This window comes from Martes martes (genome assembly GCF_963455335.1).
Source record: "Martes martes genome assembly, chromosome: 4".
Classification (NCBI taxonomy): Eukaryota; Metazoa; Chordata; class Mammalia; order Carnivora; family Mustelidae; genus Martes; species Martes martes.
In genome coordinates, this window is record NC_137891.1 from 38720896 (window position 1) to 38865074 (window position 144179).

The window sequence follows — 144179 nt, forward strand, 5'->3', positions numbered from 1 at the left end:
GTACAGAAAATTCTGTTGGTTTTTGTATATCTGCCGCTTGAGTGTACTCTTTTCCTAGTGGTTATAGCTTTTTATTAAAATCTCTTGAGCTTTGTCAGTGTACAATCAGGAATAAATACTTTTTCTCTTCTGACGTTAGGCCAGTTTTAAAATTTTCTGTTAATAATTTTGTTAATAGGGACACCTGGGTGGTTCAGTGGGTTGAGCCTCTGCCTTCGGCTCAGGTCATGATCCCAGGGTCATGGATTGAGGCCCGCATCGGGCTCTCTGCTCAGCAGGGAGCCTGCTCCCCACCCCCCCACTCTCTGCCTGCCCCCCTGCCCACTTGTGATCTCTGTCAAATAAACAAATAATATTAAAAAATAATTTTGTTAATAATCTGTTAATACTGCTCAAGACAATCTTGGCTAGCAGGTAACCCTGCTTTGCTCTGATTTCAATTGAGATGACTTTAGTATTTCCCTTTTGTTTTTGTTTTTTCAATCTAAATTGGGAATGGCTATTGGATTTTGTGAAAATATTTCTTCAGCAGTGTCATGATCATAGGCCTTTTCTGCTCTAGGTTTGTGATGGAATGAAATGTGTTACTGGATTTCCTGTTATCAGCCCACACCTGGCATCTTTCACACACTAGCAGTGTTTCATTCTGTTGATAAATTAGTGGCTTTTGTTTGCTAGTAACAGAAATGCCCCCAAGGTTTTGGCATTTGGGTGTTCCCCTTTCCACTTCCAGTACTAAGGTTGGTTTTCTTCCATCTCACGTTACTGTGATCATTTCAATTTTTGATGAGAAACGGGAATAGTTGCAGTATCTCCAGGTAATCCCGTATTTTAATAAGTTATTATACAGTTTCAAAGACAAATCACTCATAATTACACTATCCTAAGTTACTCACAGCTCCTGCTGTTTTGCCAGAAACCCCTTTTGTCGGGGCGCCTGGGTGGCTCAGTGGGTTAAAGCCTCTGCCTTCAGCTCCGGGTCGTGATCCCAGAATCCTGGGATCAAGCCCCGCATCGGGTTCTCTGCTCAGCAGGCAGCCTGCTTCTCTTCCTCTCTCTGCCTGCCTCTCTGCCTGCTTGTGATTTCTGTCAAATAAATTAAAAAAAAAAAAAAAAAGAAAGAAACCCCTTTTGTGGTGTTTATCAGAATCGGCAGCGCCTCAAGAAACTTCATAAGGAATCTGTGCTCTGAATGGGGCCACATGCTGCTCTTCTGACTTCCAGGGTGGGGTGAGGTGGGGAGGGGCAGCTCCTGCTAGCTAGAGCCTTGCTACCCTCCTTCCTCATGGAAGGCTGCTGTGGAGCATGCGCACAACACAGCTCTGGGGGTGCCATTCACATTCAGTCATTGTGCCTGCATGTATTTACTACAACAATTTTCCAGCAGATGGCTGTGGAACGACTTGAGGAAGGGGTGCCAGTGAGGCCTCTTCCCAGACTGGCTATAAGTTACGTACACCCGCAGCTAGTTTGGGCACGAGAAAGGACCAGGGCCAGCTTAGGGCACCGGAGAGCGCCCATCTTCATCCACGCCTTGTCTTGCCCCCCCACCCTTGACCCTGTTAAGTGAACAACAGCAAAAGTCAGGCTCACCCCCAATATCCCCTCTGCTGGTAAGGTTCTAGTTCTTAAGCAGAATGGTGGTTTCAGAGGTGTTCATTTTATTATGCTTTATAACTTATGTACATGTTACATATATTCATTTTGAATGCTTTGATACAATAAATAAAAAAGCATACATATACAAGTAAGAATGCCATTATCACGGGGAAGACCTTGAATCTGCTGAAAATTTTCTTCAGTTAGCCTATTCATAAATCTCAGTACTGTAACTATTAATAGTCAGCAAACATGTCACAATGTACTTCCTGTCTTGATGCTGAAGTTAGAAATCCTTCTATTAGAGAATTTAGAAAGAATCGTAAGGCTTTTTTATTTTTTAAAGATTACTTTATACAGCAGGGCGATTTTTCTATGGAAACTTGTAACTGATACTTGCAGTACAGGCATAACAGCAGGCTACTGAGTTTCCGTCAGCCTGTCTCTAGAGTTTAAAGCAGTCCATGGGATGGCAGGAATTTCTTCCAGAAGGCTATTACATGTAAGTCTGAACATTCCTCGCTGCTGCTCTTGAGCAGTATCTTGAGATTTCAAAATTTCTGCTTTGTTGGGAACACTAAAACCTGACCTCAGAAAGGACACCTGGGTGCAGGGTAAACGAAGCGAACGTCCAACCCTGTGAAGGGGACCGCCAGCTGGGCTCACTGTGCACCCCACTACTTCCTCCAGACCGAATCCTGGTTTCAGGACTCACTGGCCCACGACAGCCAGAATAAAGACTATGATTTCCTGTTCTCTTTGTAGTTAGTAAGATCACATGACTAAGGTTGAGTTGATAAGCTTAAGTGGTGGAACTCTTGAGAAGTGTTCTTAGATGCAGGGGCCAGAAATGCCAACAGATTGCCCACTGAGCAGCTAGCTGTCTGCAACCTCGGCATAGAAGCCATGTGTTGAGTGTGGGGAGGGAGGACTGCGGTCCAGAGGACCTGGATTCCCGACCCTGCGGTATTGGAGCAGCCCCAGACCGCCTTCCCGACTTTTACACGCACAAGAAATAAAACTTCAATCTTGTTTAAGTCACTATTGTTTGGGGACACTAATAAATAGTGCCAGATTTGAGTCTCATTTCTTTAACCTAAAAAGCTGATGCAAGTCAGACACTGCATCTGGTGGCGGTTCTGTCCGCTGCTAAGATGACGTCAAGTGGAAGCAGGTTCCCACGGAGAACATCATGCGTCACAAGTGGCTATTGTACGAGGTGCTGAACTCCAAATGACTTCCCACTGGTAAAGCCTGCAAATGCATCTATGGTTTTCGAAAGAAGCATCAAGAACATCACAAACAAAAAAGCCTTTAGACTAGCTTAAGATGCAAAATGACTGAAGTCCCTTCCCATAAGAGAACTATAACGAGCAATTTAAACAAAACAGAAATGATTTTTTTATTTACAATACTCAATGCATTTTACAAATAACATATTTGCATTCCCTAAGTCTTTTGGAAATTAATTCCAGTTTGTGCAATGAGTTTACAGTAAAGTCTTAAGACATCTCTTAGACATCTTACGCCTAAATTCTCAATTTTGAAAGATATTTCACACGTTAATAGGCTGTTTTTAATTAAGAAAAACTAAACTCTGTAGTTAAATATTGCCCTTCAATTATTTTTAACCCAAATACAAACTGGATTAGCTTGTGAAATAATACCATTAGATTTGGATAAATTATTTCCACTGCTCCCCCCACCCCCAAAATGCATGCACAAAGTAAACATGGTAAATTACATTAACAACATTTTATTTCAACACTTTTTTTTTTTTTTTGGACTCTCTCAACTATTGTTTTGCTCAGTCTGGGGTACAGATAGGTAGGATTCTAGCCCGGGTAAATCCTAAACCCCGCTCCAGAATACGGAAGGATTTTCAGTACGCATGCGGAGACAGGTCAGGATTAGGGAGATTTCTAAGCAGGTTCTCTGAAGAGGACTCGTTTGCTAATCAGTACAAGGTTCCCCTTCAGGCCTGACAAAACCTAAAGGGATCAGTTACCTCCCTACTGACAGGTGTGGGGAGCATCTAATGTAAGTCACCAAAGGACAATAGGCTCCTCCCTTTCCCCCTCCTCCCTGAATCGCTACCTTCATTTTGGTGCCCTCTGAGGTGGACGATGGAGAACAGTTCCTGTGTTCAGACCCAGAAACTGACTTAATGCCATATAAAGATCTGGAACGGGGAAAGAGCAATGAACAATGATACTTTAATTGTGCAAGAGTTTTCATCTCATGCACGTGAAAAAAAATTCCTTTTATCACTCATAGCTGCCATCTCTTAAAACATAAAATTCATGTCCTCGCTCTGGAGCAGGAGAAGAGAGCCAGCGGCATCTCCACATGGATGCATCCATTTGGCCACGCCCTTCTCCATCTCCATACCAGCTCTCTTCTCACAAGACAGTGTCTCTAACACCAGATGTAGGTGGCTGTTGGGGAGATACGAAGCCAGAGAAATAAAGTCCAACGTTTGACACAGCCAACAAAATTCTAAGACAAAGAAATGGTGAGGTAGAGTTGAGAGAGTTCAACTGATTTTTCTGAGCATAGATCTTTTGGCACATTCTAAAATTATACAGACTCCTTCTCAAATTCTCCTCTGTGACACCTTTACAAAGTGCTGGCAACTTCAGGAATCCTTGGATCTAGTTAGGAAGTATCTATGTAAAGCTCACAGAATAAAGTCATTTGAAGAAATGAATTCCTGGCAGTTGAGCTTATTTACCCCAACACTGAAGCAAATAAACACAATGCTATCCGTTTGCTGAATTTATTTAAACAAATCAATTTAGAAATCTCATAGAATGAAACAAGACTTCTGACATGTAAACATACTGCCGTGTTCCTGAAACAGATGGTAACACCTGATAGAAGTTACTACTCGCTTGTTAGGAAAGCTGGACGTTAATAAGGCCAGTCTTCAGCAGTTACTAAAACCATTGTGTTTCTTCAGCTTTCCTAGTGTGACGATGCAATACTATCAAACCACAATCAGATCTAATAAAGACAAGATTGGATGGACAGATCAGTACCATTGGTTACAGCTGTTCAACAGTTTCATTCTTGGCGCCACGTAAAAACAAGCCAATCACATCAAATAAATCATGGCTTTTTTTCTTGATCACAATTCACTAAGTGATGTTAATTATGGTCCTTGTCAAACACGTTTGGTAAAGGCTATTTACAGTGTACATGGCTGAGCATGCACTATTTATAGTTACAAAGATACCTGCCAGTTTATTACAATAGAATTACACAGTGCCTGAAAATGGTGAAACATCTCACATGTCATTTAAATCAATAGTTTCAAGCAGAAAACGTTCCTTATTTGACCACGATTGCAATAATTACATGAAAATTCTTATAAAAACACGAATCCCCCTCAAGAAATTGATGCATATTCTACGCACTATAGGTTAAGGCAGTAAAAAAATGTATTCCTGATAACTGGAGGTCTTGACAATGTCAATTAAAGCTGTCTGACTCTAGTTTTTCATTCTCCATCATATACTCAAAGTTCTATCTGTATGACTAATTTGTGAAAGGTTTCATTTTTAAAGTTGAAGAAGTATTAGCAATGAAGAGAAGAGTTGACGCTGGAAAAAAGAAACTGCTAGGGAAAGGGAGAAATGTTAAATTGGACTTGGCCTGAAAGTTTCCAAATTCTAAACAAGAGCATTATTTGTGAGTCTGAACCTTCAAAGTATAAAACAAATACATATAGTTTACCTTTCTTAATTTAAAATATACTGAACTTTGAACAATTCAAGTAATGTAAGACTATCAAAAATAACTTCATAAGCCATATAAGCATCAACTGCATGTTCAATGTTTTAATTAAGAACTTTTTAAAAATTGTAAACTAAACCATGAGTTTAGTTAACAAATGATAAATGACCTTTTATTTGCACTTGTGATTCCTTTAATACAAATTGCTACCAACATATATGTAAAGATATGGCAGATTATGCACTTGATCAAAGCACTTTGATTTAAGCATAAAACAGATTCAAATGGTTTAAGTTCCGTGCATAAGACGCAGATGCTGCCTACGCACCCGCAGGCAGCCCTCTCTCTAATCAGAATCCTTTATTCCTCAGCTGCAGATGAGACAGGGCACAAGCTGTTGTAAACAGGGCACTGCTGTAAAACCAGGATAGTATTTTTAAATTAAGATCGTTCTTGTTCAATTGAAAAGACTTTCCCCAAGTGTCTTCCAGCACTGGAGTATATTCTGCTGACCTCTGAATTTCATAAATTAACTTTCCTTTGATTCCATTTTTACGGTGGTTGTGTTCACAGTTTTGTTTTAAAAATTGGTTTAAATTTATATAAAACTCTGTACATGTTCACAAATTATTGCATAAACAGCATAATCTTCCAGACAGTGTTTGCAAACACATGTCCAATTCAGGAAAAATATATTCACGTTTCCCGTCTGGCTTTTTTCTTCTTTTTTATTTGTTTGGGAGATTCCCAGCTAGTTTCAGACTTGGCTAAAGGGACAAAAACAAAGAAAAAACAGTAGTAAATACTATTATGTCTCAAAAATACAAAAGCAGCATCAATGAAAACGTGCCTTGAAATCCACTAAGAATGCTTCAACCTTTATGTTTAAGTTTTCAAGTTCCAGAGACATGTTTTGTAGGTTACTCTACGGCTGCCATCCTCTTTTCCTTTGAATCCCAATGTATTCTATTGGTTCATCACATGGAAGATATCTCACTGGTTTTGATCTAAAAAACCCATCATTTAATATGGCTCAATCTAAGTAATGAAAACGAAAAATGGGCAAAATGGACACTGCAGGTAACTGAAGGGAGAAAAGGAGGGGAAAAAAGGCACAGAACCATTCACAGGCCCAAGAACATGCACATGGAGAAAGGGAGGGACCAGATGGACAAAGGATCTATCAAATCCTCTGCCATCTCTGTCCCTGGCCACCCCCTCTTGCTTAGAGTGATTTCAGTCCCCTGGCCCTCACAGCTGAGGTCCATAAGGTTCCAAGGAATCTAGCCTTTGCCAAAGAAGGACGGACTACTAATCGATCAGACTTCTAAGATCAGAAACCTAAATATTTCAGACTTCTAAGATATTAAGGCTTACAAACAGTACAAAAACATACAAAAGAACCAGGAGTGAGGATTACTTACTCTGTGAAGGAGGCACACTATTTTGCTTAGTATTTGACTTGGATTTATCTGTCTCTTGTAGCATCGGTGGCACTTGGGAAGAGCTCTTGTCAGAATCACTTTTTGATAAAATAACAGATGGCTCGGTAGGAACAGCAGGTGGAAGAGTCTTGATAGGCTATTTTGGAATAATATTATCTTCAGTTCTTTTGTAAAAAGTTTCAAATAAAATTAAGTATCACAGGAACAAGTAAACACTAAACTGTTCCAAATAATTCACCAGTGGAAGCACTACAGCTCGTGCCTGCCCTCTAGTGGCATAAACAAATAAATCTTTACCTACAATAGCCATCAATGTAAGTTGCGATAAAAATGGATGAAAGTATAAAATTAAAAATGTTTACAGAATCTCAAACAGGAATGAAAAATTCCATTTTCAGGGGCACCTGGGTGGCTCAGTGGGTTAAAGCCTCTGCCTTCGGCTCAGGTCATGATCCCAGGGTCCTGGGATCGAGCCCTGCATCGGGCTCTTTGCTCGGCAGGGAGCCTGCTTCCTCCTCTCTCTCTGCCTACTTGTAACCTCTGTCTGTCAAATAAATAAATAAAATCTTAAAAAAAAATTCCATTTTCATGAACCTTTACATTTTTCTTTTTCATTACAAATAGAACAATTTTATATATTTTAGTGATTCAATGTTTTATGCACTTCTTACCAACTCTTATGCACTTACCAACTCTTAATTCCTCAAAACTTTTTCAAAAAGACAAAAAGAAAAAAGACAAAAAGACAAAAAGAAAGAAGACAAAAAGAAAAAAAGCTAATTTCTGAACTATCGGTAGATGATGCTTCCTTCTCTGCTTTTAGAAAGGTAAGGCGAACTCAAACAGGGCAGCAGTTGCTTCCATTTCCTACCCATGGAAAGTGATGGTCTCAGACAAAACAAAACTATGGCTACTACCATTAAAGGAAACAGTAAAACTTGGGTCCAGATTTTCAGAGTTTTATCCAGTCTGGTCGTGAAATCATAATGCTGAGGACCTAGACTCTTATGCCCTGCTTCTCCTCTCCAATCTGGAAGCAGAAAGGCCTCCATGAGGCCTGTGATTGCATGGTCAGGAGAGGTAAGGATGGAAAGAAACTCTAGTCTTTGGAGTGCCTTGAGGCAGTAACAGAAGCGGAGATCAATTCATCCTTAGCCTTACTTATCATCATGATTGAATATGTAAACAAGGGTAAATGATGTTTCTCTTGCCCTTTGTTCCTTCAGGCTCTCTGGGTGTAAGAAAGCTCAATGGAAAAGGAACTGAGAGGAGGAAGCTGTGTGCACACAGGTAATTACAAGGATTCCTTCCTTCTATTTCAGGTACCCGGAAGCTGCATGTGTCTCGCTCGCTTCAGCTTTCTTAGTGCTCTCTATAGTTATTTCATACCCAAAAGTTTTAGTATTTATTTCCAGTATTCTCCCCTCTATTCTTTCACTTAATCTGTTAAATCACAGAAGGACTCAAAACAGTCTTTACAAAATGGCTTCTGAAAACGACTTACTTTGATAAATAAAACATCAAAATATCAAATGACCCTTTGCAGCCCTACAATTAAACCTATGCATGTACTGAGACCACATCCTTACATTTCAAAAGGGAACTCTTAGGGAATTAAAAGCATCAAAAACAAATAGGAAGTATGGTTAAGATTTTATTTTAGCACAAGACTGTTACCAATTACTTCATTTAGTAACCCAGGTTCTTTTCTTTCTTTTTTTTTTTAAGATTTTATTTTTAAGTAAACTCTACACCCCCCGTGGGGCTTGAACTCACAATCCTGAGATCAAGAGTCATATGGTTTGCCAACTGAGTCAGCCAGACGCCCCTGTAACTCAGGTTCCGGTCTGAAGCTGTTTCATTAAATATGTACACTCCACAAAGGCAAAGACTGTTTTCATCTGCTTTGATCTCTGATACATCTTCAAAACCTCAATTACTGTGTGGCATGTAGTGGGTTCTCTACATTTTTTTTTGAATGAGCATATAAATGAACCATGCAACTCTAGCAGGATTTCATAGATTTCTGTGCAATTTACCTTTTTAGAAATTAGATTTTAAAGAACTATGTGTCACTGGCCTAGACCTTTTGTAAAATGGTCCTTTCTGACACATCAAAATTTTTTTACCAATGGCACATATTTCAAGAACCTGTCACCAAATTTTAAACAAATGTTACATCTGAGAGGCTGGATTTCAGGAAAATGCAACCAGTGACATTTTCTCTAAGCAATCTATCCCCTGTATGTTTAGGTATTTAATAGGAGAAAATACAGTCTAGTAGTTCTGGTTTCACCACTGATAGTTATGCAGCTTGGGACAAGTAATTTAAGTTCTCCAACCTCATTTATATGATAGATCTTACTTTTCTTATGGGGTTGTTATGAGGGTTAAATTAGTGTATTTAAAATGCTCAGCACTTTATTAGCAATTAGCAATGCTTAGCACTTAGCGCTCTGATAAAATAGAGGAGTTAGGTACAATTCTCAAGTCATCAAAATTTTATTCCTTAAATACCAAAAAATCACCTGGCTATTTTTGATGAGTGCTTCAGCTGGATCACTAGTGCTTATGGTCTTCAAAGAAAAAGTCTTTTCCTGTTTTGGACGGACTTTAGAGGTATTCACTGGAAGCTCTTCTCTAATCTCTTTTTCTAATTCTGTGTCCTACGGAGAAAAGTAGTCTATTATATGACATAAATCACTCTTTTTTACTAATTAAAAATCAATTTGGTTTGCAGTATTAATGTGCAGAAGATACTTCAAGAAACTAATTTCACTTCAGTAACTGTCCAAATAGTTTAACAGAGCATATAACAATAATCATTTAAAGATTTAAAAAATACAGGCACATCTGGAACAACAGCAATCATCCCTGCTCTCCCCAGGGACTTAAATCAATTGGGAATTAAAAACCAATACACTCCCATCCCCAAATGTAAACCATTCTAATTTACTAAACCAACTCAAAATAAATGAGAATTTTTTTCTTTCAGACAAAATATACAGTGAATTAGGTGATACTTGAACTAAGACTTTAGAAATAACATTTCACTTAATGACTTCTTCAAGGAACAAAATATTTGTACATAAGTATAATCTGTAGATAAATGAGGCTGACATAGCAGAAAGTACATTTCAGTTCTGGGCTGCTGTAGCCTAGCTGTGTACTGTCAAGGACAAATCATTTCATTTCCCTGAACCTTAATTTCTTCCCTCAACTATAAAATAAAATGTGCCTAGATAATTACTTTTTTTTTTTAAAGATTTTATTTATTTATTTGTCAGAGAGAAAGAGAGCGCGAGCACAGGCAGACACAGTGGCAGAGGGAGAAGCAGGCCCCCTGCGGAGTAAGGAGCCCGATGCGGGACTCGATCCCAGGACGCTGGGATCATGACCTGAGCCGAAGGCAGCCGCTTAACCAACTGAGTCACCCAGGCGTCCCAGTGCCTAGATAATTTCTAAGGTCCTATCCAAGCTTTAACATTTCCATTCTTAGGCCTTCAGACTTTATTTTATTTTTTAAAAGATTTTACTTATTTATTTAACACTCGAAAGAGAGAGAGAGAGAGAGAGAGAGAAATGAACACAAGCAGGGGGAGCGGCAGAGGGAGAGGGAGAAGCAGGCTCCCATCCCAGGACCCTGGGATCATGACCTGAGCTGCATGCAGCCAGACACTTAACCTACTGAGCCACCCAGGTGTCCCAAGGCCTTTAGACTTAAAAAAAAAAGTTTCAACAAAGCAATTATAAAGCATGTTATTACATGCTTAGGTATGTGAAACAAATATGAACTAGAATATATTAAATAGGACCATCATTGCTCATTGTATTGTTCTTTAGTCAACACACACACATGAACAACTGGCTAGGATGAGCTTGAAATCAAGTCTTTAGCCAGTTCTGGTAGTTTATAAAACTTGTTCAGGATGGTAGTGGGTTTAAACAGTAATGGAAATTTTATTGTGAATTTAAATGGAATGAGTAGCTCTGGAAGCACATATATAAGATTTGCAATCTGTACAAAATTAATGTGAAGACATCAGTTAGTTTTAAAGTAAGTTATACTTGAACAGTAAAGACGCCCACCAACCATGCATCCTCAACTAAAAACAAATTCCCGGGCGCCTGGGTGGCTCAGTGGGTTAAGCCTCTGCCTTCGGCTTGGGTCATGATCTCAGGGTCCTGGTTTCTAGGCCTGCAGCAGGCTCTCTGCTCAGAGGGGAGGCTGCTTCCCCGCCCCCCCCCCCCCCCGCCTACCTCTCTGCCTATCTGTGATCGCTCTCTGTCAAATAAATAAATAAAATCTTAAAAAAAGTAAAATAAAAAATAAAAAGAACAAATTCCCAAATGTATTAAAGATAGGATACTATGTTCTATGAACCTGACAACACAATTTCATGATGTCTCATTTAATTCTCTAAGCAACCTCCCCAGTTAAGCCACATGTGCAAAGAAAAACAAACGAACAAAAACAACTAGTAAATGGCAAAACTGAAATTTGAATGAAGATCTGACTCCAAAGCCTGTATATCTACTGTTATTTATTCATTTAAAAGATTTACTGATTTGAGAGAGAGAGAGAGAGAGGGAGAGGAAGAGAGAGTTTCCAAGCAGACTCGGCAGAGAGCTGGATGCAGAGCTCAATCTCGTGACCTGAGATTATGACAGAAGTCAAAATTAAGAGTCAGATGCTTAACCAGCTGTGCCACCCAGGCGCCCCATACACACTGTTATTTTTTTAAGGTTTTATTATTTTATTTAGACAGAGAGAGACACAGTGAGAGAGGGAACACAAGCAGGGGGAGTGGGAGAGAGAGAAGTGGGCCCCCTGCGAAGCAGGGAGCCTGATGTGGGGCTTGATCCCAGGATCTTGGCATCATGACCTAAGCTGAAGGCAGACGCTTAATGACTGAGCCACCCAGGTGCCCCCTCACTGTTATTTTTAAAAACATATCAAACATTTTTAAAAGGAGTTTCAGAATACTGAAAGAACTTTCACAAGTTAATGACCTTTGCCAGTAAGTTGAAATATATAGATGACATCTATCCCACAAAATTTCTTTTAAAAGGAACTCACCTAATCCACAAACCAGAAAGTAGTCTTAGTAAAGGCTGTAATTTAAATCACAGAAGTCCAGGAAGAGTTTGGCTAAACAGAGCTCAGATAGTACGACCAACAAAAGACAACTGTCAACAGTTCTCAGCTAGCTCAGCTAACAAGCGCCCTTATTACATACATAGTTTTAGATTTTCACATCCATTGGTCTCAGTTACGTTAACCTTAACACCCAACTATTACCAAGAGAAACTACTACTGAAAATGGATTAGTGTCACTTAGGAGGGGCTGTGCTTCCCTCAACAAAAAATGAACACAATGTATATTTCCTTAAAAAGTCTTATGCAGCAACTTTTCCTGAAGAGAACAATAAATAGGAAAATTATTCTGTAGGCTATCCTCTAGGAACTCTGGCTATCTCCTACATTTAAAGGAATAAAAACAACTAGCTACACGGCTATAGGTAAGGAGTAAGATTTTCCTGATTTGTAATGTGATGGTGATGCTGCTTTCAAAGAGAAACCCATGCATACTTCTAGTAATCTAGTATGTTTGCAATTAAAATAGCTTTGTTTCCATCTATACTGTAATTTTAAAAATTTCCCAACAGGAGAGAGCCATGAAAAAAAAAAATGAAGGAAAATGGAGGAGTAACATACGTTGAAAGTTTCTGTCCGAAGCCAAACAAGCAGAAGATTCTAAGATGCTAAAAATGGAGAGCAAACTCAGAGTAAGTGACACTCCACTTGTGACCCACATGGCTGTACTGAGCTAAAATTCTAACGTGTTAAATTTGTTTTTCTTGGGGCGCCTGGGTGGCTCAGGGGGTTGAGGCCTCTGCCTTCGGCTCAGGTCATGGTCCTGGGTTCCTGGGATTGAGCCCCGCATTGGGCTCTCTGCTCAGCAGCGAGCCTGCTTCCCTTCCTCTCTCTCTCTCTGCCTGCCTCTCTGCCTACTTGTGATCTCTGTCTGTCAAATAAATAATAAAATCTTAAAAAAAATTTTTTTCTTTTTTTTTTTTTAAATTTGTTTTTCAAAAGGCATTTCTGTATGTGAGAAATATTGTACCTTTTTTCCATTTCACCTTAATATAAACCGAAATGCATCTAGTTTAATTTACTACTTTTGGGTTTACACCTTTGGTATGATTTTTTTAGAGCAATACAGTTATTATTACAATAGGATACAAAAAAATCTTTAAAACATTCTGTGACTTTTTGAATGCTATGCAAGTAGACCTATCTCCTATATTCTTTCATCTACACAGTCTTAGTATCTACGTATTACCTTTTCACATTTGAGCAGTAGGTGCTCAGCGAATGACATCTGTCGTTTTGATACTGTACCTGTGCAGGAGAGTTATCTTCACCTTGCTTCTTCTTTTTCTTTTTTTTCTTTTTAGATTTCCCAGTTGGAAGAGCTCCCTCTCCCTTTTCTTTATCATCATCTGAAACCTGATGTTAAAAGCGAAAGTATTCAAAAGTGAACCAATTGGTTTAGTTTTCATTATTCACAAATTATGGCATAATTTCATTCATCAGGCTCAGTCTTTATCTCCCAAACGCTAAGAATTAGTACTGAATAATAAAATGAATCTAAAATTACATATTTAAAAAGAAAACAAAGTACATGGGACTTCATTCTCCTATTGTCTATGATAGACCACTTTTTTCCCTTACAACTTTCATCCCTCCCTGCACAGTAAATTAGAGAGCTGTGCAAGACTTGGTTTTTAAAAACTCATTGGATAAGTGCCTGTTTTATTTCAGAGTTTAAATGCAGAACTATTTGCAATAAAACTGAATTTAACCCTGTTAAGAGAATGACAAGCTACCAAATGGGAGAAAATATTTGCAAACCATATATCCAACGAAGGACTTGTGTCTAAGACTACCTAAAGAACACTCAAAACTCAATAGTAAACAAACAATCCAATTAGAAAATGTGTAAAAGATATGAACAGACATTTCATGAAAAGAGGACAGACAGGTGGCAAAGGAGCACATGGAAAGATGGTTCATCCTCATCAGGCATTAGGGAAATGCAAATTAAAATCACAATGAGTTCACTACACACTTGTCAACACCTCAAATAAAAAACAGCGACAAGCAACTGCTGGCAAGGATTCAGAGAAATAGGATCACACATCCGTTATAAACAGGAATGTGAAGGGATACAACCACTCTGGGAAACAGGTTGGCAGTTTTTAAATACACTAAATATGGAGCTATTACACAACCCAGGGACTGTACTCCTAGCTACTTATCCCAGAAAAACGAACACTTATGTTCACACCAAAACATGTACACAAATGTATACAGCAGCTTTATTCACAATAGCCCCAAGCTAAGAACAATTCTGATGTCCTTCAACAGAATGGTTAAACGAGGTGTATCCCACCACGATTACTCAGAAGTAAAAAAGAACCAACTCATGATGCACACAACAGTCTAGATGAGTGTCTAGAAAATTATGCTAAGTGAAAAAATAACAGTATGAAAAGGTTACATGCTGTATTATTCTATTCATAGAACATTCCTGAAATGATAAAAATTATACAGATGAAAACAGAGTACTGGTTGCCAGGGGTTACCAGGGGGTTGGCGACAGGAGGAAAGAAAGGGTGGCTATAAAAAAGGGCAACATGAGGGGTCCTTGCAGGATGGGAATGTTTTCTGTACCTTGATTGCATTAATGTCAATATCCTAGTTCTAATACTATACTGAAGTTCTTCAAGATGTTACCAACTGGGGGACACTGGATAAAGAGCACAGGGGATCTCTCTGTATCATTTTTCACAAGTGCCTGTCACTCTACAGTTATCTCAAAATAAAAGGCTTAATTTAAAAAAACTGAACTTGAGATGGAAAGTCACTGAAAGTAACATGCCGCATTACAAAAGCAGTGAATTAGACCAGTTTAATTAGTATTCATGACAGCCCTTTACACATACCATATAGTTGGACTTTTCTATGAAAAAAATGCTTTTTGTTTCTTCTGCACAGATGACAGCCAAGATTCCCAGCCTATCCTTCTAGGACGAAATAATGGGGTAACTACAATTTCTCTGCTCAGCAGCATAGTCATTAGGATGACTCTGGAGGTCTCGTGAACCACCAAATAGTTCACAGAAATTACTAGCAGATGGAAAAACAAAATCTTATACAAACTTAGCTAAGAGATGTTTAGTACAAGTTGGTTGCCAGTTGTGGAGAAACTTCCATAGAAGTTTCACCATAAGCTCATAGTGATTAAAATACCATGTGAAAAAATGCATCCTATAAGGAATATTCAGGTCACAAGGACTCTGGTCAGTCTGTTTCTCAGCCAATTAACACCCGACTGTAAGAGAAATGTAGTTCCTTATGGCAAAACATATTTTTGCTCATGGGGAAGAAGGCTGAAATCAACTCCACACCATATTTTAACTCACACAACAGAAATGACATTTTGCCACATATATTTTAGATTATTAAACATTACTGATAAACTCAAAATTCCTTTGCACCCCTTCCCAATTCCCATTTCCCCTAGGAATAAACCATTACCATAAACTTCTTTTGTGTCCAGCCACTCAAGTTTCTTTTTATAAATTCTTGCATGTTCACACATACAAAATATATAAATGGTATCATACTGTACACCCCTCTGTAAACCTGTCATTCCACGTTTTTGAGATTCTATTCATGTTGATATTAATGTAACTTATTTCATTGGTTTTTAACACCTAATATGCAACTGTACAAACCTATCCCATTTTATTTCTCCATTCCTTTACTGATGAGCATTCAGATGGTGCCCTATTTTTGCTAAGAAAAATGAAATATGATCTCTGAATATGTTCTCAGAAAAAGAACTGCAATGATATGTAACAGTCTTTACTCCATTCACTGATTCTACTCTGTAATTCTGATGATTGGGCATAAGGAAGTTTTAATTAGAGAAACAGATTTTTGGTTGCACATTCACTAAACATTCAACAATTATCAGAATGATTACTGTGTGTTAAGATACTGTACCAGGAAGCTTTTCTTTCCCAACAGACTTTATTTTTTAGAGCAATTTTAGGTTCGTGGCAAAACTGAGCAGAAGGCAGAGATTTCCATATACTCCCTACCCCCACACAAGCACAGCCTCTCCCACTATCACTATCCCTCCCCAGAGTGGTATATTTGTTACAACTGATGAGTCTACACTGACACACGATTATCACTCAAAGCCTCTAGAGTTTACCCTAGGGTTCACTCTTGGTGGTGTACATTCTACAGCTTTGGGAAAAATTTATAGTGACATGCATTCATCATTACGGTGCCTATACAGAGAAGTTTAACTGCTCTAAAAACCCTCCATGCTCTACCCACTCATCCCTCTCTCCCCCTAACCCCCTCAACCTTCATATTACCTATCAACTATCCCCCTCTACACTTATTTACACTCTTGGTAATAAATCCCATTTCTTTTTAAGTGTTTTTTTTTTTTAAGATTTTATTTATTTATTTGACAGAAATCACAAGTAGGCAGAGAGAGAAGAGGAAGCAGGCTCCCTGCTGAGCAGAGAGCCCAATGTGGGGCTGGATCCCAGGACCCTGGGATCATGACCTGAGCAAAGGCAGAGGCTTTAACCCACTGAGCCACCAAGGCACCCCAATAAATCCCATTTCTACCTCTTCCTTTCTCTGGTCTCTAAAGATCAGAGGTACTACCATTCTATTATACTAAAGGCCAACCCACAATCCACTCATGTCCAAGGTTCCCCCACCTCTACTGCCAGGATCTTACTCTATTAACCAAATCTCCCATTTATGTTTAACCTTTACTTTATTCTAGATCCTTTCCCTCTGTGTCTACAAGTAAGTTAATGCAGGGGTTGACAAACTACAAATCTGGCCTGATGCTAGTTTTTGCAAATAAAGTTCATTTCCATATTGTCTATGGTTGCTTTTGCACTACTGTATGGAACTTTAATAAAAAGTCTACTGACCCTGCACTAAAATCTCCATCATTAAAACACAAACACCGGGTGCCTGGGTGGCTCAGTGGGTTAAAGCCTCTGCCTTCGGCTCAGGTCATGATCCCAGGGTCCTGGGATCCAGCCCCACATCGGGCTCTCTGCTCAGCAGGGAGCCTGCTTCCCTCTCTCTCTGCCTGCCTCTGCCTACTTGTGACCTCTCTGTCAAATAAATAAATAAAATCTTTAAAATCAAACCAAACCACACAAACACCCCCAACAAAACCCTTACTGATACTACAGTGTGCTCTCATCCACTACCTCTCCTCCATTTCTATCCAAACTTACTTTAGAAAAGCCTTATAATTGTTACTATGCTTTTCTAACCATTTCCTCAGCTTACTGGAATATGGTTTTTGGTCCAAGATTTCTAATAAAACTGCTCTTAATTACCAGGGAGCAAGAGTCTCAGCCTCTATGACCCAGAACTCTCTTTTCTCAGTCTCTTTCATAGGTTTTTTTTCTCCTTAAATGTTGGGAGTTTCCCAGATCCCTATGCTCATCCCACAGCTCTCTCAAGTACGAAGATTCTTCCTAGATAATTCACCTACTCTCACAGTGTTTAATAACCGGATACTGATAACGTCCCAACAGATCTTTTCCCTGAGCTTTAACCTGGCACAAAACCCACTTCTTCTTTTTTTTTTTTTTAAAGACTTTATTTGTTTATTTGACAGACAGAGATCACAAGTAGGCAGAGAGGCAGGCAGAGAGAGAGGAGGAAGCAGGCTCCCTGCTGAGTAGAGAGCCCGATGCGGGGCTTGATCCCAGGACCCTGGGATCATGACCTGAGCTGAAGGCAGAGGCTTTAACCCACTGAGCCACCCAGGCGCCCCGAAAACCGACTTCTCTTAGGCATTTCAACAAAACGCTCTGCATTTAACATATCCTAAATGGAACCAACCACCCTTCCCCCAATTAACTAGCCTTTGCTCCTGTATTTTCCTCTGTTGAGAGGATTACTTCCATCTTCCCAGTTATCCAAGCTAAAATCCTGGAAGTCATTTTGATGACTCTTCATTTTGAAGAGATTTTGATGACATTCAATTCTAATCATACGTTCTGTGGATTTTATTTCAATGTATTTTTCAAGTCTGTTCTGTTTTCCGTGTACCATTCTTACCACTACTGCCATGGACTACTAAGCAACCTCTAAACTGGTCCTCCTGCCTTTTCTCACATATGCCTCCACTCCTTTTTCCACATGGGCTGCCAGTGTAACCCATGTAGAAAAAAACACTTCAGCTTAAAATCCTTCCATTACTTATAGGATAAAATCCATGGTTTTAAAATATGACATTCAAGAACTTCTGTTCCCTGCCTCCCTCTCTAGTTCAATTTCTGACTATTCTTTGTTTCACATTTTGCTTTTACCTCTAGGATGCTTTTGCTAAAACTCCCAAGTGATTCCCTAACCCTCAAGACCTACTGTAACAGGATTTTTACCTGCTGATGTGTTGGTCTCCTTCCTCTCCCCAATAGCCAGACTGTAGGCTCCTGGAAGGCAGTAACTGTGTCTTATTTATGTTTCTCCACTAACCAATACCTGACTCATGGCAGATGTTCAATTAGTATTTGTTGGATACTAACAGCCCTACTAGCTTCAGAGACTCTTTGACTTTTCACCCTTATTCCTATAGCCAACCAGTCGCAGTGTGATCAGCAGTTTTGTATCTCTAGTAAACACCACTTTCACTTATTTCTCAAAGCTATCAATTTAGTTCATTATCTCCTACCTGATTCATGTAATTGCCTCTTCAACACTTCCCCCAAAATAGTACAAAACAGCTTCCCAAGCTTGTATTTCCACTGCATCCAGCCAGATTTTCCCAACCCTACTGATAATTAGGTTATTCCTAGTTTTAAAGCTGTCGACAGGTTATCACCTATAGAATTTCACAAAAATGTAGCAAGGTATGTATCATTCCTTTTATTTATTTACTGAGTGCTAAGCATGTTGCTAAAGCTCAAAAATAAAAACTTCACGGTCCCTTTCTTTAAGGAACGTATAGTCTAGAAGGAACATACCTTTCATCAACTAATTCCACACATATGTATTATTTACCTCTCCACTAAATGATTTACTATTTTCCTGCCTTGATGGCTTTTTCATGGTGTTCTCAGTCTTGTCTGTTGCTATGAAGTCTTCCTAAATCTTTCATTGGCCACCAATCTGTTCCTCTCTAAACACAGTAAGAGTTGATATATTATAATATCATGTATTATTAATTCTGATGAGGAAAGGAACTGTGTTTTCTTATCAGTGCCTAATAGTGCTTTCCACATATCAGAAACCTTGGTAATTTGTGGAAAGAGAAAACAGTGATACAGAGAAGGCATGCAGGCATAAGGATTGAAGCAAATAAAATCAGAATGGCTCGGAAACAATTCTACCACTGGATGTATTTATAATACAGAATGTAACCCCTAATAACTATAATATAGTTGGGTGCACAGAGAAATAGACATACTCGCCAATGCCTTTACTCACTTTTTGATCATCAGGAATTGGTTCCTGGGACTTTAGAAGTGAAGCTCTTTCTTCATCTACCCAATTTCCCCACTCTTCTGCTGGTGCATTCCAATCAGAGCTGGGATCAGCAGAAGACAGACCATCTAAAATTTAACAGTGTGAATTAGGTATCTATCATTTCTGCCAAAAACTAAAATGCAAAAACTAAGATTCCTTATGTTGAACTAAGCTATAATTTTAAACTATTGTTCTTCCTTCCTTCTCCCAAGCACATTTTAAGAGCTAGAAGAAAACCCCAATAATATGATGGTAAAAACCTTTGCCCCACTTGTGCTAGGCACATCATATGGCTAATCAAATGGAATTCCTAAGAAACTCTAGGAAACTTAAGAATTACCCATTTAATTTCACTCTGCCTTATTCCTTTGTGATCAACCTCCTGAGTTTGGTCTCTTTGTACTGTTTATGTTTAACTTGGTCTGGTTCCTGGTCATTTTTCCCCTTTGGTCATTCCATTTTTGTATTTGATTTATTTTCTAGGGTACATATCATCAGTAAATCTTTGACAGCGGTGCCAAAATTATGCCCCCCATCCGTCTTTTCACACTACACCTCCTCCCCTCCTTAGGAGCTTTTTAAGATTAGGTTCTTCTTCAAATTCATCAAGTCATGACAGAATATGTAATTTCTATTTCTAAAAATTTCCTATTTTTTTTGAAATACTTTATGACTTTTAATGGCTGTAACCCCTTCTTACTTTAATATTTAATCTGTACCTTCTTACATTTTCCAGATTATTCAATGCTACTTTGATAATTCCAAAATATTCAAGTCACATTCAGGGTTTCTATCATCTACTCTCAAGAATAAATTTTTATTCCAGACTTTTAGATTCCTTTCTTTCACTCTAGAAGGCAAAGAATTTTACCTCCTTTGGGAAGCTATCACTTGCTTATTCTATAAAGGGTAAAACAGTCTTTGGCTTTATCCTGGTTAAGTAGCTCTCAAAGTCAATTCTTCTCTCCTCTCCCTGATTTCAGAAATGCTTCCACATCTACTTCTGCAATGACTACTTACAGCCAGGTTTCATTTCCAGTGGTTTAAAGATGATAGGGGTTAAGCTCTATTTCTAAATGGAGAACAAGTAATTCCAGCACTGCCTTTTTGAAAAATCCAAGCTTTTCCCATTAATGTCAAATGCTACTTTTATTAACTACTGAGTTCTTTCACATACACTTCAGTCTGTTTCTGGAATTTCTATCCTATTTCACTGATAATATTCTTGGGATGGTGTGCCTTATGTAACTCTGTATTACATTTTAGTAACTTGAATGACATCTGCCTAATTCTTATTTTCTTTGCTATTCTTATTTTTTCATGTGAACTCTAATATTTTTATTTAAATGGGAAGTGTTATGATACCTCATGAAGGCTTTAAAAACCTATGTTTTGGAAGAATATAATGACCTGGGAAAATGCTCACAGAAAAAAAAAAGACAAAATTGTCTTTAAAACATGATCCCAAGTTTATATGAGAAAGAGATTGAAGAAAATAATATAGTAACAAGAGATATATCTTAATAGTGGAATTACAGAAATTTCACCTTATTAAGCATTTAATATATACTAGAACTTGAGCTGGGTAGGTACTAGACATACAAAAATTACTACAATATACTCCCTCACCAACCCCCCCAACATGGAGCTCCTGGTCTTATCTATTCAGAGATGAAGACAGGTAAGTACAAGAGACATTTACATACAGAGTGAGACTTTCTGTCACAGGGGTATGGAAAGGGAGAAGAGGGGCTAAACCAGTAGAGGATGGAGAGAGACTGAAAACATAAGCATTGATAGTCCAGTGGAGGAAAAACATGGAACAAGTGATGACAACCATGAAGTATGTTACAATAAAGGAAGTCCCTTCCTAATTTTACTACCATGAGCAGGAATGCACAGGCAGCACTACACAGTATTAACACAGGGGTTAAGAGCATGGATCTTGGAGTTGACCAGATCTACAACTGAATATTGATCTACCACTTTGTAACTATGTGATATGGGTCAAATTTCATTATCTTAGTGGGTTATACACTAACTCTACAGGATGGCTGAGAAGATTATACTAGATACACCTAAAGCAGTGCTTTAGCAATGCAGTACGTGCTCAATGAACAGTAGGTGCCGCGTTTATGTAGCACTGATGACATTAACAAGAGAAAGCCAGTTTCTAAGCTACCAGGCATACACAACTAAGAATTTCTTTTTTCTTTCCTTTTTTTTTTTAAACGATTTCATTTATTTATTTGACAGAGAAAGACACAGTGAGAGAGGGAACACAGCAGGGGGAGTGGAAGAGGGAGATATGGCTTCCTGCAGAGCAGGGAGCCCGAAGTGGGGCTCAATCCTAGAACCCTAGGATCATGATTCAAGCCAAAGGCAGAAGCTTGACTGAGCCCAGGCACCCCTAAAAATTTATTTCTTACAACCCCAATAAATCTCTCAGTAAGATACATTTGGTGTGTCGTAACGCAGAAATCATTTTTACAAGTATAGAGACATCTAGTAGACATCTGGAACCAACTGCTCATCTTACATTAAGCATTCATTAAGAATACTGTTAGGAGACCTGAAGGTCACATGTTTTGTTTAAACCTTACAAATAAGAAATGCAGATTTGGAAAACTGCTCTCCATAAGCCAGGTCTCTAAGGCTTCTGGCCAGAAACGGCACTTTATTTTCTTTTATAAGAAAAAAAGTTTAGATAGGTGGGTGGACAATATACTAACATAAAACTATTTTCTTAATAAATATGGTGGTGTGGAGGGATAACAGGTAAATATCTAGTAAAGTATTTCATAACATAACCTTTTCAAAGGCTTAGATAACCAAAAAGGTTGGGGAATGACAGCAACCTATGGTTTAACTTCTAAAAGAACATTAAGAGAAGCACAAATCTCTATTGGCTTTATAAAGGTTTACGGTGATTTTTTTTCCAGGTTTACTGATTTCAGATTTGTTTGTTTTTGTACCAATTGGGATAAAATAAAACTACTTTATAAATCAAGAGATCACCTAAACATAAAAGTTGTCACCAGACTTCTAAACACATAATTCTTAAGATTCATGGGCCTAATATGCTAATAAACTTTCCTTTAAGGAAACTATGCAGTATAGTTTAATTCACTGAATAGTTTTCTCCATTTATAAACAGAGTAACTTCTCATTTCTCAAAATTCTCCCATTGGTTTGCAGATATCTTTTCAAATAGCTGTATTAGTGTCTTTTCAAAATGGTAAGGGACTTATCTATTTAATTTGCTTGAATAATGTTTTAGGTTTAAGCATCTCATAGCTAATCACTTATTTTATCTCAGTAAAAAAAAAAAAATGGCTGTCAGTCGTTTTTGGTCAGAACTTATTTTAGTATTAACTTTAATTCAACAAAACAATTATGTTAGAAAGACTCCAGTGTTCAAACAGACAATACTAATTAACTCCACTGAGTAGACAAATGTTGCCCCAGAAGAATATCAATAGCACCATAGCACTGATTGAATATTTACTGTATAATCAATCAGGCAGTGTTCTAGGTGCTATAAATATACTTTATCATTTAATTCTCTCACAGCTGTGGGAGAAGAACTATTCTTTTTACAAATGATGAAACTGAAGCATACAATGACCACGCTACACACCTGCCTAAGGGTAAAGGCTAAGTATTCAAACCCAAGCAGTTGGTCCTCAAAACTCATGCTCTCAACCCCGTAACTATGCTGCAGCAAATTCATTCGCTCTGGTGTGCCAACAAAAACAAAATTCTATCAAAATCGGACTTATTACAGGGGTTATGATGATGTTCCTTTACAAAGATCAAGACAACTAATAAGATCAACATTCTCTTTAAAAAAATGTTATCTTGGGGCACCTGGGTGGTTCAGTCGGTTAAGTGGCTGCCTTCGGCTCAGGTCATGATCCCAGGGTCCTGGGATCAAGCCCCACGTCGGCTCCCTGCTCGGCGGAGAGCCTGCTTCTCCTCCCCCTCTGCCTGCCGCTCTGCCTACTTGTGCTATCTCTCTCTCCGTCAAATAAATAAATAAAGTCTTAAAAAATGAATTAAAAAAAAATGTTATCTTCTGTAGTTCAGAATCTTAATTTCACATTCAAGCATTTGGGTAAATTCAGTGCTTTTGTCAGGTAATGATGTTTATGCCTCAAACCAGACGGTCAGTATCTTAATCAGATCACACTATTAAATGTAAAGCTAGTGTATGTGTGTACATACACACACACACACATATACATACTCTGTGGATTAGTTATCTCAAATACCGAGTCACGAACCTTGTAAATTTAGAAGGAATAATTAAGTTCATGGAGTATCAAAATTAGCTACATTAAAGATGATAACACAAAAAATAAAATTCATAGAGAAAAAAGAGGTTAAAGAGAGACTTTGGACTTAAAAGACTTCCAACAGCCTAACCACTGAAAGATGGTGTTTCTGATACTTTTAACTTGCAATAGTGTCCTGTGGATACATGCTTTTTCTTCAGTCTTTTATTTTAGCAGCCAATCATGTTTTCCATGTCATAAGAACTCTAAAATGGATAAAAGTGGAGTTACTCTGTGCAGGCAGGGAAACCTAGAGCTCTGATGGCTTGGATGTCCTCCGCCTCAGCCCCCAGCTGCCTCGCTGCTCTTCTCTAGCATTCCTATAACCGCTCTTCAATTCTATTCTGCACGGAGCTGATCATTCTTCCCAAAGTACAGAGACTTTATTCCCCCCAAAATCGTTATCTTCACATCCTGTAATACCTTAGGGATTTACATGGTACTGTATAATTTGCAAAAAGCTTTGATGTTCATTCATTACCACATTAAAACTTCACAATGATCTACAGAAGTAGATGGGACAGATTATCTGCTCCATCTTACAGCTCAATTATCCAGATTCCAAGGTAAGTGTTGAAGTCCAAGCCATACGAGGTACTATGTATTAAAGTAAGGACTAGAAGTAGGAAATACCTTCCCAGGGAGCACGCCAACCCTACTTCCCTAATCTTTAGCCAGCAATTCAAGGCTTTTTACAGCCTCATCTACCCTTTCCACCTCACTTCCTTTAATCTGCAAGAATTGTGCTTCAGTGAATGTATAGAGACTAAGCAGCCTACAGACTACTTTTTTGTACTGCATTGCAAGTTTACCTCTGTGATTACAGTCATCACTAAGGCTGGACCATGTGGTGATTTTAAGAGCATGAACTCTGGTGTCAGACTACCCAAGTCTGATACCATTTCCTCCACTTAGCTAGCTGTGTGACCTGGGTTAGGTAAGTTTCCTTTGCCTCAGTTTCTTCATCTGGAAAGTGTGGGGGAAAAAAACAGATACCTCGTAGAACTGCTGTAAGCATTACAATAAGCTAATAAAATGCACAAGACTTAGACCAGTGCCTGGTACAGTCAGCTATTTGCTCTTATCATTATTACTACTGAATGCCTGTGTTTTATAAAGCACTGCACTAGGTACCGAGGCTCCAGGAGTAATGGGAAGTTCCTAGTTTTAGAGGGTTTCATTTCAACTCTACTTGAAGAAACAAAAGATATTCTTCAAGAATTTTTTTTTTTTTTTTTTGCACTGGCCAAATAGTGGAGAAGTCCACAAGGTAACAAATAAATGCTAAATAAATAAAAGGATGGCTGTAAAAATTCTGAGAAAGGAGTACATTTTGAGGTTTGACGTTGCAGGGGAAAAAAAATCTTATTATTTTTTTTTTTTAAGTGAAGATGGTGTAAGTTCTCAGAACATAAAAACCATATTCTTTTCCCTTCCTCTTTTTTTTTTTTTTTTAAACTAACTCTTGTCTTTAACCTTCCTAAGCTTCCAGTGGGAATCAGGCTAAGAAAATGATTTTATAATATGAAACTTGCATACCTCACAAACTGAAAGCCATTCCTATATATTATATTCATTCTATTAGACTAAAACTAATAGGAGAAACAGAACATTCATTTAAAACAAAAAAATTTAAAATAAAAACTACAGAGCAACTATAAGAAAACATCATGTTTCAATATTGCCTCAATCACAAAAAGTATAAATTTAAATTCTACAGATATTCAATCATTAGTTTACAAGTACTATACACATTTAGTATTAAATTATATTACTATGGCCTAAGAGGTGAAAATTAGGATTAAAAATTAAAACATAAAGCATGAATTTAGGGTGCTAGAAAGAAATTCTGAAAAAACAAAAACAAAAACATAATTTTTAAAAGGACATACTTAACCCAGACCATTCATCATCGATATAGGGTTGATTACGGCTAACATCCCACTGATAATCAGAAGTGGTAGAATGAGAAACTGGCTCAGCAGTAGACCCTTAAATGAAAACGAATGCAATAAAATTAAAAATGGAATTTTCTAATGATGCTTCATAACAATAGTTCTATACTTTGCACACGGAGTTTAAATTATTTTTTTTCCCCTAAAAGGAAAAATTCAGACATTAGAAAAAGAGTTAAGGAAAAGTAGAATTGAGGGTAATTTCAGATTAAGCATGATAATCACTTGATTGAATTAACTGATTGGATAGTATATATTGTCCTTAGTATCAATCCACTAGATTTTGTCTTTTAAAATACCTATTTTAAACTGATAATCTACAAATTTCAAGGTGAAAAAAAGTTATTTTATTTTTGTTCTTAATGAAAAATAAAAAAGCATAAAAGAAATCCTGAATGTTTCAGGATATGCCTATAACCTGAGAGAACCCTAAAAGAGAGAACTAGAAAATACCTGGGTTTGCGGGAACGTTCTGCCTAAGAAAAAGTTAAAGAAGCATGATTATCTAGAAAGGTGAGACAGAGGGAAGGGAAGCTGGTGGTTTAGAGATCAAGTTAAGTTCAGGTGCACTTAAAGAGAAGAGACTATTATCTTCTAAGTATCTTCTAAGTTCCTTCTGTCTTCATTTTTGGGGAGGAGGTGGGGTGAGAATGGGGTCACACAGTCTTTAGAATCTGATGAAAGCTGTGATGGACTACTGTCCAGAACTTACACAAAATTTTGCAGATAATTTTGGGGGCACAGAAATTCATGGGTGCCAGGTCAAAAATCCTTGTTCTATAGCTATAAATTCATTTTAGAATGCAAACATAAAAGCAGGGATTCTCCATCAGGGATACCTATACCCGAGACCTTCTGAATCAGAATTCCACACGTACTAGAACCCTTGGGAGACTCTGATACTCACTTTGGATTCAGAGCCACCGATACAAAGAAATGGTTAAGAAAACCTGTTACCATAAAAGACTTATATATAATTAGGTCCTCTTATAAAAGTCCTTCCTAACTTACACGTTTTCACCTGGTTAAAGATATCTTACCAGCCTTCCACTAATATAATGGCTTGTTACACACTTAAAATAGTTACATATTTTTTAATATAAATTTTAACAGGTAGAATAACCCTATAAACTCATGTATAATTAGCATATTAGCTGCCTATAAGCACCACAGTAACACTATTGCTATTTCCTTAGTAGCCCACGCTGCTTTCTCTTTCCCTGAATATATGAAGAGAAGAGCATCTGTGCTGTGCCAAGTCATCAAATGAAAGGCAATTAATTCCTATATCTGGAACTGAAATGTAGTCTATGAGAGCAGGGGTTGGCAAACTACGACCCACAGGCCAAATGCAAACATTCCCTTTTTGTGTGACCCATGAGCCAAGATCAGTTTTTATATTTACAAATGACTTTAAAAAAATCAAAAGAATAGTATTTCAAAACCAGACACAGCCATCTGTTCATGTATTCTCTCTGGCTGCCTTCCGGCTATAGTATCAGAACTAAGTAGTTCCGCAGAGACAGCAGGGCCCACAAAGCCTAAAATACTTATTATTGTGCCCTTAGAGAAAAAGTCTGCTGACCCCTCATTCTAGTGACTCCAGACACTGTGGAGCTACCTAATTAGTAAACTGGGTCCATGAATTCCACAGTGAACAAAAGGTTACAAGCTAAACACCTCCTACATTTATGTAGTATTTGTTAAGTACATTGGACTTCTTTAGGATTAATAAAAGGCACCTCCATTTAAGTAATGCTGAAATGATAACAGTTTATTAGTAACACTGTATTTTCTAAATCAACAGATACTCTAAGTAGAGTTATTATGTGAGGGTCTATATAACCTTAAAGGCTTACATATAAACTCATGATGAGTAAAGGCAAATAGAAATCACAAGCACAAGTATGGTAGAAATACGCTAGTAACAGAAAAGTATCATGAGCCTGAAGGGAAGGCCTTCTATTTGTATTTGTCTGTGTGCCAAGGAACTTTCAGTTATGTTAGGCCACAGAATCTAACTATCTTCACAAGAGAAAGGAACCAAGCCACCTATAGTTAAGAATTTAGGTCTTCTTTTCTTCCCTTTTATTAAGGCCTCTGCTACTTTCCTTACTCATAAGTTTAAGGCATTAGGCCTCTGCTACTTTATATTATATATTATTTATGTTGACAGCAGTACTTGACTGTTTTTCAAATAGCATGAGCTAAAAAGAATTTAAACAGAAATTCTTTTGTTAACTAAATGAAAGACTATTTTCACATACCAGAAACAGCAGAGTTAAGTGTGAGAGATGCAAAAGAAGAATTCTGTTCAGAGGTATTCATTCCCCTATCCACACTAGACCAAGCAGCTGTTAAAATAAAGAACGTCACTTGGAACCTTCAATTTGCAAAAGAAAAGTTGAAAGATATGTACAGATTTAAACTATGATGATAATAATATTTAAAGATAACCTTAGAAATCAGGACAATACAGCAATAGCTTCTATTTATTGGATGTCTATTATAGGCCAAGCTCTTCATACCAAACACTAATCCTTAGTGTAAGCCTGCTAGGCACAATTTCAGAGTAGTTAAGGGACTTTCTGACAGCCAAAAAACAGCTGACCCATGACTGGAACTTAAGCTGATTTCCAAAGCCTATGTCTTTCTCCACTTTAGCAAGCTACCTTATTATTTACCATAATTACGCTACTACTTGGAGCCAGGCACTGCACTTGGTACTTGACATTCATTACAGCCAATCCTCACAACTATTAAAATAGGAGGTTCATACAGGTTAAAAAACCAAGCCTGATTTCCATAAAAGTTATTATGTGGGAAAACAGGGATTCATTCCAAATAGGTCCATTTCTACTAGTCCACACTCATTCCACTATATTATACTATTTCCTCAACATTTTCAAGATCTTTCTTACTTACATAAATGAGTATTTTAAGGAATATATATATCCATGAGACAAGTCACACCAGTCTTTCCTTAGAGATTCACTATAAACCCAATTTAATATAGTTCCCCTTCAATTTCAACAAAGGTACAAATCCACCCAGGCAGGAACTCTAACCTGCTGCTTAATTTTATCTGTAGCAATCACTAAGCAAATACCATCTAATTTATGTCCTAATTAGGAAAATGCTACATAGCTTTTATAAGTAAATTGCAAATATCTGATAAGGTCATAGTTTTTAACATTACTTGATAAAAATCTGATGATCTTTTGTTAAATATGAAAGGGTGCTTTAAAGCACAGACATTTCTGCTTTCTTCACTATGGAAAATGAGGCTGGGAATTAGGGACTGTCTTCTTCCAAACAAATTCTGGTACTTCTACACAATTTCTGGACATTCCAAGGAAGAACAAGTTTAAAAATAATTGTCAGTAAATGATCTAGAGTTGGCTTCCTGGGGACAATAGTCAACATGAGTCTTCTTAGACTTAAAAGTGACGGGAAAAGCAAATAACGCTGGAAGAAAGTTTTTTTCCACTTAACCACTAAAAACCCTGTAGTGTCTATTGCTCTCCCAAATAAAAGAACTAAAAAAAAATATTTGCAACAAGCACAACAGAAAAAAAGTGTACATTTAATGTACAAGGAATTACAACTTGATTAAAAAAAAAACAACAAACAAGAGGCCGTTAGACAAATGGGCGAAGAACATGAATAGACAATTCATAAAATAGAAATGATCAAGAAAGTTGTGAAAAATATTCAACCTCATTACTGATTTTAAAAAGTTAACCAGAACAATTTATGTATTTTGTATCAAGTTAGGAAAGATTTTTTAAATAAGAATACCCAGTCTTGGTCAGCACATGATAAATGGCACTCATATTGATGCTGACAATATAAATTAGAACTACTCTCCTAGAAAATACTTTGACGGGGCACCTGGGTGGCTCAGTGGGTTAAGACTCAGCCTTTGGCTCAGGTCATGATCCCAGGGTCCTGGGATCGAGCCCCACATCCGGCTCTCTGCTCAGCAGGGAGCCTGCTTCCCCTCCCCCCACCGCCTGCCTCTCTGCCTACTTGTAATCTTTGTCTGTCAAATAAATAAATAAAATCATAAAAAAAATCATATTAAAAAATGGGAAAAAAAAAGAAAATACTTTGACAACATGTCATAGAGCACTGTATGTTTATAGTCCCTTAAACCCAGTAACATCACTCCCAAGGCTCTATGCTAAAGAAATAACCCAAAATATAGTCAATTCAATGTTATTTACAATGGTTAAAAAGCAGAAAAAATTTTTTTGATAATATGGGAATAGTTGAATAATTTATATGCTATGCTTATATAATATATTATAGGGCTTTCAAATAAAAATACAAATAGGAAAAAAAATACAAATAGGAAAATGTTTATGTTACTATATTAAGTGTGTGTGTAGGGGGACATAAAATTGCATATCCATTTTAGATTATGTAAAACAAAACAAAACAAAACAAAACAAAACCCAAAAAACTACACGGGGAAAAAAAGACCATTAAAAAAACAGTGGCTGTCATTGGGTGGTGTGAGAACAGTGGGATTTTCCTTCTCTTTAAGTAGTTTTCCATATTAAACATGGACTTTTCTATAACACACACACACACACACACACACACACACACACACAGGAATTTAAGTTGCTTTTTATTTGATGGCTTTCAACAAGCATCAGCTTCTCAACTACTGTCTGTATCTTTAAAACCAACGAGGAAAAATTAATTATAAATAGGCATTTTGCAGACTGTGAAACAGTATAAAAGTGGATGCTGTAAACTACTTTTATTATTCTTATTTAAACTCAACAGAACTGTTGAAATTAATTAAAAAGTCTGCTCACACATTACATTAATAACATCACCAAAAACACACAAGTACACCCCTTAGCTATACTGATAATCGGATGACAATCAGATAAAAAGTATGTCAGAACACTAAGTAAAGCTACTACTGACTTTTTTAGTTCCCACTTTGCTCTATGTGAAGGATTTGAATGAGTTACTTATTACTATTACTTCTGTATAGCTTTACTCCTATTTTCTACTCATGGGTTTTTTTTCATTTCTCAAAAATTCAAAATGTACCAGAAAGAAGCAACTGTAAATGAACTTAAAATTTTCCAACACTTCTTACCAATGCCAGAAAATATTGAACGGTCACTCCAACTCCTTCCCCAGTCTTTTCCATTTGCATTAGCATCTCCAGTGTCTTGGCCCCAGGCAGATGGCTCACTTTTCCTCTTGCCTGCAGAAGCAGGTGAAACAGAGTTCCACTTCTCCTCACCTGCACTGATCTGTGAGGAGAGTTTTACAGACTTTTCATTCCAGCCTCCTCCATTTACAGTGAGGTTTTCGTTCAATCCTGAAGAAACTTAAAGAAAAGAAAAGAAGGTTAAAAACTGATAAAACTGGGATATTTTCAAATTTCTCTGATTGCCTGGTTTATATTTATCACTCCTTTTATCCCCTACTGTCCTCTAAACGGCTTGAGCTTTAAAAATAAAAATGAAAACTCTTAAAAGTGACATGACCACCATGAATGTTTTTTAATTTAAAAACTAAGAGTAGGCTTGAACTTTATATATTACTGATGCTTTCAACAGCAGAATGACTTGCTCAAAGAAAGTACAAAAGAGCAAACAGGAAAACAGCACATATTCTGCTGTACTCAGAATACTCACCCACTAAAAATACGAACACTTCTCCTTAGTTACATGCCCTTTTCTTAAATATTTATACACACACGTATACACACACAAACGAAGTATAAGGCAGTGATTCTGCAACCTGGCTGCACATTAAAATCAACTGAAAAACTTCTTAAAAGTAGACACTGGGGCCTCAGCCCAGACTAATTAAAATCAGAAGCTCTAAGGGTGCTTGGCTGGCTCAACTCGGTAGAGCATGTAACTCTTAATCTTGGCGTTGTGAGTTCAAGACCCATGTTGGGCATAGAGATTATTTAAGAAAATAAAAATAAAATAAAATAAAATAAAATCAGAGTATTTATATGCTGGTACATGTATGTATGTGTGTGTGTCGTTTTTCAAAGCTTCCTAGATGACTATAATGTGTAGCCAGGATTGAGAACCAGGGAATGAAAGGAAGCTGACAGGATTAAAACAAGCCTGAAACAAGAAGGTGCTTTTTCATTTCCGAGTTTATATTTTACTACCACACTTTTAGTTTTTAGGTAAGGTATACCACTCTATGTAATTCAATCTTTACCATAAATGAGCAAATAAAATGTATTTTCTAATTGTGAAGCATGGTATAACTTCAGACTGTAGTCCATTATTGTAAAATATTTGATATTGTTAAGGATGCAATTTGAACAATTACAGGTTTAAGATTTTTTTTCTTAATAAACAGGGGTAAAATATTTTATCCCATAAATGCCTATATTGAAACCAAGTCCTCCCCCACCCCAAAACTTTCTTTTCTCTATTGGCTTACACAATGCAAGCAAGAATAAAAATCGCATATAAACTATTACTAAAAAAATGTTTTTACATATGGGGAGAGGGAGAAACAACTAGAACATACCAAAGACTGTTAGAAGTGGGAATGATTTTTCTTTTTATCCATTTTCCAAAATCTCTGGATTGTGATTATGTTACTTTAGTAATTAAAAATCATTTCTAAGCCTTTTTTTCCTTCTGTATCATTCATGTGAGGAAAGAGACATGTATATAAGTTTCTATTCTGATGGGCCTTCAATTTAAGTTACATGTAATTTCTCTCACCCTGAAGTGTAGAATCTCCTTTTCCAGACTTAAAGTTGCTAACTTGAACATTTAGATGAGAATCACCTGGTTGAAATAGAAATAAAATTTATTTAATACTAAATAGGCCACTATGCACATTAAATTAGGAGTTAACATACAAATTTATTTTCACTTATTATTTTTAAGAAATTATTTCTTCAAGTACTAAATTCTTATATTGGAAGAGAGTGTTACTCACAACATACTTGACATGTCCTTAAGGAACTGAGTTCTACAGTTACCACATTCTTAGTCAACTAAAATGGCAATATAGGACCTGGAAAATCATTCAAGTATATGTGGAGTCTGCTGTTCTGTAATGTTTATGAGATTCTTTTAAATAGGAACTGGAGAACTGGGGCTTTGTAATTGGATTCAACTTTGCCACCTCTCAACAATGCCAGCTGCCTTTTCAATAATCCTGGAAGCAAACACATCCAACTTAAAAAGAACACTGCCAGTATTTGGGACCAGGACTTAGGAAATACGGCAAGGGGTACGGCAAGGGGTAGAAAACATATTGTAACAAAGATACCATTTCTCTGACACTAAAAAGCATTTAATGATTACAACGTATCAAAAAACCAGCACGACACAGGATTGTCCTAGCAAGGAAGGCATGCACAAGACAGTGAAAAAGGGTCACCAACAGAAAGAAGCACTAAAGCATGGCTAATATGTTTAACAGTGAAAAAGCATAAATAGAAGTCATTGCTATATCAAAGCAATAAATTCCAGCAAGTCATCAAGCAAAAAAGTAAAAGGTAACAAGGCTAAGAAAGTGGCCTGGAGACAAATGAGGGGTGAGGAGGCAATTAATAAAAAGGTGAAGGAAGAAAAGTCAATGCCCAAGTTGAACGGTATCACTCTGCAGATGGCAATGTAAAGAGCTTTAGCTAAGAAGCCATCAGTATTGGATAGTGTGAGCACTTGAAATACTTGGGAAGAACATTAGCTCAACAATCTCTGAAGTTCCAGTCCAGCTTTATCAAACACCTATGGCATTCTCAAAAAGTCAGGGTGATAAGAAGTCCAGACAGAGCCTGCACTATCCAGAACATGCTTGCTTCATCTTGGAATGAAAGCATCCAACATGCAGGATTGGTGACAAATAATTTTATTTAATAAATGTCTTGTCCACTAAAAGAAACGGAGATGTAAAAGAGCTGGGGCGAAGCAACGCACACAAGAAAAAAAGGCAACATCATTTTCTCATGTGACTCAAGGCAGAAAGGCAATTTTAATTCAGCAGGCCATTCACTGGGCAGTACGGAACAAGTAACAAACACTGCTAGTTATCAGGTAAACCAGTATGTGGTCCACAGTGCTCTCACGAAGAAGGGTATATCAGCACAGTGATGTAAGCAGTTCAAAATAGTCAAATTTTGACAGAATGATATTTTGTACATCTGATTAAAAGGAGCTGGATTTGATGTATGACTCTTATGTTCCACCAATATACCTTTATTCTTCTTGGAACCAACAGGAAATGATGCAGTTGTAAGTTGCTCGGTGGTAACTGTGATGGTATTTTCTATCCCAGGGATAGTTGAATCCAATGAACCAGAATCAGTCTGCACCTTATCACGTTTACGCTGCTGCCGTTTCTCTCTGTGACTAATTTTAGTTTCCCAGGCTCCTGACATAGCCCCAGAAAAAAAAGTGTTATTCAGTAAAGGGGAAGACAAAAAGTTGTAGTTTTGAGGGGGGAAATGGGGCAGGGCACATAAGATATCATGATAAATTTAGAGAGTAAGCTAAAACCCCAGAGTACTGTTTATATTAATTTATCCTAAGAATTTATTCTAGTCCCAATATGTTGTTTCAGGCAGCTAACTGCCATTATTATTTATTCTGGTAATTTTTATCAACTGTCATCTATGATTTAGGAAAAATGAGAAATGTAAGTCATGCTGTATGTCTTTTTATCCTGCTGGAGAGAACGGAAAATGTTATAAATAATTACTAATAAGTGGGTTTATTTGGTGATGACAATAAAGGGCTTCCTAGGGATAGTGTATTTAAAAACAAGAGGGGGGGGGAGTCCAAATCAAAGAAACAAAGACAAAATAACTGCCCAAAACACTGAGCTAGACCTTAAATCTCAAGGTGGTTCCCTTCAGGAAAAGCACTATTAGATTCTTAAGTAATTTAGATTAAAAAAAAAAAAGAAGTGTTTTCTAACAATGTCACAGATCTGTACATTAAAATCTGTAATTATTAAGAGAAAAGCTAGATACAAGATTAAGCGATACAAATGCAGCTCTTATATAATGTACCATGGTAAAAAAGGATTAAAAATTTCTCTATAGTCCTTTCACTTGCTCAAGTACCTTCATCAACTTCCTTTCCATCATGGCGTGAACTGTTTTGCACTGCTTTAGCATCTGACTTTGATTTCTTCTTATTTTTCTTTGACTGAAAGTAAAATAGAATGTTACTTAATACTTCATTATGTTTTTGAAAAGGTAGGAGTCAGTAAGATACATAATGAAATGTATGATGCTGACAACCAAAAAATTTAATATTTGATTAAAAAACTTAACATTAAATGGCAATAATAATATGAGGTTACCATTTATTGAGTGGTTACTCTATGCTAAGTACTTTGCACTCATTTTCTTCATTCCCTAAAAAAACTCACTACAGAAAGTATTATTCCCATTTTAGAGATGAGGAAATGGAGACTTAGAGCTGTTAAATATTAAATAGGCTGTCTGGGGTCACATTAAGTGTTAGTAAATGGTAGCATCAAATTAGGAAATAGGTCTATCTGACTCCAGTATATGTGCTGCCGAAGCGAGCACGGTCTGACTCCAAAGTCTGTGCCCTTAGATACATGCTGCCCTAACTTACATTATAAATAAGGTACTATAATACAATATGTTCAGAACAATAAAATAAAGACCTACTGTTAATGTTGAGAAAGAAAATGATGCACTGATTATTGGTTTTTGGATTTCATAAAGCACATTGTTGGAATACCCTATTGTATAGCAAATTAGTGAGTCAACTGTACAAAGCAGATAGTATTTTGTCGGTTTCAGAGCAATGTGAAAATACCTAGGATTTGCATGTGGTAGATGGTTAGTAATTCATTAGAGAAAATACCTTTACACACACAAGATACAGATATTTTGAAATAGCCTTCCAATTCCCTTCTAATATTTTCTCCTCTTGAGAGTTCATTAAAACTTTATAAAGCCATGATTTCTATACTTAGATTAGTGCTTCGAGAAGAGTGCTAACATTCATGAAATAGTGATTTTATTTATAATTTGTATTCACTCATTTAACTATTTGTTGAGACTGGCTACATATATGTATTATTGTACACTATCTGGAAGTTAAGTTTACCACCAAAAAAAGATTGTATCTAGATAGTTAGTCTTTTTCATGGGTAAAGCAGTAAATGATAGTTTGACTAAGCAATAAATGACAGCTCTTGACAGTGATTAAAAATCCTTTGACAAAAGGGGTATATAATAAAATTATTCAAAACCATGTTTTTTATTTCCCATAGTTGATTTGTACCTGTTTCTTGGCATGGTCTCATGAACATGTAACACATCTCGAGTACTGCTTTATTACACCTACCAAACCAGGCTCATATTCACTTTATAAAAATTGAGATATCATCTACCTACCGTATTTATCCTTCTTAAGCATACAATTTGGTGGTTTTTAGTATATTTGAGGTTGTACAATTATCATCATTATCTAATTCCAGAATGCTTTCATCATCTGGAAAAAGAGACCTGGTACCTATTATTAGTCACTCTCCACTACCTTCTTCCCACCTGCAATCACCAGCAGTCATCTTCCTGTCTGTCTCTCACAGCCACTCTTAAGTAAACACAATACATGGAGCACTTGTTAATTACAGCCTAAAGTAGGGGTCAGCAAACTTTTTCTATAAAGGATCAAATAGTAAATATTTTAGTCTCATACATATTTCTACATGTAGCAATTGAGAAACTCTGCTGCTATAGCACAGAAGTAGCCATATACAATATATAATCGAATAGGTACAACTGTGTTCCAACAAAATTTTATTTACAAAAATAGGTACCTGGCTGGATTTCGGGGGCCAGAGTTTGCCAACCCCTGGTCTACAGCAGCACTGTCCAATAGTAATATACTGCAAGTCATGCTTGTAATTTAAAATTTTCTAGCACACAGGTTAAAAAGCTAAAAGAAATAGGTAACATTAATTTTAACAATATATGTAAATCAACACTTTCAAAATACTATTTCAAAATGTAATTAATATAAAAAACTATTGGGACGCCTGGGTGGCTCGGTTGGTTAAGCGGCTGCCTTCGGCTCAAGTCATGATCCCAGCGTCCTGGGATTGAGTCCCACATCCGGCTCCTTGCTCGACACGGAGCCTGCTTCTTCATCTGCCTCTGCCTGCCACTCTGTCTGCCTGTGCACACTCTCTCTCTCTCTAACAAATAAATAAATAAAATCTTAAAAAAAATAAAAATAAAAAAACTATTGATAAGACAGCATAACAAAGAGTGCTAAATAGCCATCCATGGAAGTAGTTACTACATTGGACAGTACAGACCTACAGGAACTAACTAAAGTTAAGTTAGTTAACTTTAACCAACTTATGAAGTGCCCCCGCTTCATTATTTTTTAGTAATCTTCTAAATTCATGCATTCTAATTCCTTAATACTTTTAATATTAAAAACTATCAAACCTGACAAAGGTATAGAGATTTATTTAAATGAAGGCCATGCTTTCTAAGACATGCCATTAATTCTTCCACCTCATCTTTTAAGTAGGCAAAGATTTTTGTGGAATTTTTTTTTAAAAGATTTTATTTATTTATTCGACAGAGATCACAAGTAGGCAGAGAGGCAGGTAGAGAAAGAGGAGGAAGTAGGTTCCCTGCTGAGCAGAGAGCCCGATGTGGGGCTCGATCCCAGGACTCTGGGATCATGACCTGAGCTGAAAGCAGAGGCTTTAACCCACTGAGCCACCCACGCGCCCCATTTTTGTGGAATTTTAACTAGTAAAATTTAATCTTCCTCAGCACCAGTTGTTCCTGCAACTGAATCTGATGGTTCTACTTTAGTCTGGCATTTTTAACAAATGGATTCACTAAAAACACTTAAACTTAAAAAAAAATGGTGGTATTGCTATCACTTATAGATGTTTCTAATTAACCCAGTTAAGTCTCAAAATAACTCTATAAGGGGTGCATGGGTGGCTCAGTGGGTTAAGTGTCTGCCTTCAGCTCAGGTCATGATCTCAGGGTCCTGGGATCGAGCCCCGAATCAGTCTCTCTGCTCAGCAGGGAGTCTGCTTCCTCCTCTCTCTCTCTGCTTGCCTCTCTGCCTACTTGTGATCTCTGTTTGTCAAATAAATAAATAAAATCTTAAAAAAAAATAAGTATTGAATCTTTTAAAAAAAAACAAAACTCTATGAGGCAGATGCTATTATTCCTACTTTACAGATGAGAAAAGGGAGGCACTGAGTGGTTAACTAGCCAACCCCAAGATCACATAATTATTAAGCGTCAGAGTTGGGATTTGATAAGCATGCTCCAGAACCTGGGCTGCCATGCTATTTTTCTGTTAGAAACTGCTCCCGAGCTGTTAAATTATGCAGGTATGATAATTTTCACAAGTAATAGATAATTTTAATAACAAAATCACACAATGATGTAAACTTCTCAGAATACCCTTCATTGCATGAATTTCTTTAAAAAAAAAAAAAAGTCAGCTACTTTCTGACACATCTTATTAAAGTTTTCTTAACACTGACAGGACAGATTAACTACAAATTTTTCCCCAAAAGATCTGCTAAGTAGACAACCATTTGTCATTATTAAAAAGGTCAACATATTTGAAACACTTGAATTTTAGTAAAAGAAAAATGTGTGGCTCGCTTTTTAAGTTGGTCAGCTTTATGAAAGTATTTTGACATATATAATAAATCAATCTCTTCTTTGTAGAATAAAGGATGATTCCCACCTGGCCCTTACTATAAGTTAAAGGCCTCATTTCCCAATTTACAGTCTGGCTTTATACCTCTTTTGCCACCATAGATTTCTAGAAATAATGTAGTGAATGAATTTCATGCATGGTGCTATAACTAAAATTTCATCTCCCTACTCCCCACATTTTATTTTTTTTTTTAAATTAAATTTCAGTTCATGTGGGCTCTCCATCAGTGGCTTTTATTTAGTTTTCCACACCAAAAAATCTAAATTAAGTCATCTTTTCTTGAGAATGTATCTTTGTAGGTATTTTTTTTTTATCTTCAGTTGCTCACAAAAGTAGTTCTTTATGCATTTCATTATTGAAATAGAATATGCCAAGTTTCCCAAGTGTAATGTCAGAATCATTTGTACATTTTTCCAATTTGCAATTTGCTCTGCTACTGATTTACTTAATTCATCAGCAACATTTTTACGCTGCACCCAACAGTATATGCTGATGAAAGAATGTGTTCTGGTTGACTGTCATACTGTTTTCTATGAATTTTATCATGGCAGAAAGAACAAGTGTTTCCCCACATACGTCTTTCCCCCTTTATTTTTATTTTTTTTAAGATTTTTTAAATTATTTATTTATTTGTCAGAGAGAGAGAGAGAGAGAGAGAGCGAGCGTGAGCGAGCACTGGCAGACGGAGGCAGGGGAAGAAGCAGGCTCCCTGCTGAGCAAGGAGCCCAATGCGGGACTCGATCCCAGGATGCTGGGATCATGACCTGAGCCGAAGGCAGCTGCTCAACCAACTGAGCCACCCAGGCGTCCCCGTCTTTCCCCCTTTAAATCAGAAACCTCAAGAGTGGTTTCTAAGGGGGCACCTGGGTGGCTCAGTGGGTTAAAGCCTCTGCCCTCAGCTCAGGTCATGATTCCAAGGGTCCTGGGATCAAGCCCCGCATTGGGTTCTCTGCTCAGTGGGGAGCCTGCTTCCCCATCTCTCTCTCTGCCTGCCTCTCTGCCTACTTGTGATCTCTGTCAAATAAATAAATAAAATCTTAAAAAAAAAAGTGGCTTCTAAGCATTCATAACTATATTTAGTAAAATTCTGTCCTATTGGGTACTGAATAAACAATCATCTTTAAAAAAAAACTGCAGAGGGACGCCTGGGTGGCTCAGTCGGTTAAGTGGCTGACTTCAGCTCAGGTCATGATCCCAGCATCCTGGGATGAGTCCCACATTGGGCTCCTTGTTCAGCAGGGAGCCTGCTTCTTCCCCTGCCTCTGCCTGCCACTCTGCCTGCTTGTGCTCGCTCGCTCACTCTGACAAATAAACAAATAAATAAATCTTAAAAATAAATAAACTGCAGAGGCCAATCTTCACATTTGGAATGCTTAGATATCCTGCTGACTGAGACAGTTTCAGAATATAATTAGCTAAAATCTCAAGTCACAGTATAAATGGTCAAGGTTTCTATTTCAAAAATCTACCTTGATGATTTCAATTTTTTGTGACCAATTTCTTATCAGGTCTGATTAAATCACCTTAACCTCATGATGATGTGGTTGACAGAGGTCTTAGTAGGAATAGCAGTGCCCATTTTATCTAATTGTTTATTTGCATTATTATCATCCACAGTCTGTAGCTTCTTTGCAGCCTGTTCACTGAAGGTTAGTCTGGTTTAAGCTGGGTAACACAATCAAGAAACCCACAGAGTTGAGCACATATCAACTGCAATCTGTCAAAATATGTTATGAGAAAAGAACCAATGAGGGCATCTTTCCATTGCAGCTTCCCGTTCTCAGATCTGGCCCATGTAGCATCTTACTACTCTCTAATATTCCAAATGAGGATGCCAATGACTAGCCATACATTGATACATTGAATAAAGCTTAATTTGTTTTAATAAAAAACTAAGTATAAATAGAAAGTCTAATATTTTCTTCCTTTATCCCAATGGCTTTTCCTGTGTACTTCACTTTGGAGACAATGGTCTTAAAAAGCACATGTTGAAGTAGTTCTAGGACTACAAGTAATATGCTTCTGAATTCACAGAACTTAAAATACCAAAAAATTACAGGCTGCTTATAAAAAAAAAGACAAAAAAATGACTTCCATAAATAAGTTCATCTTTTACCTTTACCTTCCTGACATGAACGAGTATTTTTAGTACAACACCCAAAGTAAGTGATAACACTTATTAGAGCAGCAAAAGGTGTATGTTGGCAGCAAAAGTAGATCTACTGAAATGGCTAACTGCTTCTTAGCAGATTTTGTTTAAGGAATTGTGAAGTATTTAAAAAAAAAAAAAAAAGCAGAGCAGTGTTCAACTCAACTTAGGGAGTCTAATTTAATATTTGTACGGAGACAAAAAGTATTATTAAGAGAGATACTGTACAAATTTTAAGTTAGAAGATACTTTATTTTGCAATTAATTCTTTATACCAAGGTAGGAAGCCAGATTCTAAATGTAATCCTTACTCAATTTCTTAATTGTCTGGGAAATACTGGTCCTTAAAATTTCAGTGAACTGACACAACTAATATTTAAAGCCCTATAATTATCTAAAGCCACAGTTGACAAAGTCAGGACTGATAAAGGAAATGAAGCCTGAAAAAGAGGAATGCTGAGTATTTCCTCAAGGTTATAAGTGGATACTATGATGCTTTTGTCTGTGGACGAGTGGCTAGTATGTAAGATTTTCCATTAATTTGGGGTGCCTGGGTGGCTCAATTGTTAAGTGTCTGCCTTCAGCTCAGGTCATGATCCCAGGGTTCTGGGGTCCAGCCCCACATCTGGCTCCCTGCTCACTGGGAAGCCTGCTTCTCCTTCTCCCACTCCCACTCCCCTTGCTTGTGTTCCCTCTCTCCCTGTGTCTCTGTCAAATAAACAAACAAAATCTTAAAAAAAAAAAAAAATAAAAGCTTTTCCACTAATTCATGGCAAAAACTATTCTGTTTCTGAGATTTTTGTTTTTTCTCTTTCCACCGTGTCAAAACTGCTTTTTTTGGGGGGGGGTAATAGTGACAGTGGTTTTATTTTCTATCTTATTTTTTTTTTAAGGGTGTGATTTTTCTAACATCTTTACAACATAAACTGATAGAATTTTTTTTTTTAAGATTTTTTTTATTATTTATTTGACAGAGCAGAGAGAGAGGAAGGGAAGCAGGCTCACTGCCAAGCAGAGAGCCCGATGCGGGGCTCGATCCCAGGACCCTGAGATCATGACCTGAGCCGAAGGCAGAGGCTTTAATCCACTGAGCCACCCAGGCGCCCCGGTGACAGTGGTTTTAAAAATGTACATACCTGACAAAATTAAAAACCTCTTAGTTGGTGAAATGTGTTTTGAAAACTTCAAATGATGCCACTTGAAAATCTGAAACTACTGCTTCAGATCAATTTCATCAACTTTCTGCCTAAGCAAATATGGCAAGTCCCTGTTTTACACTGCTCCATGTTTAGCACTATTTATTTTTCTCAGTTGTCTCAAACATATAAATAAGCTGGGCATGGTTAAATGGCAAAGGATGGATGGTCCAAAGAGTGTATTACTTACATTTTTCTATACCAGCAATTCTTTTTTTTTTTTTAAGATTTTTATTTATTTATTAGACAGAGATTGCAACTAGTCAGAGAGTCAGGCAGGGAGAGAGAGGAGGAAGCAGGCTCCCTGCTGAGCAGAGAGCCCGATGCGGGGCTCGATCCCAGGACCCTGACACCATGACCTGAGCCGAAGGCAGAGGCTTTAATCCACTGAGCCACCCAGGCGCCCCTATACCAGCAATTCTTAATCTAACTTGGTGACACAATATAAGGATGAGATTAATTATAGAAAGTGTCACAAACCTTTTTAAAAGTGGAGAGAGTTGCAACTGATGTTCCCCCTTTCCTGGCAGTGGTGGTGGTGGCGGAGGCAGTGTAATTTAAACTAGAGCCAAGACTATTTTACTCACTACTATTCTGATGCATTTTCCTGAACGCAAGGAAGAAACAGGACTGCAGGAGCAGGGAAGTGCCCACACTTACACTTCACCTCTTTCTCCTTACCCTGATTAGTTATATCTTCTTTCACAGCACTAACCACCATCTGACATGAAATAATATATTTGCTTGTTTTTAATTGTCCCCTTGCCCCATTTTATCCTGTTTTACTGACCGTTACATTCCTAGTGCCTAGAATAATGTACCTTGCAGACAAAAGGTATTCAATTAATAGTTGGTTAATCAATGGAAGAGCCTCAAAGGAGACTGGATTACTTATGGCCCTGTCTGCCCAACTTTCACTGGCCCCAGAATAAAACCTCTGGGCTATTATATCTGTACACTTGATTCCATCATACAAGCTATTAAATTATTTAAATATGTTTAGTGTGATCTTATGAATTATGGCACACCACACAAGTTGTATGGCTATCAACCCAGAATCTTAAAAAGAAAATTATAAGAAGCCTTTCTTAACTCTTTTATCTAGCCCCAAACTCTTTCCCAGATGTGGGCCTCATATTTCTAACAGCCTAATAAATTCATTCCACTTGGAGACCCCATTTTCACAACAATCTTATTACGTTTAAAACAAATTCATTGGGGCACCTCGGTGGCTCAGTGGGTTAAAGCCTCTGCCTGGGTCATGATCCCAGGGTCTCTGCCTACTTGTGACCTTTGTCAAATAAATAAATAAAATCTTTAAAAAACAAACAAAAACAAACCCAAAAAACCAAATTCATTATTTTATTGTATTTTAATCCCCTCTTGCTTCATACAACTACAGCATCATGAAAAAATGATGGGCTAGTGTGAAAGTCCTGGTTCTGATCTCATTTCTGCTGTTTGCCAGTTTAGACAAAAAATTTCTGCTATTTGTCAGAGTTTAGGAGCAGAAGTGAGGTTTCTCTGGTAAGATATTCCCTGTTTTACAGAAAATACTGTGTTCACCTTAAAGGGGACACTGAAAACTAATTCCTTGGATGGGAACCCAAGACTCATAAAGCTATAGATTTTATAGCCCAAGGAGCCTGAAAGGTCAAGAGTCCAAGACCTATACAATCAGACTCAAAGCATTCCAGATAACGAAACATTTTAGTGAACCCAAAAGACTATATTAGGAGTTTAAAACAGGGTTTCAGTAAAAAAAAAAAAAAAAAAAAGCCAGGGAGTAAACATTTTAGGCTCTGCAGACTATAAGGCCTCTGTTACAACCATTCAACTTTGCTGCTGGGAGTACAAAAGCAGCCATAGACAATAAATAAGTAAATAAATACTGGTGCATGTTCCAATAAACTTTCAAAAATAGGCAGAGAGCTACACATGGCAAATAGGTCATGGTTTGCCAATCCCTGGTTTTAAATTAGTTTCTAAGATGTATTATGGAAGGTAAAACACAAATGTATGTAAGCTCACTGGGCATTCTGGTGTTCTCTGTTTTGCTAAGAGCTGCTATATCTACACTTGTTTAAAATCTATGATGCCTTGGAACAAATTTGCCTTTGGTTCTGAACATTGATCACTCCCAGAGGAGTGGTTCTCAAACGTCTTGGACATAGGATACTCTTAAAACAGACTGAGGATGTCGAAGAGCCTTTGTTTATGTGGATTATACCTACTGATATCTACCATATTATAAATTAAAACAGGTATTATTTGGATATATAGTATTTAAAAATAATAGACTAATTACATATTGTATAATTACAACTATATGAACAATAGCAAAAACATTTTAGTGAGAAGAGTGGTATGCTTTACATTTTGCAAGTATCTTTAGTGTCTGGCTTCATAAAAGACAGACTGCATACCTGCTTTTGCATTTAATTTTACTGTGTGATACACAATTTGAAGCATATGAAGACAATCTGGCTATATACACACAGAAATGTAATTGGAAAAAGAAGGATTGTCTTCAGAGCTTTTTCAGATAATTGCATTCTTCTTTGCTATTACACCAAAGATTTGTGGTTGACAGGGGCTGGGGTTAAGGGGAAAAGAGGGGAAAATGAGGCATAACTGGTAATGAGCAGAAGATTTCTTTTTGGGAAGAGGAAGCAGTTCAAAAACTACATGGTGAGAGCTGTACAACTCTGCAGAAACACTGAAATCTTACACTTTCAAAAAAATAAATTTTACGGTATATCCAGAATAAAGCTGTTTAACAAAAAAGAAAGAAAACCAACGTGTGTGGGCTTAGGGAGGCTCAGAAGTAGGATGAGAGACAGGCAGGGCCTTTAGGTTATGTTCAAGGCTGTGGAGTAAGAGCAATGGAAAGTCGTGAGGAGCTTTAAGCAGAGGAAGGAAAAAATGTTACGCCAAAACTTCTCAAGTGGTAGTTTCTTAAAAATTGTTGCAACATGAAATCTGTATCAGTGAGCTTTCTCATACTCTATTGGTCTATCTTGCATTTTGAATGAATCTTTTACACTTGCTTTGTAACATGCAAACGTTGGTCATTTGGAAAATATGGGTTCAGTGAGTTACACACATCTTCTAAAATATTAAAATATTCCATTATATACAGTATTTTTAAAAATCACATTTGTTAACATCACAACTGATCTCATCAGAAAGTCTTTAGGCACTGGGATGCTGCCAAGCTCAGGGTGGCAGATACAACTTTTCCAAATTCCTAATTTTCACTTGGAAATAAATCATTGTGTCATTTGCAATAAATAATAAATGTAGTTTTCCTTGAAGTGACAGGATCTTCTTGACTGTTTTTGAGAAAATGTCTGCCAATACCCAAGTCTAAATCACCATGGCCTCTCTATCAGCTCTTCTTTTAAGTTAAAATGGATGAAGTGACTAGTCCAGACTGCAGCTCAACTGTATGGGTGTTTTTCCTCAGGACAACCCCTGTTCTTCACTACATAGCACACTATACTTCCCATTTCATCATATAAAATAATTAAAAAGCATGTGTGCAAAGGTCAAGATTTAATAAAACTAATCATGATCATTTTTACAGCTTAAGGATACTCTTAAGTGAAACTAGCATTCTTCTTCTTTTTAATTGTGAGTGGATTGCAATAAAGAATACAGCTACTAGTGGTTTGGTGTCACCGTCATGATTTGTGCTAGCAATACCTGCTATTGTTTTTGTACCATTAATACAAATTCAACCCAGCAAAAAAGGCAAATAATGTCTCTATTACTATAAAAACAGTTTTGTCTTCCAGGACCCAACAAAAGGTCCCTGATACCCAGGGGTCCATAAACCACACTTTGAGAAATGTTGCCTGCACAAAATTGAGGGATCATTGTTTACTAGCTATGTATTGCTAGGCAATCCACTGAACTCTTTAATGAGCTGGATTTGAAGAAATGATTATATTCTCCTCCATCCCCAACCAAGAGTTACTCAACAGAGGATTAAGAGATGTGCAAATATTTGTATTATTGTAGCATTATAAGATGCAAGAGCTTATTATTACTTATAATGAGTGACATTACTATTTCAGCAGGACCCCACTGACTTTGTCCTGAACAACCTGACAGTGACCAAATTTCACACATTTTTGTTTCTATTGTCTCTCTTACTGACAATCTTTAACCTTCTACCTTAATTCAGACCATCATAATCACTGATGAAAGCCTGATTTGTTTTCAAAAATGTTGCTGCCGGGACGCCTGGGTGGCTCAGTTGGTTGAGCAGCTGCCTTCGGCTCAGGTCATGGTCCTGGCGTCCTGGGATCGAGTCCCACATTGGGCTCCTTGCTTGGCGGGGAGCCTGCTTCTCCCTCTGCCTCTGCCTGCCACTCTGTCTGCCTATGCTCACTCGCTCTCTCTCTCTAACAAATAAATAAATTAAAAAAAAAAATGTTGCTGCCAGCGGAACACATCTATTTTTATCATACCCCCACCCATCCTGACCAGTCAAACTTGTCTAGGGCTTTCCACTGAGTATGTCTGAATATGTTCTTTTGCTCCAGCTGAAGTGTGTGATTGTGTTCATTTGTTCCTCTTACCTGCCAGAAATGGCCTCCTCACTTCCAGTTACTGAAATACCACCCCCAACCTTGAAAGTCCTATTAAGTCAATCTTTTCTAGCCTCCCAAATAGGATAATCTTATTCCTCTGAATATCTGGCACTCAGAGACTTGTTAACCTGCTATCTTCTCTTGTGCTTGCATTTCCTAACTAGACTGCAATCTTTCTGAGAGTTAAGTACGTCTTCCATTCTTCTTATTCCCTTCAGCATCTAGTAGCACAATGTATTCAGCCTAGCTAATGGTCCTATATGGGTTCTGCTAGAGGCCAGTATCAACGAAGCACTGACCTTCACAGCCAAATAAAGACCTAGAAAACTATTGTACTTTAACTTGCTTTATAGACCCAAGGTCTGTAACTCTTGTCATATATGGTTTTTATCAATGTTTTTCTCTGTGAGGTTTACTCAAGTGACAGGGCAAGATATTCAGTATCACAGCTGAGAGGGCAATTATTCTATAGGCAAACTGTACCTCTCAAATTGCCCAAGATATGGCTCTGAGAGGAAAACAAATACACAACAATGTGTATAAAGCTTTATAAGTAGATCTACGACAAGCATCTTACAAAAAAATAGAAAGTCTTAAAAAATACATTTAAAATACACAAAAACATACACAGTGCAAGAGCATAAAAAATTAACTGAAATGAGCTCTCTTGGACTGAAACAAGTTAAAAAGCATAAATTCCAAGATGCAGATGGCAAAAAGAAACACTAGCCATGAGTTGCAGCATTTACTACTATGCAAAAAGTCAAATCAAAAAGGCAGCAAACCAAAGGCAGAAGCTCTGTCCTGAAAAAAGCAACAGCAACTGAAAGGAGGCGGTACCATCAAGTGATTCACAAGTGCACGGGCTTTGGCACCAGAACGAGCGGGATTCAAATCCTACTTCACAAACTATGAAATGAGTGAAACTGCAAAATCCCTCTATGCCTCAGAGCCCTTATCAGCCTTGTAGAGTTTATGAAAGGATCAGAAATCATACAGAGCAAAAAAAAAAAAAAAAAAAAAAAGAAATCATACAGAGCAGTAAAAAGCACAGACTTTGAAGTCAGATGGGTGTAGGGTAGAACTATTTTTAGTAGCTTTGATAAGTTATGCCTCAGGTTTCTTATTTGTAAGATAGGTATAATACCACCTCCTCAGTGCTCTTGTGAGCATAAAGTAGCATATAAATTTTCTCTAAGTCTTAAAAGTACACCCAGTGGGTACTCAGTAACTTGTCTCTACTAGATACATGTAAATATACTCATACAGATACCTCACCTTGCATAGTGCTTGCCATATTACAGATACTAAACAAATATCCATTACTATAATTATTTTCTATCACTAATTTCAGAATGATTATAAACTCTAAACTGTAGTTTTACATCCTTATACACCCAGTCTATATATGATTCATCAATCAGAAATGGATGGTAGTTCATCTATCATTCTAACTACAAATTTTTCAGGATAATTCAGGAACTAGAAGCAAGAACAAGCATAAAATGCTCACTAGTAGAGAGAAAACCCAGAAATAAAGAAACTTTAGATGGAAGAAGTATAAATCCATATTAGACATATGAACTACTCATTCTGTAAATTCACAATCCTGAAATTGTATCCTTATTTGCTAATACAAGTCATTTACTATTTATTTTTTGGCCAAAGGCAAAATCAGGCATAAATTTAACTCTTTCCTACAACTATCCTTCATTTTAAGCCATTCTACCTGCAGCTATCGTGGCCCTAGACCAACTGTATTGGCTTATAGGGGAGAACTGATCTTGCCAGTTTTTTAGACATTTTGAAACTGCAAGCATTAAGAAACTGTAGCAACCATTCCATACTACTATTCTGTAGGACTGGAATGTTGCATGCTAATTCCTAGAAACCATTTACCTACCTCTGGTTATTTTTTGTTTTGTCTTTCTTGAAAAGGAGTTATGCATGTGTAGGGTTTTAAAAGGGGGGAGGGGGTGAGCAAGTAATTAATATACCAAAAGGACTTAAATCAAAGTTCCTCTCCCACAGCAAAACAACCCACTGTTAACAGTTTTTTACATTTTGCCTACTTGCAAACTAAACTGAGTCAAATAAAAACTGGGTCAGTTCTAACACTGAAAACTGAAAACTGAATAAAATCCCAGGAATGTACAATTTATGGGGTATGACAGGTTGTCTTATTTGGAAACTTAAGAGTGCACATCTAAACCCTTTAATAATTATAATAATAATGAATATAGAACATTCTCTTTTGTTAAACAAAGTCAAACTGCCTAATAAGAATTATATCTCCATCAGAACAGAAATTTGTTTCAACCTTTAACACCACAGAACATTTTGGTAAGCTCTTCATGTTAGAAGTGCACTGTTAACAAAGATAACACAATTTGGTTTTCAAATAAGAGGGATGTTACATACCTGGAATCTTACTCATAAAAGATGTTCAACTCATGAGTAAATTATTTTGGCAAAATGAATTTAATAATGCCACAGCATGTTTAAAATACCTGGTGATATCCTTCCTTTTAAAAGTAAAAAAATAAAACAACTTACTTAGACCTGCACCACCTATCTGCTATAACAAACTCAGATTTTCAGTTGTCCTTAAATCGGGAGTATACGTACACTTTTGTGAAACAGAAAATCATCATTTTTATATGTTACTCTCTTTATTAAGAGCTTTGCACATAATTTCATATGTTCCCAAGCTTACCTTTTCATTTTTCTTATCTGTCTCTAAGGGCTGCTTTGTTGTAATACTTCGAGGAGTTCGGACAACTTCCTCGTCAGCCACTTCAACAGTCCGTCCATTAGGCTGCACAGGCAACAGAAAGAATCTTGTTATCAAACTACTCGATAGGTCAAACCAAAGATTTATACTCAGGAAACAGAACATACTACAATCAAATTCTACCCTGACCCAAATCTAACAGGTTTCTCTATAGCCATGTTATCTAAGACCTGGCCTACTATTCATAGTAACTGTGTTTCATAATATAATTACTAATAAACCTACAAACAAAACTCTGTACCACAATATATTTTCTGTCCAACAAAAAATAATGGACTGAAAGCAGGAAAACAGGGGACTAAACTGTATTTGCACTCTGTCAATAAGTTATGTCATCTCCGAATGTTTCAGTCATTGTCTTTGAATCTTATTTCTACATATATAGAATGACAGATCTGATCTACTCAAAATTCGGCACACTTTGTCAGTAAAGGGACAGGAAATATTTTAGGCTTTGTGGGCCATACTGTCTCTGCTGCAACTACAAAACTCTGCTACTGTAGTACAAAGGCAGACATAGATGAATAAATGAATGAGTTTGGCTGTGTTCCAATAAAGCTTTATTTACAAAACATAGGTAGAGGACCAGATCTGGTCTGTGGACCATAGTTTGTTGGCCTCTGATTAGAGTATCTCTAATGTCCCTTGTAATTCTAATTACTATAATTATCTAATGGTTCTACTGTTCTGGGGTTAAGAAATTTACCAGTCCACTGCTACAGCTTAAGAAAGGCTACCTCAGCTTTGACACTCCTCTAAAATAATGATAGTTCTTAGAGGTGCCCATGATTAAGATTAAGTCTGTGAATTCCAAATCTGGTTTTTAATTAGAGTCACTCATTCTGGGGGCTAAACCCCACCTACCCCCCCCCCAAAAACATTTCTGAGCTCTATCACCAGAAATGTATTTAGGATTCAGGAGTTTAAAGAATGGGGTGCAGGTATCTGTATTCTAACCTCTTCTTTATGGATTCTACTACTTCTTTTCACTTGCCTAGTCTCCTCATATTCCAACACAGTGAGTTAGTAAATCAATATACATTCGTTTCAGTTGCCTTATTTCCCATTCTTACAGAAAAGACTTCCACCAACCAGATTACTCACTATAGCCGAGCCAAACTCAAGAAAACAATACGAATGTTCAATTTTCTACAACTTGACTTTCCTTGAGTTTGTTCAAAATTATCAGGGACATACAGTTAGAGAAAGAGACCATTAATATTCTAAAACCCCATTTGTAGGCTTCCCAAAGATTTATGGCAGAAAAACCAAAACAAAAGCAGTCTTTTAGCTGATGAAATTTCCAATTAATCCCAATTTAATCAGCTGGCTCTTAAGCAACTTATTGAAGTCAGATGCCAAAACCAGGTCTCCTCATTCTTCATTCAGTTTTCTTTCTCCTGTGCTGTTTTGTCACTTTCCTGCTGCTTCCTCTAATCCGCCTTCCTGTGTATGTATATGTGTATGTTTGGGATGGAGGGGCAGGGATACTACAAAGAGAAGGTAAGAAAACCCTGAAAGGAATTTGGACTTAGAGCCATAATAACAACAAGAATAGGGGCACCTGGGTGGCTCAGTGGGTTAAAGCTTCTGTCTTCAGCTCAGGTCATGATCCCAGGGTCCATGGCTCTCTGCTCAGCAGGGAGCCTGCTTCCCCTCTCCTCTCTGCCTGCCTCTCTGCCTACTTGTGATTTGTCTGTCAAATAAATAAATAAATAAAATCTTAAAAAAAAAAAAACAACAACAGGAATATAAAACTGTTTAATTCTACTTTCTAATATCACCGTCTTACTTGTCAATTCTCATATGCTAGTTCTTAGTTCATACTATCCTCTTTAGCCAGACCTTTTCTGATTTCCCATGGTTGGCTTTACCTTCCTATACAAGCCTTAGGACACCTGAGCCATCTTGCAGCTCCAACTTCAGTTTCCCACCTCTAACTGGCAGCTCACAAGCTTACATTTCTAAAAACTTCACTTAGCTAATCCCTTCAGGAAACTTTCCATCATAGTCACTCAGACAGCACTTCCATTTTACTCATGTAAATGACTACACTAACTCATTTTAGCTTATCTATCAACTGCTAAAAGGTGAGAAATTAAGTGGTTAAAAATACCTAAAAAGTTCAATGCAATTGCTTTGAGACCAACTGCAAACACTGCTGATACAGCTTCCCAAATGAAAGATGAAACAACCTTTCCTCTTAATCAACTAGGAAGTCTGAAGTCCTGTGTCAGTGACTTACAAAGGGAATACTCAGTTTCCATTTCACAGACTCTAAAATGACCACCATGCAAGAGGTTGGTCCCACACGGCAGACCTCTGCCAATTTTACTTCCTTCTTTGCAACAGAATAAACTGAAGCAATGGCTGTGACCGTAGCTGTTCCTCTGTCTACGCAGATTTCCCAATATTCCACTAACCCTCGGGCTTTAAATAGCTCTCGCTACTACTAGGAGCAACAACTCCCCCCAAATGCCTGATATGAAACAATAAGCCTCCTTTCCCAAGAATAAAGTCAAAGAACTCTCGGGCAGCAGGAGAAAAGGATACACTATGGTGGCTATGCCTCTTCTACGCATCAGAAACACTAATCTGTTCTCTTACTCCACTAGCTGGAGAAGGCCGCATCCTGGAAAATCGTTAACCGTATTTAAATCAGCAAATCCAGTAACGGAAGCATATCATGTAAATCTGCTCACATGAAAAGTAACTAACTGCAAACCAACACTTTAATTTTTAAATTTTATTTATTTATTTTTAATTTTTTTTAAAGTCTTTTTTTTTTCATTTATTTGACAGAGAGATAGAGAGCACAAGTAGGCAGAGAGGCAGACAGAGAGGAGGAAGCAGGCTTCCCGCTGAGCAGAGAGCCCGATGAGGGGCTCGATCCCAGGACCCTGAGATCGTGACCTGAGCCGAAGGCAGAGGCTTAACCCACTGAGCCACCCAGGCGCCCCCAAACCAACACTTTAAATACAACCTGACTGCCAGTCAGGGTTTTACACAAAAGTATTCTCTTTTCTCATCATGAAGCCTTAATATATATGGTGTGTTTCCATAGATTAGCAACTACATGGGCCTCTTATTGCATGCTAGTATAAAATTTTCTAGAACACTCTGAGGGTTCCTTTCAGGGCCAACCAAGGTTAATTTCATATATAGCATACAATCTATATTTTAAATTAGACAAGAATATCCTCCAAATCTGATGAAAATCAACTAGTAACAGAAGAATGACATAATCATTTCTTATACGGATAAACTCCGTGTAGGCATCGCTGTGTCTGCCTTATTATTATATATTCCCCAACTCCCACGCCAGATTCTTTCAAAAAGAACATTGTGTATGTGTGTGTGTGTGTTGGGAGGGGTGGTGATAAACCAGAATGAAAATACCTAGCTGACAAGAAAATAAAATGCAGAAGAGGGACACATAGAGGAATAGGGTCTCTTATTTAATAATGCCTGATTTAAAGGAAAGAAAATTCTTCATGTCAGTCAACCTTCAAATTATTAAGTCCATACAATTCCATAAACATTTATTAAGTACTTAAGTACCAGGCACTGGGCTAGGGACCTCAGGAACAAGGACAAATGAAAGGAATTTGCCCTCCAGGCGTGTTGAAGTTCAGAATAAGAAGATATGCTGAACAGACATCTACGCCATTTGAGCAGCCTGCACATATTTGTAGAACTGATTCTAAATTGCAAAAGAATCCACCTCTAAGATAAGCATACATGAAGTTTAACATTCGACTTTTAAAATGAAATCATTTAGGCATTGGGCTCTCTGCTCAGCAGGGAGCCTGCTTCTCTCTCTGCCTGCCTACTTGTGATCTGTCAAATGAATAAATAAAATCTTAAAAAAAAAAAGAAATCATTTAGAATCCCATTTTCACTTAGCTATGTAAATTTTATTTCTAGACATAAAATATAAAAACCATGACTTCAAATTACTTGGAAACGCCTTAAGTTTAGAAACTAGAAGGGCAGTCTACCAACTACAAAAAAAAAAAAAAAAAAAAAAAGGAATATGAAAAGACCATGGGCTTTGGAACTGGACAAAACTGGGATCAAGACTTGACTTCTGCATTTACTCCTTGTGGTTATAAGCATTTTCCTTGACTTAACACTGGATTTCATCATCTGTAATATTTAAAAAAAAAGTATGTACTTGTCTTATACAAGTTTCTTATTAAAATGACAATAAAAGAGAGAACACGGCTATGACGGCTCATATCCCCATCCCCATGTTCTAGCATTCAGGTCACTTTTCAAACCAGCGAGCTCAAAACAAATGTTACTAGGTCTTGGTGGTTAAGAGGACCAACAAACAGTACACGTGTTCAGTACTCCAGACCCAAATTCTTTTGGGAAGTTAACAGAATACAAATGATAAGTAAATGTATCCTCTCAGAGGCCAGAAATAGTCCCGACTTGCTCTAGAGACAGCAATGTAATATTATCTTTCTTTAAAAAAAACAAAAAACTGCTTATAGTTTCACCATTTTCTAAGAGAAGAAAATTGTATCATATTCACTTATGTTCATTCACTCAACATCCAGTAAGTGAACACAGTAGAGTAATATGTAGAACCCTTAAAACTGTGAAACAAAGATAAGTGAGGCCCAATCGCTGCCTTCAAAAAGCTTAGAACCTAGCAAAGGAAGAAGGTAACATCACATATTAAAATACAAAACAAAAGGTCTATTTTACCCCCTCCTCCCTACCCCTGTAACCCCACCCCTTAAAGGCAAACAGTATGGGTTTTGAAGGCAAGCTGAAACCAGAGTCGAATTCTCAAATGCGTGCCACCCTAGAGAAGTTACTACTTCACTGGAGTTTCAATTTTCTTGGCTTAAAGTTATACTGAACATACAAGAAACATATGTGTATATACTACACCCTTCCTAAAGAAGATAAAAGGCAAGATGTTACAGAAATTCAAGGTGCATCATCTTTAGCTGATAGATTAGATAGCCTGACAATAACTGGTAATTTCCAAGTATGTGCCATGTGCCAAGTACCTTGCCAGATGCTTTATACACATCAACTTATCTGATGAACAAGACCTTGCCTCAGTCAGGTTTAGTCTGAAGAGTTCTTTTTTTTTTTTTTAAAGATTTTATTTATTTATTTATTTGACAGAGAGAGAGAGAGAGAGATCACAAGTAAGCAGAGAGAGAGAGAGGAGGAGAAGCAGGCTCCCCGCCAAGCAGAGAGCCCGATGCGGGGCTCGATCCCAGGACCCCGAGATCATGACCCGAGCCGAAGGCAGAGGCCTAACCCACTGAGCCACCCAGGCGCCCCATAGTCTGAAGAGTTCTGATAGAAATTCATGATAGAACAATTCCTCGTCATTTATTTATTTATTTATTTTTTAAAGATTTTATTTATTTATTTGACAGACAGAGATCACAAGTAGGCAGAGAGGCAGGCAGAGAGAGAGGAGGAAGCAGGCTCCCTGCTGAGCAGAGAGCCGGATGCGGGACTCCATCCCAGGACCCTGGGATCATGACCTGAGCTGAAGGCAGACGCTTCAACCCACTGAGCCACCCAGGTTCCCTCCTTGTCATTTATTTGAAAGCACAAATTTTTTGTCTTTCCTCTGCCTAATGTGAATATATCAATCACATAAACTAAATACACAATAAACTACAGCTTCAATCATAGTAACTTATGAAATTATTTTTTTTAAAGATTTTATTTATTTATTGGACAGACAAAGATCACAAGTAGGCAGAGAGGCAGGCAGAGAGAGGAGGAAGCAGGCTCCCAGGCGCCCCACTTATGAAATTATTTTTAAATTCAACTCCAGGGCGCTTGGGTGGCTCAGTGGGTTAAGCCTCTGCCTTCGGCTCAGGTCATGGTCTCAGGGTCCTGGGATCGAGTCCTGCATCAGGCTCTCTGCTCCGCAGGGAGCCTGCTTCCTCCTCTCTCTGCCTGCCTCTCTCTCTCTCTGTCTGCCTCTCTGCCTACTTGTGATCTCTCTGTCAAATAAATAAATAAAATCTTAAAAATAAATAAATAAATAAATAAATTCAACTCCAATTTTAAACTCTTAATAACTGAGAGAACAATCTTACAAACACGGCCTATAATTCAAATTTGCAAAATCTTGCTGTATATCCTGAGATATTTCCTTTAGTGGTAAAGATCCTTTTTGCCTTCTAAGCAGCTAGCCAAAGACTCAACTCTTTTCAGGGATTCCAGATTACCTGTTGACTGCATCAGGGATGCTCAGAGCTACTTTCATAGGATAGAGAGATGACTCTCCATACCTGTCACCTGGCCAAATTATACTAAGAGGATTTCTGAAGAATTCAATATAGTATTACTGGTTTCTAAGGTTTGACTTCTGATGGGTACTGAGGTAAGAACTATATATGATACAGCAGAGACACAGCCATGTACTTTCTCAGAGCTTGTTGGATGCCCTCTGGAATACTGGCGTTCTGTGGCACAGTTTGAAAACGACTAGCATAGCTGGAGAGAAAAAAGTAAACTTTAAAACTGGTCAAATAACACCAATTCCTCACTTAGAGTTCTTGAGTTTGCCTGAATAATAATAATTTAAAGATACTGTCAAAGCTTTCATGAACTTGAGAAGTACGGCATTAATCAGTAATGCCCAAATGCAAAAGAAACCCCAAGTGTTCAGAGGGTTTATTGCTGTTCTCGGTATCAAAGATAAGCAGAACTATTAAAGGTCTTTTCTACTAGGCCTCTGGCAGGATAAAATGACAAGATGAAAAAGCCCTGTCATGCAACCAAGCAAATGGGAGCCAAAATTCTGGAGCTTCGGTAAAAGTCGTTAAAATTTTCAGTGTAAACTTCTGATTCTAAAAGTAAATTTTAAAAGAAATACACAGAGTTGTAATTCACTGGGAAAACTGGATTTGTTCTCTGAATGCAAACATGCTAGGAAAACCTGAGAGGTACAACAGAAATAACAGTTGAGTTTGTAGACTAATGATCAGGATACTGTGTAGCCTTTGAAACTCCTTTGCTCTATCACCTTGAATAAGTTATTTAATTTTTATGAATCTCAAGATTCCTTTCCTGTACAATAGGGAATATTTGTTTTAACTATGACTCGAGATTTTTTTCATCGAATGATAATTTTTATTTACTTATTTTCAAATGACTATTCTTTTAGTATTTAGAACTAAGGGGACCAGTGAACAGAGGTAAAAAGAAAATCCTATAATGTAGGTGGCAAGTGACATAATTTACCTTTACTAATACCTGGGGGTGATATAGCAAAACCACTACTTAAGAATAAAAAAACGTTGGGGCGCCTGGGTGGCTCAGTGGGTTAAAGCCTCTGCCTTCGGCTCAGGTCATGATCCCAGGGCTCTCTGCTCGGCAGGGAGCCTGCTTCCTCCTCTCTCTGCCTGCCTCTCTGCCTACTTGTGATCTGTCTCTGCCAAAGAAATAAATAAAATCTTAAAAAAAAAAAAATAAAATAAAAAAAAGTAGTTCTGTTGGAGTATCTTAAAAGATTAATTTATTTAGCCAAATAAACTATCTAATTAAACTGTGAGATATCATTATAGTTACTCTGTTCAGAATTCAGTTCAACAAATAATTATTAAAGACTCTTACATGTTTTGGGCACTGTATGCCACTGCATTTCGAGGCCAGCGAGGCTTTCCCCTACTGGAGGCAGAGGATCCCCCCCCAAAAATTACTGGATAAGTAAATAATATACAAACTGCGATACTTAAAATTTAAAAAATACCCACATATCAAAAATTGAGACAGAAAATAGAACAGGATGCCTATGTCAAATAGGGTGATCAGAAAATGATTATCTAGGAAGGTGAGTTTTAAGATCTACAGGCTGATTAGAATAGTGGGGTTAAAGATTACTCCAGAAGTGTTAATAATAGTTCACGTACAGGCACTGCGTTGTGAAGGAATTTGAGGAACTGAAAAAAGATCACTATAGCTAGAGGTAATAATGAGAGGAAATTAACTCAAAATCAACTTAGAAAGAAACGCAGGTGCTGGGCCACATATGAAAGAAGTTGAGGTTTAAAATGCAAAAGCCAGGGGCACCTGGGTGGCTCAGTGGGTTGGGGCCTCTGCCTTCAGCTCGGGTCATGGTCCCGGGGTCCTGGGATCGAGCCCCGCGTCGGGCTCTCTGCTCAGCGGGAAGCCTGCTTCCCTTCCTCTCTCTCTGCCTGCCTCTCTGCCTGCTTGTGATCTCTGTCTGTCAAATAAATAAATAAAAATCTTTAAAAAAAAATGCAAAAGCCACTGAAGTGTTGGTTTTAGACAAGTGTTGGCTTTAGGACTGGAGGCAGCCTGCAGAAGCTACTGCTACAAAAGTGAGCTAAGGAGCCAGATAACAGAACTGAGAGTAGTCAGACTGAATATACATCTTAGGAGATAAAGTGGATGGTATTTGCTCAAAGATTAGACATAAGGTAGGGAAGATACAAGGTGAGAGAAAGGGAAGAATCAAGAATGATTCTTAGATTTGGGGCTTGAATAACTGAATGGGTGGCAGTCATTTACCATTTATAGAAATGGAGACGACCGAGAGAAAGCAAGGAACCATGAGTTCTTTTGGAGACGTTAAAATCTGAGACAAATGCCAGATTTCCAACTGGAGAAGTCAAGCAGACACCAAGATATGAGGAGGTGAAAGGAAGGGTCCAATTACAGATACAGACTAGTACAAAGTTGATCCTCATTATTCAGGGATTCCATATTGGCAAGTTCACCTACTCACTAAAATTAATTTCTAATCCCAAAATCAATTTTGCTTCCCTGATCACTCATGGACGTTGCACAGAGCTGGGAAAAAAATCTCAGTTGCCCTACAGGTACATTCCTAGGCAATGCTCTGTTGTCTTTAGAAATCATAATAAAATACAAAGTAGATATATAAAAAAGAGAGACTAACTCTACCTGGGGAGCTAGAGAAGGCTTTATAGTGGAGAGAGAACCACAGCTGGGCCTTCCTTGAAGGATAGGTCAAAACTGTACAGATACAGAAAGAAAGACTTCCTAATGGAACAAAATAGTATGAATAAAGAGATACCGCAGTCTAGCTAATGGTAACGCATTTGGGATAATGGTTAAGAGATAAATCTAAGATGGGGTTACATCATGGCCACGTCCTAGACTGGATTTTACTCAACATGTGATGGGGAAACAACTGACAAGCTGTGAACATGGAAGTCATGATCAGAGCTAGGCTTTAAAAGATTTAACTAGCAGGAGTGGGTAGAAAGGAAAGGCAACAAAGCGACAGGAAGCAGGAAAACCAGTTAGGATGCTGTTAGTATAGTTGAAGCAAAAGGTAATGAAGTCCAAAAGTAGGGCAATGGCAATGAAACTGGAACAGAATTAAGAACTACAAAAGAAACGGCATACTATTAGAATGACTTATTGGCTGTAGAATGATGGACCTCACAAAATTTTAGTCTGAAGAAGCAAACACAGCCATCATCCACTGTAAAAATAAAAAGATGGCTCAGATGGCTGTTTACCAGGCATGAAGAATGGGAATGAGTTGTATAAATACACTGGCAGGGCATTACTTCATGCATTTCTGTAATTATTTATTGAGTGTCAAGCACCATGCAAGGTTATACAGCAGCAAACAAGACAAAACACTATTCACTGAGCTTACTGATATCAACAACTGCACTATGGCAAATCTTTATGAGAAATCCTACACTAATATAAAAATAACTTTTTCACTGAAATGAATTTTTATTGAAGTTGATCCTGGGTTATAGGCTTCCAGTTGAGATTCAAAACAATGATTGTTAAAGACCAGTTATCTGAGATCTCACATCTATCTAAAGCACTGCTCAGAATAAGTCAAGTTAAAAACATTTACCAAGTGCCTATTTAATACTCACATTGTACTACATGTCATGGAATATACATAACAATAATTTCCAAAAATCCCAAGAAATAAGCCCAGAGAAAAGTGCCACTCCCTCCACTTTAAATAGGGAAATAAACTGCATTCATACCTTAAAAAACCTATGCCAGGACATTATTAGGGGACAAAAACCAAAGTGATATAAAAATGTCAAAAAGTGCTTATAGGGAGATATTAAAGAGCTAAATAACACCTATTCTACAGATGAAAGTAAGTTATTAGAAACAAATTTTAAAAACTTGACTTGCGGGGCGCCTGGATGGCTCAGTGGGTTAAAGCCTCTGCCTTCAGCTCAGGTCATGATCCCAGGGTCCTGGGATCAAGCCCCGCATCAGGCTCTCTGCTCCGTGGAGAGCCTGCTTTCTCCTCTCTCTCTGCCTGCCTCTCTGCCTACTTGTGATCTCTGTCTGTCAAATAAATAAATAAAATCTTAAAACAAAACAAAACAAACTTGACTTGCAAAATTTGGACTGGCTTCAGAGAGAACTAAAAATAATGGGATAAAATGATGAACATAAAATATTTAAGTAAATATGTAATATCCTTTCACAAACCCATAGTAGTTTAGTTGGATCAGAGTAAGGTATATCCTAAAGTGCGTATCAGAATAATGTAGTAATGAAGAGACGGATTATAAGATTAAACACGATTCCACTTAGAAACCTCTCCTACTCTGTGGATCTTATGATCCTACACCAATGAGCGAATTTTAAACTAACAGCAAGGATTTACCAAGGCAGCTCGTTAAAAATGCAGATTCCCTGGACTCAGTTCCAGAGATCTGGAATTGATAAGATCTGTTCTGGTGCTCAGGAACCTATAAATTTTAATAAACATTCTAAGTAACTCTATTGCAAGTAGTCAGAGATAACATTTTGAGGAATTCTGCAGTATTTTAACTCAAGATTCTCAATTTATACACAAGACAAGCTAAACAGAGCAAGGTTAAATGCCTTACTTAAGTTTAGTCCCCATTCCTGCCAGGCTGACAGAGTTAAGTCTTCCTCTAATGGGCCTTTTCTGTTCCTTCAGCCTCTTCCACTACCTTGCTCCTACTCACATTCAAAACCGGATTATATGATAAATCCGTCCACAGCATCCTGGGCCCATAATGGGTCTGCACTGTTAAATTTTTTTTTTTTTTTTTTTTTTAGTGTATCTTTTTCCACAACTGGATCAAAAAGCTCCCTGGGGAGTAACTGAGCTTTTACTTTTGTATCCCCTTCACAATGAGACATATGAATATTGTATTCCTTTTTACTGCCTTCGATTTGCAAGCAGTATGCTGCTTTTCTCCAAGTAAATACTTAGCACAGTGTAAAGCATTTGAGTACTGCACAAATGGATACTTTCACTTTTCAATCCCATAGAGCAGTAATTTTCTGTGGGTCATACCTTGCAATGAAATGTGAAGCCAATCCGATGGGTCACAAATATCATTAAAGAAAAACAGAATGGTTTGGTATGTGTGTAGGGGGAGGGTGGAGACAGGTACTACAATGTAAAATGTGTTTCTTACTGAAAGCTGTAGTCAAAAAAAGTTTGAAAACTAGAATTTTGTTAATGTTGACAAGCTTCTCCAACACCTCTATACCATGAAGTAGGCAAAGATATTTTCTCACCCAATTAACATTCAACCATTTAATCAGTCATCCCATTCTCCATGCCCCAAAGATTAATATTAGATTTATTTATTCACTCACTTCCCCATTCCTTAACTAAGATGAAAAAGAGAAGCATTAAGTCCTAAGTGTGATGAGTCTTTTTCACAGGACAATTTTCACAGAAGCCTGTTCCTTCTTCAGACAGGTCATCTGAATGTTATGATGCACTTCGAATGGGATCCCGGGGCACCTGTCTCTGCACTCAAGTCTATCTGAAATTCTAGACATCCCAAACAGGGCTTTGCAATGTTCACAGCCTGCTTCATCTACACAGGGTTTAGGCTTACTAATGTATGTGGTTTTTCCAAGATCACCTTCTTTGCTTATTTTGGAGCCAAGTTCTCTGTGCCCACCATACATTCCTTTCTGGTAACCTCTGATGTGCTCAACAAATTTAATTACATATGTTCCAAATCAGTTCTATTTCCTCTTCTAACTTAAGGCAGACTTCATACTGACAAAGTTGTACCTTATCCAGATTTTGTATGTATCTTACATCCTCTTAATCAGCAGACAAAATGTGATCATTTACCTAGGTCTAATAATGCACCTTGTCACTTCTCCAATACTGACTTATTCTTTGTACTGGTACCAACAATACTCTCACTGCTTTAGTTTGAACTCAAATCCCACTTCTTCCAATCCCTTCAACAGAACTGGTCTCCCACCTTCCAGACCTCATTAACACCACTTGCGCTCCTACAACACCTGTCTTTTGTACTACAGGCATTACTTATGAATCCATCTCCTACACTAGTCTCCAGGATTGATTCGAACAACTCCTGTGTGGGTACCTCCCACTCCCCAACATAGACCACAGTGCATTTCACAAAGTATGGCCTTGGTTACATTTATTGTACTGAAAGGCAAAGGACTTAATTCAGTGTATATAAAAATGGGCTAAGAGCGGTTTCTAATTCTGCACACCCTCCAAACTCTGCTCAACTATGTTTTTAAAAAACAAAACTATATAAAATATCATGAGGAAACGGCAATAAAAAAATAAAAGAGAAAAGCATGATAAAATGGATGTGATACTCTCTTCATTTCCACACGTGGTCCGGTAAACGGGTGCCTAAATCGCTCTTTCAGACTGCACCATTCTGCTCTGTCATCCCCTTTTACTCTATTTCAAAACCTGAATGCGGTTTCACACCGCTGAATGTGCCTGAGCTCTCTCTCATGGGGCCATGTACCTCAAAGTATATAAGGCAACCGACTCCCTCCTGCCTTGCCTCCATCGGCCACATTCACAAGAACAGGAGTGGGCAACCATTTCCCTTAAACAGTCTAACTAAAATGGAAGCGCGTCTAGACCTGGGTACTTTTAATCCTCCGTAAGCCCCAGATTTTTTAGGTCATCGTATTTCCTCCACTGGCTACCGTCTCCATGTGACTTGACGCTGTCTTCCAGGCGCAGTCTTTCCACAACTTCCCAACACTACCTTAAGGTCCCATTACTCTCCACACACGCAGCCTACCCGGTAGGCCTCAAGAAGGGCTGGTATGTAATTCCGGCGGTCCAGGTCCCCGAAAGCTGCTTGACCTCTGGGCGCTTCAATTTAAACGTACCCCAAGCCGTCTAACTTCCTTCCTCGAAACTGGTCTTCCCCACCCGTCCTACACTTCCCCAGTCTCCACGATTCCCCAGTAACGTGTCCATCGATCACCTCCTCTAGCTAGAGAGATCAGAGTCCCAGCTCTGGACTAACCTCACTCTTTCCTTTTCCACTCCCGGCTGGGGCGGCTGGGGCTCGGTAGGGGTCGGCCTCCCGCTCTCTCGAGGCTTTCCACGCCGGCCCCTGGCCCCTAGTCTACCGCCGCTCCACCCCTACTCACTTTGGGCTTCTCGGGCAATTTCTTCCGGTTCTTCTTTTTCTGCTCCTCGCTCCTGAGATTCTTCAACAGGGCTAGATCGTCAGGAGCCGAGGCCGGCACTGCCGCCACCTCCTCCCGCTTGCGGGGCGGGCTCCTCCGCTTTTTCCGGGCGCCGGCGCAAGCCGCGGCCCAGCCGTAGCAGAGCAGGACGAGCAGCAGCAGCCCCAGCGCGCCGGTGCCCACCAGAATCACCCAGCCCGGGTACCGCTTCGGCTCCAGCCCCAGGTCGAGGCCCAGCTCGGTGCGCAAAAAGCCTAGGCCAACCGAAAGCATTTCCCGCAGCCGAGCGGAGCCTTCCTCGGCCTGCCGGGCCAGCTCGTCCTGCCAGCTCTGTGCAGCCATCTTCCCTCCGTCAGCGAGACTCGCAGGATGACGCCGGGGCGCACGGACGCTGTACAAGAGTCAGGGGAGGCGAAGAAGGGCCGGGCGGGACTGCCTCAGGCTGAGCGCATCGCGGCCGCCCCTCGCGCCGGAGCCGGGGATCGGCAGCTGCCGCCGCCAGGAGAGGGGGCTCCCAGGTCCCCCTAGTCAGCCTCGCTCCACCGCCGCCAAGAGGAGGGGGGCGGCGGGAGGGAGTGTCTCCAGTGGCGGCCGCTAAGCGGCGTCTCGGCGCCAGTGCCAGGCCCCGCCGTCGTCGCTCGGCGGAACAATGGCGGCTCCGGCCGCGATCCACGCCGCGCGCGGGGATGGCCGCGGGTCACGTGGACGCCATGGGCGGGACGTGGGTGTCACGTGGGCCCGGGCGGGGCGCGGCGGGGCGGGAGCCGTTGGGTCGAGGGCGCGGCTCCCGCAGTTGGCGGTGACCCGTCGTGGCCTAGGGGAGGCTCGGAGCCTGGGGATCGAAGACCTGGGGCGGGAGTCTGGGAGGGGTTAACGGCAGGAAGCCTCCGCGGGGTAGCTGGTGCCTCGGCGTTAGGAGACGTGGCGCTTTGGCTGAGTCCAGGGGAGGGGCTTTCGAGGAAGTCGGGGGTGGGGGGGAGAGGGGAGAGGGTGAAGAGCGTAAAAGCGGGTCGGGCGGCTGTTTAGGTCAAAGTCGCCGTAGTAGGTGTAGGTTTTCTCCATTCTTTTTCTGGGAGTAGTGTAGGTGGAGTCAGCATTTTCTCGCTGGGTCACAAGGCTAGGTTCTTCCAGAGTGGGCTTAACCGAGTATGAAGCCGGACGTTCCTCTTCCAAGCCCCAGGTTTCATTCACAAACTGGCTTTTTCTCTTCAGGGCCAACCAGCATACCGCGTGCCTATCATTCGCTGGCCTGGCTGGGGCGGTTCGCATCAATTTCGCTCATTCACTCCTGCTCTGGGTGTTCCCCAGAATTCAAAACTTGCGAAGCCCGTGGGCGGCACTATTTTCCTACTAATTTGTAGCTTTAATGAGAAATAACAAGAGAAGCACATTGGACTGTGTTTACGCGTCCTTGTTTTAAGCTTTCATTCAAGACCACAAAAGGAGTTTGAAAAAATTCTATTTTTAGAATCTGTGTTGACCATTTCTGGGTAGAGTTAGGAAGAAATGAATTGCCCTTTCGGATTTTGATTACAAAGGTGATGTTTGCGGGGTGCCTTAGGGTTTCTTTCCACGTTGCTGTAAGGAAGCTGTTTAATCATTAAATAATAATTAGCGTGTAAACAAGTGTCTTAAGTGGACTAAATACTGTTGACCCTTGAACAACTCAGGGGTTAGGGGCACTGTCTCCTGGACAGTGGAATGTAACTTTTGACTTACTCAAAACTTTTAATAGTCTATTGTTGACTGAAAGTCTTACCAAGAACAAGAACAGTCACCTAACATATTTTTGTATGTTATATGTATTGTGTATTATATTCTTACTGTAAAGTACGCTAGAGAAAAAATGTTTAGGAAAAAATCTTAAGGAGGGGGGCACCTGGGTGGCTCAGTGGTTTAAGCCGCTGCCTTCGGCTCAGGTCGTGATCTCAGGGTCCTGGGATCGAGCCCCGCATCGGGCTCTCTGCTCGGCAGGGAGCCTGCTTCACTCTCACTCTCTCTGCCTGCCTCTCTGCCTACTTGTGATCTCTCTCTGTCAAATAAATAAATAAAATCTTTAAAAAAAAAAAAAATCTTAAGGAGGAACGCCTGGGTGGCTCAGTTGGTTGGGCGGCTGCCTTCGGCTCAGGTCATGATCCCAGCGTCCTGGAATCGAGTCCCACATCGGGCTCCTTGCTCGGCAGGGAGCCTGCTTCTCCCTCTGCCTCTGCCTACCACTCTGTCTCCCTGTGCTCGCTCGCTCGCTCGCTCTCTAACAAATAAATAAATTTAAAAAAAATTAAAAAAAAATCTTAAGGAAAATACATTTAGGGTACTGTACCGTGTTTACTGAAAGAAATTCACGTGTAGGTGGACCCAGGCAGTTGAAAAGAGTGTTTTTCCAAGGGTCAATTGTACAGACTTTCTCAAAGACTAGAAAAGAGGGTAAGATCAATAAGCACATAATGCCCAAAATGTATTAAGGAGTATTTTGACCTACTTTCAGGAGTGTTGTAATGCATGTTGTGATTAGTGGGTGGAAGGGAGTTTTGTAAATAGTAAAAACGAACTACTACTCTTGCTAAGCTTTATATAGACTTATAATTAAAGACAATGTAAGTTACAAGGCCAAAAACTTGATGATATTAGGATCTTCTTTAGCCCTAAAAGTTTCCAAATTCCATTTGTATTTATGAAATTAGATTTTTATGGGGCACCTGGGTGGCTCAGTGGGTTAAAGCCTCTGCCTTAGGCTGGGTCCTGATCCCAGGGTCCTGGGACCAAGCCCCAATCAGGCTCTCTGCTCAGCAGGGAGCCTGCTTCCCTTCCTCTCTCTCTGCCTGCCTCCTCTGCCTACCTGTGATCTGTCAGATAAATAAATAAAAAATCTTAAAAAAAAAAGAAATTAGATTTTTAATCTCACATTTAACATTTTGTTTCCAGAGATGGGAAAAATGATTACTTTCTTAAGAAGTTCAACTGCCCATTCTAGGGTAACACCTATGGATTTATGAATTAAGCTATTATACAGTAGTAGTAACACAATGTGTCTGTTCCTTTCGCAGCCTAGCAAATATTGATTATGTAAAATAATTTCACCTTTTTTTCCTGACTGTCCCTAAAAATGCCTTTTAAAAAACCTTAAAAATAGGGACGCCTGGGTGGCTCAGTTGGTTGAGCGGCTGCCTTCGGCTCAGGTCATGGTCCCGGCGTCCTGGGATCGAGTCCCACATCGGGCTCCTTGCTCGGCGGGGAGCCTGCTTCTCCCTCTGCCTCTGCCTGCCACTCTGTCTGCCTGTGCTCGCTCGCTCTCTCTAACAAATAAATAAATTAAAAAACAATTAAAAAAAAAACCTTAAAAATATAGTAAAGTGTATTTATAATACAAATACCATTTTTCATATATAACTACATAATCATCCTTCCAAGTATTTTGATATATATATAGATATATATATATATTTTAAAGATTTTATTTATTTATTTATTTGACCGAGAGAGAGAGAGACCAGAAGTAGGCAGAGAGTCAGGCAGAGATAGAGGGGGAAGCAGACTCCCTGCTGAGCAGAGAGCCCGATGCGGGACTCGATCCCAGGACCCTGAGATCATGACCTGAGCCGAAGGCAGCAGCTTAATCCACTGAGCCACCAGGCGCCCCTATATATTTATTTATTTAAAGATTTTATTTATTTATTTGACAGATCACAAGTAAGCAGAGGCAGGCAGAGAGAGAGGGGGAAGCAGGCTCCCCGCTGAGCAGAGAACCAGATGCCAGGACTCTGAGATCATAACCTGAGCCAAAGGCAGAGGCTTAACCCCCTGAGCCACCCAGACACGCCCCCCCCGCCAAGTATTTATATTTTAAAAACAGAAATAAGGTCATATGCCATTTATCGTTTTGCACTTAATGTGGTCATAAACATTAATGTCCATTGATAAAGTCCATTTAAAACCAGGAACACACCTGTGGTACCACAAAGTTGGGTTTATTAATTTGTGGCAGAATGATGTGTAGGTAAAGCTTAAATGAAACAATGCTTTGAAAGACTCTAAGCAAAGTAGGCACACTGTTTAAGGAGTTATCAGGCCTGGCCCAAGTAGATGCAGAACCCTAATTCCTCAGAAATGGCAAGATTAAGGTAAGTGTGAAATGTTTCTGAAAACTCTTACCTGAAACTTGTGGGTTGGAACTAAAGACTGCTTTTTCTAGGTGTCATAGTGACTCATACAACGGAATACCACTCAGAAAGAAAAAGGAATGAATTATAAACACATGGAACAACATAGACAAATGTCAACATAATTATGCTGAGTGAAAGTAGCCAGGCCAAAAAAAAAAAAAAAAGTACATACAGTATGATTCCATTTATATAAAACTAGGAAATGCAAACTATAGTGACAGTAAATCTTAGAGTTACTTGGGGAAAGGGGGGTGAGAGCAAGACATGGGAGGGAGGGATTACCAAGGGGTACCAGGAAACTTCAGGGAGTTATGGATAGGTTCATTATCTTCATTGTTGTGTTGGTTTTATGGGTATGTATGTATGTGAAAACTTATCAAGTTGTATACTTTAAATATTGTAGTTTAAATTGCTACACCTCAATAAAGCAGTTCAAAGAAGTTTTTAAAAAGTGATCTGCATGGCTCAGATTCTTATAAGAGTGGGATTTTCCATGCTTAATGAAGGGGTTTCTTTTTTTTCTTTTGTTAAGACTTTATTTATTTGAGAGAAAGAACACAAGTGCAGAGAGGGGTAGGGGGAGAGAGAAGCAGGCTCCCTACTGAGCAGGGAGCCCCACATGGGGCTTCATCCTAGGACCCCAGGATGATGACCTGAGCCAAAGGCAGATATTTAACTGACCGAGCCACCCAGGCACCCCACTGAGGGGATATCTAACAAAATTTTTGCCAATCTATGATTTTAAAAAAACAAGGTTTGTCAATACTATATCCTTGATGTTTATTATTATTATTTTTTTAAAGTAGGCTCCATCCCCAATATGGAGCCCAGTTCAGGGCTTGAACTCACGACCCTGAGATCAAGACCTGAGCTGAGATCAAGAGTCAGATGCTTAACTGAATGAGCCACCCAGGTGTCCCTATCCTTGATGTTTATTAACAAAGGCAGTTTCTATAGGTTTGCATAATAAATATTCACTTATTCTATTGTCTGGTTCTACTGTAATTTAACATCATTGTTGGATAGTTAGATTACAGGGTTTATTGTCTTTTAGGGTTTTTTTCCTATTGATTGCAATTTTGGCATGAACATGCTTATAACTAAATCTTTGTGACTATCCATAATTACTTCTTAAGGATAGAATCCTGGCAGTGCAATTGCCTGAGTCATAGCCCACAATGTGTAATCTAACCCTTTTAATTAGGAAGGTTTTTTGTTTTGTTTTGTTTTTGTTTTTGTTTTAAAGATTTTATTTATTTGTCAGAGAGGGAGAGCGAGCGAGCACTGGCAGATGGAGGCAGAGGGAGAAGCAGGCTCCCTGCCGAGCAAGGAGCCCGATGTGGGACTCGATCCCAGGACGCTGAGGATCATGACCTGAGCGGAAGGCAGCTGCTTAACCAACTGAGCCACCCAGGACTCCCTTAATTAGGAAGTTTTAAGGGACCTGAAAAAGTTCTTCTTAAGTCTCTCATTTCATAGAAAAAGGAGGCTTCAGAGGGTTGTCATACCCTAGAGTCAGAATGGCCAAGCTCAAGAGTAGAACGCAGTCTTCCCATTGCTGTGACCCCTTGACTGCCCCTCTTTTTCAGTATCCTGTGTGATTCATTCTTGGGATTAGAATGCGTGTTTGTCTGCTCAGGGTACCATAATAAAATTCCATAGGGATTTTTAGGGAGCTAAAACAAAAGATTTGTTTTCTCACAGTTCTGGAGGCTGGAAATCCAGGATCAGTGTCGTCATGGTCAGTTTCTGGTGAGGACTCTCTTTCTGGCTTGCAGATGGTCACCTTCCTGCTATGTCCCAAGAGGTGGATAAAAAGCTGGTGAACTCTCTCCTGTCTCATAAGGATACTAATCAGATCAGAGCCCTTACGCTATAACTTCACTTAACCTTAAATTATTTCTTTAAAAGCCCTATCTCCAATTACGGTCACATTGGGGGTTAAGCTTCAACATATGAATTTGAAGGGAGGACACAAACCTTCAGTCCATAACAGTATAGGAAGCTTCCACTCAAGTAACTTATCTTTGAGGGCTGATGAAAGAAAGATGTAGATTTGGGTCTTCAAAATATAGACTATTATCAGGGTGCCTGGATGGCTCAGTGGGTTAAAGCCTCTGCCTTCAGCTCAGGTCATGATCCCAGGGTCCTGGGGTTGAACCCCGCCTCCGGCTCTCTGCTCAGCGGGGAGCCTGCTTCCTCCTCTCTCTCTGCCTGCTTCTCTGCCTACTTGTGATCTTGGTCTGTCAAATAAATAAAAATCTTAAAAAAATATATAGACTATTACCATTATAAACTGCTGGGCCACGGGATCATATACCTAGAAGGGTGATTTTACGGTAAAGCAGGAAACTACAGTTGAGTGTGCGAAGACTTTGGAACTATGGTCGGGAAAGTATCATCCTCAGAATAAATTAGTAAGAATTAGTAAATGATGAAATTATCTACAGAAGTATCCTAAGCTTAAAGATAATTTATAAATGTGTTGCTGAAAGGGCCAGGATATTTCTAAGTCTCTTTAAAAGAGACTTAGATTCGGGGCGCCTGGGTGGCTCAGTGGGTTAAAGCCTCTGTCTTCGGCTTGGGTCATGATCCCAGGGTCCTGGGATCGAGCCTCGAGCCTCGCATCGGGCTCTCTGCTCAGCAGGGAGCCTGCTTCCTTCTCTCTCTCTCTCTCTCTGCCTGCTTCTCTGCCTACTCGTGATCTCTGTCTGTGAAATAAATAAATAAAATCTTTAGAAAAAAAAATAAAAGAGACTTAGATTCTTATGCTAAGAATCTGTATGAAGGTAAAAACTGGTTTGGGCATGAATGGAGTGGCCCAGGGAAGCAGAGAAGACTGAATGTGATAACAAAAGCCAGAGATTCGCTCAGTGGAATGCCATGCCACAATAAACATGGCAAAGGAAATTTACATTCTGATATCATGTATATAAAGTTTAAAAAGCAGGTTTATAAATAAAAATGTAAAACGAGGGACGCCTGGGTGGCTCAGTTGGTTGGGCAGCTGCCTTTGGCTCAGGTCATGATCCCAGCATCCTGGGATCGAGTCCCACGTCGGGCTCCTTGCTCGGCGGGAGCCTGCTTCTCCCTCTGCCTGCCACTATGTCTGCTTGTGCTCACTCTCGCAGGAGATCTCATTTCTCTCTCTCTCTCTGACAAATAAATAAATAAATAAATCTTTAAAAAAAAATGTAAAACGATGCAGGAGCATAATGAACACCAAATTCGGGATAGTGATTATTCCCAAGGAGAGAGAGAGAGAAATGAGATTGGAGTGATGTATACAGGAGGGGAGGAGGCTACAAATGTATCTGTAATGCTTTATCTCAAACTAGATAGGAGTCTCATATTATTTCTACAGTTTATATATCAGAAATACCTTGTAATTAAATATAAATGACAAAAATTAAATGACTAAAGCAATAGTTTGCACGGAATAATGGAGGCTCCCTTGACAACTCAACTCTAGGGTCACTATTATCTTAGAATGGGGAAAAGGGTCTCAGACCATCTTAGCTCAACAAGGAGCTGCTAAGGTCATTTAACCCCCTTTGCACTGATTCCATGCTCAGCATGGCACACCTATGTGGCCTCTCATGTAGACTCTACTACATAACAGAGAATGGGTTGAAGAGCGGACTTAAGTACTTTGATCCTCTTTTTTTTTTTTTTAAGATTTTATTTATTTGACAGAGGTCACAAGTAGGCAGAGAGGCAGGCAGAGAGAGAGAGGGAGAAGTAGGCTCCCCACTGAGCAGAGAGCACGGGGCTTGATCCCAGGACCCTGAGATCATGACCTGGGCGGAAGGTAGATACTTAACCCACTGAGCCACCCAGGTGCCCCTACTCTGATTCTCTTAACAGTTACATTTATTGATCTAAATCATGCATTCTTAACGGACCAATGTTGCTCCCCTGGGGACGAAAATTACTGGTTCTCGGGGCGCCTGGGTGGCTCAGTGCGTTAAGCCTCTGCCTTTAGCTCAGGTCATGATCTCCGGGTCCTGGGATCGAGCCCCGCTTCGGGTTCTCTGCTCAGCAGGGAGGCTGCTTTCCACCCCCCTCTCTCTGCCTGCCTCTCTGCCTACTTGTGATCTCTGTGAAATAAAATAAAATAAAGAAAATTACTGGTTCTCAGGGCAGAAAACACTTTTAAAAATGTATGATATGCAGATAAAATATACTAGATGCACAGATATGCGATATACTTGTGGCACTAAAATTTCATTGGTGGTGATTAGGGGAAAAATATCTAAAAAGGCACTTAAAGGGGTGATAATTAAAAAGTGGTTGGGGGGCGCCTGGGTGGCTCAGTGGGTTAAAGCCTCTGCCTTCGGCTCAGGTCATGATCCCAGGGTCCTGGGATCGAGCCCCGCATCGGGCTCTCTGCTCAGCAGGGAGCCTGCTTCCTCCCCTCTCTCTCTCTGCCTGCCTCTCTGCCTACTTGTGATCTATGTCTGTCAAATAAAGAAATAAAATCTTTAAAAAAAAAAAAAAAGTGGTTGGGAAATACTGGTGTGAAGGAAGAAATTGGCATTTGGTTTCATCAACTAGGCTCTCATGTTTTGGTTAATCAGTCTCTTTTGGTCATTTCTTTAATCATTTCCTCACTGTACTTCCATGAAATCATAACTCTGAAATGCGTACTGTCCTCAGAAATCTCAGAACCTAGTGAATATGATGGTCCCTTTATTAAATAGCCTTAATACAAGAGAGTATTGCTATAGTAAGTTGATTTGAGCATGGGGACTAGACTGGACGCTGTAAAGCATCTCCTAGATGCCACTTCAATAATGAGAGACTTATTCGCCTACTCTGTACTCCGAGAGTATTAGCAGAAGACATCCATTAGGTGTCAGACTTTTGGGGTGATTAACGAGGAAAACCTCCTCAGCCAAGGTCATGTCTCCTTCCAGGGATAGCCCATATCCAGTCACTCAATAGCCTGGCCTACTTGCCCTAATGTGGGACAATTTTAAAGGACCATCTCAGCCCCAGGGCACCACATAGGCTTGGTTGAGAATTGCTAGTACTTCGTGACAGCTCAGCTTTTCCTCTCTTCCTTCCACAGACATTGTTTCCAAGAGCACTTCCTTTTATGCTGATCTATCTTAAAGCCTGCTTCCCAGAGAACTCAACCTATAACAGGGATGATGAGGTATATACAGTGTTTGGTATCATCAAAGAGAGAGAGATTATTTCTGCACGGGGTAGCGGAACGTCAGTGTGGTATGTTTAGGTTAAGTCTTGAAGAATGAGTAGGATGTTGCTAAGAAGAGAAGGGAGGGGGTGGAGACGAATTTCTAAGCATGGAGACCAGAGGAAAGTAAAGGCTTGGGACATGAGAAAATATGGTATATCTGGATTATGGTGAACTCTGCTGTAACTAGTGATAAAGTCCTTAAGATTTTGGTGAGATGTTGAGAAAGATGGAATTGTCAAGAATGACTCCTAGGTTTCTCACTTCCAGCTGGACAGATGGCGGTGCCATTCACTGAACTAGAGAATACTGGGAAAGAACTAAGCTTGGCAAGCCAAAATCAGTAACGTGGTTTTATATGCATTGATTTGAGGAGTATAAAATATCCAGCTGAATATCAAATAAGCAGGTGAATATATAGGTGTAGAGTCCAAAGGACAGATGAGAATTTGAAGGTAACTCTTTGTTTCTTTTCTCTAATCACACTTTTCATTCCTCAATCACTTGATGCTTTCTGCTCTTACAAGCCCTTTATATTTGTTCTTCCTTAGGGCTTTCCCTGGTTAATTCCTGTTCATTCTTTGTATCTCAAATGAAACATCTTCCCACAGGCTGTGCCTAACCACCAGATCAGGTCACTTCCTCATGTTGCATATTTTCAAAGTACCACAAATTTTCATAGCATGTTTCAAAATTGTAATTTCATATTTATTCATAGAACTATTTTTTCTCTCCCTCTGACTATAATTTCCATGAGAACAGGAACTGTGTCCGGATTTGCACATCATTGAACTTCAACCTGTACCTAGTATAATGCCTAGCACATAGTCAATGTTCAGGACATATTTATTTTTTTTTTTTTTATTTTTATTTTTTTATTTTATTTTTTTTTTTTAAATTTTTTTTTTTTTTTTATTTGACAGAGAGAGGGATCACAAGTAGACAGAGAGGCAGGCAGAGAGAGAGAGGAGGAAGCAGGCTCCCTGCTGAGCAGAGAGCCCGATGCGGGGCTCGATCCCAGGACCCTGAGATCATGACCTGAGCCGAAGGCAGAGGCTTAACCCACTGAGCCACCCAGGCGCCCCAGGACATATTTAAAAGAATAGTTGATACTCATGGTTTTGTTTGTTTATTTTGAGAGACAGAGATCAAGAGCGTGTGGGCATGCATGTGGGGGGTCGGGGTAGGAGGCCTGGGGGCAGATGGAGAGGGCAAGAGAGAATCTTAAGCAAGATTCATACACAGCATGGAGCACAATGGGGGCTGGATCTCACCACCTTAAGATCATCACCTGAGCTGAAATCAAGAGTCAGACACTTAACTGAACCACCAGGCGCCCCCATCCTCATGTTAATGTGAATAAAAACCCAATAGCCATTTATACACAAGGCAAATGTAGATACATCCCCAATTGAAGGCATCAATATTTTGTGGACGAAAGACAAAATATTGGGATGACCCACCAGTCATCTTGACTCCTGGTATTATTCATATCTTTGTGCAATCTCTTCCCCTTGAACATGGGAGAAACCTGTGACTTACTTCTAACCAATAGAATATGGCAAAGGATGATTATATCACATAAGATGTAGCTGCCATTTTGCTAAAAGATAGAATTTTCTCTTTGCTTGCTTGTTTGGTGAAGTGAGCTTCCCTGAGGAAGCTCTTCCCAGGGGCAGGAAACTAAGTTTGGCCTCCTCCCAGCAGCCCCCAAGAAAGCAAGCAAGACTCTCAGTCTGAAGAACCAGAAAGAACTAAATCCTGCCAACAACCACATGAATCTGGAATCAGAATCTTCCCTGGTTGAGCATCAGGTAAGACTCCAGTCCTGACCAATACCAGTCTAAGGGCACCAAGGCAGAGTAGCCAATTAAGCTGCACTCATATTCCTGACTTTGCAGGAACAGTGAGATAATGTATGGGTATTGTTTTAAGTTATTAAGTTTGTGGTAATGTTGTTTTATAGCCATAGATTGTGGCATTTGGGTACCTGGTAGAGGAGTACCCTTGTAACAAATACCCGAAAATGTGGGAGTGGCTTTGAAACCAAGTGGTGGTCAGAAGCTGGAAAAATTATGAGGCGCATGAAAGAGAAAGCTCAAATGCATTGGCCAGTTTGTGAGAAGAAATATGGACTTCAAAGATAATGCCAGTGAGGCTTAAAAGGAAATGAGGGGCATGTTTCTGGAATGGACATCTTTGGAAGAAGGGGCATCTTTGTTTTGTAATGGTAGAAAGGTTAGCTAAATGTTGCTTGGAATTATGTGGAAAGCAGGACCTGTAAGGAATAAACTTCGATATATAGTCATGAAAAATTTCAAGGAAAAGCGCTGAAGGTGCCACTGGGTTTCTTTTTAATATTTACAGTAAAATGCAAGAGGAGAGAAATAAGAGAAAAACTGTGAAACAAAAAAAAGCCAGGACTTGATGATTTTGAAAAATTTCAGCCTCTTCAGATGGAAAAAGACGCTAACGCAGAGGAATGGCTTCTGAGCCCTGACTGGGAAAGTGGCATAGAGAAAAAGCTGAGAGTGTGACTATACAATCTTTTGTTAAAACCTCAGAAAGATCAAAGGATAAGACTATTCAGTCACACAAAGGAGCTTTGAGAGAGATTAAAGGTAGGCTGTAAGAAACCTCTCAATTAACCCACAGGCCTTTTAGGGAGTTTAAGGGCATTTTTTCCTCAGCAAAAGCAACAGGGGCCCAAAGTGGAGAAGGTCTTACCCAGAAGAGATTTTGGATCAGCTTTTGTCCAATGGACTCAACCCCAGTGAAATTCATACTTGACCCACCCACCAAGTTTATAAGAAAATCACATCACCCAAAACACTGCCACTTTGGACTGACTGGGACAGAGGAGTACAAAATGAAAAGAAGGTGTTGGGCTTCCAAAATTCTACTGGCAGGAGGCAGGGTGAGAAAAATATGTATACTGCAAATTTATACTACCCTTTACGAAAAGAAACAGAGATTCAGAATATGGAACCAAGAATCTAGAGGGTGGAGCCAAGAACCCCAGAGAATTAGATCTTGAAGCCTACTCAAAGAACGTTCAGCATTTGCTGAGATGTATTTCTGAGGGCTCTGGACCACGGCTGTCTTTGTACCTGCCATTTTCCCCACACTGATTGGGAACGCCCATGCCTGTTTTCCTGTGGCTGTCACATCGTTGTACATTCGGTGCCTAGGAGGAAAACAACTTCTCTCACAGTCTCCCCAAACTAAAAACAATTGTGTTCCAGGAGATATACCTAACAGAACTGCAGCTGAGGAGTTTGTCTGTAGCTGGACCTGATTTAGATGATGAGATTCTGTTCCTTGAGCTGATGCTCTAATGGAATGAAACTCTTCAGGGAAGATGATGTATTGTGCATGTGGAAGTGATGTGAATCATCGGGGACCAGAGGGTGGACTTGTGGTGGGCATCTTCCAAGATTGTTCCTAATGATCTCTGCCTTCTGGTATTTATGGCTTTGTATAATCCCATCTCCTTAAATCACTTGCTTCTAAGAGCCAGTAGACTACCTCAACATTGAGGAAATGTCATTTTTCTTCTCTCTTTCTTTCTTTCTTTCATAGAGGAGAAGGAGAGGGAGATGGAGAAAGGAATCTCAAGCAAGCTCCACACCCAGCATGGAGCCTGACCAGGGGCTCAATCTCACAACCCTGAGATCATGACCTGAGCCAAAATCATGAGTCTGACACTTAACCCACTGAGCCACCCAGGCACCCCAATGAAATATCATTTCTGTGATCAGATTACAAAAGATTCTGAGTTCCATCTAGCTAGCTGACTTACTCCTTTGGTGGTTTTCAATTAGCAATAATCGTGCCTCGGATAAACCTCATTGGCTACGATACTGCCACTGCGCAAAGCTTCCTTTGATGGTTTTGATGAAGCAAGTTGCCATGTTTGAGTGACCCGTGTGGCAAGGAAATGAGGGCAGCCTCTGGCCAATAGTAAGCTGCAAACCGCAGCCCTCAGTCCAACAACCCAAAAGGATCTGAATCCTGCCAACAACCACAACAACTTCTAACAGTGAAGTTAGAAGCCAATCTTTCCTTATCAGAATGATAAGACCCCAGATAAGACTCAGATGAGATCCTAGCCCTGGTCCATGCCTTGATTGCAGTGAGAATTGTGAGGGAACTTAGCAGACCCAGTGAAACCGTGACCAAACTTCCAGTTCACAGACCCTGAGAGATATGTATGTGTTTTAAGTTGTTAAGTTTAGGGTAGTTTGTTACATAGAAATAGAACAAATACACTTATTGTATTGCCAAAGTTGGACAAGATGGACAAAACTCAGTGTTTGCAAGGCTGCAGAGAAACAAATATTCTCACACAGTGTTGGTAAGAGTACAACGTTCCTGAAGGCAATTTGGCAATATAGATTTAAGAAAAATAAAAAACTCAAAAGGTGGATATTTTTGATCCAGCAAACTTCATTGCTAGGAAATTGTCCGAAAGAAATAATTGGACAGATACATAAGTGAAATCACAGAGTCGTTACCTTGTAGTTTATTCTCTCAAAAAATTAGAAAAAAACCCAAAGAGGGATTATTTGAATACATTGTGACATATACAAGGATAGGAATATCCAGCCATTAAAGAATATGACATATATCTATGCATATCAATTATCCACTCACGTGGAAAGCCACACTGCTAAGTGAAAAAAATCAGGTTACAAAATAGCATGCTTACTATTAGGTCATTAATATTTCAGAATGTGTGTGTGTGTATACATGAATAGAAAGACAGCTGGAAATATATTCCCACAAAATCTTCATAATAGTTTATGACAGTCATATTTAGGAACTAGAGTTTTTAGGTGTTTCTCCCCCCCTCCCCTTTTTTAAAGATTTTATTTATTTGAGAGAGAGTGAGCAAAAGAGAGAGAGACAAGAAGCAGTGGGAGGGGCAGAGAGAGAGGGAGAAGTGGACTCCCTGCCCGGCAGGGAGCCCAATGTGGGGCTTGAATCCTGGTCCTCTGGGATCGTGATGTGAGCTGAAGGCAGACAGTTAACCAGCTGAGCCATCCAGGTGCCCTGTTCTTACTTTTTTCTATATAATCTTTAGAATTGTTTGAATATTTTATACAAACATACATTATCCTTTTAATCAGAATAAAATAAGTTCTTTTTTTTTTGCTTTGTTGAAACTTAACCTACAGAATGATTGTGCATTACATCATATAAACAACGTCAAAAATTATAGAACCAGAATGGCATAGCGACGTCTATATGCTCAGAGAAGCTATTGAGTTTTTAAAATCTGAACCGTGACTAAGAGTGGACACACACTCTGAATCACACAAAATCATTCATTGTCTCTCTACCAGATAGAGCTGAAGCAGTGGGAACTATGTTATATGGTACACGTTTGGGCTTCACACATGAGTGGGGTCCCTGAAGGAACCTGTTCAGAGAAGCCAACCTCTTTTCTTCCTTCTTCCTAAAAGAAGTTTTCATTCGCCTTTTAAAAATTGGAAAGAAGCTTATTATTGATGCATAGAAAAATTTCTCCCAAGAAGATAATCATTTTCTGGGTAATATATATTAGGCAGTGTAATTTAAATTTAAAATGCCTTCTTGGGAAATGCTTCCTAAGAGTTATAATATTTATTTAAGTATTATATTTCATTGAGACCCACTTTGCTGAATAATGCCAGTACTAAATTTGAAGATATGCCAGGCCATGTCATTTATTAATATAACCAGTGGCTGCTAAAGTTCCAGTTAAATTTCAAGATTTATTTCTGAACCTGTGAAACGTTTATTACCTAAAGGAAAACTTCTTTAGAAGGTGATAAGCAGCCTCTGCTGGAAGAGAGAAAGAAAATAATACTTCAAACCTCCTTTAAGACCTCATGTCGTTAAAAAGGAGTAGCTATTCCGGTAGCTGAGCAGAAAGGAAAGGCACAGGTGCACTTGCTGGGAAAGACCAAAGTGTTTATGTAAATTAGGAATCTCAGATACTCAAAAGCTCACAAAGGAACCGATATTGTAATCTAAGAAAACCCCAAAACCCAAAAAACAAAAAAACTTGGGCGGTTAGTAAGTTTATTACTCTAATGTGGTCTTAACTATATCTGATAAGTCCTCAATTTGATGACTTATTTGAAGTCAGTGTGTGTATGTGTTTGTGTGTTTTGTTAAAGCTTAGAATATGGTGGAGGTGAATTGCAAATATGAAGTATGGTTGCTGTTTGGAGAAATTCCTCTTGTCCATCTCGTGACCCCTAATACTGATGAATCATGTTGTGAACATATGTGACAACTTCAACCACTCCAGTACCAATCTATTGTCCTCACTAAAAAAAGGATACTTTATTTAATTTTTTAAAAAAGATTTTATTTATTTATTTGACAGACAGAGATCACAAGTAGGCAGAGAGGCAGGCAGAGAGAGAGGGGGAAGCAGGCGCCCTGCTGAGCAGAGACCCTGATGTGGGGCTCCATTCCAGGACCCAGGGATCATGACCCGAGCTGAAGGCAGAGGCTTTAACCCACTGAGCCACCCAGGTGCCCCAAAAGAATACTTTTGATAAATAACAAATCCTTTTCAGATAAATATGTTATGACATTTTTTTCTTGGAAAAAAAAAAGCTATGAGAGGGAATACCTAATTACTTTAAAATACTATTTCATGGCTGTATCTAGTTTAGCCAATTATCAGCCTCTTACTCTTCTATTGGCATCGAATGAAATCTATGTTTGTGAAAGGGATGGGCGTATGCAAATTTCCCAAGGAGGCAATTACTTTATGATTCCTGCCCTTTACAGGTTCTTTAGTTCCCCATGTGCATTTTGTCTGCATTTAGAGTAAGAAATTCCCATTAGTGCTTGAGTTATGGCTTCTTCCAAATAGACTTCAGTCACTGGCAGGAAGAACCAAGAGAGAGATTAATGAACTTGGCCTACGATTGTGCCTTAAGAAATAAGGAAGTCTTTATTAAAACAGTCAGGTAGAGTGATGATGAGGAGTTACATGAACAAAGGTTTAGGATAGAAAAATGGGGTGTCTTCGGAGAATTTTATGTAACTGGAGCTGAGGACTGGCATTTTTTTTTTTTTTAGATTTTTATTTATTTATTTGACAGATGGAGATCACAAATAGGCAGAAAAGCAGGCAGAGAGAGAGGAGGAAGTGGGCTCCCCGCTGAGTAGAGAGCCCGATGCGGAGCTGGATCCCAGGACCCTGGGATCATGATCTGAGCTGAAGGCAGAAGCTTTAACCCACTGAGCCACCCAGGTACCCCTGAGGACTGGCATTTGAGAGCAGTGCCTGTGTGGTGGGAGCAAAAGTAACAGGATGTTTTTTGTCAGCTCAGGCTGCCATAAAAGAGCACTACAGGCTGGGTGGCTTAAACAAGAAATTGATTTCCTCACAGTTCCAGTGACTGGAAGTCTATGATCAAGGTGCCGGCATGGCTGGTCTTTCTGGAGGCCTCTCTCCTTGGCTTGTAGATGGCTGCCGTTTCCTTGTGTGGCATGCCTTTTCGCATGACCTTTTGTCTCTGTGTGGATGGAGGGAGAGAGAGCTCTGGTCTCTTTCTCTTTTTATTCTTTATTTTATTCATTCATTCATTCATTTAATGTAAGCTCTATGCTCAATGTGTGGTTTCAACTCACTACCCTGAGATCAAGAGTTGCACACTCTACCAACTGAGCCAGCTAGGCGCCCCCTTCCTCTTTTTATAAGTCCACCAGTTCTACAGAATCGTGGTGACCCTTATGACCTCATTTAACCTCAGTTACCTCCTTAAAGGCCCTAGCTCCCAATGCAGTCACACTGGGGGTCAAAATATGAATTTGGAATGGGGAGGGGGGTGGGGGATAAAACATTCAGTCCATAACACAAAAGATCTGGGATTGTTCTAAGGAGTCTTGGAGGACAAGATATCATAAAACTGATTTGCTGTCTTCCTTTGCTAGAACATAAGCCCCACGAGGGCTGGAAGAATGTTTGACTTGTGTACTGTGATACCCTTAGCATTTACAGCAGTGCCTGTTAGTAGAAATGTTCCATGATAAATTAATGGACATAGTGACTGGAGAGTAGGGTGGAAGGGAGGCTGTTTCAGTGGTCTGGTACCCAGTGCCAGAACTTAGTGGTGGTGGAAATTAAGTGGAATGATGACAATGAGTGACAATAAGCAGTGACAGTAAGAAGATGGGATAAAAGGGAGGGAAGACTCGTAGATGACTGACATCCTGTGATTAAGTGACATGGTTATGATTATCCGATAACTGAAAATAGAGACATTGAGAGACTTTATTATTATGAATCCTCATTTTGAAATGAGCTGCCTCTTAGGACTGGCACACGGTTTATGAAACTGAAAGTTCTCCTAGCTTCTCCCAGATGTCCCCTAAGGTTTCCCTGAAGGCCATGTGATTCCTTTCTCTTCCAGCAACATTTATGGCTTCTATTTTCTGACTTAGCACTCTCACCCCATTTTGGTAGCCCAAAGAGAATTGGAAAGACTGGAAACACACATTTCTTCTCTTTTTTTTTTTAATACTACTTCTCCCTTTATTGCCTTTTATTTGCGGTAGCCACAATAGAAATAGGAATTATAGTCATACTGGCCATCACAGTGAAATAAAATTTCCAGTCCTGAGTGCTCTTTATTTTAAGATGATTCCTCTTTTCCTGACTGCTTCCTTCCTTGTATGCATAATTCTAATAGAAATGACTCATAACATTCTTTCTCACTAACTCCTAGCTGAGTTATTTGCGAGTAGAAATTTGCATTGAATAGCAATCCACTTTCTGAAATTTCTGGTAGTTACAACAGCCTCAGTTTACATCAGAAACTTTTTGAACACGCCCGTTACCTCTTCTGAACCAAGGAATCTTAGCCAACTTCACAACTGAAACTCAACAGGTTGTTAAATATAGAATTAGAGTAATTTGTTTACGTGGGCTAAGAGGCTTTAGCAACAGGAAATTGTTTATCTCGAATAATCGAAACACATTCTTCTAGCTTTTGCCCTAATTGCATCAAAAGTAAAACGTGTCCATGCACTCCCCTAACAGCCTGTGTTCATTGTCTTCATGAATAAACAATACTGTGCATATAGGGTTTGTTCCCTAGATATGGACTTTTTTATTTTTTTTTAAGATTTTATTTATTTGTTTGAAAGAGAGAGTAAGAGAGAGCATGAGAGGGGAGAAGGTCAGAGGAAGAAGCAGACTCCCCACTGTGTTGGGAGCCCGATGTGGGAATGGGACTCGATCCCGAGACTCCGGGATCATGGCCTGAGCCGAAGGCAGTCGCTTAGTCCACTGAGCCACTCAGGCACCCTGCGGATATGAACTTTTATAATCAGCCAATAAAATGACCAATTTGAATTATTACATGATGTCAATGTCTATCAATTTTAGCAAAGTTATCAGCCTTCTTTGTATAGAACTTTGTGTAATTCTCTGAATATTTCATTGCTCTTTGTCTTACTTTCAACCATTAGTGAACATGAAAGAATAATGAGTCACCAAAACCAAAAATTCTAAATGTAATATTCTAAATGTAATATAATTGAATAGTATTCAATATATTCAATTGAATATATTCATTCAATATTCAATATATAACATTCAATATAATTGAATAATATTCTGAATGTAATATAATTGAAATTGAAATTGTAGGGTGTTTCAATTAGGATACAGATTAATCTGCTTTAACAAGGACCCACAGAGATTTAAACAATATAGAAGTTTATTTTCATTTAATAGTCTGATTTGTCGCATAATATTGATTCCATCCTGCAATGTCCCTTAAATATTAGCCCCATCTTCTTGTTCTTAGGTGGCTTCCCACCATGTCCAGATACTAGGATAGCAGAAGAAGAGATAGAATAAAAAGACACATTTTCCATTTAAGGAGCACAACTCAGAAATCGTCACTTCTGCTCACATTCTATTGGTCAGAAATTAGTCATATAACCACACTTAGCTTCAAGGCGGGGGTGGGAAATAGGCCCAGCCAAAACTTGGGATTCTGTCTCTTAAGGGAGTATGGGAAGACGGCTGTGACATGCCACCTTTGCGACCCTTCAGTCTCAAATAAATGCTCATTGGATTAAGCCAGCTGACTGTGAATTCAATTGTGAAGAAAAAAACCGGGGTAAAGGTATGCATCATTAGCAAAATGTTGAAAATATGTTGTCAAAAACCAAGTCTAAAAGATGTAGTATAAATAACTATGTTATAAAACTTGTGGGTCTCAGCAGTGGAAGCTCTCCTTATAATTTGCAAGTTTATTGTTTGACTTTTAAAAATTTGGCCTCTGAATTTATTTAGAGTAACACACTTTGCATGAAAACTAAGAGCAACATATCTGCATGAACATTTCTGGCTGATCCTTTGGAAGTTTTACGGTAGAATCAATGTTACTGAGAAAGCTAGATGCCTTGAGCATCCAAGTTTTCAGTCAGGAATGTAATGTGGTGGGTGTCAAGACCTTCTAGAGGAAGCTTCTCTATCGAGCCTTAGTGCTTTTGAGTTTGTGTACCAGGAAGACTTGGTCATCAGGCATTATCAGGGTCCATCTTAACCAGAGCTGCTCTGGAGGGACGCAGTGTTTTCTAGTATCCTGGCAGGGGATCTGGAGCTCATTGTGGGCCTGCCTGGGGAAGGGAAGAGGAGCTGAGCCTGAGAACAAGTGAAGCGTCAGGAAGCGTGGAGGGCCAGTGCTCCAGCCTGGGCTCCAGTGGCCTGGAGAAAAAGATCACAGGAAAGGTCAGGGGTCCCACCTTTGTAGGGAGAAGAGTCACATGATACTTTTCTGCTCTGGTCCATTTGAGAGCCTTGGAACCTTAGCCTGTGGTGAGGGAATGACCTGGGTGGCCATCTTGTTTGACACCAGAGCCACGATGGTTTGAGGTGTTTCATACCAGACTAGGCCTAAATAACCATCTGCGTGGGGTTCTTTGAGGAGTCCTCCAAGTGTCCCCCAGCCATTTCACACTTCATTTAGTAGTCTACCACAGGCCTTAAGGTCTCTAACAAATAGGAGATACCTTAGCTTCCTTTTGGCTCTAGTGGCATGAATTCTCTACCACTGAAAGCAATCCTTCAGGTTAAGCAATAGTACTGAAGACATCGTCTCTGAAAGCCACAGTCCGTTATATTTCTGGGAGGGCCAGGGAGTGAATATTACACCTCTAGTTTTCTTCAGTTCATAATCATTCATAACTGACCTGTTTATCTGATTAACTGGTTGCCACATTGGGAGTAAGAGAAGTTTAAATAAGTATGTCTGTGACTCTACAGTCTGACTGGGCAGGGACTGTTTGGGGAGAAGGGGACAAGCTAAGGAGGGCAGGGTCTGGGAATTGATTTGTCCAGAGGTGGGTACCTTGTGACTATGGACCAGAAAAGTAGGAGTGGCACACACATTTCATCCAGGGAAACATATCCTCCAAGGCTGTTCCTGCTCTGACTTCTAGGCTTAGAATGTCTGGATTGGAAGCAATGTACATTATTACAGTTGCCCAATTCACTGTGGTTTAGTAAGTGGAATATTTTTCCTCCAAAGTTTCATACATTTTTTTTAGCTAGTCGTGCCACTGCATTTTCAATACTGTGATCTTTAAATAGATATATTATGATGAATTATGAATTTGGGTTAAATTTTTTCTTACTATGAGCTTAGAGTGGTCTCTATGTGATCTGTATCTTAGGAATAGTACCGATCTTTAATGATATTATGTCTCTTCATCTAAGTCAAACAAGTTAAAAATAACTACATTTCTTCATGTATAAATATTTTTATAAGCCTTTATGGGATTAAAGATTGTTCCTTCGATAATGGAAGAGAGACTGTCAACAAGGGAAAGCGCACCACAGCCGGACTCACAGGCCCTAGGCTGTTGCCACAGGTCCTGCCAAAATGATTTTGTTGTGTTTTGATCAACTGGATACCTCGTTAATAACTTACAATGAGAGATACACCTTCCCCATGATCAGAACAGTCATGTCAGCGTCTATGACCAATGACCAAGGGTCTAATCCTAGTATTAGTGTATTGAGAAATAGGTATCATATTATTTCTGATGTAATTTCTTATGTTCTTAATTTATCTTCTCTGATGTTAGAGGTTTGGATAAGATAACCTTTAAAGTTCCTTTCTTTTTTTTTTTTAAGATTTTATTTATTTATTTGACAGAGAGAGATCACAAGTAGGCAGAGAGGCAGAGAGAGAGGGGGAAGCAGGCTCTCTGCTGAGCAGAGAGCCCAATATGGGGCTCAATCCCAGGACCCTGGGATCATGACCTGAGCCGAAGGCAGAGGCTTAACCCACTGAGCCACCCAGGTGCCCCTAAAGTTCCTTTCAATTCTAAAAATTCCTATTGCCTGGTTCACATCATGGATAAGGGAAGCCGCACACATAGCTTGGAAAGTTGACGTGTTCCGTGTCAGGCACTGTAATAAACACTTACTGTTTATTATTACCCTTTTTACAGATGAAGACACTGAGATCTATAGGCATTAGGGAACTTGCTTAATATCCTACAACTGGTGAGTGGTTGAGTTGAGATTTTGAACACAGGCATGTGTGGCTCTAGGATTTGGAAGCTGAAGACTGGGCTTCTTCACTCTCATGTAGTAGCAGTTTTGAGGAATGTTTAACTACCCAAGAATAATAAATAGTCCCATTAACAATTTTTACTTTTTAAAAAAAATATTTATTTATTAGAGAGAGAGAGAGATAGATCATAAGTAAACAGAGAGGCCCCAGGCAGAGGGGGGGGGGAAGCAGGCTCCCTGCTGAGCAGAGAGCCTGATGTGGGGCTTGATCCCAGGACTCCGAGACCATGACCTGAGCCAAAGGCAGAGGCTTAACCCCAACAATTTTTACTTTTTAACAAGTTATGGAGCGAAGTGACAATATTTCTCCAGATATTTTCTATATGCCTATTATTATAAGTTTATAAGATTGGAAAATAGAAAAGGCAAAGTGACCTCTAAATACAAATGGCAAAACAAAGCCTGAATAAAGAATCTTCCTTCAAATCTAATGAAATGAACAGAAGCAGTGAAAAAAAAAAAAGGCAACAATTCATGAATTCATGATGAACAACTTTACATCATAAACTACAAAACAACTTTACATCATAAACTTCAAAAAGTGATGGCTAAGGAAAGTAACAGAAGTTTTGCTGTCGCCCCTTTCTTCACACCCACTCACCAGGAGAATATTGAGAACTCTGATCATTTTTATTAATGTCATCCACTTTGGACAGAAGCAGTCTGAGGGAGTGAGCAGGGAGCTGTGGCTACCTTAGTTGTGTAGCTGACTCTACTTCTCCCTAGGGGGACCTGGCCGGAGGCAGGAAGGGCTTCTGGGGGAGCCTGGGTGGCTCAGTGGGTTAAAGCCCCTTCCTTCGGCTCAGGTCATGATCCCAGAACCCTGGGATCGAGCCCCCGCATCGGGCTCTCTGCTCAGCAGGGAGCCTGCATTCGCCTCTCTCTGCCTGCCTCTCTGCCTACTCGTTATTTCTGTCTGTCAAATAAATAAATAAATAAATAAAATCTTTAAAAAAAAAAAGGGGGAAGGGCTTCTGATCTTCCAGGTCCCTGAGTGGGGGTGGGGGGAGGGCTAGGATGAATGAGAGGGGTATCCCCACAGCTGGCTGGGGTGGGCACTGAGGCAAGTTGCTTCACTGGACTTCAAAGGAGAAATCAGAGGTTCCCCTGACCTACTGTGGGCCTGCCCTCACTCACATGCCTTCCACGGTGCCCTCCGTGGATAACTGGATTGAAAACATCTCCACACACTGAATTAGTTCCCAATGGGCAGACAGACTGGTCCTAGATAAGTGGAGCACTATATCAGACCAATAAGAAGTCAGGACAGAGCTAGCTAAGGAAAAATGAAAAGAAATGGCATGGCGATAAGCAAAACCCCTTAGACAAGAAGAGAAGAGGAGGAGAAAAGAAAAATGAGAAGAACAAGAAAGAAAGAATATGGTACAAAAAGGCAGATGTTTTAAAGGGGAGAATGGGTTTTAAATAATAAAATTAGCTTCTCCAAGCAAACAAGATTCCCGCGAGAGCTTTAAGGCACAGAATAGCTTATAGATGAGACTGTTCTATAAACTCAGGCCCTAAAATGAGATAATAAAAAACAGAATAAAATGAACAAGGAAATTTCAGAGCTAAGAAAGTAGTTGCGACTCCAAAGAGCACCATTACAGATCTAGTAAATTATTTAGAAAGAGCAAGGAACAAGAGAGACAGTGGTGGAAATAAAATTAGTGGAATGGAGGAAATGCTTGTAATAATCAGCTTAATGCAGAGAAAAAGGGACAAAGAAATTAAAACATGTAGAAGGCAGTCAGTATGGAGAACAGAGATCAGTCAACATAGACAACAAATGGAACAGTAAAGTAGTTGGATATGCAATAAAAGAAACTTCCCTGAAATTAACAAACTAAATCTTTAGCTATAAGGGCAGTCCCCATGCTAGAAAAATTGATAAAATGCAATAAACAGCGAGCATATTTTGGTTATGTTATTGAAATTAAGGATAGAAAAGAAATCTTTAGCTGTTCAGGAAGAAAAGTAAGTCACCTATGAGGAGGAAAACTAGGTTGCCTTAGATTTTTCAGCAAAATTCAAAGCCAGAACACGATGGAACAATTATTACAAACTTCTAAGGATGAGAAAGTGTGACCCAGTCAAATTTGTTTAGTTATAAAGAAGCAAGCAGACTTTTTCAAATATGAAAACACAGGAAAGTAGTGTTTAGAATCAGGTGTATAAGAGATATAAAACCTGAGAGCCTTTCTTGGGGGGGGACCCCCCAAATTGACACATTTGACCTTGAAATTCTGCCAAGAAATGAAGAAGATCAGAATTTAGGAGTGGTAAAAGAAACAGAAATGAGGGCGCCTGGGTGGCTCAGTGGGTAAGCCTCTGCCTTTAGCCCAGGCTTAAAGTCCTGGGATCTGAAAGTCCTGGATGAGCCCCCAGTTGGGCTCTGTGCTCAGCGGGGAGCCTGCTTCCTCCTCTCTCTCTCTCTGCCTGCCTCTCTGCCTACTTGTGATCTCTGTCAAATAAATAAATAAATCTTCAAAAAAAAAAAAGAATCAGAAATGAGCCTGAATCCATTTTAAAAAAGAACAAAGATTAAATAACGATGAGTATCCCAATACAGAACACAAGATGATGGTTATAACCTAGCAAAGTAAAAATATAAGCAATGAAAAATGGAGCAGGAAACGTGTAGGTAGGAGGAATAACAAAATTGTATCACTTCATCTTTCATAGCCCAGAGTCAGTTCATGCTATCTAAAATTAAACCACAGGGGTGCCTGGGTGGCTCAGTGGTTAAAGCCTCTGCCTTCAGCTCAGGTCATGATCCCAGGGTCCTGGGATTGAGCCTGCATTGGGCGCTCTGCTCGGCGGGGAGCCTGCTTCCCCCCTCTCTCTGCCTGCCTCTCTGCCTACTTGTGACCTCTCTCTGTCAAATAAATAAATAAAATCTTTAAACAAAAAAAGTTAAACCACATAGTTAAACACACACACACACACACACACACACACACACACACACACACACTAAAACAAAACAAAACAAACAACCAACCAGCAAACCAGCAGCAGCATTTCCAAGGCTTTGATGATTTTTATAATCTCTGCTAACCTAAGAGCCGGCAGGGCAGGACAGCCTATGTGAACCAGATTTGCGTGCAACTGTGTTTGGGGTTTGCAAGACCAGTTCAGGGTTTTAAAATATTTTTAAATCTGCATGTTTTTAGGTGGGGGTGGACTTGACAGTCAGCCCCCTTAGTTTTCAACTTATTTCACACTCGTAGGGGTCTGTCTGGCTCTGCCTTTGGATGACTCTTGAGGAACTAAGGTCTCTTGTGAGAAGAATCCTATATCAGAACTTCAACAATTCCTAGGGTAAGATGAAGTAATAATTGATCAGTAGATACACTCCTCTCATTTGTTTTGAAAAGCACTGCATTTTCCTCTGGCATAACAAATGGCATTTTCCCATAGGTGATAATGACCGAGATCTGTCTCCTGGCAAACAGAGGCACGGCTGCCCACTGTTTGCTTAATTTGGCTGCCACCAGGCATGGACTCCCGTGCAGTCATCAGTGATTAACAGAGTGACTTTCCTGAAAGATCCCTTTGACCACGGAGGTACACTCCAGGGAAGCGTCTCTGGAGGCGGTGCCTTCTTCTATTTAAAGCCTCAGGGGCTTAGCGGCTGTCACCTGCTAGCTATTTCTTTAGGTCAGGTTTAACTTTCAGCCCTTTAAATAGAGTACAGACTGGGACTGAAACAGAGCCAGAAGAAACAGCTGATTGGCTGGGAAGGCGCTGTGGGAGGTTCTGACACTGGCCTCAGAGGCCAAGCGGGTGACTCTAAGAAAAACTGCAGGGCAGCCCCCAGGGTCTACTCTGAAGGCTAGGGCAGGGGCTTCTTTTTTTTTTTTTTTATTAAATTAAATTAAATTAAAAAATTTTAAAATTTATTTATTTATTTTTATTTTCAGCTTAACAGTATTCATTGTTTTTGCACCACACCCAGTGTGGAGATTCTTTGGAGAACAGTGTAGAGATTCCTTAAGAAATTAAAAATAGAGGGGTGCCTGGGTGGCTCAGTGGGTTAAGCCTCTGCCTTTGGCTCAGGTCGTGATCCCAGCGTCCTGGGATCGAGCCCCGCATTGGGCTCTCTGCTCAGCTGGGAGCCTGCTTCCTCCTCTCTCTCTGCCTGCCTCTCTGCCTACTTGTGATCTCTGTCTGTCAAATAAATAAATAAAATCTTTAAAAAAAAAAGAAATTAAAAATAGAGCTTCCCTATGACCCTGCCATTGCACTACTGGGTATTTACCCCAAAGATACAGATGTAGTGAAAAGAAGGGCCATCTGTACCCCAATGTTCATAGCAGCGATGGCCACGTTTGCCAAACTGTGGAAAGAACCAAGATGCACTTCAACGGATGAATGGATAAGGAAGATGTGGTCCATATACACTATGGAGTATTATGCCTCCATCAGAAAGGATGAATACCCAACTTTTGTAGCAACATGGACGGGACTGGAAGAGATTATGCTGAGTGAAATAAGTCAAGGGCAGGGGCTTCTGATGGGCATTGATTGGAAGGACTAGTACTCCGGCAGGAGACCAGCGATGCGGAACGGCAAAAAGAACTGCAGAGTTTGTAAATTACTATTTCCACCTACACCGGCGGCATTCGTTCTTCAACAATTTGCTGATGACAAAAGATGCTAGCTTAGAAAGGCAAAACTAGGGGTGCCTGGGTGGCTTAGTGGGTTAAGCTTCTGCCTTTAGCCCAGGCTTAAAGTCCTAGGATCTGAAAGTCCTGGACTTGAGCCCTGCATCGGGCTCTCTGCTCAGCAGGGAGCCTGCTTCCCCCTCTCTCTCTGCCTGCCTCTCTGCCTACTTGTCATCTCTGCCTGTCAAATAAATAAATAAAATCTTAAAAAAAAAAAAAAAGAAAGGCAAAACCAGACTTTTATTTATTTTATTTTATTTTATTTTTTTTTTTTAAAGATTTTATTTATTTATTTGACAGACAGAGATCACAAGTAGGCAGAGAGGCAGGCAGAGAGAGAGGGGGAAGGCAGGCTCCCTGCCGAGCAGAGAGCCCGATGCGGGGCTCGATCCCAGGACCCTGAGATCATGACCTGAGCCGAAGGCAGCGGCTTAATCCACTGAGCCACCCAGGCACCCCCAGACTTTTATTTAAATGAAATCCTGCAATAATCAAGAGAGAGATGCCTCTCGCAGTTAGGTTTTGAATTTGTCAATATTTCCCTCTTCCGCAGGAGAGAACAAAGGCTGGGCTGTATGGGGGTGGCTGTGAGAGTGGGGGTAGGCTCATGGGAAGGGCTCGCACCCACCTCCTCCCCTCCCATTCTCATGGCCACCATCATACAGTCAGGCTATAGGAAGGGGAGAATTAAGTTTTTTTCCTGATTGGATATGGGCACGGGGAAGGAATCAAGCTCTATTACTTGAATGGCTGGTAACATGAACCATGGATAAGTGGAGGGTTTTACACACTTTCCACAAGGTGTACTCACTTGCACACTGATCATTTTGGCAGGAACTACCAGTGTCAGAGTGTATCCTCTAGTGAGATGGTTGTCCTCTATCTTTGCAGCGCTTACAATGACAATTCTCTTAGGACAACCTCTGCACGTACCATGACAAATTACCTAGGGCAGATGGACTCCTTGTTCAGAATATTTTTGTCATGGAAAAAAAGTTTATAAAAAAGTTGTATAAAGCTGATCACAATTAACCCGTGGATTGACTTCGAAGTTCAGTACTGAGAAAGGTAAATTGCTCACTGCTACAATATTTCAGGTATATATAAAGCCAAGGGGAGATACTTTTTAACCTTTTGGATGGAGACTCTTACTCTCAGTCTGCAAGCCATCCTGTGACGTCCTTTGAGTTTGTTGTGTTTTGTGGTGTTTTGTTGTCCCAGAGGGCAGTTGTATTAGAAAAAAACAGTCCCTTTTCCTCTGTGTTTTCTTTACTACTCACACAGAGTACTTCACTTCTGACACTCTGATCACTAACATGTGGGGGCTTTCTCCCATCAAGCAATTCTCTGTAACACCAGCTAGGTGTCCCGCAATTTAATGCTGACACTATTTTCCTGGAAATAGCGTTGGCTCCCACAGGTTAGGGGCTCAGTCCCACTGCTGCTCCCCACTTCAGATCGTCCCCAGGTCACCCATAACTTCTGCTGGATGTGGTACAAATTGGAGGTTTCCATGATCTCTTTCTCCTTCTCAGATTTGACTATTTGCGAGAGTAGTTCACAGAGCTCAGGGGAACGCTTAACTTACTATTTACCAGTTTATTAAGGAATATGATGGATAGAGATGAACAGCCAGATGCCGAAATACATCAGGCGAGGTCTGGGAGTGTCCCGAGCGCAGGGGCTTCTGTCCTCGCGGAGTTAGAGCATGTCACCCTCCTGGCACATGGATTTGTTCACCAATCTAGAAGCTTGCTGAATCCCATACTTTTGTGATATATTGAGGCCCCATCAGTGAAGCATGGTCAGTCATTAACTCCATTTCCAGCCCTTCTCCTCTCACTAGAGAAGTGTGTGTAGGGGAGTAGAGCCGAAAATTTCAAACTTCTAATCATGGCTTGGTCTTTCTGGTGACCAGCCCCTATCCAGGAGCCACCCAGGGTCACCTCATTAGAACAAAAGATGCTCCTAGTGTTCTTATTGCTTAGGAATTAACAAGGATTTCAGGAGCTCTGTGTCAGGAACTGGGGTCAAGGACCAAATATTACAAGAGGTGCTCCTAGTGCTTTTATCACGTAGGAAATTACAAGAGTTTTAGGAGCTCTGTGCCAGGAACTGGGAGGCAGAGACCAATATACATATTTTTATTATCTGACAGGGGTATTGTGCAAGGAAAGGACCACCCACATTTGTTGTATGGAATTAATGTCCAATTTATTAGAATTATAAATAGGAAATATTTGTTTTTCTTAAGTCCCTATGTCTAACTTGTTATTTTATTAATAAATCTTGTGAATTTTTGTAAAGATTAAGAAAAATTGTTTTTGTTTGCTTTTAAAATCAATGTTCCATTAATTAATAAATTCAACAGATTAAACTCCCCGAAATAAAACCAGTTTATTGAGTTTCCTTGAATGTTTTAAGATAATATCCTAGCATCAAATCTAAGATGCCATCAGTCGTAAGATACACCATTATTTTATGTTCTGCCATGGAAGGGAAAACACTGCCAACAGTATCTTATCCCACTGACTGTAAGGCACACTTAGGTTGCACATTTGTCAGAATGAGAAAAAAAATGTGCATCTTGGAATTGATAGACCACTGTATATACACGTGAATATCTCAAACAGTCCAAATGCTGGGCATTTTCCTTTGTTAGTTTTATATCAAGCAAAATCTTTTAGGCATTTAAGCAACTCTTGTAAACCTAAACACATTTAAATTAATACACGTGCTATGGAATGATTATTTGTATCCCTCCCCATAACTCATTATGTTGAATCCTAAATCCCAAGGTGATGGTATTAGGTGGGCCTTTGTTAGCTGATTAGGTGAATGGGATTGAACGAATGGGTGCTTTGATGAAAGAGGCTAGAGAGAGAGACCCCTTACCTCTTCATTGGTATCTAAGATAGCTATCTATGAGTAGGAAGTGGGTTTTCACCGGACGCTGAATTTGCTGGTGACTTGATCCTGGACTTCCCAGCCTCTAGAACTGCGAGAAATACATTTTGCTGTCTCTGTGCTATCCAGTGCATGGTATTTTTGGGTTAGCAGCCTGAATGGACTAAGACAATACAGATTTCTAAATGTAGGATATCTTAAGTGTTTAAATACTGTTTACGAATGTAATCAAATGCAGTTACCCATTCTAACATAAGGAAAAAAAATGAAAATTTCAATAAATCATAGGTTTCTATAGGTAATATGTCAGGTTCTCCTAAACATTTCAAACACCTTAAATTTAAACACACAAAGATTTTCTTGATGTTTATAAAACTTATTCCCAAACTTCACACAAAATAATAATGGATTTGGTTACTTCACCAACCTTGTTCTTATTTTAACGTCTTTGTGTTATGGTCATTTATCCCCTGAGCAGATTTACCACCTCATTTGGGCTGGGGTTACTGGTTCTCAACCCTCAACCCACAATTGGATTATGCATTAAGATCAGTGATTCTCAAACTTATTGGTGTCAGGATCCTTTTATACTTCTAAAAATTATGGAGAACCACAGAAAGCTTTTGCTAATGCCCTTATACCTATTGACATTTACTGTAATAGAAGTTAAATCCGAGAAATTAAAAAAATATTTTCATTGATTCATTTAAAAATAACAATATTAAACCCATTACATTTTAACATAAATAATACATTTTTATGGGAGAAAACCCTATTTTCTCTAAAACAAAAGAAACTTTAAAAAATTAAGATGGGGGGCGCCTGGGTGGCTCAGTGGGTTAAAGCCTCTGCCTTTGGCTCGGGTCATGATCCCAGGGTCCTGGGATCGAGCCCCACATCGGCCTCTCTGCTCGGCAGGGAGTCTGCTTCCTCCTCTCTCTCTGCCAGCCTCTCTGCCTACTTGTGATCTCTGTCTGTCAGATAAATAAATAAAATCTTTAAAAAAAAAAGAAAAAAAAAATTAAGATGGTATTATTTTACAATGTTGCAGATCCCTTCCTGGCAAATTCCACCATATACTAGTGAGAGAATGGGAAAGAAAAAGGCCAATAATTTGTTAGTACTAGTATGAAAATAGGTTGACCATTGAAAGGGTCTGAGATGCTCCCAGGAGTCCCTGGACCACATTTTGAAAACCACTGTGTTGGATAATAATGAGTTAGAGAATCAGGCCGGGACCTGAGTGCTACATACCAGGATGATTCTACCACAGCCACAGGTTAACTTGCTGAACTTCCTCTCACAGCTGACTGTCACCTGTGTCAATGGCGGGGGGGGGGGGAGGAGGTGAAGGGCAGGTCAATGTCTTTCATCACGTGTCCCCCTATACAACTTTTAGATTTCATTCTTCCTTAATTTTTTTTTCAACTTTTTAATCATCTGATTTAGGAAGATGGAAATCTTTTTACTGCATGATTGGGACTCACTCAACTGTACTATCTCACCTAGGTCATAATATTCACCTTCGTTGTCCACTTGGACTGTGCGTTGTTTTTTATATTTTTCATTTCTGGCTCTTGACCATAGTTCTCTAGGCAATTTGTTGCTAGGGCTCCTGGCCCAGTTTCTGTGCGTGTAAGAGTGAAGCATCTGGACACTGCTTACGTTGTCTGTTTTCACAGAAGTTGGATGACCATTTGTGAGCGAAGCTGTAGAAGTGGCTCCTTCATTAGGCAGGAAATCAGACTAGATCCATGATCTCAAAGTTCTTTCCATTTGAAGATTCTCCGAGACTTCTGCTTTCCCCTTGCAACCGTGAAAAACCGGGCTGCTCTGAGGCTCACTGGAGGTCACAATCTCTGCTTGCTTATTTCATGTTCAGTCTCTCCTCTTTCCTTCATTGTAAAGACTTCAGCGGTGTTAGAGCATTACTGTGTCCAGTTGGAGAGACATAATGTTAGGTCCGTTATTAAACAAAACGAGACTGAGACAAAGTGAAAGTTATCTAAGGCTTTATTTTATGCCAAGTATTAGAAGTCAGACTGATTGGCCAGGAGAACGAGACTGAAACACAGTTAAAGTTATGTAAAGCTTTATTCTATGTTAAGCATTAGAAGTCAGACTGACCAGCCAGGGCCGTCTCCAAAGAGAGCGACCACCCCCAGTTTACAGGCTCAAGAATCGACTGACTGACCGGTCAGGGCCGCCTCCGAAGAGAGTGACCCCTCCCAGCCTCACAGGCTATCTTTTATAGAGCAAAAGCCTGGCCACACATAGGTGGCCAATGAGATTGTAACATTGGATAGTCATGTTAGGTCACATGCAGGTGGCCAATTGAATTACAATTTACCTGTAATGTAGCTGTTTGAACTAACCTATTACTCTGGTCAGAATTGGCACTCAAGTTTGGCGCCCAAAAGGCGGGGTTTACATTCTTTGGTGGTTAGGGAGACAATATGTGTGCTTTTTACTGATTGGATGTCTCCACCTGTCCTGACTCGTCCTTGTATTCTGGGCTCTGTTATTAGGAACTAGCCGACCGTATTTTACTGGTTTCCCAGACTTGCTTCTAAGTAAGTTTCTCGGGGTGGGGGGGCAGCGTCAGTTTAAGTTTTACTGCACAAACAACAAAATGGCTTTTTAACCAAGATGGAGTCGCTCTGGCTAAATAGGTCCTTACAATAATTTTCTGGATTCTTTGCAACCAGGGATGGCCTTGTGACCTGGAGACCCCCAGCTGCAAATGATCCAGAGAATCAGAATGGAATATATGGAATGAGATGCAAGCAAAATATACAGAATGAATGCATGGTCTGCCTCCTTCTGGACTTCCTGGTACACGAGAAAAAGAATCCTTCTATAGGCCACTGTAACTGAGTTACATGCAGACTAAATTTAATCTCAGCTAGCCAGTACATGGGTAGTCATGGCAGCCAGTCATCCTACCACCTGGGCATTCTTGACGAGGTTAACACATGGTATGATGCAGAGAACGCCAGCTTTGTATCACTAGCTATGTGACCTCGGGCAGGTTCCTTAATCTCTTTGAGCCTTAGTTTTCTCATCCATTGACTTGAGACTAAGATTTAATATGTCCAGGTGATTGTGATGATCAAGACAGGTGACAGACAAAACCCCTAATGCAATGGCATGGGAGTCAAAGTACATCTTCAACAAATGCAGGCTCCCTTTCTGTTTCCCTGTTACAGAAGAAAATTGGTTCTATTCATTCTCAATGGCAAATATTCCAGACTCATCTCCCACTAGTCTGAAGTGGAATAACAAAGATAGAACAGGATTTTGGTATGCTGATGCTGAGGCCATTTATTGTACAATAAGCCAGGTAGGTAAGGAGTTGCCTGGGACAACGGGCAGGAGGAGCGGGTGGGAAAGGTGGTGTGCTGATCATCTACCCAAGTACTGAATGGTGACACTGAAAGATTGGAGATTAACAAAGATGATGATGATGGTAATGATAGTAGCTAATAGTTCTTTTTTGGAGGGGAGAGGGGTATAGGGAGGGAGAGAATCTTAAGCAGATCCACACCCAGCAGAGCCCAACTTGGGGCTCGATCTCACTACACTGAGATCATGACCTGAGCCAAAACAGTAGTCAGACACTCCAGTAGCTAATATACCAGTCTGTAATATACAAGCACCTACTATGTGCTAGTCACTATGGTGAGCACTTTATACACATTACCTACTTTCCAACACTCAAGAACTATAAGGTAGCTACTGTTACTCTCTCCAGCTTATGGAAAAACAAATGGAAGCTTAGAGAGGTTAAATAAGTTGTCCAAAGTCACCCCATGCTAGAGCTAGGGAGAGATTCCAGCCCTGTCCAACACCAAGGTCATGCTGATGGTGGTGGCCTATTGATGAGTCCTAAAACCAACGGTGAGCTGAAGTCGGTGGTGAGAGCCCATTATGTACATCTCTTCTCAACTCTGAGCTCAGTGAAGTCACATTGGTGGCTTGAAATCAGCCACACAGTGAGAGTATTTACGCCACAGAAATTGGCAAACACTACACATCAGGTCTCTCCCCTCCTTTCCTGCCCTGAGAACTGGCTGTTAACCATTTCCCAGCACACCACTGGATGGACTATACCTGCTTTAGAAAAGCTACGGATCAGGAAACAGTGAATCTGGTGGATGGCAGCTGTCAAAGTATTGAGTAAATGAGGGCAGTTCGGAAGCTTCTTTTTTTTTTAAAAGATTTTATTTATTTATTTGTCAGAGAGAGAGAGAGAGAGTGAGCACAGGCAGACAGAGTGGCAGAGGGAGAAGCAGGCTCCCCGCGGAGCAAGGAGCCCGATGTGGGACTCGATCCCAGGACGCTGGGATCATGACCTGAGCCGAAGGCAGCTGCCTAACCAACTGAGCCACCCAGGCGTCCCAAGTTCGGAAGCTTCTTGAACATTTGTCTTGAGTTGTTTGCCAGGCGAGACAGATTGCTGTGAACAGGGGAATAGAAGGGCCATTGGGGCTACAGAAAGGGGAGTCATGTCTCACCAAAAAGATATAATGTACATTTCCCCATTATTCCAAGACCGTTTTTTCAAGTCCCATCTCTGTGTAGGTACTTCTGTGTGTCACATGGAGAAACATAAATAAAATAGCATCTCTTCTCTTGGTGAAGCCAACAGGTATACAAATAATTACAACGTAATATGAGAAAATGTAATAGAAATCTGGGCACACATTTTTAAAAAAATTTTTTTTAAGGTTTTATTCATTCACATGACAGAAGTCACAAGTAGGCAGAGAGGCAGGCAGAGAGAGAGGAGGAAGCAGGCTCCCTGCTGAGCAGAGAGCCCTGTGCGGGGCTCGATCCCAGGACCCCGAGATCAAGGCCCAAGCCAAAGGCAGAGGCTTTAGCCCACTGAGCCACCCAGGCGCCCCGGCACACACATTTTAGTGAGGTGGTAATTTGTCATAACTACTGCAAATAACCCTCTTGGTGCCTCACGGATCTTCTGAGACAAAAGTCTTTTATTATGGATTACGTTAAATAAAGGCGCATGTTGTACAACATTGTCACGGTGTTATCTCAAGCCATGGCATAAGCGTGAATGGCTATAGGCACCAAAAACACCCTCATAACATCTATTAGTCCAGGTGAGGTGATAAACAAAGGGCCGACTCTAGCCCTTTGAGGTTGACCTACTGCTCCTCCTCAGCAGCCTTCATGTTTCCCAGGGTTCTTTTCCGCTCTTCAAAGAGGAAAGGATCAGGAATGTCACTTAAATGTTTATTGATGCCCTGCGTACTTATCCCTACTGTGGACTGTTTCCATCACCGTGTTACTTTTATGCATTTTTAGTCTTTTCCTTCATGACGTATAATTGCCATAACGTTATGTTAGTTTCTGGTGACAACATAATGACACGGCATTTGTATGTATTGCAAAATGATCACCACTGTAAGCCCAGTTCACGTCCCACACCACACAGCTACGATATTTTTTCTTGTGATGAGAACTTTTAAGATTTACTCTCTCAGAAACTTTCGAATATGCAACACAGTATTATTAGCTGTAGTCAGCATGCTGTGTATTACATCCCCAGGACTTATTTTATAACCGGAAGTTTGTACCTTTTGACTCTCTTCACCCATTTTGTCCACCGCCCACCCCCCACCTCTGACAAGCACCAGTCTGTTCTCTGTGTCTATGAATTTTGTTTTTTTCCTTCGAGCATTTCAACAGTTATGATTCCTCGGACTGCATACAAAATACTGACACATTCTCTGTAGTGGAAAAAATGATTAAAATAGAAAATCTACTACAACAGTTTTAGATTTCCCAATTTACCTACATTTATATTGCTCTATATTATCTCAATTTTTATTGTTCTTTCTTTTTAAAACCCTTTTGGGTGTTATAAGAGAATATTTATTTTTTTATTTTTTTCATTTTAAATTTAGGTTTGCTTTGTATTTTTTTAAAGATTTTGTTTATTTATTTGACAGAGAGAGACATAAGAGGAGCGAAAAAGAGAACACAAGTAGGGGGAGTGGGAGAGGGAGAAGCCAGGATTCCTGTGGAGCAGGGAGCCCGATGCGGGGCTCGATCCCAGGAACCTAGGATCATGACTCCAGCTGAAGGCAGACACTTAATGACTGAGCCACCCAGGTGCCTCTTATAAGAGAATCTATGTGGGTTTTTTTTCTCCCTAAGGTTTTTTTTATTTTTAAAATTTTAAAATTTTTATTTTTTAAAAGATTTTATTTATTTATTTGACGCAGAGAGAGGGATCACAAGTAGGCAGAGAGGCAGGCAGAGAGAGAGGGGGAAGCAGGCTCCCTGCTGAGCAGAGAGCCCGATGCAGGGCTCGATCCCAGGACCCTAAGATCATGACCTGAGCTGAAGGCAGAGGCTTAACCCACTGAGCCACCCAGGCACCCCCCCTCCAAGATTTTTATTCATTACCAGAGGATTTGCATTAAACAGTGATTGATTCTGAATTTTCTATACTCTCTCTCTTTTTTAAAACCTCTTATTACCATGTGACAGCCTGGAAATTCAGTAACATTGTGATAAAACAACTCTGGTTGTATATCTTTCAAGATGGGGAAAAGGCTATTGAAAATCTATTCCACATTCACTTCTCCCACCGATCTCGTAAGATTTAAAACTCACCTTTTTTTTAAATGATCAAGTATTTTATCTCTGGTATCTGAAGGATCCTTGTGAATATTGTATCATTGTTTCTCAGAAAAGAGTAAAGCATTAGGCTGGTCTCTTGTTGTATAAAAAGTGATTTCCTCCCAGGACAGAAGGTTTAGGGGAGATAACGGTTCTCAACCTCAAAGCTATATATTCACGTCAGAGACTTAATGTCTGGGTTGTTAGATACAAGCAGAATGATAAAGATATCTTTCCTGAGTTACATTCGGGGGAAAAGATAATACTGGCCTTAAATTAGACCAGGGATGCTCTCCAGGCGAATTTTTAAAAACTTGGTAATAAGTCACTCTAAGTTGGACTCATTCTGTTGCTGAAAAGTCCTCTTTACTATCTCGATGAGACCCTTAAATTTCTTTGAAGTTGTGGGTGAGTTGGAGTGGTGTCGCTCCTCTTTAACCTCACGTCACGGTTCCGCAGGTCCTGTAAAAATGAACAGACAAGCCAGGGTTGGGGTCAGCCCGGCCGGTGTGTGGCCAGCACGTCCCTGTCCTCCAGATGGTCATCCAGGTGGGCCAGCTGGCCACCGCCGGCATCTTCTGATTGCTACTGGAAATGGACCAACCTTCAGACATCGGGGGATCTAAGGGACAGGCTACTGCTCTCCATCATTCAGATTTTTATATTCAAATTCATACTCCCTTAAGGACCATTAGTCTTTTAGCCTGTCTATAAGTGTTATGCCTGCTTTTTCATTCCTTGAAAGCTCAGTGAATACTTTTCTGGGGATAATGTATTGGTTTAAATAGGCTTTTGATTACGAACAGAGGTAGGGATGCCTTTTTCCTTGACATGGCTTAGACAAGCTGTTGTTATCCCTAATGACTTTGGTTTTGTATTTCGGAGATTTAACTTTTTTTTAATGACTGATATCCAGATGTCAGCTGTCCCCAAGGACAGCCTCTGTTTTCGGTTCATGTAAACCTAGACCCAGGACTCAGCACCATTATGAAGCAGAAAACCCACTTACAGGATGGTGGTTAATATGGTGAATTTGAATCTTTGTCTCGGCTGTGGAACCTTCAGTATCTTCATTAACTTCTCTGCCTCAGTTTCATTATCTCTAAAATGGACATGATAGTAATAGTACCTACCTCACAAAGTTGTTGCCTGGGTCAAATAAAAAAACTCATATTAAGTGTTCAATATATAAGAGTTGTTTATTGGTGGGCAATATAGATTTTAAAAAATTTTTATTAAAGAATATTTCAAACATGTAAAAATGCAGAGAGGAAAGTGCATGAACCCCTCCTGTGCTCATTTCCCAGCTTCACTGATGATCACTTTCTGGCCAATCTGAAGTAATTTTATTTCTAACACCTCTCCCCAGATTTCATTTGAAGCAAATCTCAGATTTTGTATCTTCTGAGCATAAATATATTGGTATATGTACCTAAAAGATAAAGAGAAGACTCGTGTTTTTAAATAACCATAATACCACTGTCATGTATTAAACTTAATGAAAATATGGCAATGTCAACTATCAAACCACTGTTCAATTTCCTAATTTTCTCATAAAGATCACAATTTTTTTTAAAGATTATTTATTTATTAATTTATTTAATTTGACAGAGAGAGAAATCACAAGTAGGCAGAGAGGCAGGCAGATAGAAAGGGAGAAGCAGGCTCCCTGCTGAGCAGAGAGCCCAATGGGCTCGATCCCAGGACCCCGGGATCATGACCTGAGCTGACGGCAGAGGCTTAACCCACTGAGCCACCCAGGTGCCCCTCATAAAGATCACAATTTTTAAAAAATCCATTTACTTGTTTGAATCTGGATCCAAGTGAAGTCCATAATTGTGATTATTAGTATGTGTCTTAAATCCTTTTTAATCCAGTTATTTTCACTCTACCTTTGTTTTTTTCCTTTTGCCAATATGGGAAAAAATGGTCATCTGAATTTTTCTAGCTGTTCACTGAGACTATGTAGCATTTTTCCTTCATCTCCTATGGTTCTTGGGAGCAGGTAGCTGGATCTTTCTCCGAAGCAGCTTTGAGTTTTCAGCAGGACCCCTTTGTGGGTCACGTCCTTCCATCTGGAGGTACCTGATGTCTAGTTGTCTCTCTTTGTAATGTCAGCAGCCATTGACGGTGCATGCCTAGATCCATTAATTCATTCGGGGTTGCAGAATGGTGATCTTCTAATTCTGTTATTCACTCTTCATTTTTTAGCGGGACTACTGTTTGGTTACACAGTGCACAGTTTATATAGGAAAGGCAGGATAAATGTTTGATTATCTCCCTTTATCAATTTTCCAAATAATAAGTTGTCTCACTAATATCCTTCAATGGTGATTAATAGTTTTATTTTGCTTTACTATCTTTATAAACTTATGAAATAAATGTAGTTGGTATATTTAAATTTTTTGCTGTTCTAATTCATATTGATGAATTATATTATTAATATTAATTATATGGTATGTTCATATAGATGTGCATCTTTGGTCAGTGGGAGCCCCTTTAAATTGTCTCCAGAGTCCTTTTTTTTTTTTTTTAAGATTTTATTTAATTTGACAGACAGAGATCAAGGCAGGCAGAGAGGCGGGCAGAGAGAGAGGAAGGGAAGCAGGCTCGCTGCCGAGCAGAGAGCCCGATGCGGGACTCGATCCGAGGACCCCGGGATCATGACCTGAGCCGAAGGCAGAGGCTTTAACCCACTGAGCCACCCAGGCGCCCACTCCAGAGTCCTTTTTGATATGACTCTGTAGTCTTTGATAACTTCTCTGTCGTCTGATATGACAAGATGTTCTGAGCTCATCTTGTATTTCTCCTGCCCCTAGAATTAGTTCTTTATAAGAACCCCTTATCTCTTTTAGGGAAGTAGTATTTCAACTACGTGATCTAGTATTTCAGGATCACAATTTGGGCACTACAGTGCTCATTGCTACGTTTTTGGCCATTGTGTCTAGAACATTCCATTAGACAAAGCTAAGAAATACAGTTTTTATTTTGGTTTTATAGCTAAAATGCATCATTTTCAAATTCATGACTACAGAATTTTTACTTAACCTCTTCTATTAAATTCATTTTCTTCCTTCTTTCTATACCAAGTACCCCATTTTTTAATAACGTTGGGAATGAGGGAGTTAGAAAATCACATGATTACTCATTTGCTTTATCCCAAGTTATACACGTGACAATCTCAGATACCAACAGAATAAACTTCAAAATTTCAAAGAACTCCGTATTAGTTTTTTGTTTGTTTGTTTTTCACTAGCTTCTTTCATCCTTATCCGGGGGCTGTATCTCACAGAGGATGTCAAGGAAATAACTCTGTTTTTAAGTCACTTAGAATGGTTTCTCTCTGGTGGTTTTGCCACCAACTGGATACACATTTACTTTGATTTGCTTCCTTTCATTTTTTTGATTTTAAGAATTGTTTTTCTTATGAATTATTTAAACATTTACACGATCCCAAAGTTAAATCTACCAAACAAGGCCTATCTTAAGAAGTCTAGTTTCGGGGCACCTGGGTGGCTCAGTCAGTTAAGCGTCTGCCTTCGGCTCGGGTCATGATCCCAGCGTCCTGGGATTGAGCCCCATATGGGCTTCCTGCTCAGCAGGGAGCCTGCTTCTCCCTCTCCAGCTCCCCTGTGCTTGTGTTCCCTCTCTCGCTATCTCTCTGTCATAAATAAATAAAAATCTTTCAAAAAAAAAAAAAAAAAAGAAGTCTAGTTTCTGTTTGTTTCTTCTCCTCCTTATTTCGTCTTCCACTTCCCCAGGTAGGTATTGTTATTTTTACTTTGTGGTTGTTCTTCTGTCGTTTGAAAATATAATCATATATATTTATTTAATACAAGCAAATATATTTGTATCCTTTTTTCTCACATAAGCTGCGGCATAGTATACAACTTTCCTAAATTTTGCTTTCTTCACTTAACCATACATTCTGGAGCTTTTTTTTTTTTCCCCCAAAGATTGATTTTATTTATTTGACAGAGGGACTCAGTGAGAGAGGGAACACAAGCAGGGGGAGTGGGAGAGGGAGAAGCAGGCTTCCTGCTGAGCAGGGAGCCCGATGTGGGGCTTGATCCCAGAACCTTGGGATCATGACCTGAGCCGAAGGCAGACGCTTAACTGACTGAGCCACCCAGGTGTCCCCATTCTAGAGCTTTTAATAGATTTTTAGAAATGGATTGATAGGTACAAGAAATTTACGTTTGAAAGTGGAAAGACAAGAGGTTTTTTTCCAATATTTCTCTTCTCCCCGGACTTGTTTCCCTACAGCAATGAGTACACTGCAGGCTCCAGGCTTTCTACTCCCTAGCTCGCTCTTTTAATTATATAGATCTCTTTAGGACTCCTCCCTCTCCTCCCTCTACCCTGCTAACCCTCACACAACAACTACCCCCACCTCCCCACCCCCCGCCACCACCAAATCCTACTCTTGGAAGCCACTGGGATTTGTTTAAAAAAAGGAAACAGGTCCAAAATGGAATGATATATGCTAAGCTCCTTGTCACCAAACTGAGACTTAATTATAGTTTCAGTTGTCCCAGAAATGGAATCTTAAACCAGTCATTCAGGAATGGCCTGATCAGTGCTAGTTAGGTAATCTGCCCAATAGATAAATCCCTGCCATCTCCTAAGGGAAAGTAACCTTGACGAACCACATGTGCTTTTTCCACTTGGTATAGCTTCCTTGTTCCTTCTTTCTGGCCATACAAACAAGTCTTTCTCGTTTTATGTAGAATCCTTGAGGGCCTTTCCATCTGCTAGATTGGATGCTGCCTGATTCGTGGTTCATTGATCTTTAAAATTTACTCAATTGAGTTTTGTTTTAACAGACCACATATATATACAAATAATATATGTAATATATAATATATATGTTATATATATGTATGTAATTCAAAGACATTTTTGATCTTTGAGATATGTAACTGAAAAATGCAAATTGTAACACCCCTGTAAATAAAAAAAAAAAAGGTCTCATTGATTGGGAAGTATAAATACTGTTCTTTAAACAAACTCCATAGAAAGAAATCCAGTTAAGAATGGACCCATTCGGACCAGTGGTTTTCAGTCCTCTCGTCCATCTTGAAACTGTCTTTTCTGCTAAGCTAATCTGGTTACCATCCTAACCAGGAATTACTTGCTCATCTCTATTTCAGTGCCATGAGCACGCACTTCCCACATTTGGAATGTCTTCTGTTTCCATCCACTGCTTCCGTCAGCAGTTGGCTAAAAACTCACATTCTGTAGGAAGCTTATCTGACCAACTGCACTCGGCTGGGATCCTCTCTGTAGCCTACATACCTCAGGTTCAGTGTTGCCAGACTTGGCAAGCAGTAATACAATAATAAAGGATGCCCGCTTAACTTGAATTTCAGACAAATAACAGATGTCTTTTCCTCTTCTTTTTAGCATAGGCCATGTTTAACTTAAAATTATCTGTTGTTTGTGAAATTCAAATTTTACTGGGGATCTTATATTTTATATGGCGACTCAAGTTTAAAGGTCTTGAAAAAAAACCAACCTCCCCAACATCGTTACACTTAATTGTGTTGCTTTCAAATTTTTCCACGAGTTATTTTATGTGTATAGTTTGCTCTCTAAGTAAATTATGAAGTCCTTGAGAGTGGAAACTGTGTCTTCTGCTTTTGTAGCCTCCTCCTCCTTCTCCCTGCCCTGCTCCCCCCACTATGCTGGTCATTAGTTCTTTTTTTTTTTAAATTTTTAAAGATTTTATTTATTTATTTGACAGAGAGACCCAGTGGGAAGGAACACAAGCAGGGGGAGTGGGAGAGAGAGAAGCAGGCTTCCTACTAAGCAGGGAGCCCGATGTGATATCGTGGCTTGATTCCAGGACTCTGGGATCATGCATGACCTGAGCTGAAGGCCGACGAAGGCACACTGAGCCACCTAGGGGCCCCAGTGGCCATCAGTTCTGAGCTGATGTTGGATGAATGAATACACCCACCCAGTGAGCTTTGAGTTAAAGAGAAAGCAACCTCGACCCTTGAGGTAAATTTTTGATTTAAACACGAAACACTATAAAGCTGATTTTAGGGGTGCCTGGGTGGCTCAGTGGGTTAAAGTCTCTGCCTTCGGCACAGGTCAGGATCCTAGGGTCCTGGAATGGAGCCCCGCATCAGGCTCTCTGCTCAGCTCTCTGCTCCTCTCTCTCTGCCTGTCTCTCTGCCTACTTGTGATTTCTGTCTGTCAAATAAATAAATAAAATATAAAAAAAAAAGAGCTGATTCTAAAATCATTTTATAAAACCAATCATAATTGTTAAGGTTGATTAGAGTACAATCAGAAGTTATTTACTGCATTTTCTTCTTACAAAATTGTACCATGATCTGACCTGCAATATACATTTTTTTTTTAAATTTTATTTATTTATTTGAGAGAGAGAGATGACAAGTAGGCAGAGAGGCAGGCAGGGAGAGAGGGGGGGAAGCAGGCTCCCGCTGAGCAGAGAGCCCGATGTGGGGCTTGATCCCAGGACCCTGAGATCATGACCTGGGCCGAAGGCAGAGGCTTAACCCACTGAGCCACCCAGGCGCCCCTGCAATATACATTTTTATTAATTAAATTTTGTAGCTGCTTCTTGCGTCACATAAAAAAAATTGTAGTAGTAGTTGCTTCCGGTCACTTTAATCACAAAGCCACCGCAGACAATTGCCTTGTGCCAGAATCACCATCTGCCCCGTCATATTTTGTGTCAGCAAAATGCGGGCCCTTTCGAATCCTCAGAGGGAGCCAACTTCAGTTTGGACTTCTCTTTGTGGCTAAGAATTAGCTGATTTCTAAAGGTTCAGATGGAGACGCTACTCTCTGAAGGCCATTTATTTGTTCTTAGTACGGACGATGTGGGCTTCGAGGTAAGACGCTAACAAATTCAATCACCAGTATCAGGTGTTACGTTAACAAGGAGTGGTGTGCAATGAAAGCCAGTACCACAAATTGTGGTTATGAAAGCAGTTTAATTTGCTCTTAATTCTTCAAACAAAATGTTCCGGTGTACGTCCGGGTTTTGACATTTTAATCTTGGGTTTTGAAGGAATTGGGAAGGTTGCCAAGAAAAAACCCTAAGGGGCAAGGGGCTGAGAAGTGCTTCGTCCTTGGGATGAGGACACTAGGCAAAGAGACCAAAAAAAAAAAAAAGGAAGGTGGTTTGAAGAATGGGCGGGCAAAGGAGGAGGAGGAGGAGCTGTTCTTTTTATCTAAAAGGAGCCAAAAGGGAAGTGGTGCTAAAAGGGGGGAGAAATGGTGTGACTGGCGGGAACCTAATCAGGGGACTTCTCAAATGAGGAGTAGCTTGGGGCCTGTGGTAGGAAGAAAGGCAGTAGGAACAGAGCTGGAGGAACCCTGTGTAGCCCAGCTGGAGGGCTGGAAGGGGGGGGCGGAGAAGAAAGAAGGGTAGCTGCTGTTTCTGCAGTCATCCTGGCTGGAAGGGAGGGCCCAACAGTGACAAGCTAGAATTAAGAGTAGGTATATGGGGAGCCTGGGTGGCTCAGTGGGTTAAAGCCTCTGCCTTGGGCTTAGGTCAGGATCCCAGGACCCTGCTTCCCTTCTTCTCTCTCTCTGCCTGCCTCTCTGCCTACTTGCGAGCTCGGTCTGTCAAATTAAAAAAAAAAAAAAAAATCCTTTTGTTTTTTTTTAAAGATTTTATTTATTTATTTGACAGACAGAGATCATAAGTAGGCAGAGAGGCAGGCAGAGAGAGAGGAAGGGAAGCAGGCTCCCCGCTGAGCAGAGAGCCCGATGCGGGGCTTGATCCCAGGACCCTGGGATCATGAGCTGAGCCGAAGGCAGAGGCTTTAACCCACTGAGCCACCCAGGCGCTCCCCTCCCAAAAAAATCTTAAAAAAAAAAAAAAAAAAGAGTGGGTATGAAGAAACTGTCAACAAAAGCTCTGATAAGAGGAAAGATGGAATCAAATTTTAGTAAAAGAAGAAAGGGAAATTTTTAGAGGGTTACATTGTAGCATCTATTTTAAAACAGTGATTTACTTGTTACTAAATGAAAAAAAATTAAAAAAAACCTTTCAGTTTGTTTTAGAAATATGGTATGGGAGGTTGTCATTTGAGATCTCTTGTATTTGAGCTTAGAGAATTTTCCCCCCAAACTACTAAGAGCTTTAATTAAAATATCACCTGTAATTTCACTACCCAGATACTAGAGCCATTGTAACATTTTGATACTTATCCTAGAAAATACCTGTGTCCACATATAGATATAATGGACATGTAAAAAGGCAGTGGGACCACTGTAATTAATAATGGTCACAAACACCTGCCAGGAGCTTAGTATATGCCAGGCCCTGTTCTCAGGGCTTTCCCTGTCATACTGAATTTAATCCTCACAAAAACTCAGTGAGGTAGTACTATCATTCCCACTTGACAAATGAAGCCCAGGAGGTTGAGAAACTTGCTCAGGATTGCACAGCTAATAGCTGGGATTTGACCCCAGACCATCTGACTCTAGATGTGCTTCTATTTAAAAAAATTTTTTTAGGGGTGTCTGGGTGGCTCAGTGGGTTAAAGCCTCTGCCTTTGGCTCAGCTCATGATCTCAGGGTCCTGGGATCGAGCCCCGCATCGGGCTCTCTGCTCAGCGGGGAGCCTGCTTCCCTTCCTCTCTCTCTGCCTGCCTCTCTGCCTACTTGTGATCTCTGTCAAATAAATTAAAAAAATTTTTTTTCTTAAAGATAATTTATGTATTTATTTGAGAAAGAGAGTGAGAGAGCATGAGTGGGGGTGGAGGGACAGAGGAAGAGGAAGCAGACTCCCCACTGAGCAGAAGGCCCAATGTGGGGCTCCATCCCAGGACCCCAAGAGCATGACCTCAGCCAAAGGCAGATGCCCAACTGACTGAGCCACCCAGGCACCCCTCTAGATGTGTTTTTATAACAAATTATCTTTCATATTAGTGCTCTGCAGTCTGCTTTCTTTTCATTTAAAAATGACCTACAATGAACATTTTTCCATGTCAATGCAGATCTTCACCATTAATATCAAATGTATGTAACCAACCCCCTTCGGATGGGCTTTTGGGTTGTTTCACATTTTTTGCTACTGTGTACATACATCTTTGCTCATTTACTTTTTAAAATGATTTATTTCAGGGCGCCTGGGTGGCTCAGTGGCTTAAGCCTCTGCCTTCGGCCGGGTCATGATCTCAGGGTCCTGGGACAGAGCCCCGCATCAGGCTCTCCGCTCAACGGGGAGCCTGCTTCCCCCTCTCTCTCTGCCTGCCTCTCTGCCTACTTGTGATCTCTCTCTCTGTCAAATAAATAAAATCTTAAAAAAAAAAGATTTATTTCTAAAAGTGGGATTTTTTTTTTTTTTCTTTTACAGGAGTGGGGAGGGATCACATTGTGACTTCACTGTGAGAAAGATTCTCAATGACCCTTCTACCAGCACTGGCCTCTGAAGACTTGCCTAGTAATCTTGGAGTTGAACTCACAAGTCAGAGATTCCCTAGTGCCACCTAGTGGTTCTATCTCTAAATTGTAGTAGCTGCATTTTGAGATCATTCAAGAATACTCCAGGAAGGATTTTAAACAAATGTTGCCCATTTTCCACTATTATAGTAATACTGTAATTATCAAAATTTATTCATATTTAAGATCACTTCTTTAGGGAATATGGTCATAAAAACTCTCTATACATTGTCAAAAGGTATAAACATTAATTTTTTTGGTCTCACTAACATACAATTTCACTTACATGTGGAATCTAAAAAACAAATCAAACAGAACAAAACCAGACTCAAAATACAGGAAATAGATTGGTGTTTGCCAGAGAGGAGGGGCCTTTGGAGGGTGTGGGCAAAGACGAAGGGGATCAAGAAGTACAAACTTTCAGTTTTAAAACAAGTCATGGGGATGTAATGTGCAGCTGGGAGAACATGGTCAATAATATTGTATTAACTTTGCACAGGGTTAGATGGCAACTAGACTTACTGAGGTGATCATTTTGCAATGTATACGAAGGTTGAATCACTGTGTTGTATGCTTGAAAACAATAAGTCTCTTGATTATATAAATGAATGAATGAATAAAATAAATAAATAAACAAAGGTATGGCCAAAAATCAGAAAATGGTTTGTTAGTGATGTAAATAAGAAAGTTTAAAACAAAAAAATTTTGTCTCATAAATATAATATGTATTACAAATATAATAAAGAATGAAAATTACATTAAAATCTAAGAAAAATAGAGGAACCTACAATTTTATTAGCCAGTGAAATCACTTTTTAGGGACGACTTAGGTAAATTTCATTGCAATATCTTTAAAAACAAAATCAATGGCACAGGTATACACAGTTTAATAGCCTGCTTTCTTAAAAAAAATACTTTTTTGTTGTTCCGTTTTACAATCTGACTTTCTCAAGGGGCCCTTAAGATCAGAAGCTTTGCCTTATTTATTGCTGTATCATTAACACTCGCAACAGTGTCTGACAAATACCGATTGACCAAGCAAAATTTTGCAAGAGCTGAATTGCAATTGCATGCTTTTTTTTTTCTTTCAATCATTCCTCCCTCCATTTCTACAAGGCGATGTCTCCTGGACTATGCAACTCCTGATTCTACCTTAAGGGGAAATAGTTTCAATATGGTAATTTGCTGATTGTTTAAGACTATTTTTATCTCTCGGCTTTGTCTTCTTTTCCCTTAGTTCTTTGTGTAGTCTGGTGCAGTGAGACAAAAGGAACCCCCTAGATGGGTTTAATTAGAAAACTTGCTGAAAGAGAGGAGTAATTTGGTAGGTGAATCAGTGGGGGGAGTCAGGGGCTGGTGGGCAGAAAAACAAGGTGCAATCCGTATGTCCCTGTGGTCATCCCTTAGCCAACCCCTTGATTTCTTGGTGTGGAAAACGGAGTGCCTGGCCTCTAGGGTCTTCTGCAGCTCCAATCATCCTGGAGTTTAGAGTCCTAATGTCCGTATGGGGGAGATCGGGGGAAGTGTCATCTCCAAGAGAGAGGCAGATGCGTGAGAAATGAGGCACCAGCAGAGAGGGAGAGACGGGGGAGCTGTGTGCATGGGGAACCCTGTGAAGTGACACCTGGTCCCACCGCTCTCAGGAAGGCCCCGCGCTTGGTTCAGTGCTCCGCTTTTGCCATCTTGAACATTTTCAGTAATTTTTGAACAATTTCTGATCTCACATTTTCACTTTGCCCTGGGTGCCACAGAATTCGGTGCTCCTGGATTGGGAATAGGATGGAGGTGGGAGGACGGAAGTGGCACAGATGGAAGAAAGAGCAGGCTGTGAAGAGAAGGGGGCTCTGTCCCTCTCTTACCTCATGCTCTTGGGCCCCCAAGTCCCCATTGAATGCTCCACCCACTACCTGATTGCGGGGTCCCCATCAGAGCCTCCTTCACATATCTCACAGGTGCAAAATGGACACACTTCCGGTATCTACTGCTCTCCCCCTTCACAGATAATTTATCTAGTCGGCTTAGTTTTGTTTTTTCTGTGAATTCAGTAAAAGTTTCACCTTAATACACTGAGTATTTCCAGAGGCAGGCTCATGTCTAATTTGCCTGACCCTTCTGCAGTGACCTGCAGAATAAGACAGAACGAGAGAGATCATCTGTCCAGGGTGTGCACCTTGGGCGAGGGTCATGAGTGGCCACCCTCACCCAACTCGGTGTTCCTCTGTCTTCCCCGACAAAAAAAGCCATGAGAATCCAAACGCATTTTTTTTTTTTAAGATTTATTTATTTTAGGGGCACCTGGGTGACTCAGTGGCTTAAAGCCTCTGCCTTCGGATCAGATCATGATCCCAGGGTCCTGGGATTGAGCCCTGCATTGGGCTCTCTGCTCAGCAGGGAGCCTGCTTCCCCCTCTCTCTCTGCCTGCCTCTCTGCCTACTTGTGACCTCTCTCTGTGTGTCAAATAAGTAAAAAAATCTTAAAAAAAAAAAAGATTTATTTATTTTAGAGAGAGTGCGTGCCCCAGAGAGGGGCAGAAAGAGAGGGAGAGAGGCAGACTCCCTGCTCATCCTGGAGCCGGATGCGGGCTCAATCCCAGGACCCTGAGATCATGACCCTAGCTGAAATCAAGAGCCCCACGCTCAGCCAGCTGAGCCATCCAGGCGCCCCTCCAAAGGCATTCTTTCCAGAGTCTGCGGCAACCCCTCCTTTGATGGGGAGGGAGGCCATGGAGGTCAGGCTACGTAGTAAAAGCAGGCCTCTAGCGAAATACAACATAATTGCTAAGTGTAGGCAGTTGCCTCTACCAGAATCCCAGATCTTGAACCCTCCTAGCTGAATGGACAGCTTACCTGTTAGCATGAGAAAGAACTGAGGGCCAAGGTACCAGGAGGGAATTTAATACGGATTTATCCATCTTAAACAGCATGCCAGATGCCCCCAGAGGAGCTTTAAATGTACTATTTCATGTAAGACCCACAACACACCCAGTGTGGTAAGCGCTGATTACTGGTCTCCGTTTACACATGAGGAAACTCAAATACGAAGACTGAAAAATATGTCTTAGGTCTCGGTAGTGGAATCAATACGCAGAGAGGTTTTGGAGGGTGGTCCTTATGGGCACAGAGAGACAGCTAACATCCCCTTACTTGACTCCTCCCTGGACGTAAACAAAATGACTCGAGACTTCAAGGTCCTCCTCTGTCCAGAGCTGCCCCGTGACACTAAGCGTCCTGTCTGGAGTTGGGGGCCTGGGACTTAAACTTCTGAGGCTTCTCGTCTTAGACTTCTCATCTCGAAAGGAACAGGCAGAGCAACAGGGTCTATGCAACAGGAATTTTTCATTCTGTTTTTCTTTTCACTAACCTCTCACTGAAATTTAGTATTTCCCTCAATTACAAACAGAAGCAATAAACCACAGTCTTGTTTGCCGTATCTGTGACTTTCCCTTTTTTTTTTTAAGATTTTATTTATTTATTTGACAGACAGAGATCACAAGTAGGCAGAGAAGCAGGCAGAGAGACAGAGAGAGAGGGAAGCAGGCTCCCTGCTGAGCAGAGAGCCCGATGCACGATGCACGGCTCTATCCCAGGACCCTGGGATCATGACCTGAGCTGAAGGCAGAGGCTTAACCCACTGAGCCACCCAGGCGCCCCTGTCTGTGACTTTCTTATCAACGGAAATCACAGGTATTTTCATTTCACATGATGGGAGTTGTAGATATTTCCAAATGCCACTTATCCCCTTCACTGCTTTGAAATTATAGTAAAGAGACTCATGGCTAGATCTTGTTATTTAATGCATATTACTACATCACAGAATTCACAGTATTTTGTTATCATGCTAAAAATATAGAACACAGAAGTTGCCATTTTTAACCATTTTTAAGTGTACAATTTAGTGGCGTTAATTACGTTTACACTGTTTCACACCCGTCACTGAGTTTTAGAAATAGCTTGATAGCTATATACTAATGTCCTAGGTTTCCCTGTGATTCTGCTTTTTTCGATTATACCTTTAAAATCATGAGTCTCAGAAGGGGTTTTTATGCTTCATCAGACTTCTAAAGGGCTCTGGGACACATAAAGATTAAGAGCCCTTGATTTATAAGGTCCACTTTTAATATTCTGTGATTATATGATTCTAAGCCAATCAAACTTTCTATTAATAAATGGGGATTATAACATTTCTCTGCTGGAGAGATCTAACCTAGGGAATGGCCACTTAATGAGCTTCCTTGAAGTATTATGGAACACCAAAGGGGGCAGGCAGGCGCTGAGGGTTTCCCTCAGTACAGCATGACTGTTCTTGGCAAGACTTTGGCATGTCCAAGACTCTCCGGAGCCCCAGGTCCTGAGATCATGGGGGATGGGCTGGGGCCCTCTTTCTGAGGGCATCTTTGAGGAGCCACTGTCAGCAAGGGGACATTGCTTCACTTCTGGGGCTCAGTATCAGGCCGGGCAACCAGAGATCAGTAGGCAGCCTGATTCTCCTGGGGAGGGGGTCTCTCAAGACAGACCCTGTTAGCTGGAGAGTAGGGCTCAGCCACCAAGTGCTATCAGACATTGGGTATAGTTGGGAAAGTATCCATTCATTCTTTTTTTCATTTGTTTAGTGATGTCATACGTTTTTACTGAGTGCCTACGTCTGTGCCAGGATTACTGCCATGAAAAACACACACACACAAGTTTTTGCCCTAATGGAGCTTACACTCTAGAGGAATGAAGGCACAGACAATAACCAAAATTTAAAAGTACATTATATAGCGTATGGTGATGACAAATTTTGGGAAATACTAGAGAGAATGCTCTGGGAAAGGCAGGGTGTGGGCTGGTTGTAATACTTGCTACCTGTCTAGGGAGGGCATTACCGAGAAGGTGACATTTGGTTAAAGGTTTGAATGAGGTTGAGAGAGTGAGCAGTGTGGACATTTGAGGCTGGATATGCCAGGCAAAGGTCTTGAGGCAGAAGCACACATGACATGTTTAAGAAATACCAAGGAGGCCAGTGTGGCTGGAGCAGAGGTGTGAGGTGGAGATGACAGACTGGTTATAGGAACCTGGAGGGTCCTTCTGGGCACCAGGCTTTTCCTTTGAGAAAAGATGCTATTGGACTGTTTTGAGTAACTAATAAAAACATCTGCTGTACTGCTGTAAGTTTTTACAGGATCAGTGGGAGGACAAGGCCTGAAAGTGCAGAGACCAGCAGACGGCTGTTGCCACCATTCAGGAGAGGCAATGGTGGCTCAGATCAGGGTGGTCATGGTGGAAGGGGCAAGAAGTAGTCAGATTCTGCATATGTTTAAGGGTCAAACTGATGGGATTTTGCTAATAATGGTTGGGATGTGGGATGTTATAGGAAGAGAGGAACAAAGGAGGATTCCAAGGTTTTTAACTTGAGGGACATGAAAAATGGAGGGAGTTATTTGGTGGGTGTCTCCTTTATGGCAGGCCAGCATTAAACTTCAAGGGACAACAGTGAATGGAGCACAGTCCCTGCCTTTAAGCAGGTTCGAGTCCAGGGGACCAGGTGGCAGGGGCGAAGGCAGAAACACAGGAAGCCTGGGAGGGTCTCCCTGTACCATCTCAACAAGGTACTGGGTGTCCCTACAGCCTTTGTCCTCACCTGTAAAATGTAGGTCATAATAGTACTTCTAATGGGTTTCCAGGGCTCCTGGATGGCTCAGTGGGTTAAGCCTCTGCCTTCAGCTCAGTCATGATCTCAGGGTCCTGGGATCGAGTCCTGCATCGGGTTCTCAGGGAACCTGCTCCCCCCACCCCCCACTGCCTCTCTCTGCCTGCCTCTCTGCCTATTTGTGATCTCTGTCAAATGAATAAATACATACATACATAAATAAATCTTTATAATGTGTTTCCCTACTGAATAAACAAAATAAAGCGTGCAAAGCACTTAGCACAGTGCTTAGGACATAGTAAGTGCTCAGTTAATGTTAGCCAATATTCATCACCATTGTACATTAGCAACCTCTGGTATACATTTTATTTGGTGCAGAAAGGGCAACCATATTTCCTAATTTTTTGGTTGGGATTTTTTCAGTTGAATAGGAAGTTTCTTGCTCGTCAATGGATGTCAAAATGGTAAAATAGAAGCAGCCTCAGAAAGGAGAACTGATTTGTATTTTCCTTGTGACTCAAGCAAATATGAGGAATGGAAGGGCAGTGGGGAAAAAACCATGCAACGTATGCAATCAGTTAAAAATGAATTCATGCCACGCAGTATTCCCTTCTGCCTCTTCTCCTTGGGGCTCTTTCGTGGTGTTATTTCACAGGGCTCAAACTTCTGGATTCGATAGCTGAGTAAATTATCTGTTGATTTCTTTGGTAAAGAGGAGTTGGATTTGTAAATATTAATTTAGATAAATAAAGCTCATGAGGGACATTCGATTGTTCTATTACCATCTTCGAAAGACATAGCTGTGTACCCCAGATAGAATCTGCCCGCAGCCTGGCAACTCCTCACGGGGCTACTGAAGAAATAAGGGAGGGAAATGAGAAAGGATTTCCTACCAGAGGCCAGGAGCTGCAAAACTCCTCATTTCTTCTATAAACCCAAAGATCAGCCAACAAATAGAGCAGCTGGTATGGTTTTGTTTGCACAGGGTCTGCTCTTAATTGCTTCCTGGATGAATGACAGAGTGAGTTTGAGGGCTGACTTGGGCAGGGACAGATATAAATACACTTTACAGAAAAATAAGGACCTCTGGGAATTTTGGAGCAGCTTCCCTTTTGCCAGGTTCTTTCACGGACATCACATGCTGCTAATCCTGACACCGGTACAACAGGTGGCCCGATGGGTATCCTCAATGTCATTTGACAGAAAAGGCAACTGAAACCCAGTCACCTGCCCAACATCAAACTTCGAGAAAGTGGCGAGTCCTTGAGTCCTCATGGGATTCTCTGCCAGCACTGCAGAGCGGTTTTATGAAATGGGGACAGCAACACTCGGATTCTGAGATTCCAACCCAATGGAGATAGTCTTACAGAGCACGCGGTGGCTTCCCATACCAGGTCAGGTGGGGCCCAAATCTTCTCTTCTCTCCAGGAGCCTCTGGCTGCTCTCACTCCACACCCAGAGCTGCAGCCTCTCTGCGTCACCTGAACCCAGATGCCACTTGGGGAAGTCGGGACAAGGACTCTCAGGCCCTGAGCTCCTGACATCGGCATCAAGTCACCTTGCTGTTGGCACGGCCCTGTCCCTGGTGGCCCCATCTTGAGGGCATGTTTCTGTCCTAGGTAATCCAGTCTGGGAACCCTGAATTTGAGCAGTTGAGTTCCTCTCTTGTTAGCCGCCCACCATCTTTTTTACTGGTCTGTGTTCAGTCTATCTGGATTTGGGGCGTTTCTAAAAATTTAAAAAATTTGCACTAAAATTTTGTTTTGGTTAATGGGGGTTTTTGGTACCCCCTTAAGTTTTGTGCTTCAGGCTGAATCCTCAGTCGCTTTTGTCCTATTCCCAGCCCTGTCCGTCACTTGCAGCTGGGCCTCTCTTCTCTGTGGTCCTTTAACGCCATAAAAGCCAAACCCACCTCCACCCCTCACTGCGGCGCACCTCTGCTCTCTTGACTTCCCTCCCCGATCTCCTTGTTCTGTGCCTGCTCAGCCCTGGTCCTCCTGCACTGGTCCTCCTTCCTGGCACACACTTTACGGGATTTAATTCGTCGTTTGCAAACTCTTCAACATCTCATGGGTTTTCAGACTTGTTTCGAGTCCTGGTCCTCATGAAAATCAGGCTCAGTGCCCAAAGAGGCTGCTTCTGCCATCCTCACAGTCTCCCACCTGAGGACCACTGGTGGGGAGGGGCAGGAGGACTGCTGGCTTCCTCCTGACTCCACCGGGCCAATCCTTGCTTGCTGGTTCCCTGTTGTCATGTAAAAGGATGTTTTTCCTTTGAGGCTCATGTATCCAGTTGGGCCTCCCTCTCCTTCTCAGAGTGACCTACTCACTGGTCATCTGGAGCCCACCCGCCCTACTCACTGGGGACTGAAATGGAGCTTTCTCCTCCTGCTAAAGAAGCAGTCCAGCACAATCAGGGATATTTTGAGGTCTTGTAGCTTTCCTGTCCCAAACTTGGCCTTGCTCCGGAACTTCCCCTGACTTTCCCTTCTAGTCCTTTGTAGCCACCTGCTTCCTGGGTCATATCTTCAATCGTTTGTTGCTGGAAACAGCTCCTATATTTAGCCTTGGTTTTCTACCCTTCCCCCCCACCCCCCCAAAAAAACCCTCTGTCATTTTCTCTCTCCCATGGCCTCCCTCCCATTCAGGCTCTGTCTCTCCCTCTTCTCCACTTTTCTGACCCTTGATGCTTCATTCACTACTGGCCATTTCATGCATCTTCCCCTGAACTGCTCTACCAGTTCCTCTGCCCACTGACCCCTCCATCATTCACCCACATAATTCAAACCCTAAGCCAATTGAACTCCTCTCTTTTTTTTTTTTTTTTTTTGACAGAGAGAAATCACAACTAGGCAGAGAGGCAGGCAGAGAGAGGGAGGAAGCAGGCTCCCTGCGGAGCAGAGAGCCTGATGCGGGGCTCGATCCCAGGACCCTGAGATCATGACCTGAGCCGAAGGCAGAGGCTTCAACCCACTGAGCCACCCAGGCGCCCCTGGACTCCTCTCTTCCTATAGACTTATGGTTGGAAATTGTTGGAGAAGGACATAGAACGGTGCGGCCTTTTGCTCTAGCATTAGCTTGCTCCTCTGCTGGGACTCCCTCCCCGTAGTGTATCACAAACCCCCCAGTTGTGGGGGGTGGAGGGAGGAGTAGCTAAGTGCACTCCAAGGGTTTGTAAATTGTACCTTGCCCCATTTGCAAGGCCTTCTCCTCAGTCCTAGTGGTGACCTTTTTACTTCTGGGTTCTCTATATTCTGTGGCATTTCGCATCTACAGAATTCCTCAGACAGATCTTGGGACCAAAACATCACTTTGAACCTTAGACCTCTTTAAGTCCAATAAACCAAAAATATCATAAATATTAAACCTTCAGCTGGGAACATACCTAAGTATATGTCACTTAAAAAGAACACTAGAACCTTCTCTGAATTCTTAGAACTTAGCGCTGTCCAGTAGAACATTCTGCAACAGTGGAAGTGTTCTGTATTTACACCGTCTCATATGGTAGCCATTAGCCACATATGGCTTTAGAGCACTGGAAATGTGGTTAAGGGAGTGAATTTTAAATTTTAGTTAATTTTAATTAATATAAATTTAAGTAGCCACATGTGGTTAATGGCTACCATATTGGGTAGTGCAACTCTATATTGTTGTGGGTGCCTCTTTTTGTGTTCATTCAGTATATTTTGTATTGGTCTAACTTTTCATTTATCCTGTTATGTCACATTTGTTGTTTTTCTTTGCCTGCCTCTCCCCACCAGATGCTGCCCTTTCTGAGGGAAAGGAACATGCTTGCAACATGGCAGACCTCAATAAACACCGTTGAATGTGTGAAGATGCTGGATCTTTCCAGCGCCAGTGTCTGCCTCTTAGCCCTCTCCCTGGGGCTTGGCTGCTTGAATGGCCCTTTACCTGCAGGCCACCAGCTAGAGTTTGGGTTCTTCTAGACTCACTTCATTCCTGTTCAATTTCTACTGATGTAGTTGGCTTTTCTGGAATAGCCACTCACTTTCCACTTTCCTACCTCTCCCGAGATTCACATCTAAGGCTGCACTTGGACCATTACTTAAGGTAGCCATCTCTCTGTCTTTGGGCTGATATGTTCGTTTATCTTCTGGCTCATGCTTCTGTATGCTGGCCTTTATAGTTATATCTCCTGACTTCATGTACATACAGCACTATTTTAACCTATATCGAAAGTGTACCTACATCTGATCTGAGTCTTGCCTTCTCTCAATCTTTTCCAACCTGCCACCTCTGAAGAATTGGTTTTTCCTCACTGATTTATAAGATATACATATTTTCTTTAATGATCATCATCATTACTCTTGATATAGCTATGCCCACTTAAGAGGTTCCTCCAGGCCCTTTAAACCTGATCCTATAATTACTGTAAGTCTCTCTTCTGCCCTGGTTATTTGGCCTAAGTAAAAGATTTTAAATAAACCAGGTAATTAGCCGAGTAGAAATTAATATGTATTGCACACTCTTTGCACTTTTACAAAATAAAAATATGTTTAATAAATATCCAAACTGAATATTAAATAACTTTTTAAATAATTGGTTATATAATTTTCTCCTTTACTCTGTTCTATGGGATGAATTACATGGGTTGATTTTCAAATATAAACCAGTCTTGTATTCTTGGAATAAACCCAACTTGGATGTGATATATTATCCTCTTAGAGCTAGATGTGTTTACTAATATTTTGTTTTGGATTTTGGTATCTATGTTCATAAGAAAGGTTGGTCTATAATTTTTCTTTCTTGTAATATTGTTGTATGTTTTGGGTATTATGGTCATGAAGGCCTGAAAAAGTCCAGTTGGAGTATAAATACATCAGTGCTCTTGCTGTTTGGGTGAGAGATCTCGGAGACATGAGGTAGTCCAGATTTCTGCCGTGGACTCAGGCTTTGGGTAATCACAATGGCAAATTGTGTTATAACGAGCTCTTTTTTGGCTGCCTTCCCTTCCTTGTCTCACTTTCCCACTATCCTACTAATGTTTCCTCTAATCATCTCCTTAGACTCAAATCATTCTCTTCGAATCAGCCTCTGGAAGAAACATAAACTAAGGATTGTGGGCTCTCAATTCCTAACTGTTCTGGAAGTTTTTGAGTGCCTTAAAACAAATGCATGGTGAATTCTTTCTTTCTTTTTTTAAAAGATTTTATTTATTTGACAGAGAGATTCACAGTGAGAGAGGGAACACAAGTGGAGGGAGTGGGAGAGGGAGAAGCAGGCTTCCCATCGAGCAGGGAGCCAGATGCGGGGCTGGATCCCAGGACCCTGGGATCATGCCCTGAGCCAAAGGCAGACGCTTAATGACTGAGCCACCCAGGTACCCCTGCACGGTGAATTCTATCCAACTTTTCTAGTTGTTTTTGGTAAAAGGGTTGGTTGAGTATCACCTAGTCCATCATGGCTGAAAGCAGAAATGCTTACTGATCTTCTATTTACCCATCATATATCCATCATAAAAAAGAAAATGCCTATGTACAATTGGGTAATTTTCCTAATAGTTGAGTTCAGTCTTTAATCTAGGAGTTCTGATTTAAAGCAACTCTGAAACTAATAATATACTATATATTAATTAATTTAATTTAAATTAAAAAATAAAATATAAAATGCAATATCTCTTTGGAAGGCGAGCCACCGCCCCCTCCCCAAGTAACCCTGGTAACATAGCCAGTCTTTATCTTTATTATTCATTCTGAAGGCTTATCTTGGAGTCAGAGCCCTCCTGAGAAAGGTTCACACTTCTGGGACTCAGGCCAGTTGGGGGCTCCTCTGCTTTTCCCAGTCACCCCTGTTCCCACCTGGATGTGGCATTACTCAGGTAATTAAAGGTTAGCTTCAGTTTATCCTTCTAGCTTCCCTATTATTGCCTTGGAAGTTTGCTGCACCCCTGCCCCCCGATTCCCCTACATCTCTTTAAAGCAGAAAAGGAGACAGTAGACAATGAACCTCACGTTCACTATGACAATGACAAAAGCTCATTCTCCTGAGCAACAAGAACTCAATCTCCACTTTCTCTAAAAAGAGGGAAACATTTCAGTTCTCAGCCACTACCACATCTCGAGCTTCTCACATAATGCTAAATTTTCACAGGAGAGCATTTCGCTTAATATTTGAGCTGTCTCCACTCATCTACAGCTTGTAAAATGACACTTCTTAAAAAGGACACCTACTTTCCCACAGAATATTTTTAGAAACAACTTTGAAACATTATTGAGCATTTTCAGAAGAAAACCAAAAGCCATGAGGCGGGCTGGGCAGGCCAGTGATCTCGTTTCAGGAGGAGGTGTCTGTGACCCCAGGAGGGGAACCTAAAGGAGTGAAGGTGGGTGTGCATGCCAGCAAGAAGGCCAGCTTGATTCTCTTTTTTCCCCTCAAAATTCAGTCAGTCTGTTCAGTCATTCCTGCTCTCCAATGTCACAACCCTGGTTCAAGACCTCTCGACTATCGTAACAGCCTCTCAACTAGTCTTCTGGCCTGCCATCTTTGTGTACACAGCGGCCAGCACATAGCCTAGAAAATATCATTCCTCTACTTAACACTCCCAAGGCTTCCCACAGCAACCAGAATAAAAGCCAGCTCTATTCTGACCTACAAGGGCCTACATAATTGGGCCCTTAACACACTCTCGGGCCTCACCTCCTCACCCGCTCTTGTTCATGTGGCCTGTATTAGTTTCCTATTGCTGCTGGAACAAATTACCATGAGGTTTCGAGGCCCAAACAATACACATCTATTCTTTTACAGTTTTGGAGGTCAGAAGTCCTAAAGTTAAGGTGTTGGCAGGGCCGTGTTCTTGCTGGAAGCAGCTCCAAATAAGAATCTGTTTCTGTGCCTTGTCTAGTTTCCAGAGGTCATTTATATTCCTTGGGCCAGGATTCCGTCTTCAAAGTGAGCAGTGTGGTGGCATCTTCCATTGTCTGACTCTCTCACCCTTCTGCCTCCCTCTTCTAAGAACTCCTGTGATTACGCTGGGCCCAGCTGGATCATTCAGGATACTCTCCCTAGTTCAAGAGCCTTCAATTAATCACACCTACAAAGTCCCTATTGCCATTAAGGTAAAATGTTCACAGATCCCAGGGATTAGGATACCGGCATCTCTGGTGGAAGGTGTTATTCATTATCCATCTTACCTCACAACTCTACACTCATTGTCTTTCTTTTCTTTTTTCTTCTTTTCTTCCTCCCCTCCCTTCCCTTTCCCTTCCTTTCCCTTTTCTTCTCTTATTGAGAGCCAGAGAGCTCACATGAGAGCAGGGGGAGTGGCGGAGGGGAAGAGCGAGAATCTCAAGCAGATTCTGGGCTGAGTGCAGAGCCCAACTCGGGGCTTGATCCCAGGACCCTGAGATTATGACCAGAGCTGAAACCAAGAGTCAGACCTTCAAATGACATATGAGGTTTGAGGTGTCTTGGTAATATATATAGTAGGTCTTTGATCACATATGAAGGAACCTAGGGCATAGATTCATATTTGGTAACCGATTATGTTAGTGTTGATGCTGAGAGGATGAAGTGGTAATAGAATGTGTAGATTCCTCATTCTAGAGGCATGGCTATGGAGAGACAGAGACAAAGAACCACTAGCAAGGATGAGAATAAGGATGAAGAAGAGAGGTCTGCTGCCTGCCCGGTGCCTTTCCTGCTCTTCTTACCTTTGCTCCCCAGCCTCTGGCTGCTTTTCCTCCCTCCCCTGGGTCCTGCCCCATCTAGCCTGGGCTGCCTGGCTCCTGCAGGCCGCCCCTACCCTCCCCACACTCCCTCCCCCTCTCCTGCCACCCATGTTGCTATGGACAGACCCACAGACACCTGCAAGGGGAGGAGCAAGATGGCAGAGGAGTAGGAGACCTAAATATCATCAGGTCCCAGGAGTTCAGCTAGAGAGTTATCAAACAATTCTGAACACCTACAAACGCAACAGGAGATTGAAGAGAAGAAGAGCAGCAATTTTAGGAACAGAAAATCGACCACTTTCTGGAAGGTAGGAAGTGCGGAGAAGTGAATCTGAGGCGATATACGGCAAGAGAGACCACAGAGGGAGAGGCAGGCTCCCAATAAGCAGTGGAGCAGCAGAGCACAAAATTGGAACTTCTAGAAGTCTGCTCCACTGAAGGACATCACTCCAGAGGCTAAGTGGGGTCGGGGGGGAGGTAGTGGAGCCCTCGGGGGGACAGTGTGGTCTCAGGTCCTGTGGGGTCACAGAAAGATCGGGGGTGTCTGAGTGCAGCCGAGCTGCCAGGTATTGGAGCAGGGAAGCCGGCTGCAGAGATGGAGCTGAGAAGGGCGCTCTCAGCTCAGGGTCCCAATCAAAAGACACAGGGTATCATAATGGATAAAAAAACAAGACCCATCAATATGCTGTATGTAAGAAACCCATTTTAGACCCAAAGACACCTCCAGATTTAACGTGAGGGGCTGGAGAACAATTTACCATGCTAATGGACATCAAAAGAAAGCTGGGGTGTCAATCCTTATATCAGATAAATTAGATTTTAAGCCAAAGACTATAATAAGAGATGAGAAAGGGGGGTGCCTGGGTGGCTCAGTGGGTTAAAACCTCTGCCTTCGGCTCGGGTCATGATCCCAGGGTCTTGGGATCGAGCCCCGCGTTGGGCTCTCTGCTCTGTGGGGAGCCTGCTTCCTCCTCTCTCTCTGCCTGCCTCTCTGCCTGCTTGTGATCTCTGTCTGTCAAATAAATAAATAAAATCCTTAAAAAAAAAAAAGGAGAATTATAGACCAATATCCTTGATGAACATGGATGCAAAAATTCTCACCAAAATACTAGCCGATAGGATCCAACAGTACATTAAAAGGATTATTCACCATGACCAAGTGGGATTTATCCTTGGGCTTCAAGGTTGGTTCAACATCTGCAAGTCAATCAATATGATACAATACATTATTAAAAGAAAACACAGGAACCATATGATACTCTCAATAGATGCTGAAAAAGCATTTGACAAAGTACAATATCATTTCTTTTTTTTATTTTAAAGATTTTTATTTATTTATTTGACAGACAGATCACAAGTAGTCAGGCAGGCAGAGAGAGAGAGAGAAAGAGAGGAGGAAGCAGGCTCCCCGCTGAGCAGAGAGCCCGATGCGGGGCTCGATCCCAGGACCCTGAGACCATGACCTGAGCCGAAGGCAGAGGCCTTAACCCACTGAGCCACCCAGGCACCCCTACAATGTCATTTCTTGATCAAAACTCTTTACAGTGTAGGGATAGAGGGTACATACCTCAATATCATCAAAGCCACCTATGAAAAACCTACAGCGAATATCATTCTGAATGGGGAAAAACTGAGAGCTTTCCCCCTAAGGTCAGGAACACCACATGGATGTCCACTAATCACCACTGCTGTTCAACATAATACTAGATGTCCTAGCCTCAGCAATCAGAAAACAAAAAGAAATAAAAGGCATCTGAACTGGCAAAGAAGAAGTCAAACTCTCACTCTTTGCAGATGATACAATACTTTATGTGAAAACCCTGAAGATTCCACCCCAAAACTGCTGAAACTCGTATAAGAATTCAGTAAAGTGTCAGGATATAAAATCAATGCACAGAAATCAGTTGCATTTCTATACACCAACAGCAAGACAGAAGAAAGAGAAATTAATGAGTCAATCCCATTTACAATTGCACCCCAAATCATAAGATACCTAGGAATAAACCTAACCAAAGAGACAAAGAATCTGTATTCAGAAAACTATAAAGTACTCATGAAAGAAATTAAGGAAGACACAAGGAAGTGGAAAAACGTTTCATGCTCATGGACTGGTACAACAAATATTGTGAAAATGTCTAGGCTACCTAAAGCAATCTACACATTTAATGCAATCCCTATCAAAATACCATCAATGTTTTTTTCAAAGAACTGGAACAAATAATCCTAAAATCTACATGGAATGAGAAAAGACCCCGAATAGCCAGAGGAATGTTGAAAAAGAAAACCAAAGTTGGTGGCATCACTATTCCAGACTTCAAGCTCTATTACAATCATCAAGACAGTATGGTACTTTCGCTTTTGTTTCCTTTGCCTTTGGAGACATATCTTGAAAGAAGTTGCTGTGGCTGATATCGAAGAGGTTACTGCCTATGTTCTCCTCTAGGATTCTGATGGATTCCTGTCTCATGTTGAGGTCTTTTATCCATTTTGAGTTTATCTTTGTGTACGGTGTAAGAGAATGGTCGAGTTTCATTCTTCTACATATAGCTGTCCAATTTTCCCAGCACCATTTATTGAAGAGACTGTCTTTCTTCCATATCAGCCACAGCAACTTCTTTCAAAATATGTCTCCAAAGGCAAAGGAAACAAAAGCAAAAATGAACTTCTGGGACTTCATCAGGATCAAAAGCTTCTTCACAACAAAGGAAACAGTCAACAAAACAAAGAGGCAACCCACGGAATGGGAGAAGATATTTGTAAATGACAGTACAGACAAAAGGTTGATATCCAGGATGTATAAAGAACTTCTCAAATTCAACACACACAAAACATATAATCATATCAAAAAATGGGCAGAAGATATGAACAGACACTTCTCCAATGAAGACATAAAAATGGTTATCAGACACATGAAAAAATGTTCATCATCACTAGCCATCAGGGAGATTCAAATTAAAACCACCATTGAGATACCACCTTACACCAGTTAGAATGGCCAAAATTAGCAAGACAGGAAACAACGTGTGTTGGAAAGGATGTGGAGAAAGGGGAACCCTCTTACACTGTTGGTGGGAATGCAAGTTGGTGCAGCCACTTTGGAGAACAGTGTGGAGATTCCTCAAGAAATTAAAAATAGAGCTTCCCCATGACCCTGCAATTGCATTACTGGGTATTTACCCCAAAGATACAGATGTAGTGAAAAGAAGGGCCATCTGTACCCCAAGGTTTATAGCAGCAATGGCCACGGTCACCAAACTGTGGAAAGAACCAAGATGCCCTTCAACGGATGAATGGATAAGGAAGATGTGGTCCATTTACACTATGGAGTATTATGCCTCCATCAGAAAGGATGAATACCCAACTTTTGTAGCAACATGGACGGGACTGGAAGAGATTATGCTGAGTGAAAGAAGTCAAGCAGAGAGAGTCAATTATCATATGGTTTCACTAATTTGTGGAGCATAACAAATAACATGGAGGACATGGGGAGATGGAGAAGAGAAGGGAGTTGAGGGAAATTGGAAGGGGAGGTGAACCATGAGAGACTATGGACACTGAAAAACAACCTGAGGGTTTTGAAGGGACGGGGGGTAAGAGGTTGGGGGAACCAGGTGGTGGGTATTGGGGAGGGCACGTATTGCATGGAGCACTGGGTGGGGTGCAAAAACAATGAATACTGTTATACTGAAAAGAAATTAAAAAAAAAAAGATCTATGTGTCTGTTTTTGTGCCAGTACCATACTGTCTTTTTTTTTTTTTTTTTTTTTTTTTTTTAAATTTCAGACACATAGATCAATGGAACAGAATAGAGGGCCCAGAAGTAGACCCTCAACTCTATGGCCAACTCATCTTTGACAAATTAGGAAAGAATGTCCAATGGAAAAAAGACAGTCTCTTCAACAAATAGTGTTGGGAAAATTGGACAGCCACATGCAGAAGAATGAAAGGAAGGAATTGGACCATTTCCTCACACCATACACAAAAATAGACTCAAAATGGATGGAAGACCTCAATGTGAGACAGGAATCCAGCAAAGTCTTTGAGGAGAACACAGGCAGCAACCTCTTCAACCTCAGCCACAGCAACTTCTTCCTAGAAACATTGCCAAAGACAAGGGAAACAAGGGCAAAAATGAACTATTAGGATTTCATCAAGATTAAAAGCTTTTGGACAGCAAAGGAAACAGTTAACAAAACCAAAAGACAACTGACAGAATGGGAGAATATATTAGCAAATGACATACCAGATAAAGGGCTAGCATCCAAAATCTCTAAAGAACTTATCAAACTCAACACCCAAAGAACAAATAATCCAATCAAGAAATGGGCACAAGACATGAAGAGACATTTCTGCAAAGAAGACATCCAGATGGCCAATAGACACATGAAAAAGTGCTCCACATCACTCGGCATCAGGGAAATACAAATCAAAACCACAGTGAGATACCACCGCACACCAGTCAGAATGGCTAAAATTAACAAGTCACGAAACAACAGATTTGGTGAGGATGCGGAGAAAGGAGAACCCTCCTACACTGTTGGTGGGATTGCAAGCTGGTACAGTCACTCTGGAAAACAGCATGGAGGTTCCTCAAAAAGTTGAAAATAGAGCTACCCTATGACCCAGCAATTGCACTCCTGGTTATTTACCCTAAAGATACAAATGTAGTGATCCGAATGTCCACAATAGCCAAACTATGGAAAGAACCTAGATGTCCATCAACAGAAGAATGGATAAAGAATATGTGATACACACACACACACACACACACACACACACACACACGGAATACTATGCAGCCATCAACAGAAATGAAATCTTGCTATTTGCAATGACATGGATGGAACTAGAGAGTATTATGCTAAGCAAAATAAGTCAATCAGAGAAAGACAATTATCATATGATCTCCCTGATATGAGGAATCTGAGAGGCAGGGCTGTGGTGTGTGAGGTGGGGAGGGAAAAAATGAAACAAGATGGGGCTGGGGAGGGAGACAAACCGTAAGAGACTCTTAATCTCAGGAAAAAAACTGAGGGTTGCTGGGGGGTCAAGGGAGGGATAGGGTGGCTGGGTGATGGACACTGGGGAGGGTATGTGCTATGGTGAGTGCTGTGAAATGTGTAAGACTGATGATTCACAGACCTGCACCCCTGAAGCAAATAATACATTATATGTTAATAAAAAAAATAAAATAAGAAAAAAAAAATGAAGACAAGAGAAGGGAAAGTTGATGAAGCAAGACCCCTAAGGAAATAGAAACTGGTGGAACCATGTCATACCTTTTCCACTGAGGTGGGAAGAAGGGAAGGAAGGATAGATAAGGGACTGATATGCATTTAGAGGTCAGGATGGTGTGGAAAGTTGAGGGAGTCTTTCTCTAAAATTGGCTAGGTCAGTACTAAAAGAATGAGTGAGGTGTTGTGGCTGGAGGCTCCAGGAGAACAGCCTAGGTTAGAAATAGCTGCAGGAGGAACAGAAGATGGAACTGTCAGTAGACATCGACTCTCTTGTGTCTGGCCCAATGCTTTGTACATAGTAGGTGCTCAGTAAAATAAGTCGAATTAATGAATGGATACATTAGGAAGATTCTTGAGTAACACTGAAGTGTCAGTTGAGGTTGAGATGTTGAGTTATATGATGTTATGGGCAGGGAGGAGTATCCTATTTGGTGACTCCTTGTAGCCACTAGCTGGGTAGTGTTCAGCCCACCTCCTAAGAGTTGGCTTATCCTGAGACACAGGCAGGGCCAAAGTTCAGATCAGCTGGGATGAGGAGGGAATAGTACAACTTGAGCGCTCCCTTTTGATCACTATGAATGCCAAGAAGTTGAAGATGGCCACATCTGAATTCTAATCATATTATAGAGCAAACAAGAATTGTTTAAGTCATGATGGGATATGAGAATAAATTCAATGACATGACCTCATTCCAAATGGGATCAGTTTTTATTTCTAATGTATTTGTGGAATTGAGGTTCAGCCTTCCAAGGGAATGAGAGAAAAGGATAGAGGTCAATAAAGGGGCGGGGGGTTAGAAAAATAGCTCAAAATGAGCCACGGGGCATTCCATTTAAAAAGAAATGTTTGTGGCCAGCCAGAAAATGATCATAATGGTTGCAAACAGGCAACAGTCATAAGAGAAAGATTTAAGTAACTTTCCATTGCTTGGCAATGTTTTTAATTCGGTTGTACCTGACACTAACAAGCAAGGGATAAAGCCAGCCCATAATTCTAAAACTAAATTAAAACTGGTCTTGAGGCATCTGAAGAGTTTGATCTTGGAGAATAATTGGTTTTTGTTTTAGTTCATAGAAGTCAGCAGGCAGGGCGGAAAAAGCACTGACCTGCAACAAAGCATTAGCCTTCCCAGCATGGGTCTTGGCTTCCATAAGTGCAGTTCAGGAAACCACTCTACAAACCTTCTGCATCTAAACTGAACAGCAAAAAAAAAGAAATAATCTCAACAGTGTTGTACAATTTTAGTGTACAGGAAACTCCCCCCATATGCATTTGGCAGGTGTCCAAGGATACCAGCGGCTCGTAGTCTTGACTTATAGCAAAAGACAGAGTGATGGTACATCCCAGGAGAGCTGTTTACAGGACACTAGTCATTTTCTTTAACTATCTTCTAATTGATCTTGATGTTTTGGGGCTCTGCCATTTATTTCAACATTAAATTATAGGTTTTTAAAACAAGACCATAGTGCCTGGCCATCCAGCAGTTTCCTATTACTCACCTGCCACTGCTTGGGAAAGTCATCTGAGGAAATGTAATGAGATCACTGGGGCAACCCCTTTTCAAGGCTAATTATTCCAGCACACTCTGTATTGCATTGTTATTTTTAACTTACTAACATTAGCTTTTTTTCTTCCTAAGACGAGTTGAGTCCACTCATTTTCCCTGTCAAAAATGCAGATTGCAATTTTATTTTTTCTTATTTCCTGGAAAACTATACTCTCATGTTCAGATCCATTTCCTCATCTCTCCTTTTTGATTTTCTCACACAGCAGGGATTAAAACTGATCACTGCAAGGTGACATTGTAAGGCGGGTTGGATGCATTTTCAAGTGGCCTGAGCTTTGGAGGTGAAGGTGTTGGGAAGAGTAGCTTCCAACCACAAGGCAGCAGCTCTCCCTCCACCCCCCCATGTAATGTGGCCTTTCTTTCTTTTTTTAAATTTCTTTTCAGCATAACAGTATTCATTGTTTTTGCACCACACCCAGTGCTCCAGGCAATAGTTCCCTCCTTAATACCCATCACCTGGCTCCCCCAACCTCCCCCCCCCACCCCTTCAAAACCCTCAGGTTGTTTTTCAGAGTCCATAGTCTCTCATGGTTCACCTCCCCTTCCAATTTCCCTCAACTCCCTTCTCTTCTCCGTCTCCCCATGTCCTCCATGTTATTTGTTATGCTCCACAAATAAGTGAAACCATATGATAATTGGCTCTCTCTGCTTGACATATTTCACTCAGCATAATCTCTTCCAGTCCCGTCCATGTTGCTACAAAAGTTGGGTATTCATCCTTCCTGATGGAGGCATAAAACTCCATAGTGTATATGGACCACATCTTCCTTATCCATTTGTCCGTTGAAGGGCATCTTGGTTCTTTCCATAGTTTGGCGACCGTGGCCATTGCTGCTATAAACATTGGGGTACAGATGGCCCTTCTTTTCACTACATCTGTATCTTTGGGGTAAATACCCAGTAGAAGGCAGCAGCTCTTAATTCGTTTTCCTGTTTTTCCCTGACCCCTTTCAATCTGTTCTCCATCCAGCAGCCAGGTGATCTGGGAAGACCTCAGTGGGTCAGATCAGTCCTCTACCCCAAACTCTACCCAATCTACCCTCCCCCTCAGTCCCCAACTCCTGCTACTTTGGCCTCACTCAGGCCGTTTGTTCAGGCCGTTTGCCCCAGGGACTTCCTTACTGTCCCTCAGACACACCAGGCATGTTCCTGTCTCTAGATGTTTGTTGTCCCTGCTATTTTCTTAGAATGCTTTTTCCCCAGATACGTTATCATGTTCTCTCTCAGGTCCTTAACTGCATTTGGTGTGGCCATCCTTGACCATCCTATTTTAAATCACAAGCTCCTTCCCCAGTCCCCACCTGGAATTCCCTCTTCCCTGTTCCTGTGCTACTTTTAGAGCATGCATCACCCTCTGTCTTCCAATGTACATTTCTGTTTTATTTTTTCATGTCTTATTTTTCCCTACTGGCATCTGAGCCCCAGATGACAAGACATGTTGTGCATTTTGTTTATTGCTGTATCCCTACCGCTTGGAAGAATGCCTTGAATCGATTAGTAAGTATGTTCCTAACCCATGGCTCATTTCAGGAAGCCTATCGATATTTTATCATGTCATCCCTACAAACTGCCTCGAGTCTCCCTTATCCAGAGGTGTACTGGTGGAATCCTTCCACAAATCGAAACCATAAATACCCATAATCACCCCAGAAAAGAAATACAGAAAGATGCAATGAGTTTTTAATGTATCCTTCCATTTTTGAACACTTGAAAAATAGGTCATTCATGGTCTTTCCCATATAATTAAGAACTCCATTAGCACTATTAGCAAGTTATTAGCAGTGACTTGGAACTAAGTATGTGTGTCATAATCCTTCCCCAAATTAAGAAAATAACTTTAATAGCTCTGAAAGATATCTTCAATGGAATTAGTTCAACTTGGTTTTATTTTTCACAGAAGTGATTTCTTTACATTGGGGAGCAGATTTTTGACTTGCTAAATGTTTATTAAGCGCCTTCTATATTCCAAGCGACAACATCATACACCGTATTGTAGTTATTTCATTTATTAACTTGTGTTAGCAGTTTTGAATTGGGGTTCTTAGTTTTTGCAGAGCCAGGCTACTGGTCGAAACATTAATTGTTTTCCCTTTCCAGAATCCCCAGGGGGTTACACCCTTTCAGAGACACCCAGTTCAATCTCTTGGGGGAGTGGCTGGCTTTGATAAGTTCCAATCTTGGTCTCAAAGGTCTTTCTCAGTTTCACCTAATTCCCAAAGCAACCAACAGCTAGGAATCCCAGGGCAGCGTCTGCGGTTCTATGCTAGATTCAGTTTTTGCAAGGAATTAGCATGTAGAGTAACAATACTCTCTTGTACCAGTTTACTCATTACTCTTTCAGGGACTGGTGGGTTCTCATTGTGGTTTGTACTCCCTTCTTAAACATCATCAGCATATATCCTCTTTTTAAAAAACGTATTTTTAAAATTATTTTATTATTTGTTTTTAATTTTTTAAGGTTCAACATATATCTTCTAATTTAACTCATTCATTCATTCATTCATTCATTCTAGTATAGTAGTTAAGCTTATTGGCTTTGGTAAGCCAGATAAAAATTTCAATAAATTAAAAATGTAACTTTCATATTAGTATCGAATGAAAACATCACAGATTTAATTAACTCATTAATGAGGGAACTGGTGGGATGGTAAGCCTGGTTCAAAGGTTTACAGTGGAGACAAGAGGATTTTTAGTCACTGAAAGCAAGAATGCTGGAAGAAGATTGCTGTATTGGCTTGAAACTGGCTAATCTCCTAGGGGACAATAGAACAGCCACCTTTGGAGTGAGCTTTTCCACTGGAGGGGAACCCCCTTGCATTGCTGCAGACCAGGGATCATTTGAGTCACTCTCAGCTTAGGACAAGTTAACATTCACCCTTGTGAAATCGAAGAAGACCCTAATCAAAAGTAAAGACTGAGTCGTTAGGGTCAACACCCTGGAGGACAGGAGAATTCTGGCATGGGTCTATAGCATGTTCCAGTATGATATAGGAAAGGCCAGCTACTTCCACATTTGGGATACTTTTGTCTTAACTGCCATTAGGTTGCTTAGAGTCAAATTCTGGTCCCCACACTAACGGTGACTGTGGCCAAGTTATTTAACTTCTTGAAGTCTCAGTTTCCTTATCTATAAAGTAGATTTAGCAATAGCTTCTACCACATTGGATTACTATGAGTTTACAATGAGCTGACCTGTTCGAGGAGAACAGAATGGAATATGATCGCCTGGCATGGTTCTTCATAAAGCTTGGCAACTATGATTTATGTGGGCATTAGGCTGAACTGTTGGTGATCATGGAAAGGGCTAGTGTCCTCCATGTCCTGGCCTTGTTAGGGAGGGTGCTGAGACCCGAAGGCCATCGCAGATTTGGTTGTAGTGGTCAGAGGGTTCATGTCATTTAGGAACCACAGAGAACTCTTACCTCCGACCTGCGGTCAGAGTAGCTCCTGACATTTCAGAGTAGAGCCTGGATGGAGGCAAAGAAGGGGGCCCATGTGGGAGAAGCAAGAGCTGGAACAGAGAATGGAGACCTGAGGGCCTGGTGTCAGTCACAGGTGGAGGCTGCAGAGCCCTAGACATTTGAATCTTGCTTTCCTACTTTACTTTCTTCCTTTCTTTCCTCAACTGTTGAAGTCTCCATGCAAGTACTACATGCTATTCTAGTACCTTTCCACTCTTCAGAGTTGAATATGGTCCAGTCCCAACACTTAGGGAGTTCATAGACTAGTGGAGGAATCAAATGTGACCAGTTATTATAGAGAGTGGACAAAAGGCAGCGTACCAAATGCAAGATATGTCACAGGAGGAAAGCTTTTTGTTCCCTCAAGATTGTTCCAGCAGCTCACTGGCCTAGGAGGGATCACAGAAAGGTGGCAGTGGAGTTTATGGACACATTAGAAGAGCAATAATGATGAATTAGGGGTTGAATTGTGTACCCCAAGAAACATATTGAAGTTCTAACTGTCAGAACATCAGAATGACCTTATTTGGAGATAGGGTCATTGCAGACATAATTAGTTAAGATGAAGTCATACTAGAGTAAGGCTCACCCTACCCAGGGCCTTATAAGAAGAGGAGAATTTGGACACAGACACACATAGAAAGGGATGTCGATGGGAAGACACACAGGAAATTGGCCATGTGAAGAGGCAGGTGGAGACTGGAGTTAGGCTGTCACAAGCCAAGGAATGCCTGGGACTACCAGAAGCTGCAAGAAGTGAGGAAAGATCATGCCCTAGAGACTTTGGAGGGAACATGGCCATGCCGACACCTTGATTCTAACTTCTAGCCTCCAGAACTCTGAGAGAATCAATTTCTGTTGTTCTAAGCCAACCTGATTGTGCTACTTTGTTACATTAGCCCTAGGAATCTAAACAGCTATTTTGGAAGGTGATGTTATTTACAGTTTGCATTTAAGAAAAAAATCACAGAATAAGGAAACATCGGTCTATGACTTAGAAAGCACAACATGACATGGCTCATTTCTGAAATGGTCTGGCCAAAGGAGCAGGTCCATCAGTCCAAAATGATAAAGAACATGGGGTCACATTCACATAAGTCTTGTGGTGGCCCACACCCTTCTAGGTGCTCTATATGGATTAATTCATTCACCCCTTTAACATTTCCTGGGAGTTAGGTATTATTGTCTCCTTGTTACAGATGAGGAAACGGAGATACGGCTCAGGGTCACGGTGAGTACATCACAGGGCTGGGATTTAAAAGCAGGCAGCCTGGTTCCAGAGCCTGTGTTCTTCACTGCGACAGTGCTGGAGTCCTCTCCTTGGCCCTCAGGGGAGGGGAGGGGACATAAGTCACCAGAAATGTTCCCTCCTGTCAGCTACTGCCCACAAACACTCTCCCTGTGAATACTCCCTGGTGCTACTTCTTTCCTTTTAAAAAAATTGAGGTGAAGTTTACAAAACCTAAAATTAACCACTTGAAAGAGAAAACTCAGTGGCATTTAATAACTTCATAATGTGATGCAGCCATGGCTTCTAGTTCTAAAACATTTCATCCCCCCCCCCGCCCCAGATAAAAGCCTGTGTCTATGAAGCAGTCACTTCCCCTTTTCCTTTCCCCCAACCCCATTCCCCACTGATCCACCTGCTTTCTGTATCATTGGATTCACTGGCTCTGACATTTCACGTCAATGATATCACACAACATGTGACCTTTCATCTCCGGTTTCTCCCAATGATCGTGAAACCTTGAAAGCAAGGTTCATCCAGCATGTATCAGTACTTTATTCCTTTTGATGCCTGAATTATATGTCTATACCATTGTATGTCTACACCACAATTTGTTTATCCATTTGTCTGTTGATGGACATTTGTTTTTTTTTTAACCTTTTTTTTTTTTTAACCTAATGTGAATAGTGTTGCTGTGAACATGAATTTACAAGCGCATCTGAGTATCTCTTTTCAATTCTTTTGGGTATATTCCTAGGTATGGAATTGCTGGCTCATATATTATTTCTTCTTTCTTTCTTTTTTTTGGGGGGGGGGTCATATATTATTTCTATGTTTAACTTTTTGAGCTGGCATCTCTTGCTTCTCATTCTTCCATGTTGATTCTTCATCACAAATCCCCGCTTGGGGAAGCTGGAAAGCCAGAAATGGGCCAAGAGGTAGGGTCAGGGTAAAGGAAAGGCTGGAACCACATCCATCTAGATCATCATTTACTTCATCTGTCACAAAAAACTACCAAGTTCTGGGAAAAGAGACTGAAAGTTTGCTCTTTAAAATTGAGCTGTGGAACATTCAAGATGGAAGAGATTTTACAATTTGGGAAAATTTCAAACTTCCTTGACTGACTTCTCTCAGGCCTCATGAGGAGGGCCTTGAGGCCCTCCCGTGTCCCATCCACCCCTTAATCATATTAGCTCTAGTTTTTATCCATTTGACACTTTGGGTTTTGGGGTAAGATTTCACAAGAAGAGCAGAGGAATGATATTTTAAAATTTAAATTGTTTTTGTTTCTGATATTTCATTGTACCCTGGGTCCTTGACCCATTCAGTGATCATGGCATTTTATGTCCCTTAGGAGAAAGATGACTCCGAGGGACAAAAAATGGGAAGGCTTTCTTGGGTTGTAAATGTCAAAAACCTGGGTTCCTGAGGGGGGCAAATTTCTGTGTGTAGGATAGAGATTTGGGAATTGAGGAAAGGCAAAGGCTCCTGTCTTGGGAAAGACTCTCAGAGATGGGAGAGAGGGAAAGATAGGGGGGAAGTGAATAGGAAAGGAGGCCAGTGGGGTGTGGGGGAGGGACCAAAGTCAGCATCTAGAGTCTGCTAAGCTCCCTAACATCTAAGCCATTGATGAATGGCTCCCCTATGTTGGATGTCAGAGGAAGCCAAGTATTCATTGGAGTGAGCATTGTGTCCCCCACAAGGAGGAGTTTGGCAATGGATTTCCTGGTGTGTGGTGAAGACTCCCTCTTAGACAGCCATCTGTGTATCATCTAATGACTAGCATGAGAACCTCCATCTCTGTTCTCGTACCTTCTCATTCCTGTGGCACGTACAGCTAGTAGCCTCCTTAGTTTCCATTTGCTTCTTTCCCCTTGTTTTTATATCTCCAGTTTGGTTCAGGGTGGTCACATGTTCATAAAAAATTCCTAGGCTTCCTTCAAGGTCATGTGGACAGTTTCTGGTCAATGAGATGTGAGTGAAAGTCTTCCATGTTCCACTGGATGTGGCTTCGAGGAAAGCCATTGCTTTACTCATAAAAATGGAGAAAATCGGCTGGCATGAACACTTTGCCCTCTCCTTCCTTCTTCCTGCCTGAAATGGAGAGAGGATGCCTGGAGATGCCCCCAAACACTTTGACTCCTTGCTAAGGATGGCAGAGCAGGGATGTAGGAGCTCAGTCCTTGGGCAGCTGCACTCAGGCTGGCTTACCTGCTACTCAGTTTTCTTGTTAAATGAAAGAAATAAATCCCTCACTTAGTCCACTATTTAGCTTCTGAAACAGGTAACTGAGCACACCTGGGACAGGTCCCATGACTCTTACTCCACGTGAACAACTTAGATCAGAACACTCATCTCACATGCATGAGTCCAATCCCCAAGATTGTTGGGGGAAAAGTTTCTGGAGACCTGAAGAGGGGGTGCAGTGAGGAAGGGGAACCTCCAGCGCTTGGGTGAAACCAAATGGAACCCATTTGCCATCTCTCCAGAGAACATTCTCCTTCATTACAGAAGAATGGGTTCCCTTAAAAATAAAAAGTAAAATCTGCTGCTGCATTCCAACACTCTCTCATTTTACAAAGGAAGGGAATGAAATTGAGGGAGGACGGGAAGTGTTTTGCCCAGGATCCTGCAGGTAATGGGGGGCTAATGTGGATTGAAAGGTAGGTCTCTCCCACCCTCCATGCTTTTTCCACTAGAGCACTTCCAGGGCTAAATTCCTTCATCTTTTGCTTTGTTTTCTACTAAGGCGATTAGCTGAGTATCTGGTGTGCTAAATTAGGGAAATTTGAGGGCTTTAAATGAAAGTAAACAAGGATTAAACAAATCAGATAATTTAAAAGAAATCCAGATGGTAATTAGAAGAATTAATCCTGGTGTTTCTAAATGACAACAGTTCTCTTAATCTTAATTATTAATTGCTAAATTAAATGCTACAGCCTCATATATTCTCATATTGTTCTGATTTATTCATCATCAGTGTACTTAAGAGAAGTGGAAAACATAAATTAACCATATGTAAATTTCTATATTTATGAGCAGATGCAAGAATAGGACAGGTCCCACTACTGCAAAAAGATTATAGCTGACATAGAACTCCAGTCTGAGGTCATACTGAACTCACGCAACTCTGTCTGTAAGAAATGGTGATCTGACCTGGAAATCTAGAGCTGAAGATACAGTGCTTTTCCCTGGAGCACAATTTATTGGTTGGGGCAAAAAACCACGGGAGCTTTGAGACTGGCCCAAGTAGTCTTAAAAAATCTGAGCGATCTCTAGAGAGCTCATTGAGGCAGTTCCTCTGGATTTTGGTGGAGCACCCTCAGGTGGCCCAAAATTTTTCCTGCAGGCGTTTCTGCAGGAATATGAAACTCACACTTCATTAGTAAAATAACTTTGGAACCACTGTTTTTGTAGTGATTTTGTCCCTCTTTTAGGAGAGCATTCTACTGCTTCACATATTTTATGTTCAACAAAATTTTACTAAGTCACAACTTGCATTTCCTCTGACACTGTTTAAACTCTTGATTTTTCTTCAGTTTTAGCAGGTAGTGATGCTAATTCTACCACCCAAAATGTACACTTTCAAACCCTGCATTTAAAGACTAATATCTAGTGGAACAGTTAGAAGGAAGGAGACAGCTTCTCCTAATTTCATTCAGTGTAAAAGGGGAACTCCCTAACACACCAAAGTGTATTTTTTGGATTGATCTAACTTTAAAATTACCTTTTTTTTTTTTTTTTTAAGATTTTTATTTATTTATTTGTTTGACAGACAGAGAGAGATCACAAGTAGGCAGAGAAGCAGGCAGAGAGAGAGGGGGAAGCAGGCTCCCCCCGCTGAGCAGAGAGCCCGATGAGGGCCTCGATCCCAGTACCCCGAGATCATGACCTGAGTCGAAGGCAGAGGCTTAACCCACTGGGCCACCCAGGTGCCCTAAAATTACTTTTTAATGTATGTGAGAGGCTTAAAAAATTGTAATACCCTGCACACACCTAAGTATTATCTGCATCTCTGTTGTCTGTCTCAAGAGAACGGGAAACAGTCACTAAATTCAGTTATAAAGGCAGAGAATCCTCAACCAGAAGGTTGAAAGATCATTCTTTCATTCCCTCATCAAACATTTAGTAAGCACCTGCAGTCAGGAGTAGATAGTCTAGTGGGGGAGAGAAAAACATAAACAAACAGTTACAGCATATGAGGGCTTTTATAAGCCTTAAATTCCCTTTATATTCACAATAACACAAAGCCACTTTCACCCATACGATTTAGACATACTATTTAAAGACATAGATCATTTTGTAGCAGTTACACATTTATATTACATGAAAGAAAATGACCTACCTCTATTAATCATGGAAAAATTTACTGCTTTAGAGGATACCTTAAATCTATCCCAGTGTTTTCTGAGATAAAAAAGAACCTTGGCAAATATAAAAAAAAGAAAGAAGAGAAGAAAACCGGAAGACTTCAGTAGCAAGCACAATGTCTAGCACATAGTAGAGGCTCAAGAATATTTGAGAAATGAACAAATATATGAATAGCAAGAAGAGGGAAGGGGTTTTCCTATTTCTTATGTGAGCATTATTCAGAATGTCCATTTTGCTCTTGCATTCTAGCTAGGAACGTGTTAACCTCTATATACCTTTCTGTGATGATTCAGTGGGGAAACTATGAAGACTCCATTTCCATCCTCCTTGTAGCTACGGGGGGGCCAGTGAGTTGGAAATGGTAGGATAGGGAGTTGAATTAGAAAGGGATAGACTCCTTTGTCCTACTCTTTGTTTGTCTGAAACATAGATGGACTTGCTGGACCTCCAGGAGCCATGCTGAATCATGAGAACATGGAGGAAGGGAATCTTCCTGCTAAGGATGATGCGGAGCGGAAGGAAAAGTAAACCAGGTCCCAGATGATCATGGAGACATCAAGCCAGCCTTGGACTGTCAGGCTCTTGACTTCTTTTATGTGGGAGAAGTGAAACCTTTATTCTGTTTAAGCCTAAAATTGGATTTTCTATGATACACAACTGAACCAAACGCCTTCTTAAACACCACCATTTTGCTGTGCTTCTCAGGGCCTTGAGCCACGAATTGCCTTTTATCTCCTCTCACAGCTTTCCTCCGGGCGACCCCTCCACCTATCCCCAATATCCGGCATTGAGAAGCTATTTGCTTTTTTTAATTTTTTTTAAATTAAATTTTTTATTTATTTTCAGCGTAACAGTATTCATTGTTTTTTCACCACACCCAGTGCTCCATGCAATCTGTGCCCTCCCTAATACCCACCACCTGGTTCCCCCACCCTCCCACCCCCACCCCTTCAAAACCCTCAGGTTGTTTTTCAGAGTCCATAGTCTCTCATGGTTCACCTCCCCTTCCAATTTCCCTCAACTCCCTTCTCCTCTCTGCTTTAAGGGCCGTAGGGTCAATGGTGTAGGCTGTGCGAGTCATCCACTGCCTGTTGCCTGCTGAGAGCAAACTCGATCTGCGGCTTTAGTGAGTAAGCAGCGACAGGCCCCTCGTCAGCAAAGGGGTGTGGTGATGTTCCAGTAAAACTTTATTTATAAGCCTGTGCAGCTGCCTGCAAGCCCTAGGCTGTTGACCACAAACTTTTAGTTCACAAACAGGGGAAACGAAAAATAACTTTTGTTCACAAAGTGTTTGGGGTTAACGCCATTGTCCAAGGATGTCTCCCCTCTTGGTCTATGACTTTTCTAAGGAAGGGGCCATGTTTTAGACATGTGTGTATTCCCATCACCCCGCATAACATTTAGCACACAATAGGGATTCAGCATATATTTTCAAATAAATGAGTGGAAAGCACGAGTCAAGGAGGCAAAGAGTCCCTTGAAGGCTGAGAGATTGAAGCTGGTGGTAGTGAGAGAGTGAGTTCTGGTTTCAACTAAACAAAAAAAAATTTTTTTTTAAAAGGTTTTATTTATTTATTTGAGAGACAGCACAAGCAGAGGGGAGGGGCAGAGGCCGAAGCAAACTTCCTGTTCAGCAGCCTGCTTCTCCCTGCTGAGCAGGGAGCTTACCCTGGGACTCCATCTCAGGACCCTGGGATCATGACCCGAGCTGAAGGCAGAAGCTTAAGTAACTGAGCCACTCAGGTGCTCCTCAACTAAACATTTTTTAAAGTGAAAGCCCTTTAGGGGTTTTGAATCCTGAATTTACCATAAATTTCTCTTCTTCTTTTCTGAGCAGATTAATGTGTCTCCTATAAAATCTTTTGCACATTGATCAACAGATGAAAGCATCCCTTTCAATGCCCACACACACTTGGAGGAGAGCCTAGGTCCCAAGGACAGAGGAGGAGGTTGCTGGGTGAGAAGGGCAGGAAGACAGTATGTTCCGGGGCTGGCCACCTTGGTGAACTGAAGTGAGTTCCTGCTACACGGAGCCTGATGCAAACACCATTTTCAGCAGGGGGTGAGTTGTTGTTGCACAACAGCATCATCTGAATGATGATTTTTATAGCCTCGAGTGGCTGGTGGCCACAGAGGGACACTGGGTCACCTCTGGACCAGGAGCCCATTGGAGAAAAGGCTTTGTCCCTTCCCTCCCTGGGTGATGGATGAAAATAGTGCGCAGTGTTTCTGGACGGGGCAACTTCTGCTGATTCAGAAGTGAAACTCCCATAACCCATGTGCAATCTCACACAGCCATCTTTCCCCATTGATCTCATAGGAGAAGTTCACGCTTTGCTGGGTGCAGTACAAGATACAAATGAGAATTAATGCTTCTGGTGGGAAACTGTTAGCTTCTGTGTTGCTTATTTCCCTGCTAATTTGTGTATACAAGGTCCACGTTCCCTTATCCAAAACCCCTGGGGCCATGTGTATTTTGGCTTTCAGATTATTCTGGGGTTTAGAAAGGTAAAATGATGTCATATATAATTTAATGCCCCCAGCACAGTCTGGGGAAGTACCTCTTGACCAAACACATTAAAATTTGTGCAGAAAAATGTGAATATTCACACTCAGTAGGACCAATGAAGATTATAAGTAACCTCACTCAAGTCAGGGAAGGTTTTGCCACCAAAAAGATTTTGATGTCAAATGCATTACAAAGAAAGAAAGAAGGAAGGAAGGAAGGAAGGAAAGAAAGAAGGAAGGAAGAAAGGAAGGAAGGAAGGAAGGAAGGAAGGAAGGAAGGAAGAAAGAAAGAAAGAAAAAAAGATGGAAAAAAAGAAAAAGAAAAGAAAATAGTTTTCAGAGTTTTTAAAAAAATCTCAGCCAGGTGAATTGGGTAGTCGGCCTCTATTCGGTCTTACTTAAAGTGCCGTCTTCCAAAGAGTCCCAGAAGCACACCGTCTAGGGCTTTATGCTTGGCACAGTAAGGTCAAGTTCTGACTTGTCTGTCCTGCCGTCCTCACTACAGCCCAGCTAGCCTAACTTAGTGAGTTTCTGTTAGCAAACCAAGTAACATTCTGGCAAATTAAAAGTTGATGACAACAGTATATTACACTGATAAAACCAAGTCCTAGGAGGTAAGGGGCTGGGCAGAGGATGACTCAGACATTCTTGAACTCCAGGTGCTTCGTCCTCACCATCCTTATTGTTTGCATGCAGTATGAATGATGGTCATACACCCAGGTTTTGAAAAGAAGCTGAGTCTAATCTGAGGTAGTTGTTCTCAGCAGGGTAAGACTTTGCTCCCTGTCTTTGCAGGGTGCCTGGGGGACACCTCAGTGTCTGGAGATAATTTTGGTTGTCACAACCTGCCCAGGGTTGCTGTTGGCATCTAGTGGGCAGAGGCGAGGGACGGTTGCTAAGCATCCTACAACACACAGCACAGTCCCATGACCGGGTATTAGTCTGGAAAGTTTATATACTGCTGAAGCTGAGAAACTGCAGTTTAAAGTTATCACTCAGTTCAGCCTAATTCAGAAAAAAACCACCATCTGCTCTCTTGAGTTAGGAGACGCCTCTGATTCCTTTAGGGCGTGCACTTTGTGCAAACGCCACCTCTAGACACTGTCCAGGGACTGCTCTCACCTACCCTGCAGCCTGGACCAAACCCGCCTTCCCGCCAATTGATTCCTCTGACTTGGGGACAAGATGCTTTGGAGTAATCCTGTGGTTAGGCTTTGCTACTGGCCCCAAAGGGGAAGTGAGCAAGTAGATTTTTCTCTCTGATGAGGAAGCATGCTTAAATCAGTTGAAAACCTGGCAAAGGTGCAGGATGAATGCCTCTGAGATCCAAATGATCTCGTATCTCGTATCTCGTATCACTTTGTCTCACGACATGGGAAAGGAACGTGCTTGCCTTTGGTAACTTTTGAATCACCAGCAGAGGGCAGACATTGCTCACCTAAAGGAAAAACCCTAGTTCACTCTACATTCAAGTACAGACTGAAATGCCAGCATCTGCAGGGGCCAACTGATTGATCAACTACTTTTCCTGGTCATTCTCCTTCTCCCTGCCATGGCTGAGTCATTGAAGTCGGCTCAGTCAATTATTCTGTACCTGGAATGATTTTTTTTTTTTTCTGTTGATGACTATTTTGATGTGATCTGAAAAATCTTTCTTGAAAAAAGTACATTTTTTCCTTCTTAAAAATAATTCATGAGCTTGAAGGAAATTAGAAAAACGTGCAAAAGGACAAAGGACATTTTTGGCTCCCAGAGATTATCCCTGGTAATTAGCTCTTCGGTGCTTTTCCTTCCAATCTCTGAATTGGGTTGGTAGCAATGACACACGAAGGGTCCTTGACACACTGAGAAATGTACATACATGCTGTGTTTTCTTGTCTCTGGAGCTTTGCTCACCCAGCTCGACTGGAAATTCTTTTTCTAATCTCTGAAAATCTGAATCCTAGATATTTTTCAAGATCAAGCTCTTACATCTTGCTTGATTCTCCCCAGCAGGAGTTGATCTATTTTCTCCGTTTTTTGCATCAGTGTGTCTATGACTTGCTATGGCGATTACTCCCTTCTGTCTTACATTACAATTCTTATATACAGTTGGATCTTCCTACGAGGTCCAGATTTTTTGAATGTGGGGATCTCATTTTATCTTTCTGTATTCCATAGCACCAACATTGGTGTATCCCATAGTAAGTATTCGTAAGTATTTATAAAGAGTAAGGAAGGGAAGAAATAAAGGAAAGAAAGAGGAGGGAGAGAAGGAAGGGGAAGAAAAAGAAGGAAGGAGTGAAGGACGTAAGGGGGAAAGATGGAAGAAAATTGTTTCATTATAATATGCAACAGGTTTTTTGAGGAAAACAGGAAGTCTTCTAGTTTCACTGGGGGGAGGGCGGCAGAGAGTCTAAGTGTTGGCTCAAGTTTATAATGCCATTTGGTAGAATTTTCTCAGATTAAAAGATGCAGATTTGGGGTACTTTTGTGGGTTGACCTGTGTTCTCTAAAATGGTATGTTGGAGTCCTAAGCCCTGGTACCTGTGAATGTGACCTTATTTGGAAATAGGGTCTTCACAGACATAGTCAAGTTAAGATGAGGCCACACACTGGACTGGAATGGGCCTAACTTTAAAGACGGGTCCTTACAAGGAGAAGGAGGTTTGGACACAGAGATGCACAGAGGGAGGACGACCATGGGAGAGATGCAGCTCCGAGCCAAGGAAGGCTCAGGATTGCTGGCAACCCCCAGAAGCTAGAAAAGCAAGGAAGGATTCTCTCCTCAAGACTCCAAAGAGAACGCAGCCCTACTGACACCTTCATTTCATACTCTGGTCTTTAAGACTTGAGAGAATAAATTTCTGCTGTTTTAAGCCATCCGGTTTGCTGTAATTTGTTACAACAGCCCAAGGAAACCAATGCATCATGTTGACAACTTCCTAGTGACAACAGGCCCACTTGGGGAAAGAAGGGAAGTCCTACAGATACTTGGAAAGAGGTCAAGATGCCAAGGAGATATAGGGAGTCCTTGGTGAGGATGAGACAGAACGGGCTGGTTGAATGAGTTCAGAGATAGCTCCTAGTTGTTTCTTTGCCAAAATTTTAGCACAGGCAAATCCTTCTTTTTCCCCCCTCATTTATCTTTCAAAGTATTAGTCCTCCTTGAAGGTCTTCGGGAAATATTGCATAAGTTAACCATCTAATTTCTCTGGTGTCATCAGTGACTCTTTCTAAATGCATGGAACCATGGCCGGTGTCTTGTTAGGTCCTAAGTAAATGGCTAAAGTGCATTAAATCCTCATATTTCTTCTAAAAGCGTGATCTGGGAGGCCACCAGTTCTTAACTTTTCACATCATCTTCCCAAATATATCACGATGTGACAGAAACCACTTAGAAGGTTCTTATAGGATTCTGAGGATTCAATTGTAACTGGGAAATGTTGCCAAAGTAGGGGAATGGGGTTGCATCTCTGAAATAAGCCTAAATGTCCCCTACCCTCACCCCCATGACTTGGGTAACTTAGATACTCTGACCCCAAGATAGATCAATTCTTAAAATAAAACCATTTGCTGGGAGGTAGAGGTGAGACTGTTTGATAAAACTTCACTGTCTCTCTCCCCGCAGTAGGAAAAATAAAGTCAGCAGGATGGGGATAACTTTCTTTCGGTTCCCAGGCAAACACTATTTATTCCAGAGAGGATTTTAGCTTAGGAGTGTCTGGTATCTTGTATCTCCTCTATGGAAATTTTCCGAGTGAACAGGATACATGAGTAAGAGAATGAATGACTTAGAGGAATTGGATCTCTCGATAGAGCCTTTTATTGTTTTTTTTTTTTTTAAGGTTTTATTTATTTATTTGACAGACAGAGATCACACTAGGCAGCGAGGCAGGCAGAGAGAGAGGAAGGGAAGCAGGTTCCCTGCTGAGCAGAGAGCTTGATGCGGGGCTCTATCCCAGGACCCTGAGATCATGACCTGAACTGAAAGCAGAGACTTAACCCACTGAGCCACCCAGGCGCCCCCCTTTTATTGCTTTGTAACTGCGTTTGTTGCTCTAATTTCCCTGACTGATGACTAGGAGTCAGGGAAGCTCTTCAAATTGACAACATATGGCCAAAGCCACTCACTTTGAGAAGTAGTGAGTTTTGGTTTTCCTAGATCACTTTCTGTCTTTTCAGGGTCGCTGGCTTCTGAGTGTGTCAGTGGCCTAGGACTGGATCCTAGTCAAAGGTGTCAGGGATGGGCGATGCATCATCTTCAAAACCAAAGGCAACTACGTCACCTGTAGCA

At 40.6% G+C, this 144179-nt stretch overlaps 1 protein-coding gene across 5 annotated transcripts; it reads right to left on the reverse strand.

The window, feature by feature from the left end:
• Positions 1-4364: 4364 nt before the first annotated feature.
• On the reverse strand, positions 4365-63402 carry MTDH (metadherin). 5 transcript variants are annotated; one of them, XM_080802356.1, is made up of 13 exons: positions 62548-63402; positions 49054-49155; positions 34764-34848; positions 33893-34069; positions 32410-32475; positions 30798-31034; positions 27940-28026; positions 25610-25708; positions 19342-19466; positions 13189-13296; positions 9311-9448; positions 6762-6918; positions 4365-6104 (listed from the first exon to the last, which is right to left on the reverse strand). In XM_080802356.1, exons 1-13 carry the CDS (start codon positions 62926-62928, stop codon positions 6034-6036), a joined length of 1833 nt encoding a protein of 610 aa, XP_080658482.1. In that variant the 5' UTR covers positions 62929-63402; the 3' UTR covers positions 4365-6033. The 5 variants fall into 5 exon arrangements, with proteins under 5 accessions (XP_080658482.1, XP_080658483.1, XP_080658484.1 ...); XM_080802357.1 differs by lacking the exon at positions 27940-28026; XM_080802358.1 differs by lacking the exons at positions 27940-28026; positions 32410-32475.
• Positions 63403-144179: the final 80777 nt, after the last annotated feature.

What these genes read in the sequence shown, in the direction of transcription:
- MTDH (XM_080802356.1), bottom strand. Translation starts at nt 62,928, where the DNA reads ATGGCTGCACAGAGCTGGCAGGACGAGCTGGCCCGGCAGGCCGAGGAA. An exon ending in AGGAGATTCTACACTTCAGG is followed by an intron (nt 31,035 to 32,409) that starts GTGAGAGAAATT and finishes CTTTTCTTTAAG; the next exon opens with TTTCTTCAGGATTGAACGAA. An exon ending in TAGTGTGCCTCCTTCACAGA is followed by an intron (nt 6,105 to 6,761) that starts GTAAGTAATCCT and finishes TTGTCCCTTTAG; the next exon opens with CCAAGTCTGAAACTAGCTGG.